This window comes from Oncorhynchus keta, chromosome 36 (assembly GCF_023373465.1).
Source record: "Oncorhynchus keta strain PuntledgeMale-10-30-2019 chromosome 36, Oket_V2, whole genome shotgun sequence".
NCBI lineage: Eukaryota > Metazoa > Chordata > Actinopteri > Salmoniformes > Salmonidae > Oncorhynchus > Oncorhynchus keta.
In genome coordinates, this window is record NC_068456.1 from 5,678,701 (window position 1) to 5,822,879 (window position 144,179).

At 41.6% G+C, this 144,179-nt stretch overlaps 6 protein-coding genes and 1 long non-coding RNA gene across 9 annotated transcripts in view; 3 read left to right on the forward strand and 4 right to left on the reverse strand.

Annotated features, from left to right (window-relative positions):
* Positions 1–16,190: 16,190 nt before the first annotated feature.
* LOC118369520 (thioredoxin-dependent peroxide reductase, mitochondrial-like) lies at positions 16,191–23,862 on the forward strand. The gene is made up of 7 exons (XM_035753956.2): positions 16,191–16,335; positions 19,731–19,842; positions 19,971–20,112; positions 20,321–20,456; positions 21,560–21,663; positions 23,310–23,475; positions 23,598–23,862. Exons 1-7 carry the CDS (start codon positions 16,300–16,302, stop codon positions 23,649–23,651), a joined length of 750 nt encoding a protein of 249 aa, XP_035609849.1. The 5' UTR covers positions 16,191–16,299; the 3' UTR covers positions 23,652–23,862.
* Positions 23,863–23,986: 124 nt separating this feature from the next.
* LOC118369519 (transmembrane 9 superfamily member 3) lies at positions 23,987–38,661 on the reverse strand. Its single transcript, XM_035753955.2, has 15 exons — positions 38,290–38,661; positions 36,932–37,127; positions 36,598–36,720; positions 31,405–31,565; positions 31,067–31,144; positions 30,734–30,865; positions 30,391–30,557; positions 30,124–30,218; positions 29,676–29,806; positions 29,319–29,458; positions 29,074–29,142; positions 27,424–27,570; positions 27,074–27,157; positions 25,986–26,062; positions 23,987–25,805 (listed from the first exon to the last, which is right to left on the reverse strand). Exons 1-15 carry the CDS (start codon positions 38,380–38,382, stop codon positions 25,738–25,740), a joined length of 1,761 nt encoding a protein of 586 aa, XP_035609848.1. The 5' UTR covers positions 38,383–38,661; the 3' UTR covers positions 23,987–25,737.
* On the reverse strand, positions 31,883–36,591 carry LOC127916493 (uncharacterized). Its single transcript, XR_008095028.1, has 2 exons — positions 35,559–36,591; positions 31,883–35,461 (listed from the first exon to the last, which is right to left on the reverse strand). It is a non-coding gene; the product is annotated as an uncharacterized LOC127916493 (long non-coding RNA).
* Positions 38,662–46,005: 7,344 nt separating the features above from the next.
* LOC118369521 (lysophosphatidylserine lipase ABHD12-like) lies at positions 46,006–60,636 on the reverse strand. Its single transcript, XM_035753957.1, has 13 exons — positions 60,365–60,636; positions 54,886–55,013; positions 54,685–54,790; positions 54,370–54,489; positions 54,263–54,293; positions 54,123–54,168; positions 53,620–53,749; positions 49,557–49,594; positions 49,348–49,427; positions 49,144–49,226; positions 46,944–47,022; positions 46,629–46,753; positions 46,006–46,508 (listed from the first exon to the last, which is right to left on the reverse strand). Exons 1-13 carry the CDS (start codon positions 60,448–60,450, stop codon positions 46,481–46,483), a joined length of 1,080 nt encoding a protein of 359 aa, XP_035609850.1. The 5' UTR covers positions 60,451–60,636; the 3' UTR covers positions 46,006–46,480.
* Positions 60,637–74,529: 13,893 nt separating this feature from the next.
* Positions 74,530–82,774, reverse strand: LOC118369522 (molybdenum cofactor sulfurase-like). 2 transcript variants are annotated; one of them, XM_035753958.2, is made up of 15 exons: positions 82,358–82,774; positions 82,010–82,099; positions 79,391–79,457; positions 78,614–79,258; positions 78,385–78,461; positions 77,917–78,116; positions 77,592–77,708; positions 77,082–77,477; positions 76,669–76,831; positions 76,460–76,547; positions 76,048–76,172; positions 75,755–75,851; positions 75,412–75,550; positions 75,209–75,313; positions 74,530–74,850 (listed from the first exon to the last, which is right to left on the reverse strand). In XM_035753958.2, exons 1-15 carry the CDS (start codon positions 82,500–82,502, stop codon positions 74,755–74,757), a joined length of 2,550 nt encoding a protein of 849 aa, XP_035609851.1. In that variant the 5' UTR covers positions 82,503–82,774; the 3' UTR covers positions 74,530–74,754. The 2 variants fall into 2 exon arrangements, with proteins under 2 accessions (XP_035609851.1, XP_052354334.1); XM_052498374.1 differs by lacking the exons at positions 82,010–82,099; positions 82,358–82,774 and adding an exon at positions 81,515–81,656.
* A 5,583-nt stretch (positions 82,775–88,357) lies between these two features.
* On the forward strand, positions 88,358–89,386 carry LOC118369893 (anaphase-promoting complex subunit CDC26-like). The gene has a single exon (XM_035754666.2). The coding sequence runs from the start codon at positions 88,766–88,768 to the stop codon at positions 89,045–89,047; it is 282 nt and encodes a 93-aa protein (XP_035610559.1). The 5' UTR covers positions 88,358–88,765; the 3' UTR covers positions 89,048–89,386.
* A 47,305-nt stretch (positions 89,387–136,691) lies between these two features.
* Positions 136,692–144,179, forward strand: part of LOC118369894 (poly(rC)-binding protein 3-like) — an 11,084-nt gene continuing 3,596 nt past the window's right edge. The window contains exons 1-10 of one of the 2 annotated variants that reach the window (XM_035754667.2): positions 136,692–137,224; positions 138,479–138,521; positions 139,764–139,886; positions 140,018–140,074; positions 140,232–140,348; positions 140,576–140,707; positions 141,351–141,479; positions 141,716–141,817; positions 142,967–143,008; positions 143,479–143,554. In XM_035754667.2, the coding sequence (XP_035610560.1) occupies positions 139,809–139,886; positions 140,018–140,074; positions 140,232–140,348; positions 140,576–140,707; positions 141,351–141,479; positions 141,716–141,817; positions 142,967–143,008; positions 143,479–143,554 (733 nt within the window). In that variant the 5' untranslated portion in view covers positions 136,692–137,224; positions 138,479–138,521; positions 139,764–139,808. The remainder of the gene's footprint in view (positions 137,225–138,478; positions 138,522–139,763; positions 139,887–140,017; positions 140,075–140,231; positions 140,349–140,575; positions 140,708–141,350; positions 141,480–141,715; positions 141,818–142,966; positions 143,009–143,478; positions 143,555–144,179) is intronic. The other variant, XM_035754668.2, reaches the window with a different exon arrangement.

Genomic DNA, 144,179 nt, shown 5'->3' on the forward strand with positions numbered 1-144,179 from the left:
GCGGATAGTTTCAGAAATAGAGGGTCCAGATTGTCAAGCCCAGCTGATTTATACGGGTCCAGGTTTTGCAGCTCTTTCAGAACATCTGCTATCTGGATTTGGGTAAAGGAGAACCTGGAGAGGCTTGGGCGAGGAGCTGCGGGGGGGGGCGGAGCTGTTGGCCGAGGTAGGAGTAGCCAGGCGGAAGGCATGGCCAGCCGTTGAGAAATGCTTGTTGAAGTTTTCGATAATCATGGATTTATCGGTGGTGACCGTGTTCCCTAGCCTCAGTGCAGTGGGCAGCTGGGAGGAGGTGCTCTTGTTCTCCATGGACTTCACAGTGTCCCAGAACTTTTTGGAGTTGGAGCTACAGGATGCAAACGTCTGCCTGAAGAAGCTGGCCTTAGCTTTCCTGACTGACTGCGTGTATTGGTTCCTGACTTCCCTGAACAGTTGCATATCGCGGGGACTGTTCGAAGCTATTGCAGTCTGCCACAGGATGTTTTTGTGCTGGTCGAGGGCAGTCAAGTCTGGACTGAACCAAGGGCTGTATCTGTTCTTAGTTCTGCATTTTTTAACGGAGCATGCTTATCTAAAATCGTGAGGAAGTTACTCTTAAAGAATGACCAGGAATCCTCAACTGACTGGATGAGGTCAATGTCCTTCCAAGATACCCGGGCCAGGTCGATTAGAAGAGCCTGCTCACAGAAGTGTTTTAGGGAGCATTTGACAGTGATGAGGGGTGGTCGTTTGACTGCGGCACCGTAGCGGATACAGGCAATGAGGCAGTGATCGCTGAGATCCTGATTGAAGACAGCGGAGGTGTATTTGGAGGGCCAGTTGGTCAGGATGACGTCTATGAGGGTGCCCTTGCTTACAGAGTTAGGGTTGTACCTGGTGGGTTCCTTGATGATTTGTGTGAGATTGAGGGCATCGAGCTTCGATTGTTGGACTGCCGGGGTGTTAAGCATATCCCAGTTTAGGTCACCTAACAGAACAAACTCTGAAGCTAGATGGGGGGCAATCAATTCACAAATGGTGTCCAGGGCACAGCTGGGAGCTGAGGGGGGTCGGTAGCAGGCGGCAACAGTGAGACACTTATTTCTGGAGAGAGTAATTTTCAGAATTAGTAGTTCGAACTGTTTGGGTATGGACCTGGAAAGTATGACATTACTTTGCAGTCTATCTCTGCAGTAGACTCCAACTCCTCCCCCTTTGGCAGTTCTATCTTGACAAAAGATGTTATAGTTGGGTATGGAAATCTCTGAATTTTTGGTGGCCTTCCTGAGCCAGGATTCAGACACGGCAAGGACATCAGGGTTAGCAGAGTGTGCTAAAGCAGTGAGTAAAACAAAATTAGGGAGGAGGCTTCTGATGTTGACATGCATGAAACCAAGGCTTTTTCGATCACAGAAGTCAACAAATGAGATTGCCTGGGGACATGCAGGGCCTGGGTTTACCTCCACATCACCCGCGGAACAGAGAAGGAGTAGTATGAGGGTGCGGCTAAAGGCCAAAACTGGTCGCCTAGAGCGTTGGGGACAGAAAATAAGAGGAGCAGGTTTCTGGGCAAGGTAGAATATATTCAGGGCATAATGCGCAGACAGGGGTATGGTGGGGTGCGGGTACGGCGGAGGTAAGCCCAGGCACTGGGTGATGATGAGAGAGGTTGTATCTCTGGACATGCTGGTTGTAATAGGTGAGGTCACCGCATATGTGGGAGGTGGGACAAAGGAGGTATCAGGGGTATGAGGAGTGGGACTAGGGGCTCCATTGTGAACTAAAACAATGATAACTAACCTGAGCAACAGTATACAAGGCATCTTGACATTTGAGAGAGACATACAGCGAGGCATACAGTAATCACAGGTGTTGAATTGGGAAAGCTAGCTTAAACAGTGGGTGAGACTACAGCTAATCAGCTAGCACAACAACAGCAGGTAAAATGGCGTTGACTAGGCAACGGGGCCGACAGATAAAACAAACAAGCAGAATGGAGTACCGTGATTAATGGACAGTCCAGTGTGCATCAGCTATGTAGCCAAGTGATCAGTGTCCAGGGGGCAGCGGTGGATGGGGCAGGGGAGCTGGACTGGCGAGTGTTATCCAGGTTAAAAAACTAACAATGACTAAATAGCTTGTAGCTAGTTAGCTGGTTAGCTTCTGGAGGTTCTTGAGTGTGTTCTAAAAATTAAAAATAATAGCGATTCCGTATCACATTGGGTGAGGCAGGTTTCCGGAAGGTATAAACATTTTTTTTTTTTAATCGGGAAGAGATAGAAAGTACATATGGGCCACTGAGTGTTTGGGACGCGGCGATGCAGACGGTTAGCAGGCCTGTGCTAACAAGCTAACAGATTAGCAGGCCGGGGTAAACAAGGTAGTAGTTAGCGGACCTGGGCTAAACAAGCTAGCAGTTAGCAGGCCGAATTAACAAGCAAGGAGATAGCGAAAGGGCTAGAGAGTTAGCCTTTGGGGGACGTCGCGATGGGGTGAGTCTGTTTATTCCTCTTCATGCGGTGACATCGATAGACCGGTCGTGGGTCCGGGTATTGTAGCCCAGGAGTATGCTACGGTGGCAGCACAGGGGATCTGGCCGGGCTAGCTTCAAGCTACGTGGGTAGAAACGCTAGCCAGGAGTAATCAACCAGGGTTGCGGTTTAGCTCGATAGCTAGTTGTGAAGATCCAGCTGAAAAATGTTCCGTTTGCGGTGAGAATCCGGGGATAAAAAAAATAATGAATACATACCTCTTTAATGAAGATGAAGAAACCCTAAACAAACTTACAAAACATAAACCGAACGTGACGCTATGTAATATACAGTGGGATAACAAGTATTTGAAACACTGCTGATTTTTCAGGTTTTCCTACTTCCAAAGCATGTAGAGGTCTGTAATTTTTATCAAATGTACACTTCAACTGTGAGAGATGGAATCTAAAACAAAATCCAAAAATATCACATTGTATGATTTTTAAGTAATTAATTTGCATTTTATTGCATGACATACGTATTTGATACATCAGAAAAGCAGAACTTAATATTTTCAGAAACCTTTGTTTTCAATTACAGAGGTCATACGTTTCCTGTAGTTCTTGACCAGGTTTTCACACACTGCATCAGGGATTTTGGCCCACTCCTCCATACAGACCTTCTCCATATCCTTCAGGTTTCGGGGTTGTCGCTGGGCAATACGGACTTTCAGCTCCCTCCAAAGATTTTCTATTGGGTTCAATTCTAGAGACTGGCTAGGCCACTCCAGGACCTTGAGATGCTTCTTACGGAGCCACTCCTTAGTTGCCCTGGCTGTGTGTTTCGGGTCGATTTCATGCTGGAAGACCCAGCCATGACCCATCTTCAATGCTCTTACTGAGGGAAGGAGGTTGTTGGCCAAGATCTCGCGATACATGGCCTCATCCATCCTCCCCTCAATATGGTGCAGTCGTCCTGTCCCCTTTGCAGAAAAGCATCCCCAAAGAATGATGTTTCCACCTCCATGATTCACGTTGGGATGGTGTTCTTGGGGTTGTACTCATCCTTCTTCTTCCTCCAAACATGGCGAGTGGAGTTTAGACCAAAAAGCTCTATTTTTGTCTCATCAGACCACATGACCTTCTCCCATTCCTCCTCTGGATCATCCAGATGGTCATTGGCAAACTTCAGACGGGCCTGGACATGCGCTGGCTTGAGCAGGGGGACCTTGTGTGTGCTGCAGGATTTTAATCCATGACGGTGTAGTGTGTTACTAATGGTTTTCTTTGAGACTGTCGTCCCAGCTCTCTTCAGGTCATTGACCAGGTCCTGCCGTGTAGTTCTGGGCTGATCCCTCACCTTCCTCATCATCATTGATGCCCCACGAGGTGAGATATTGCATGGAGCCCCAGACCGAGGGTGATTGACCATCATCTTGAACTTCTTCCATTTTCTAATAATTGCGCCAACAGTTGTTGCCTTCTCACCAAGCTGCTTGCCTATTGTCCTGTAGCCCATCCCAGCCTTGTGCAGGTCTACAATTTTATCCCTGATGTCCTTACACAGCTCTCTTGTCTTGGCCATTGTGGAGAGGTTGGAGTCTGTTTGATTGAGTGTGTGGACAGGTGTCTTTTATACAGGTAACGAGTTCAAAAAGGTGCAGTTAATACAGGTAATGAGTGGAGAACAGGAGGGCTTCTTAAAGAAAAACTAACAGGTTTGTGAGAGACGGAATTCTTACTGGTTGGTAGGTGATCAAATACTTATGTCATGCAATAAAATGCAAATGAATTACTTAAATGGAAATGGAATGTGATTTTCTGGATTTTTGTTTTAGATTCCGTCTCTCACAGTTTAAGTGTACCTATGATAAAAATGACAGACCTCTACATGCTTTGTAAGTAGGAAAATCAGCAGTGTATCAAATACTTGTTTTCCCCACTAAGTGCAGACACAAGCAACTAATACATAGACAGGAACAAAAACACATACATCACCCATGTCACACCCTGACCTAACCAAAATAATAAAGAAAACAAAGAATACTAAGGTCAGGGCGTGACAGAGAGAGTCGAAAACAGCAGGTCCGGGATAAGGTAGCACGTCCGGTGAACAGGTCAGTGTTCCATAGCCGCAGGCAGAACAGTTGAAACTGGAGCAGCAGCATGACCAGGTAGACTGGGGACAGCAAGGAGTCATCAGGCCAGGTAGTCCTGAGGCATGGTCCTAGGGCTGATAGAGAGAGAGAGAGACCCCCGAAACAAACTATAGCAGCATAAATACTGGCGGCTGAGACAGGAGGGGTCGGGAGACACTGTGGTCCCGTCTGACGATACCCCCGGACAGGGCCCAACCAGGCAGGATATAACCCCACCCACTTTGCCAAAGCACAGCCCCCACGCCACTAGAGCGATATCTTCAAACCACCAATTTACTACCCTGAGACAAGGCTGAGAATAGCCCACGAAGATCTCCCCCACGGCACGAACCCGAGTGGGGCGCCAACCCGGACAGGAAGATCACGTCAGTGACTCAACCCACTCAAGTAACACACCCCTTCTAGGGACGGCATAGAAGAGCACCAGTAAGCCAGTGACTCAGCCCCCGTAATAGGGTTAGAGGCAGAGAATCCCAGTGGAGCGAGGGGAACCGGCCAGGCAGAGACAGCAAGGGCGGTTCGTTGCTCCAGTGCCTTTCCGTTCACCTTCACACCCCTGGGCCAGACTACACTCAATCATAGGACCTACTGAAGAGATGAGTCTTCAATAAAGAAATAATATCCTACCCCATTCCTCTACCAACAACTGAGGAACTTGTGCAATCACAAGTGAGAAGAGGCGTAGGGAAGTAAAAAACTGAAGGCAGGAATATCAGGTAGAATTGCATCAGACCTCAGAGTGAGTTACAACAAAGCCTGTAGGAGATGATACCTATGCAGTCAATGAATAGTTGTCTTTTTATAATTTCACGGTATAGGTATAATAAACCTCCACATTCCTCATTTTTTCCCTCCCCCCTAGAGTTGGGTTTCCCTCCCCCCTAGGGGGGCTTCTAGGCAGAGTTGCAAAGAAAAAGCCATATCTCAGACTGGCCAATAAAAATAAAATATTAAGATGTGCAAAAGGACACAGACAATGGACAGAGGAACTCCAGGAGTCGCCTCCGCACTGTTTACGTTGAGACTGATGTTTTGCAGGTACTATTTAATGAAGTTGCCAGATGAGGACTTGTGAGGTGTCTGTTTCTCAAACTAGACACTCTAATGTACTTGTCCTCTTGCTCAGTTGTGCACCGGGGCCTCACACTCCTCTTTCTATTCTTGTTAGAGCCAGTTTCCATGGTTCTGTGAAGGGAGTAGTACACAGCATTGTATGAGATCTTCAGTTTCTTGGCAATTTCTCACATGGAATATCCTTAATTTCTCAGAACAAGAATAGACTGACGAGTTTCAGAAGAAAGGTCTTTGTTTCTGGCCATTTTGAGCCTATAATCGAACCAACAAATGCTGATGCTTCAGATACTCAACTAGTCTAGTTTTATTGCTTCTTTAATCAGAACAACCGTTTTCAGCTGTGCTAACATAATTGGAAAAGGGTTTTCTAATGATCAATTAGCCTTCTAAAATGATAAACTTGGATTAGCTAACACAACCTGCCATTGGAACACAGGAGTGATGGTTGCTGATAATGGGCCTCTGTATGCCTATGTATATATTCCATAAAAAAATCTGCCGTTTCCAGCTACAATACTATTTACAACATTAACAATGTCTACACTGTATTTCTGATCAATTTTATTTTATTTTAATGGAATAAAAAAATGTAATTTTCTTTCAAAAACAAGGACATTTCTGAGTGACCCCAAACTTTTGAACGGTAGTGTACTTACAAACCCTTTTACACCAAGTACATTACAATGAATGTAAGAATTTGAATGAAAATCATTTTAAAAGAAGCGGTTTCATTTAGTTTTTGCACTACAGAATTCATTGCCCCTCATTGTAACAATTATATTTCTTCTGACTTATCTGTTGGAATACATCTCTAGATTAACAGTAAAGGCCCTGATGGACCAAGACCCCTGCTGATGGACCTCTCTAAAGACCTCTCTGAAGCCTCCACTATCAAGCCACTAGGGCAGGGTGTCAAAGTCAAATGGACGGAGGGCCAAATAAAAAATTTAGCTACAAGCCGAGGGCCGGACTGTTCGAATGTTCATTGAAAAATTTTTAAATGACGCATATAGTCTAGTGAACCTAATTGAACCTACTGAAAACCTAACAAATATATTCCAATATGATCAGATAAATAAAGCAATATTTTCTTATGGCTCTGTCAGTAATCTTTAATTTTCAACAGACACAAAAGACAAATTTCCTTTATATAAAAATCCCCATAACATGAACATTAAATGAAAGAAACCGGTATTCAAGGCACCATCAGTAGCCTATATTTTCTATTTTAGCAAAAGTGGGCTAAATTTACTTCAAAGAAAAAAACAATAATAGCAATTTTCTATCATCCACTCAACTGAAATATTTTTAAAATATAATTGGATTGAAATACAATAAAATAAAGTGCAAAAATCTATTAATCAAAAACAACACTTTGTTTAAGGAGAAGTAACATGCAGTGAAAACAAATATTAAACTTTAACTTTTAAACTTGAACTGAGTAAAAACTCATTGCACAGTAATGATTGCACAGTAATGTTCACTTGTTTGAGGTTGAGGGTGATACTTGGTGGTGTCCCATCTTTTCCACAAGTTCATCAATGTTCGGGGTAAGGCTCTGAGCTGAGGAAATCCTCAGAATTGAGTGGAGGTGTTCAGCAGTAAGTCGACTTCTGTGTGATGTTTTGTTCAAGTTCATCAAAGAAAACAGTTGTTCACACAGGTATGTGCTGCCAAACATAGACAACGTTTGAGCAGCCTGGATGCGCAGCTGGGGCATTGTGTCGGGAGGAAACGGGCGAACTCCGCAGCACCCACTGCCGCATATTTTGCCCTCAGTGCATCATTGCATTGGAGGTCAATCAACTCCATTTGGAGGTTTGGTGGTGAGCTTTCCACGTCAACAGCAAATGGGTTACCGAGCAGTTCCAACCTGCTTTTTTGTGCTTCAAAGTCAGCAAATCGGCGTCGAAAGTCAGCGGCAAGCATACCTATTTTATCAGCCAACTGTGCGCTCGGGAACGCACTGGTAGAGAGCTTCTCTTTCATGGTCTGGCAGCTGGGAAAGTGGCTCAAATTTTCTTTCCGCATCTGCGTCTCCCACAGAGTCAGTTTGGTTTTAAATGCCTTCACTGTACTGTACATATCAGAGATGACACGATCCCGACCCTGCAGCTGCAAGTTCATTGCATTCAGATGACTCGTAATGTCACACAGAAAAGCCATTTCACACAGAAACATTTCGTCTCGGAGTTGTGTTGTGTCTTTCCCTTTGCTGTCCAAGAACAGACAAATCTCCTCACGAAGCTCGAAACATCTTTGAAGCACCTTTCCCTGGCTTAGCCATCGCACCTCTGTGTGATAAGGCAAATCACCATGCTCCGTTTCTAACTCCGTCAGAAATGCCTTGAACTGGCGGTGATTCAAACCTTTGGCTCTGATAAAGTTAACTGTGCGCGTGATGATGCTCATTACATGCTCCATTTTCAAGGCTTTACCGCACAACGCTTCCTGGTGTATGATACAATGATAAGCTGTCAGCTCACCTGTCGCGTTTTCCTCTTGCATCTTTTCCCGTATCTTCGCCACCAGTCCGCTCCTGTGTCCACACATCGCAGGTGCTCCGTCGGTTGTCAAACCCACGAGTTTTTCCCAAGGCAGCTCCATCTCATTTACACATCTTGACACCTCAATCATGCCCCGTAGTTGTGCCATGCATAGGACGTAAAGCCAAAAACTCCTCTGTCACGCTTAGGCTGGAGTCCACTCCGCGGATGAAAATTGACAACTGGGCAATGTCAGAAATGTCGGTGCTCTCATCCACAGCCAAGGAATATGCAATGAAATCTTTTCCCTTTTTCACAAGCTGCTCTTTTAGATTGATGGACAACTGGTCTACTCTCTCGGCAATGGTGTTTCTGCTCAGACTCACATTTAAAAAGAGTTGCCTTTTTTCTGGGCAAACTTCGTCACAAACTTTAATCATGCAGTTTTTGATGAAATCCCCTCCGTAAATGGCCGGGCTGATTTAGCGATCTCTTCTGCCAAAATAAAACTGGCCTTGACAGCAGCCTGGCCTTGTGATTTGGCTTTTTGAACAGAGCCTGTCGAGATTTGAGGCCTCGTTTTAATTCCTCTTTCTTTTGTAGCCTTTGTTCCATGTCCATATTCTTGTTTTTGTCCGCGTGTTTCGTTTCATAATGTCGTCTCAGATTATACTCTTTCAGTACCGCCACACTTTCTCCACACAGAAGACACACAGGTTTTCCAGCTACCTCCGTGAACAAATACTCCGACTCCCACCTTGTTTGAAACCCCGGTTCTCAGTGTCCACCTTCCGTTTTGCCATTTTTGATGGGTATCTGAAAGTTAATTTTACTGTGATGCTGACAACTGCTGTGCCAATAAATATTGAAATGAAGCAGCCTACTGCTCGGTGCGTCACCGTTGCATTGTGGGAAATGTAGTATTGGTGCGTGTAAAAGATCTGCGGGCTGCCGGCTTGCTGCGGTCTGCGGGCCGGTTCTAATAATAAATCAAGATCATCCCAGGGGCCGTAAAAACCTTCTCGCGGGCCGGATGTGGCCCGCGGGCCTTGACTCTGACATATGTGCACTAGGGGAGACCTCCCTGCCTGCCTCACAGTCCCAACCCAAAAACTGATGCAGCACTTTCTCCACGTACCAGACCACACACACACACACACACACACACAATCTGATGACAGGAACATACACATGGACAGCTTAAGCTCTATGGCTGGCTGGCATAGGGAAGGAATTAGATGACATTAGCATTAATATAATGCTGTATAGAGGTCCTACAGTGCCAGACAATTTTCATAGGTTTACTTTACTCTGTAAACATGGCCTTACTTTGGAGAGTACATTACCTCCTTAAAGGCCCGCCGTCATCACATGATCACCCCATTCAAGTTGCCAAGCAGCTCCTCCAGAAGGCTCTTCGCAAAAAGTGACATCACAACTTGCAAACGAATCAGTTAATTCAGATTAAATCTATAGTGGTCTTTACACAGCTAGATCCATTGAGCCACCTATGCTGCTACATCTTACCCGGACCACCTGTCAACCGTAGCTCTATTAAAATATATTGTTGGCCTCTTTACGCTCCTCTAGCCTTCCCATCCCTGTGTTCATGGGGCTCTACCTGCCTCTAGGGGTGTGTATTATGTCTGGGCTGACACAAACACATCTTTTATTTCTTGTTAGGTGACAAGTGACACAAGATTCTGGATCAAAGGTGTTTTTGATCTGGTTATATTCTGAGTTTCTGTTTTTGGTTATATTCTGAGTTTCTGTTTTAGCCATTTATCTGTTGACCATTGTTCTTGGTAGCATCTTAACTCCTTAAAGCTGGAATTAGTGAGTCGCTAGGAAGCACCTCTTTTGATATTTCATTTGTAACGAAACCCCACACTGACCTCTTTTTCTCACTTCTCATTTCGGGTTGAGTTAATCCAGATCCAATACTAATGATGATGACGCTTGTTCAGTAGAACATTTCTTAAAAACGTTGTCCCTGCTACCAGACCTGTTTATCTACAACTAGCTAGCAGCTGACTACCCTGCTGTTTACATTCTACAGTAGCTCCCTCATGCCCAAGCGCTCTCTCACGCATATTTGCGCTCTCCCACTCTCTCACAACCATACATAGTGTATATATAAACAACACAAGAAGCGGGGTGAGCCTGGGATCATGGACGACTCACTGATGTGTCTTATTTCACCGGACATCCCATGTCTCCTTGAAAACCAAGGCTTGGAGTAAGTTCTCAATTACCTACATAGACCTGGCACAAGAGTCATTGGTGTCAACTGTTGTTTAGAAGGTGACATTTCACCCGTAGAATTATGTCAATGGTAATCAATTTTCAATATAGACAAACATTTTCTAAAATGTGTAGAATTGGGACTTTGAAACTGTATATCCAGAAGAAAAAAACAATATGCAAACGAACTAATGTAAAACTATTATTTATTCAAGCACTCTTTCTGATGTATAAATAAAATCAGACATTTTTCCCATTTCAACTTTGTTGTGCCGGGAGAAAGTGCAGTTATTACACTTTTGGGTGAGAAATAAACTAACAACCTTTAAAATCTTTGATATGACATGGTGTGCCCAGAAAGAAGGTCGGTGATGTCCTGAAGATGCACCTGGCAGGTGTTTGTGTGTGGAGAATGCAAACTGAGGGAGAGGTTGTGTTCTGTTCACAGCAATTGGCATGATGCCATACTAATGTCATGCCAATAAGTATCTGGCAACAGACTAGTATGTCATCATGCCAAATGTGCCCAGGGTGGAACCAAGTGTACTGTGAATGGGGATCAGGGAAAGTGTCCCTGATTCTCCAAACACAGCAACTGGGGATGACAACTCAATTTCCTGCACTAAGGGCATCATGCTGCCACATCACAAACTGTGTGTAGTCAGCATGCTGGTATTCCCGGGCATCATCTCCAGGCTCTGCTGCATTAGCCACTGCCAGCACTCAACCCTATACTGTCTGTGCAAACGTAAATAGCCGTTGTCTAGGCAGTAATTGGCGAAATGTGGCAGCTGGCTTACACAGACGTTTGGTTTGACCGCAACACTTCCTCTCTCTGTCAATTTATTTATTTTTATTTTACCTTTCTTTAATTAACTAGGCAAGTCAGTTAATAAGAACAAATTTGTCTATAGGCATCTCCCCGCAGTTGCCACAGGTGCACCTGGTACATGTGCAGGTGGTGGCTCACCATTCATCCGCCGGTAAATCTCTAGGACATAAAAACCAACCTTGGCTCTCGCTGAAACATCAGCCTCTCCACCTCCCTGTTGTCTGCATCATTCATCTCCCTGATGACTGAACAGATGCACACATAGCCTATTATCATTAAGGCAGAATGTGATATTTCTCTCCACACCCAACTAAAGGTATTTTTCATGCGTATGGGCAAGGTCTACGATTCATTCAAGGCCAATTCAAACACTACTTTGATTAAATTAGATCAGGTTTCTACTGAAAGTAATATGTGTGGAGAAATACCAAAAACCAAAATGTATTCAGCCACCAATTATTCTGTTCATACATTGACTATTCAACTCTTCAAGAAAAAAGACTTTATTTTTGTTAAATATATAGGCATTTTCAACATAATTACAATCCTGTGAAGCAGCTGTTCCATCACGCCAGAGAACAAAAAGCCATGCGAAGGGGAAGTGACTCTGGGCTTGTTGAGAAAGGTGGTGGGGGTAGGAAAAGGGGGAGAGTCTTTTGAAAATAGCCTAACTGTTGTTGTAATATGGGAAAAATAGGTATTTCTCCTTTAAATGTTTAGCAAGTAAATAATGGAGCGCAATATGAAAACATGCAAACCAAATCACATGTGAAATGCTGTATGAGGAAGGACATTGTTTGTTATACACATTCTCATGGTTACAATCAAAAAACACACAAATAAAACTAAATTGCACAAATCCTATATCACACAAATACACAAACAGAATAACACACGTATAAAGAAGAGAACCTGATTATTACACTATTGCACTTCGAACAAGAAACATACAAACTAAATTGCACAACTGCCATCTAAACCCTGACCTTTCTTGCCTTCCTTGATGCAAAGTCATCAATTACATCATCATAAGAAATCTGTCCAGCAATTGCATGGTTAATACTGATGACAGCAAGGCCACTAAGGCGTTCCTGTGACATGGTGGACCTCAGGTAGGATTTGACGAGCTTCAGCTTCGAATAGCTCCTCTCTGCTTCAGCTACGGTCACTGGAAGAGTAAGACAAATTCTGAGAGCAGTCCACAAATTTGGAAACATCTCTGAGAGCTCCCTTTCATGTATAAATATCAGCAGCTCAAGCAGGGTCATGGTCTTTGATGGCAAGTCAGGCAAGTTCTTCAGTTCCTGTGCAAGCTCTCTGCCATCCAAGTCTGAGTGTACTTTATAGTGCAGTGTCATACTAAAGGCCTCACATTGTTCTGGCAGCTCCTCATTTGAGAGACTTTGGAAGGTTGACAGCACTTCAAACTTCTCTCCCACATTTTCCAATGGGGAAAATCTTTCCTGACAGGCTGAGGTTGTAGCATCAACAACGACATTGAACAATGTCACCTCCAGCTTCTTCAGGGCATCACTCAAAGGCTCATCAAATGATTTGTATGAAAAGTGTCCGCTTTGTGGAACTCAGCCTTTTTTGCTGTAGAACGACCGCTACATTCATACCCTCGCAAATATCCTTGGCTGACGTTTGTGCAGCCATAAAGCCTGGTGCCCTGTAGTTGCTGAGACCGCTCTCTGTCTTTTGGAGAAGACTGACTGCAACATCCACATGCATACTGGGAGACTGTATCAGCTTGCTCACATGTTGGATCTGGCTCAAGATGTCATACCACACCACTGTACAGATGCTGAAGCGGTACCTCCTCTGACAAGGACTGGGCCTCAATCTTTATCACAGGGTCTTTGGTTTGATCCCTCACCTCAATCAGTGCCTCTCTCACCGCTGCTGTCTGATAACTCAGTGGCTCGACACTCTTAACTTTACTCTCCCAACTTGTATCGTTCCACATCTTCAAAGTGATGTCCACATGTTTTTTCAGGATGACCCATTGCTGTGTGGAGGCTGAGAACAAGATGTACAGTTTGTGTAAGATGCCAAAGTAACCTGTTGCATTGACAGAACTTTTAGAATCATCAGCCACAACCAGGTTCAATGTGGCACAAATGGATTCATTTGGATTCATTTACAGGAGTCTGGCTTGGACACATTTGTTTTTGCCTCTCATGTTGGCCCCAATATCACAAGACTGTCCGCTGCAGTCCTCAAAATGAATGTTTAGCTCCTCTAATCTTTTGAGAATCAGGGATGTCAAATGTTGGCCCGTGGACTCCTCTGACTCCAAAACCCAATAAAATGTTCCTTTGTGTGGGGTTCCTCCTTCAGTGACACAATTCTGACATCTAATTGTTTGTGTTTCTGCTGGTCAGAGGGAGCAGGTGCTCCGCGTTAAACGAATGACGCATCGACAACAAACCTTTGGGCATCACTGGGGCCAAGCTTCCTGCCATCCAGGACCTCTATATCAGGCGGTGTCAGAGGAAGGCCCTAAAAATGATCAAAGACTCCAGCCACCCTAGTCATAGACTGTTCTCTCTGCTACCTCACGGCAAGCGGTACCGGAGGTCCAAAAGGCTCCTTAACAGCTTCTACCCCCAAGCCATAAGACTCCTGAACAGCTAATCAAAGGGCTACCCAGATCCCTCTTTTACACTGCTGCTACTCTTTATTTATAATCTATAGTCACATTAACATAGTCACATTAACTCTACCTGCATGTACATAATAACTCAGCTACCTCTACTAACCGGTGCCCCCGCACATTGACTCTGTACCGGTACCCTCTGTATATAGCCTCACTGTTATTTTACTGCTGCTGTTGAATTATTTGTTACTTTTCTATTTTCTATTTTTTATTTAACACTTATTTATTTATTTTTCTTAACGTCTTAAAGCATTGTTGGTTAAGGTCTTGTAAGTAAGCATTTCACTGTTCACCTGTTGTATTCGGCGCATGTGACAAATAACATTTGATTTGAAGATATGTGAATTGTTTTGGTTGCCATTGAAAGGTTGCCATTGAAAGGAGTGATTACTGGGGTAGCGGTAAATGTGAAAGTTGACTGAAGGGGAAGATTCCCGGTGTTTGTGATTCTCATCGTTTGGTGCGATGCAGACATGGTGGTGTGAGTGGTGAAACAGAATAGTCTTTGCCTGTTCTTTTGAGTTTTGATGTTGAGTCTTTGCCCGACAAAGTGATGTTAGGATATATAAGTTACACATTGTTTTTACAGGTGTCAAGCTTATGGGCATGTGGTAGAGTAACAGTATAGTTTCCGACCCTCTCCTCACCCCTACCTGGGCTCTGCACACAGACAACAGTCACCCTCGAAGCATCGTTATCCATCAAGCCACAAAAGCCAGAGCAAGGGGAACAACTACTTCAAGGCCTCAGAGCGAGTGACGTCACCGATTGAAACGCTATTAGCGCGCACCACCGCTAACTAGCTAGCCATTTCACATCAGTTACACTCACCCCCCTTTTGACCCCCTCTTTTTCCGCTGCAACCAGTGATCCTGGTCAACAGCATCAATGTAACAGTATAGCTTCCGCCCCTCTCCTCACCCCTACCTGGGCTCGGACCAGGGACTCTCTACACACAGACAACAGTCACCCACGAAGCATTGTTACCCATCGCGCCACAAAAGTCACAGCCCTTGCAGAGCAAAGGGAACAACTACTTCAAGGCCTCAGAGTGAGTGACGTCACCAATTGAAACGCTATTAGCGCGCACCACCGCTATCTAGCTAGCCATTTCACATCGGTTAACAGCAGCAGTGTGGTTCCTAGGTGTGAGAATTGTGCAGAAGGGCACGAGACAAAGGAATGTGTCGAATTTTGGAAAGTAGTGGTATGTGTTAATTGTAGTGGTGCCCATGGGGTTGGGGATCAGAAATGTCCAGTGCGAGAGAGGCAGGTTGAGGTTTCCATGGTTAGAGTAGCGCAGAAACTTGTCAAATGCTGTGGCAGTGAAGAAAGTGGAGGAAGATGGGTCAAGGGATCCCAATGGGAGTGGTGTGAGTAATAGATCTGTACCAGTACAGAGGGAAAGGGGGATACCTAGTCAGTTGTACAACTGAATGGCTTCAACTGAAATGTGTCTTCAACATTTAACCCAACCCCTTTGAATCAGAGTGGTGCGGGGGGCTACCTTAATCAACATCCACATCTTCAGCACCCAGGGAACAATGGGTTAACTGCCTTGCTCATGGCCAGAACAACATATTTTTTACCTTGTAGCTCAGGGATTCGATCCAGCAACATTTAAGTTACTAGGCCCAACGCTCTAACCACTACGCTATAGGCCAACAGGTGCTATATGCTTCACTAAGATTGTATTGTTTGCATTTTATAGCAATGATTATCAACTGTACTGCATGGATAGAATGTAAGTTGCAGAACATTTTGGTTGTGGTGGCAGCTGCAGAGGTATTTGGGTGTAATAAACTTGACAGTCATAAGAGTTACACGGTGTGTTGAATGGTGATGTCCCATCCTTTCAGGCTGTTGGCCTGAAATATGACTAAATAGATATAAATAGTGGAGTAGAGTGGTGGGTTTTTAGTGAGTGAAGGGTTAGATGGTAGTGTATTTGTTGATTTATGTTTTTTGTAATGATTTTTTAAAAAGCCAAATATAAGGGAATTATATTCCAGTCTAGTAGGTGGCCGTAATGCAACATTTATGGAATGCCAACCACCGTTAAACCCAATAAAAGAAGAAGAAGAAGAAGAAGCTCACATGGCAGAGGTGTGTTTGCCATGTTCACGAGAGCCTGCGAGCTGAGCGCTGCGCAGATTGCCAAGCGTGATCAAGAAAATCAAGACATTTGCAGAAACTGGCAAACAAACCACAGCATACAAATAGTGTGCTGTGGTTTGATCTGCAATATGTTTATTTATATATTTATATTCAAAAAGCCAATTTTACAAGGGATTGCAAATGTGTTTTACCTAGCTACATAAATTAAGTGCCATTACGCAGCCTACCTGCGCAAAACATTTGTATGACACCCTAAAACAACGTCATTATACAAGATGGCAGCCACCGTTGGGAGACTACTAAAGACCTCTGTGAGTTAATTTAGGAATATATGTTTATGTTACCAGTAGTAGTAGTGTGCTGCATTGAAATGCAAACTGTATAATGGCAATTTATCATTTCCTTGTGGCTATATAAATTGGCAATGCCAATTGTAAGAGGAGTTGCAATGAGTCTCATCTTAGATAGTGACGGCTACGTCACTGTAACTGCGTGACCGTCTTCAGAACAAATCCCTCTGCTCAAAGGCTTAGCAGCTAATGCCAAATTAAGTAAAAAATCTAAATATACAAGAATTTGTTATACGTGTCTAACGCCAATAACAGTTGTCACGATGTGCAATGTGTCTCTCTTGCCCTCTAACGTCAGTGTTCATTTTGGCACTCTTTTAAAACAAATGATATTTAGTCTAGTCTTAGTCGATTTGACCAATGTATCATTAAGTCTTAGGGCCATTTTTGTCATTTGAATAATGATTTTAGTCTAGGTATTTTCAAAATCACAAACAGTGGGTCATTTTAGTCATCTGAATGCCCTTTAATATTTGTCACATTTTCACATCACATTCGTATTGCCTCATTAACCTATAGTAAACATACAGTGCCTTCAGAAAGTATTCACACCCCTTCACTTTATCCACATTTTGTTGTGTTACAGCCTGAATTTAAAATGGATTAAATTCAGTTTGTTTTGTCACTGGCCTTCACACAATACGCCATAATGTCAATGTGGAATTAGGTTTATTAAATTTGTACAAATGAATAAAAATGAATCTGAAATGTCTTAAGTCAATAAGTATTCAACCACTTTGTTATGGCAAGACTTAATAAGTTCAGGAGTAAACATTTGCTTAACAAGTCACATCATAATTTGCATGGACTCACTCTGTGTGCAATAATAGTGTTTAACATGATGTGTAAATGACTGCCTAATCTCTGTACCCCACACATACAATTATCTGTAAGGTCCCTCAGCCGAGCAGTGAATTTTAAACACATATTCAACCACAAAGACAAGGGAGGGTTTCCAATGCCTCTCAAGGAAGGGCACCTATTGGTAGATGGGTAAACATTTAAAAGCAGGCATCCTATATCCCTTTGAGCATGGTGAAGTTATATTGAACAAAAATATAAAATGCGACAATTTCAAAGATTTTACTGAGAAATCAGTCAATTGAAATAAATTCATTAGGCCCTAATCTATGTATTTCACATGACTGAGAATACAGATATGCATGCATCTTTAAAAAAAAAGTTTTTTAAAGTATGGGTGTGGCTCAGAAAAGCAGTCCGTATCTGGTTTGTCCACCATTTGCCTCATGCAAAGCGACTTATTCCTTGCATAGCATTATTCAGGCAGTTGATTGTGGAATGTTATCCACTCGTCCACACGATGCCATACACGTGGTCTGCGTGTCCGAAAACAATGTTGAAGGCGGCTTATGTTAGAGAAATTAACATGACATTTTCTGGCAACAGCTCTGGTGGACATTTCTACAGTCCGCATTCCATTGCATGCTCCCTCAACTTGAAACATCTGTGGCATTGTGTTGTGTGACAAAACTGCACATTTTAGAGTGGCCCTTTATTGTCCCCAGCACAAGGTGCACCTGTGTAATGATCATGCCGTTTAATCAGCTTCTTGATATGCCAAACCTGTCAGGTGGATGGATTATCTTGGCAAAGGAGAAATGCTCACTAACAGGGATGTAAATGAATTTGTTCCCAATTTGAGAGAAATAAGCTTTTTGTGTGTATGGAAAATGAATGGGATCTTTTATTTCAGCTCATGAAACATGGGACCAACACTTTACATGTTGCGTTAATATTTTAAGTGTAATTAAACTTTGGATGGTGTATCAATACACCCAGTCACTACAAAGACTTCTTTCCTAAATCAGTTGCCAGAGAGGAAGGAAACTACTCAGGGATTTCACCATGAGGCCAATGGTAACTTTAAAACAGTTAAGAGTTTAATGGCTGTGATAGGAGAAAACTGAGTATTGATCAACAACATTTTAGTTACTCCACAATTACTAACCTAATTGACAGAGTGTCCTGCTTGCAACAAGGCACTAAAGCTATACTGCAGAAAATAAATTGGCAAAGCAATTCACTTTTTGTCTTGTATAAAATGGTTATGTTTGGGGCAAATCCAATACAACACAGTACTGAGTACAACTCTCCATATTTTCTCCATACTTAAATCTACTTGAAAATCTATTGCAAGACCTAAAAATGGTTGTCTAGCAAAGATCAACAACCAATTTGACAGAACTTGAAGAATTTTGAAGTAAAAATGGGCAAATGTTGCACAATCCAGGTGTGGAAAGTTCTTAGAAATGTACCCAGTTTACAGCTGTATTCACTTCCAAAGGTGTTTGTAATATGTATCGACTCGGGGGTTGAATACTTATGTAATAAAGATATATTAGTGTTTTACTTTTCATTCATGTTTTACAAATGTTCACATTTTTCTGCCACTGACATTACAGTATTTTGTGTAAATTGTAAAAAATAAATTTTAATGCCACTTTGTAACACAACAAAAGGTGGAAAAAAGGGGTGTGAACTTTCTGAAGGCACTGTAATCACTGGCTTCCATGTGCACAAACATACATCGCCTTGTCCTACCAACATATTTTTCTGCATAACATCCCATTCTCTTCCCAACAGCAGACATATGAAAATCATAAACAGTATAGCAATTATCTGGCCGTGTAAATTCCTAATTCAGCCCACATAGATATTACATACAAAACAAACAGACGTGTAGCACAAAAAAAAACAGATCCGTCACTCGGTCGCTTTGCCGTTGTTATCAACGGTCGACAGACACAGCAGCCACGTTGATGTCCAAAAGTAGAACGGGAGCTAATGACTGTTCGCTTAGTGATGCAGTCAATTCACTAAATTTTGAGTCAAGAGTACCAATGGCTGAAGTCCGAGTAACAGGGCTCGAGTCCTGGTCCAAGTGCCCAAGTCTGTGGACTGTATGTCACCGAGTCCACATTAACTCGAAATAAAGTTATTTACCCAGTCAGATGTAGCGCACTGGCAATAATAATTTAGTCAAATTGTTTGCTATCCCTTTTCCTTTCTTTATGTGCCACCAAGTATTTGCATATAGGCTACTGGTAATGTTACCAGGGCCATGCTCCGTTGCAAAACGTTCTCGAACGTTGCAGATAGAAATTCCATGAATAGAGCAGACGTTATTCATTTTTCAACATGTCAGAGAGGCATGTTTGTTCTACGTAGAATTTTTTTCAATCTGAACGTTCCAAAACGTTGCGTCCTTCTGAACGCACCCCCAGATTTGTTTCTGGGTTTATTTAGTCGGTCTCATCAATTGCCACATAAAAATACATGTTTGACGGATAAGTTAATCAATTTTTGTTGATGAAATGAACACTGCTCACATCAAGGTAATAGTTGCATCCGGAGGACTGAAAGCAGCTTTGCCACATGGAACTTCAGTGAGCAAGGCCTCAAGAATTCTCACCCATCCTGCACTGCAGAAAGCCTGTTTATCCACCAGTAGGTATTGACTGTAGACCTTCGGGACAGGGAATGAAGTTGATCAAAGTGAGAGATAGATGCACTTCTTGTCATTGTGATGTAAATATAGAATCAACGTTATTCATTTAATATCTTTCTCCCAATAGGTACTGCCAAGTGGGCTCCAGCTGTCACTCAACATGCACCACATTTTAAAGCTACAGCTGTCCACAATGGCGAGTTTAAGGAGATGGGCCTAGATGACTTTAAGGGCAAATACCTGGTTCTTTTCTTCTACCCACTCGATTTGTGAGTACCTCTATTCCTCTGGAAAGACACGAATGGATTGCTTTGATTAGCTGCATGGTGGTGTACACAATCTGTGACTTTATTCATCTTCACAATTTAAGGAATGATTTAGCCGCCTATTCCCTTTGCACTACAGATACCTAAGCAAGAGATTGTGGATGTGACATTCTATATATGTTTTTTTAAACATTTCTTTGTCTCCTTACAGCACATTTGTTTGCCCGACAGAGATCATCTCGTTCAGTGACAAGGCCAGCGAGTTCCATGACATCAACTGTGAAGTGGTGGGCGTGTCAGTGGACTCTCACTTCGCCCACCTGGCATGGATAAACACCCCACGCAAGGTACAGTGGGTGTACATAGACTTACCATTATTCTATATACATTTAGCCGCTAGTGAACGTCAACACACCCCTTGCACAGTCTTCACATTTTTGCTTTGCTGCCTTAAAATTCGATCTGAAAAGGAATACGTTTGCACAACACTTAGGGCAACATTTATCCATTGTTTTTGTCAAATTTGCACAAGTTCTGTAAATTTGATTGGGAATCATTAATGCACAGCAATATTCAAACCTTGTCTCTGATTTTCAAGCAAATTGAAGTCAAATCGGAGACTGGACAACTCAGGAACACTTCGACACCTCTTGTAAAGCCATTCTGGTGTGTCTTCGAACTTAAAGGTCCAATGCAACTATTTCAATCTCAATATCAAGTCATTTTTTTGTTAACAATTAAGTACTGTGATTGTTTTCAATTAAAATGATCAAAAATAAATCAAAAGAGCTTCTTAGCAAAGAGCAATTTCTCAAGCAAGAATTTTGCTAGGACTGAGTGGGAGGGGAGGGGACACTGAAAAATAGCTGTTGTTGGCAGAGAGGTTTGGAAATCTCTCGTCTATTAACAAATTTACTGCCGGAGGCAGGCCAAAACTCCATCCCACCAAAATAGGCTGAAATTGTACTATTAGACAGGCACTGTACCAATAGATCCTACTGCTCACCTACAAGGCCCTCCATAACTTTCTGACCTCTACACGCACACTCCCTCCCACTGTCTCTGCTCCTCTGACTCTGGACTACATACCATCCCAAAGACAAGACCATGGGGGACTGGGCATTCAGCTCCACTGCCCTCAAACTCTGCCATCTGCAACTCTGACTCCATCACCACTTTCAAAACCAGCTTCAGAACCCACCTGTTCCGTCTGGCTTTCCCCTCAACTTAGCTTGCCCCCTTACTCAGCCCTAGCTTAAGCTAAGTAGCTTTTAATTCAATTTGAGTTGTTTTATCCCTGTTTTTAGTTATTTTTTTACTCTTTGCTCTACAGTGTCCTTGTTTTTTTTTTTTTAGGTGCTTTAAATCCCATATAGTATTATGTTCCATAGACACAAACAGCAGTTGTGTGGCTACATGCTAATCATTTGTCATGGCGTCTTATTCTCAGGCTGGAGGTTTGGGTGAAATCCACATCCCCCTGCTGGCAGACCTCAACAAACAGGTGTCCAGAGACTATGGTGTACTTCTGGAGGGCCCTGGCATTGCACTGAGGTACAGTAACTATGGGTGCATCCCAAACGGCACCCTGTTCCCAATATACAGTGCATTCGGAAAGTATTCTGACCCTGTCAATTTTTCCACATCTTGTTACGTTACACAGCCTTAATCTAAAATGGATTAAATTGCTTTTTTCCCCCTCATCGATCTACGACACAATACCCGATAATGACAAAGCAAAGAAAGTTTTTTAAAAATTTGAGCAACTTTATTACAACAAAAGTATTCAGACCCCTAAGTATTCAGACCCTTTACTCAGTACTTAGTTGAAGCACCTTTGACAGCGATTACAGACGCTATTCTTCTTGGGTATGACGCTACAAGCGTTGCACACGTGTATTTGGGGATTTTCTCCCATTCTCTGCAGATCCTCTCAAGCTCTGTCAGGTTGGATGGGGAGCGTCGCTGCACAGCTATTTTCAGGTTTTCCAGAGGTGTTCCATCGGGTTCAAGTCCGGGCTACTCAAGGACATTCAGAGACTTGTCCCGAAGCCACTCCTGCTTTGCCTTGGCTGTGTGCTTAGGGTCGTTGTCATGTTGGAAGGTGAACCTTCGCCCCAGTCTGATGTCCTAAGTGCTCTGGAGCTTGTTTAAATTAAGGATTTCTCTTTACTTTGCTCCATTCATCTTTCCCTCGATCCTGACTAGTCTTGCAGTCCCTGCTGCTGAAAAACATCCCCACAGCATAATGCACCACCACGCTTCACCGTAGGGATGGTGCCAGGTTTCCTCCAGATGTGACACTTGGCATTCAGGCCAAATAATTCCATTTTGGTTTCATCAGACCAGAGAATCTTGTTACTCATGGTCTGAGTCCTTTTAGGTGCCTTTTTGTCAAATGGGTTGTCATGTGCCTTTTACTGAGGAGTGGTTTCCATCTGGCCAATCTACCATATAGGCCTGATTGGTGGAGTGCTGCAGAGATGGTTCTCCTTCTGGAAGGTTCTCCCATCGTCAGAGTGACCATTGGGTTCTCGGTCACCTCCCTGACCAAGGCCCTTCTCCCCCGATTGCTCTAGGAATAGTCTTGGTGGTTCTAAACTTATTCCATTTAAGAATGGAGGCCACTGTGTTCTTGGACCATATATAGACAGGTGTGCCTTTTCAAAATCATGTCCCATTAATTGAATTTACAACAGGTGGACTCCAATCAAGTTGTAGAAACATCTCAAGGATGCTCAATGGAAGGAAACAGGATGCACCTGAGCTCAATTTTGAAGTCTCATAGCAAAGGGTCTGAATACTTCTGTAAATTAGGTATTTATGCTCTGTATAATTTCCTGGAATTTTCCAAGCTGTTTAAAGGCAGTCAACTTAGTGTATGTAAACTTCTGGCCCACTGGAATTGTGCTAGATTATTTCACTTATAATTCACTGTCTAAACAATTGTTGGAAAAATTACTTGTCATGCACAAAGTAGATGTCCTAACCAATTTGCCAAAACTATAGTTTAACGAGAAATTTGTGGAGTGATTGAAAAATGAGTTTTAATAACTCCAACCTAAGTGTATGTAAATTTCCGACTTCAACTGTAAATACATATTCAGACAAACTGCCTCGAGTAAATAAACATTGAATTTTAGACACTGTATATCATGGATTTCTACCCTGACATTAAGTAGTTGTCCATTGTTCATTAGGGGACTGTTTATCATTGATCCAAATGGGGTGGTGAAGCACATGAGCGTCAACGACCTGCCAGTGGGCCGCTGTGTGGACGAGACCCTGCGTCTGGTGAGGGCCTTCCAGTTTGTGGAGACTCACGGTGAAGTGTGCCCTGCTAGCTGGACCCCTGACTCTCCTACGGTGAGGCCACTCCACTTCACACCCCCTTTCACTACCCCACCAGGCCCTCAGACATCTGAAATAAATACAAGCACCAAAAAATGTGTAGCAAAGTCTTGGTCTCATCAGTTCTTCTTTTTCAGATCAAGCCAACTCCCGATGGTTCAAAGGAGTACTTTGAGAAGGTCAACGACTAGAGGACTTGCACTTCACAGCTTAATATTCAATAAATTATCCACAACTGAAAAGAAAACACTGAATAGCTATACCAAATATTTTCCATTAGGTTTAGATTAAAAAAAGGTAAATTTGTGTTCAAAGCAATCAGAAGACTTGTCAGAGTTGAAATATTTCATCCTGTTAGCTAGCGTCATGAACTTAATGTAATAAAGTTTCCCTTTCATCACATTGCTTGTATTGAGCCTACGTGTTTGCATTATTTTAATGGTTCTAAAATTGAAACGAGCATGTCCATGAATATATTGTAAAGAGAATGAGGTCTGACAGTGTCAAAATAAGGAAAGGGAAAAGCTGCCATCACACCAGTTTTATTCTACCGATTTAAAAAGTGTGATCATACACAGATTGTATTTTCCCAAAACAGTGCCCAAAGAATATTGCTTCTGGTCTTGGATAGTTGAAAAAAGAAAGGAATCAGTTATGAAATGTATAAACCAGACAATGTAACCTTTTACAAACCATGCCTGTATAACCCCTGTACATAAAGATGTTTATTTTGTTCATTTTTTTACAGCAAGTTAATATGCAGGTTTAAAATGTCTTTAGACATATAGTACACAATATGAGGTGCCAAATCAACTTCAGTATTGGAAATGAGAAAGGTATTGCCACTTCTCATACATTTTAAGGTACATACTGTATTTTACAGCAACAACAAAAAGGTTTTAAAACACTGCAGCACTGTATGTAGCTATGAATACATCTAGTTAAGTGTACATAAATGTCACTTCTGTGGAAACTAGCACAATTGCCTCATTTCATCTGACATTCACAATGTTTCAGGTTATGAAAACCAAAGATAACGTGAGGGACATGGCTGACCAAAGAATGGAGAGCCGTTTAAAGCATACATCAAACCAAATAAACAGTCAGTTTTCTGTCATCTCACTCTTTGGCAAGCAGCCAGCACACACTTTGAATTTGAGACTGCTACATGAGATGTCCACAACCAGGGAAAGTGAAGGAAATGTAGATAACGAATGGCCAAACAAAATGGAATTTGATAAGCATGTTTTCGATGGAAACGTCATGCAATTTCAGGCAAGATAACAGCGCCACCCCATCCCAAGCACCAAAACAGCAAAAAAACGAAATACTAAATTTTTGTTTATAACCGAATGATTTAAAAAAAGCCCCCAAAAAAACCCTGTAGTAATAAATCTGTACAACCAAAATACATTTGAGATCTACATCTAAAGTTACATTATTAAGGTTATATACACTTTTCCCCCTATCCATATATTATCTTTACAAGTAGACTTCATTCAAACCCAAACATTAAGAAAACATAAGCGGGAAATTGAATCACATCAAACATCCATTTAAAACAGTCATTTATACTGTACTTCAAAACCAACTGTTGAGCACTCGTTCCTTTCGCAAAAAAAAAAAAAAATTGTTTTCCCCCCCCCATCTGTACAGCAAACTTCAGCAGATCTAAAATATTTATCTTGGTTGGTTGATTTTAAACTACTGTATTTGGAAATTAGAACCATTCCCATATTTTGACTAACTCTGATAAGTTAGTATAACATCCAGTATATGTTAAGTGTCTAGTGTAGCTAGTAAAAATGAATGTGGAAGTCAGAATATAATAATATAATGGAATTCTGAGTGACAATAATACAAAATAGAATCAAGTCAGAGCATGGACGCAAACCCAACTCTCCAATATTCTAATACAATAGAACAAAGGCTTTCAATATGGCCTCTTCACTGAAGAGAGCTAGACTATTCCATAATAAAGATCTTTATGTTCTCTGGTGGTGGGCGGGACTGGATTGGAAAGGGGGAAGCCATGTTACGTTTTGAACAGCATCTGCTTCAGAACGTTGGTTGAATGCAATTGATAAAAACAGAACCGGTTAGAATTTTCTTTTTCCGCAGTTTTGCTCTTGTACAATCTTTGTTTTGCAACATTCAAATTCATTCAGAAAAAGGAGAACTACATTTGTACAAAGTGAGATACCGTGAAAAAAAAATGAAAAAAAGTATGTTGGGGAAAGCGTCAGCTTATCTGTGGATCCCTTGCTTGCATCTGTCCTAGTCGATTTTCACATTTGTGTAGATCTTCCTCACGAAGGCACTTGTTCCCACATACCCAACAGCTCCTACAAAAAGATATTGTTGTAATGTGTCATTGCATCAATAACCATGTATGTTTGCCACCGTCTGAGCTACATTTAAAAGATTGTGTTTACGGAATAACCTCCAAAGCCTAAACTGTAATATCATACGAATTCCAATACTCGGATCAAATCAGATGCTGTGAAAAGTGAAGTGGAACTCACCACACATAATTCCCAGAGAAGAACTAAACACTGCCATGTAGCCAAAGTAAAAGGACGTCTGGAACAGACCATACATCCTGAAACAGATGGGACAAAACAATTGTCAGCGGAGGTAATACACAGGAAGACACTGCTGAAACATCTTTCATACACATACAGTACTGTATGTAGGGATGGGCATTTGGGGGGGAAAAAAATGTCTATGTTGAGGCACTTTCATGAAAATATTGTAGTACTCGCACGTCAGCGTGAAATGAGGCTGAGAGCAAAAAGTTTGCTGCATACTATCCAATTACACATAACGAACTGAAAACAAAACTTCAAATAGGGTCCAAATGCAGCCGTTTTGAGCTCAATATCAAATCATTTCAGGGTAACAAGTATCTTATTGTAATTGTTTTCAATAAAAAGGAAACAAAAGATTCTTAGCAAAGAGTAATTTCTCAAGCAAAAATGTTGATAGGTACCATTCCCAGACAAATTTTCACAATTTCACAGTATTATTCCAACCTCAGATGGGTTAGCTGACAAAGTCACAAAAACTATTCACACGTTTCAATGGGGCAGTGAAGTCTGTGAGAAGTTGTGATTCTGGATGGCCAGATAACTACCAACAATGACAAGAAACTGCCATGTGAGAAATCGTAAGTGACTTGTTTTTAGCTAGTTTCATCTAGTTTTTGATACCATGTCTTGTTTGTAGGTGTTTTGACTGATTCCATGTCAATGCTAATATGGCTAAAATTAGCTAGCTCGCTAGCTAGCTAGCTAGCCAAACAACTAACGATGTATTTGAAAGACAAAAAGTGCTCATTGTGCAAATATACTTATGATTTCAATACAAATGTTCACTGCACCTGAAATAGTCCAAACAAACACATCTTATGAGTGAAATTCTGTCAGTGATTATACATTTCACCTGTTCAACGGTTTCATTTGTACATTGAGTATTTGAATTGAGTACTAGCGCCCATCCCTAATCTGACAGAATGCTTTAGGGCAACACAGTCTTGTTTTCTACAGTCAACAGATGATTTCAGTTGTGTACAATATGCATTTTATATAATAAAAATAATATTGGAACTCACTTTGTTTTGAAGAAATAGTAGTAAAAGGAGTACATGTAAACATAAACGGCAGTGGACGCAGCGGAGAGAAAGCTTGTCCATTGCCTGAGAGGAGAAAAAAAAACATGAAGAACGTAAATTAAAAATCACAAATACCATAGCCAGCCTGAGGATAGTGTGTTTCAGGATTTTCCTGAACACAAAATATACTGTATTCAGCTGTATTACGCCTAATCACACCAAGTGGTGTATAAGGCCCACACACACAAGGTCCCTCCATTTAATTAATGGAATTAATCCATTTCATTCATTAATGATTCATGTAATCGTAGAGACAAGTACATACATTGCTGGCTCTGTCTTTAACTCACCATCTGTAGTCCTCAGCATTGAGGAGGAAGTAAGTGCAGACAATTGTGACACACACTGTGACAATGCAGAGGATAACCAGGACCAGCATCATGAACCCATATACGTAGTAGATCTTATAGGCCCAAAATGAAGTGAAGATAAAGTACCTGGAAAATAAGAAGCAAACAATGCATTTCCACTTCCAGCCATGCACAGGTTTTATATGGTGAATTAACGATTTGCCAAAACAAAGGAAACACCACCATAAAGTGTCTAAATAGGGATGTCGGGCCACCAAAACAGCTTCAACGTGCCTAAGCATAGACTCTACAAGTGTCTGGAACTCTATTGGAGGGATGTGCCACGATTCTTATACAAAAAAAATTAGATCAAATTTGGTGTTTTGTTAATTGTGGTGGAAAATTCATAGTCAGACGCTGCTCCAGAATCTCCCATAAGTGTTCAATTGGGTTGAGATCTGGTGACCGAGACAGCCATGGCAGGGATCACCAACTGGCGTCCGCGGGCAATTTGATTTGGCTCCCCGAAGTTCTTTGCAAAAATATTGTTGGACATAAAAGACTGAAAAAATTAAATCAATCAGCTCCAGGTGATTTTAATTTAGGAAATCTGTTCCAAAATATTCCCACGCATAATACAGATATATATGTAACCGTCTACAGAACGTAAGCAAGGTGTGAAATGATTATGTTTTAGTCAAATATTATATCCGTTTGGGCTGCTTGCGGTCAATTTACAGTCTACAAATGATTTGTAATTATGTTCCGGGCCCCTGACCATCCGCTCAATACAAAAATTGTCCCGCAGCTGAATCTAGTTGATCCCTAGCATATGGTTTACATCACATGTCAAACTCATTCCATGGATGGGTGAGAGAGTGCAGGTTTTTGTTTTACTTGATTGGTTGATGATTAGTTAGGAACTCCCCTCTTCTGGTTGTCTAGGGCTTAATTGAAAGGAAAAAACAAAAACCAGCAGAATCTAGGCCCTCCGTGTAATGAGTTTGAAACCCCTGATTTACATTGTTTTCAGGCGCATCAAATTATTCAGTGGCTACTCGTGCCCTGTGGATGGGGGCATTGTCATCCTGGAAAGAGATCACTTCCATCATAACATAAATGCTTCACCATAGGTTGAATTTGATCACTCAGAATGGCTGTGTATTTATTGGCATTTACCTTGCCCTCTAAGGCAGGGTTTCCTAACACTCTCCTCGTGCCCACCCCAGATGTTTCATATTTTTGTTTTATCCCTAAACTGGCACACCTGATTCAATTAGCCACCTAATCATCAAGCATTTGACTATTTGAATCAGGTGTGCTAGTTTAGGGTTAAAACAAAGGTGTGAAATGTCTGGGGGAGGGGGGCTATGAAAGGGTTGGGAAATGCACCCCACAACATAAGAGCTGCCAGAACCCTAATTTACTCAAGTATTTCCTTTATTTAGGTAGTTACCTGTTGTCTAGTTTATAGTATAGTGAGGTTAAATTGATTCTAGAGAGTTTTTCCTAGCCACCGTGCTTCTACACCTGCATTGCTTGCTGTTTGGGGTTTTAGGCTGGGTTTCTGTACAGCACTTTGAGATATCAGCTGATGTACGAAGGGCTATATAAATAAATTTGATTTGATTAAAGTGAGGCGGGACTTACATTTCAATGAAAATGGAACCAAATGGAAGGATTCCTCCCAGACAGACAATGACAGCTGGCTCCATGAACCTGTAAAATGTGATCAGTCTACAATCAGAGACATACAAGGAGCAAACACAGTCCATATCAGCACTTGGGCCCAAATAAACAAACACTTGGGCCTCCAATAAAATCAAAACAAATGTCACACATACATGGCTATTATTTAGTAATGCTGTACAAAAAAAGATCAGAGTCGTAGATACCATTTCTTCTCAGGGATTGGCCGTGGCACTGCATTGACTCGACAAGGAAAGTTGGGCTGGCCAGAGAGGTTTCTTCCCAGAATGGTTCCCACAAGGTTGAGTGGCAGGATAACAAACAAACAAATACAGCAAACAGCCACCTGAAAGCAAAATGCAATAGTAGAATCCATGAGAAAGGTTTCATAGTGAGAGCAAACAATATTTCCAAAAAGAAACCTTTTGGTTAATTTGATTTTACACACCAATAGGAAAACTGAAACAAATCGGCATGCCAATTTCTATGAGAGAAAAATGTGCTCGTTGTTTAGGCAGGTGTTGGCTAAGCGGAGGGAGTGGGCGTCGACACTCTAAACTCACCATGGTGCCAAAGGGGATGGCTCGGGAGGCATGGTAGTACATGGCGATGAAGTTGATGAAGAAGGCTGTCCCACACACCATGGCAGGGATCAGGAAGGCCCCGATGAACATCTGTTTAATCCACCGTCTGCCTATAGGATCAAATATCATCAGTTATCATAAAGGTGCACATTATGGGTGAAGTGCAATAATCCACCATGTGTTATTTACACAATCACACTAACAATGTAGCCTAATTTGTCAATACCCATGTCAATAGGTTTCAAACAGTATTCTACACCAGGTATCACAAACAATGGTTTGACAACCCAAGCTCCATGTTCAGGTTAAGAAAATGTCATAGGTGACAATGTTCTGCTCGGCAAAACTACCCTTGCAGAGTGCAGTAATAATGGAATTGTGCTGTGTAGGAACTGACTTTCTATTTTTAAGAAAACCCCTTACATACCTCCTTGTTTTGCATACAAACTTCCGCCAAAATAGCCATTGACGGGAGAGGTGGCAGCATATACAAAGATGGCTGTGCTCAGCATAGATCCTCTCCTGTAGAAACAAATGCGAAGCCGCAACACACACACACACACACACACACACACACACACACACACACACACACACACACACACACACACACACACACACACACACACACGTTAGACAGCAGTGAAGAAACACACTATTAGGTTTCTATCTGCAGGTGGCGCCCATCACTTACTCTGTGTACAGATCCTCAATCATGGCCACGATGATGACGATGAAAGAGACCGAGAAGATCTGGCATCCAGAGCCAATAAGGGAGGAGAAGATCATGGGGTGGCTTGACGGCCGGAACACGTCTCCATGGACCTGCTTCCATCCATACTCATCCCCCAGGTCCCTGTCCTGCAGCAGGGAGAAGCGGGAAAGGGCCAGGGGTACATTAAAGACAAAAAGGACATGCAGCTAGCCAAAATTAGACGAAGCACTGGAGCCTAAACTATCACAGCAAAAAAAATGTAAGTGCACGCTGTTCAATGTAAGATTCTGTCATTAATGCTACCGAGGCCATGAAATGTTACCATGTCATCCATTTCCTCCTCTTTGCTGTATCTAGCATAGTCTTTTCTTAGCGTTCTCATCAGGATCATGGACACCAGGCCAACCAAGAAGATAACCATCATGAAGGAGTTGAAGATGGAAAACCAGTGAATCTAAAGAGGGGAAAATAGATGTTTAATTACCACACCACGGGGAATATCTAAAATACACACACAGAACCCATCCCTAGATTCTTCCACTTGATTATAGAACAATGGCATCCTTGAGAATTGGTCAAACAGGCTGGCCACTTGTCCTGTATTGTGCAGTTCAGTGCAAAATTGCATTCTTTTTTCAGAGAAGAAGAAACTTACTCTATGTTGGAAAAAAGATGGATCAAGATACTTGTCAAATCTGTCTTCAAACTTCACATCTGACTTCTTCCACTTTACCTGTGACAAAAAAGAAAGAAAGTTTTACTCAATTGTTCCTTTGGCAAACGAGCCACGTATGGATGACGACGACGTGGGTGACCTTACTTTATGTAAAACAATATAAAGCTCTGTGTGGGAAATTACATTTACATTTACATTTAAGTCATTTAGCAGACCATGAAAAATCTCATCACACTTCAAATACGTATTCAACCCTGTGCATAATAGAAAAATCCAGTCCCATTTCCCATCTCTGACAAGAAAACGCAAATACTTACAGAGTACGACATTGCAATTCTTGTGTTGGGCACAAGCTTGACTTTGCCTTCACTTGTCAGGTTGACATCGACAATACGGTTACCATTGAAGCCGATCTCCAATTTCTTGTAAGTCCACAGATAATGATCCTCTCCATTTTCATCGGCCTCACCGACAATTCCTAGAAAATAGAGAGAGGTGTGGGATGAGTGCACTACTACCAGAAATGTATTGGCAACTTGGCAAGTCTGGTGTGGAACGCAGTAAGCAGATCCAGGGCTTAAAGTCTATATTTATTCATACTCAGAATAGTATTCCGTATGGGTATGAAAACTTGGGCCATCTGCCCCACCTCCTGTGCATACATATATTTGTACATACATACAGTGCTTTGCAAAAGTATTCAGACCCCTTGGGTTTGTTCAACATTTATTGCCTTACAAAGTGGGATTAAAATGGATTTCATTGTCATTTGTATCACCAATCGACACAAAACGGTCAAAGTAGAAGACATTTTATTTTTAAAGTATATAAGTAAAATAGTTGTTGCATAAGTAGTGAGCCCATTTGTTTAAGCAAGCCTAAATTCAAGAGTCAAATTTGGCTTTACAAATCATATTTTATAGTTACATGGACTCACTGTGAAATAATAGGGGTTGACATGATTTTTGAATGACCCTTCCTCGGTCCCCCTAACAAATCAAATTTTATTGGTCACATACACATGGTTAGCAGTGTAGCGAAATGCTTATGCGTCTAGATCCGACAGTGCAGCAGTATCTAACAGGTAATATCTAACAGATTCCACAACAAAACCTAATACACACAATCTAGTAAAGGAATTTGATAATATATACAGTAAGTATAAAATATATTGATGAGCAGTGACAGAGCGGCTAAGATGCAATAGATAGTGAATGATACAGTATATACATGAGATGAGTAATGCGAGATATGTAAACATTCTTAAAGTGGCATTATTAAAGTGACTAGTGTTCCATTTATTAAATTGGACAATGATATCAAGTCTGCAGGTAGGCAGCCGCCTCTCTGTGCTAATGATGGCTGTTTAACAATCTGATGGCCTTGAGATAGAAGCTGATTTTCAATCTCTGTCCCAGCTTGGATGCACCTGTACGGACCTCGCCTTCTGGATGGAAGCGGGGTGAACAGGTAGTGGGCCCAGGTGGTTAGTGTCCTTGATGACATTTAACATTTGTAAAGATCCCTCAGTCAAGTACTGGATTTCAAATCAACTACAAAGACAAGGGAGCTCTTCGAATGCCTCAAAAGGGCAGTGATTGGTACATGGGTAACAATAAAATCAGATAGAATATTTCTTTAAGCATGGTCAGTTAATAATTATGCTGTGGATTATGTATGAAACCACCCAGACATGAAAGATAGTCATCATTCTGAACAGAGCAGCAGGACAGGAATGAAACTGCTCAGTGATGTTTAAAATCACCAATGTCCTCATAACAACTACAGAGTTAAATGGCTGTGACGGGAGAGAGCCGAGGATGGATCAACAACATTGTAGTGACTCCACAATAATGAACTAAATGAGAGTGAAAATAAATATACAAAATAAAAAAATAATATTCCAAAACATACATCTTGTATGCAACAAGGCACTAAAGTAATACTGCAAAAAGGAATACACCTTTTGGCCTAAATGCAGTCTTATGTTTGGGGAAAATCCAACACATCACTGTAACTCCCACCTTATTTTCAAGCATAGTGGTGGCTGCATCATGGTATGGGTATGAAGAAGGCATGACAATGCCTCTTGGGAGGTGGAAAAGCTTTAGCATGGGCCCTCAGATCCTCAAAATGTTATACAGCTGCACCATTGAGAGCATCTTGCCTGGCTGCATCACAACTTGGTATGGCAACCGCTTGACATCCAACCCCAAGGCGCTAGAGGGTACAGTAAGCCTGGTGAGTATGCAGGCCATGAAAGAACTGGGACATTTTCAGCTTCCAGGAATTGTGCAGATCCTTGTGACATGGGGCTGTGCATTATCATACCGAAACATGAGGTGATGGTGGCGGATGAATGGCATGACAATGGGACTCAGGATCTCGTCATGGTATCTCTGTGCATTCAAATTGCCATCGATAAAATGCAATCTTGTTCATTGTCTGTAGCTTATGCCTGCCCATACCATAATCGTCGCCACAATGGGGCACTGTTCACAACGTTGACATCAGCCAACTGCCTGCCCACACAACACCATACATGTGGTTTGCGATTGTGAGGCCGGTTGGATGTACTGTCAAATTCTCTAAAACGACATTGGAGGTGGCTTATGGTAGAGAAATTAACATTTAATTCTCTGGCAACAGCTCTGGTGGACATTCCTGCAGTCAGCATATCAATTGCACACTCCCTCAACACTTGAAGACATCTGTGACAAAACTGCACATTTTAGAGTGGCCTTCTGTCCCCAGCACAAGGTACACCTGTGTAATAATCAGCTTCTTAATATGCCACACCTGTCAGGTGAATGGATTATCTTGGCAAACGCTCACTAACAGGGTTGTAAACATTTGTGCACAAAATTTGAGAGAAATAAGCTGTGTGTGCATTTGGAATATTTCTGGGATCTCTTATTTCAGCTCATGAAACATGGGGCTAACACTTTACATGCTGCGTTTATATTTTTGTTCAGTGTATCACAGAAGCTGTTGCTACTGTTTATGATCTGTCACTTTATTCCTAGTTATATGCACATATCTACCTCAATTACCTTGTACCCCTGCACATCGACTCGGTACTGGTGCCCTGTGTCTATAGTCAAGACTCATTGTGTATTTATTATTGGGTGTTTAACTTTTCTGTTATTTCTCACTGCATTGCTGGGAAGGGCCCGTAAGAAAGCATTTCACTGTTAGTCTACACTGGTTGTTTTTAAGTAGCATGTAACAAATATAATTTAATTTGGATGCCTGACATTGGCAAATACTGGGGAGTTTCAGAATAAAAAGTAAATGGGATGAAGCTAAGCACAGGCTAAATCCTTGATGAAGACCTGCTTTACACCAGGGACTGGGTGAAGATTTCATCTTTCAGCAGGACAATAACCTACAACACAAGGCCAAATCTACACCGGCTCTGCTTATAAAGAAGACGGTGAATGTTCCTGAGTGGCCATGTTAGCGTTTTGACTTAAATCTGCTTAACAATCTATGGCAAGACTTACTGCCATCTAGCCATGATCCCCAACATCTTGACAGAGCTTGAAGAATTTTGAAAAGAAAAATAACATTCCGGAGTGTTGTGTGTAGATGAAAATTGTTTAAAATAAAAGACAAATCATTCTCATTTTGTAACACAAAATGAAGAAATCCAAGGAGTCTGAATACTTTTGCAAGGCACGGCATATAATGGCAGCTGTTTAACCAATGTATACTACAGGACCAAAAGTATGTGGACACCTGCTCGTTGAACAGCTCATTCCAAAATCATGGGTGTTAATATAGAGTTGGTACTGCCTTTGCTACTATAACAGCCTCCACTCTTCTGGAAAGGCTTTCAACTAGATGTTGGAACATCGCTGCAGGGACTTGCTTCCATTCAGCCACAAGAACATTAGTGAGGTCGGGCACTGATGTTGGGCGATTAGGCCTGGCTCACAATTGGCATTTCAATTCCTCCCAAAGGTGTCCGATAGGGTTGAGGTCAGGGCTCTGTGCAGGCCAGTCAAGTTCTTCCACACTGGGGCCTCCTGAGTGGCGTAGTGGTCTAAGGCACTACATCGCAGATCTGAGGCACCACTACAGCCTCAGGTTCAATCCCAGGCTGTGTCATAGCCGGCTGTGACCCCCCAAGAGGTGGCTAACAATTGGCCCAACGTCGTCTGGTTTAGGGGAGGGTTTGGCAGGGGGGATTCCTTGGCTTATCGTGCTCCAGCAACTCCATGTGACGGGCCGGGCGCCTGCAAGCTAATCCACTTTGGATGTTGTTTCCTCCGACACATTGGTACAGCTGGCTTCCGGGTTAAGTGAGCAGTGTTAAGAAGCAGCGCGGCTTGGCAGGTCAAGGACTCTCGACCTTTGCCTCTCCCGGGTCTGTTGGAGAGTTGCAGCGAAGAAACAAGACCATAAGTACCAATTGGAGATCACAAAATTGGGGAGAAAAGGGTGTAAAAAATGTATAAATAAAAACCTCAAACCCAGAGTCGTCCGTCGGATTGGCATATGGTGAAGCGTGATTCATCACTCCAGAGAACGCGTCCAATGACAGCAAGCTTTTACACCAATCCAGGTGACGCTTGGCATTGCGCATCGTGATCTTATGCTTGTGTGCCGCTGCTCAGCCATGGAAACCCATTTCTTGAAGCTCCCAACGAACAATTATTGCACTGATGTTACTTCTAGAGGCAGTTTAGTAGTGAGTGTTGCAAATGAGAACAGACAAAAACTATTTTTGGGCCTACCACTTTGCGGCTGAGACGTTTCTACTTCACAATAATAGCACTTACAGTTGACCAGGGTAGCTCTAGCAGGGCAGACATTTGACCAATTTACTTTTTTGAAAGGTGGCATCCTATAACGGTGCCATGTTGAATGTCACGGAGCTCTTCAGTAAGGCCATTCTACTGCCAATGTCTGTCTGTGGAGTTTGCATGGCTGTGTACTGAATTTTATACACCCGTCAGCAACGGGCGAGGCTGAAATAGCTGAATCCACCAATTTGAAGGGGTGTCCACATACACTATATATACAAAAGTATCTATTTATGATTGTTTCCCTTTAAAAACAGGTCATTGACCATGATTGATGTCTTGGTTACCTGTACCAAGTTGAAAACATAATAAATCTGTAGTAAGGCTAGGCTGATTCACATTACAACTATAGGCCCAATGAAAAGATCTGCTGTGAACCCAAATACAATGAAGTTCAGGAAAATGTGGTTTGTAGGCACCATTCAATGTAAAAGACCACTATGTTTAAGACCTTCCTCATTACAGGACTGGGCCCATCTCAGCCATGGTGAACTAGGCTTTTCCATACATAACCTTTGTAATGGTCAAACTACTTTCTATAACAACCAGTGTGAGAGGCAACAGATAAGCTCAGAAAAGTAGAATGTTCAGAATGAACTTTGGATGCTTTCTTTTCAACTGCGTCTGGAGCATGACTTTGAATCCTCGTAACTAAATTACAGGACAAGTCACAACAGGCTGTGTAGCAAGATCACTCACCCCAGATGGGTAAGTCATCAATGTACATTTGGTACCAATAGTGATTCTTAATGGCATATACAAAGGCATCCCGTTTGGCTTTGTCCAGCTCGATTTCACAGTACGTTGTTTGCATGACTTCATCTGTGAGAACAAAACAACATAAAGTGTTGGTATTAGTATGGCATAACACACTACAAGAAGAAATTCAAGTGTAGGCTGCTTTTGGATCTAACCTCATGCTAGGAAAGATTATATTGACTACTCCAAATCAAACAATGCTGATCAAATAGTGACTAATAATATAACTCTTTATTAAAGGCACAGCTGCCTGTGGGTGTAGCTTTTTGGATACCTTTGAACTTGATGTCTAGGCCACTGAACTCCAGCTCGACTCCCTGCAGAGCCTCTCCTAGCGTTTCATGGTAGTGGCTAATGGTCTTTTTGGTGCCCACACAGAAGGGCAGGGAGAAGTATTTGTATGTTTCTTGTCTGTTGTGGTAAGGCCCCACCGTATTCATCCATAACACCACCTCTTCTTTATCTGTGTACTACAAAGGGGAAGAAAGACATTACACATTTCAAACATGCTATACTTGTTTTGCTTGTCGTCAGATGGCACCAGTCGGCATTCTATTCAGCCAACATGGTAGTCTATTCCAAGCAGATTCCAGCCGTAAAGATAATCAGATATCAGCTGTTTGTGACAAAAAATACATAGAGTTAATATTTAAAATGACCCATGTCAAAAACCAATGAACACGCGACATACAAGCATGAGTCAACAGCAACGAAATGCATACAGGTCTTTTCAACCTGAGTGACAGCTATCAAGTTCAAGCTCTGTCATTAGTCGTTTTCATCTTGACAGTTATGGGCAGAACACAATGCCGATACAACAACGTGCTTTATCAATGCAAAAACTCTCCTGATCACATTTACACGGACAACATGGCATTGGTAACTAAGGATGTCTGCATGCAGCTAGCTGGTTGGTTGTGTAGTTAGTTAACGTTACCTAGCCAGATTTTCCTTCAGCACGAAGTGCGGATGCAAACGTAATAGCTGGCTACGGTACTACAGGTTGAAGCATGATCAAACCACACATCAAGACGTGCAAAATAATGTTATTCCCAATTGTACCAGAAAACACGGAAAGCGATTGGAGTTTGTCTTGACCATTGGATGTCCTACATAGAATGACAGGCCTGAATAACCGGATATGCAGTCTTCGCACTGACACACTAGCTAGTTGGCTAGGGCATATTCCTAGCAGATATTTTGGAATATTTAGCTAACTAGCAAGTCAAGCAACTAAATAACCAAATCCTATGGATGACTGGTTAAGCAAATGATTGCCCCCAATCAGATGTAGCTAGGCCTACTACTATGCACGGATGTCACTGGCTGGCTAACTACTGCTTGCTAGCTTTTTACTTGCTAGCTTCTTTGATAGTTAGCTTCTTTGCTAGCAAACGTTAGCTAGCTAATGCTATGTGGTCCCCTACGTTAACTTGTTCGCGAACGTTAGTTCTTGTATTAATTATTCATCAACCTTTAAAAGTGTTTAACCTAACATATTAACTACATACATTATTCCTCTTATCGCACATATAAGCTAATCGGTTAATATCGCTAACGAGCCAGAATGTGCATTATTTTCACCACCACACACAAGGCTTTCCATTTTCAATCGGCCTCAAATGATCTTACCGTGTGTTCGTGTTCATCTGCCTCGATCGGCATTAATAACTCGGCAAATGAAAAAAAGGCCACAACTGCAATCTTCCACCTGGAAGACCCCATCCTTTTCTGGGGGAAAGTTTACAGATTTGGGATGTTAGCTTTCTTAGGGCTATCCCACCTTCTTCCTGGTTGTATGACAGTGGCAGTTTTGTAGGATGCTCTTCAGACGCATTTGGCGTAAATTGCCTCACGAGCTCACATCGTATTCGCATGTGATTGACGCGTACATGTCACATGGCTTGTACTCGCCAATCAATGTCGAAGACGATGAAGAAACGTTGAATAATGTAACTCCGGCTGTTGGCTTACACATTCCGCCACTTTCAGCCACGTCATCCGACTGCGAGAACCAGAATTGCCTCACCTTTGTGTGCATATAACCTGAAACCTGACCCACTCAAGTGTGCAACTGCAGACCATTATTCGGGGCGTTCCTGCATGTGACCATCCCTGAATCTGCAGGAACGCCCCCCTCCCCCTTCATGAACCCCCCAAGCAGAAACCCCCTTATGCATGTGGGTCAAAAGGGAAATAAAAGCATTATCTGAGTTTTTTCACTCCCGCCTGGCAGGTCAGTTGCGAGAGAACAGTGCCCGACAGGTGGGGCAAAGGACTGTATACCGGTCGCCCCCTGCCTCCGGCTAGTACATCAGGTGGGAGGCTGGAGCGACACAGTGTGCTAACTAGCTATAGTTATACACATTTTTGCTACTGGTGTGTAATAGCTATTGGTAGCTACTGTTGTCGCCTCGCCTCTTCTTCTGTGAGGTTAATCGGCAGTTGGCATCCAATGTTATGGTGCATTACCGCCATCTGCTGTACTGGAGCCCCCCTGCCTCCCGCCTATGTACTGGAGTCATAGCTTAAAAATGGACCAATAGAAGTATAAAGAGAGGTTCATGCAGATGCAGGAATGCCCACATGCAGGAACTCCCCAAATTGCGGGCTGCAGTTGCACCCTTCTTGGCCCACTTCTCATGTATGATTATTGCAGCGTTGGAACTAGAAAACTCAGCAATTTTCGACAGAGTTTCCTAGTTCCGACTAGTACTTGAACGCGGCATACACTGGTGATATCTAACTAATTTAACAGATTTGTCATCATTATCATATCTGCTTGGAATACTAGGTACATCTCATTACATCATGTGACATAAAATATGTATAACTGTATCATGTTCCACTGTAGTGATGTGTCTCTTTTAGTCTTTATCTCAGACTTAGCCAGCCATGTAAAACATCCAACAAGGACGTTTTAATTTATTTGATTGAACCCTTATTTAACCATGCAAGTAAATTAAGAACAAATTCTTATTTACAATGCCGACCCAGCAAGAGGCAAAAGGATAATAACATGGCAGCAGCACATTGTTAGGCACAGACAGCATCACAAAGAAAAAAATGGTAGAGACAAACACACATCAAGCGAAGCTGACACCTATTACAGTAAGAGTGTCCATGATTAAGTCTTTGAATGTAGAGGTGAAGATAAAAGTGTTGAGTTTGTGTTTTTTTTCCAGCTTGTTCCAGTCACTAGCTGCAGCGAACTGAAAAGAGGTGCAACCCAGGGATGTGTATGTGGTTTGGTGACTTTTAACAGAATATGACTGGCAGAACAGGTATAGTATGTTTGTTTTGTCATTTAGCAGACAGTCTTATCCAGAGAAATTTACAGAAGCAATTAGGGTTAAGTGCCTTGCTCAAGGGCACATCGACAGATTCTTCACCAAGTCGGCTGAGGGATTCAAACAAGCGACCTTTCGGTTACTGGCCCAACGCTCTTAACCGCTAGCCTACCTGCTGCCTATGTGGATGATGAGGGTTGTCGTAGGTATCTCAGATAGGGGTGGACTGTTCGCTGCTCTGGCCCCCCAATGGTGGAACAAACTCCCTCACGACGCCAGGACAGCGGAGTCAATCACCACCTTCCGGAGACACCTGAAACCCCACCTCTTTAAGGAATACCTAGGATAGGATAAGTAATCCTTCTCACCCCCCTTTTAAGATTTAGATGCACTATTGTAAAGTGACTGTTCCACTGGATGTCATAAGGTGAATGCACCAATTTGTAAGTCGCTCTGGATAAGAGCGTCTGCTAAATGACTTAAATGTAATGTAAATGTAAATGGGTGGGGGATTGAGGACTAAGGGGATTTTATAAATAAGCATCAACCAATTGTCTTGTGCCAGGTATGCAGAGATGGCCAGTTTATAGAGGAGTACAGGGTGCAGTGATGTGTCTTATAAGGAGCATTGGTGACAAATCTGATGGCCGGATCTAGTTGCTCGAGAGCGCCCTTACTTGCCAATCTACAAATTACGTCTCCGTAATCTGAAATCCAAAATATAATACCATTTTATTTGTATTTTTTTTTACATTTATTTAACCTTTATTTAACTAGACTGTTTGTCACATGCTTTGTAAACAACAGGTCTAGAGTAACAGTGAAATGCTTACTTACAAGTCCTTTTCCAACAATGCAGAGTTAAAGATAAATATACAAAATATAGTGAAATAGTGACATGAGGAATAAATACACAGTGAATAACGAACAACAATAACGAGTTAAAAATACCGTGGCTATATACAGGGAATATTAGTACCAAGTCAATGTACAGGGGTATGAGGTAATTGAGGAAACTATATAGGTAGGGGTAAAATGACTAGGCAACAGGATAGATAATAGACTGACCTGTAGCAGCAGTGTGTGTTGAGTGTGAAAGTGTGAGTATTTGTGTGTGTGTGTGGCTTCAGTATGCATGTGTGTGCATTGTATGTGTGTGGGGGGTTGTCAGTGTATATATGTGTGAATAGTGTCCAGTGTGTGTGCATAGAGTCAGTGCAAGATAGTCAATGCAGGTAGTCTGTGTTGCCATTTAATTAGCTATTTAGCAGCCTTGTTGAGCAGTCTTATGGCTTGGGGGTAGAAGCTGTTCAGGGTCTTGTTGGTTCCAGACTTGGTGCACTGATACCACTTGCAGTGCTGAAGCAGAGAGAACAGTCTATGGCTTTGGTGGCTGGCGTCTTTGACCATTTTTTGGGCCTTCCTCTGACACTGCCTGGTATAGAGGTCCTGGATGGCAGGAAGCTCGGCCTCAATGATGTACTGGGCCATGCTCACCACCCTCTGTAGCGCCTCGGAGTCGGGTGCCTTGCAGTTGCCATACTAAGCGGTGATACAGCCAGTCAAGATGCTCTCAACACTGCAACTTTTTGACGATCTGAGGGAATGTGCCCTCTTCACAACTGTGTGGGTGTGTGTGGACATTGTTAATTCCTTAGTGATGGACACTGAGAAACTTGAAGCTCTCGACCCGCTCCAATACGACGTTGATGAGGGTGTGTTTGCCCCTCCGTTTTCTGTAGTCCACGATCAGCTCTATTGTCTTGCTGACGTTGAGGGAGAGGTTTTGTCCTGGCACCACACTGCCAGGTCTCTGAACTCATCCCTATAGGCTGCCTCATCATCATCGGTGATCAGTCCTATCACTGTCGTGTTGTCAGCAAACTTGATGGTAGTGTTGAAGTCGTGCGCGGCAATGCAGTCGTGGGTGAACAGGGTGTACAGGAGGGGACTAAGCACACACTCCTGAGGGACCCCCGTTTTGATGGTCAGCACGGCAGATCTGCAGTTGCCTACCCTTACCGTCTGAGGACAGCCCATCAGGATGTCCAGGATTCTGTTGCAGAGGGAGTTGTTCAGTCCCAGGGTCCTGAGCTTGGTGATGAGCTTGGCGGGGACTATGGTGTTGAATGCTGAGCTGTAGTCAATTAATAGGATTCTTACATAGGTATTCCTTTTGTCCAAATCGGTGAGGACAGTGTGTAGTGTAATAGAGATTGCATCATCTGTGGATCTATTGGGGAGGTAATCAAATTGGAGTGGGTCCAGTGTGTCTGGGATGATGGTGTTGATGTGAGCCATGACCAGCCTTTCAAAGCATTTCATGGCTGTAGATGTGTGCTACGGGGCGATAGTCATTAAGGCAGGTTATCTTGGCATTCTTTGGCACAGAGACTATGTTGGTCTGCTTGAAAGAAGTTGGTATTACAGACCAGGTCAGGGATAGGTTGAAAATGTCTGTGAAGACACTTGCCAGCTGGTTAGCGTATGCTCTGAGTACGTGTCCTGGTATTCCGTCTGGCCCCGCGACCTTGCGAATGTTAACCTGTGTAGCCCTTTCCTGCAGTCAAATGACCTAGTGGCCTCTTAGGTGGAATGTTATTGATATTTTTCATAATTCCATAATTAATTAATTTTACGCTGACAATCCAGTGTTTCTATGTCAAACTGTTTTGTTATATTTCAGTCTTCGGTGATGTATATAACGTGTAATATAGGGATGCAAAATCAAAATTGAATACATTTCAACTCTATATCTGAAATGGTACAGGTATATTAAAAAAATTAAGCTCATATCCATGTGTGAGGTGTATATTTTTTCATCAAAGTAGTTTTGTTTAACTCTTGGAACTACCCATCCCGGATCCGGGAGAATTGTCATCAACTACACCAATTAGCATAGCGCAACGGTCAAAAAATATTACTAGAAAATATTCATATTCATGAAATCACAAGTGAAATATAGTGAAACACAGCTTAGCCTTTTGTTAATCACCCTGTCATCTCATATTTTGAAATTATGCTTTACAGCCAAAGCAAGACAAGCGTTTGTGTAAATGTATCGATAGCCTAGCATAACATTATGTCCAGCTAGCAGCATGAAGCTTGGTCACGAAAATCAGAAAAGCAATCAAATGAACCGGTTACGTTTGATGAGTTTTGGATGTTTTCACTCACGAGACTCCCAGTTAGACAGTAAATGTTCCTTTTGTTCCATAAAGATTATTTTTATACCCAAAATACCTCCGTTTGTTGGTCACGTTATGTTGAGAAATCCACCGGAAATAGTGGTCACGACAATGCCGAACAAAATTCAAAATTATATCCATAATATCGACAGAAACATGGCAAACATTTTTTATAATCAATCCTCAAGGTGTTTTTCAAATATCTATTCGATAATATATCAACCGGAACAATTGGCTTTTCAGTAGGAGCGAGAGGAAAAATGACTACCTCTGTCTTTTACGCAAGAATCACTCTGAGAGCCCTCAGTTGGCCACTTAACGCAATGTAGTCGTTTACGCTCATTCTTCAACATAAAGGCGTGAAACTACGTCAAAATGCTGTAGACACCCGAGGGAATACGTAGAAAAAGGAATCTGGTTGATATCCCTTTCAATAGCCAGTAGGGATGCATAGGAATACAACGGTTTCAAACCATGAGTCACTTCCTGATTGGATATTTTTTAGGCTTTCGCCTGCAATATCAGTTCTGTTATACTCACATACAATATTTTGACAGTCTTGGTAACTTTAGAGTGTTTTCTATCCTAAGCTGTCAATTATATGCATATTCTAGCATCTGGTCCTGAGAAATAGGCGGTTTACTTTGGGAACATTATTTTTCAAAAAATAAAAATAGTGCGCCCTAGTTTCAAGAGGTTAAGACCACAAAGAAACACTCTGTGTGACCCTGATTTAGCCCACTGCAGTAAGAAGTCTTACTCACATTTAAAGGGCTTACTCACATCGGCTACAGAGAGTGAGATCACACAGTCATCCGGTAGAGCTGGGGCTCTCATGCATGGTTCAGTGTTGCCTTGGAGTGAGCATAGAAGACATTTAACTTGTCTGGTAGGCTCGCGTCACTGGGCAGCTCTCGGCTGGGTTTCCCTTTGTAATCCGTGATAGTTTGCAAGCCCTGCCACATCCGTCGAGCATCAGAACTGGCGTAGTAGGATTCGATCTTAGTCCTGTATGGATGCTTTGCCTGTTTGATGGCTTGCTGGACGTCGTAGCAGGATTTCCTTTAGGCGACCGGATTAGTGTCCCACTACTTGAAAGTGGCAGCTCTAGCCTTTAGCTCAGTGAGGATGATGCCTGTAATCCATGGGTTCTGGTTGTGGTATGTACGTACGGTGACAGTGGGGATGACGTCATCGATGCACTTATTAATGAAGCCGGTGACTGATGAGGTAAACTCCTCAATGTTGTCGGATGAATCGCGGAACATATTCAAATCTGTGCTAGCGAAACAGTCCTGTAGCTGACACACTCCATATTCAGTGGTACTTCCGATTTGAGTCTTTGCTCGTGAGCAGAAAGCAGGAGGATAGAGTTATGGTCTGATTTTCCAAAGGTAGGGTGAGGGAGGGCCTTGTATGCGTTTCTGTGTGTGGAATAAAGGCAATCTAGATTTTTGTCACCTCTAGTTGCACGGGTGACACAGCAGATGTTCTGACCTTACACATTGCACTCTTTGAGAGAGGTAGTTAGCAAACTATTCCAAATGCCCTTCAGAGACACCAATACTTGTTATCCGACCCACAAGAATGTAATGGTCTACTGTATAGAAAACTTTGGAAAAGGCAGTAAAGTCAAGGGCAGTGGTGACATCATTTAGGGCCTTTAAGGTTGCAGTGAGACATCCTTAACTTCAGAATTGATGGGTCTCTTGCGGGACGGTTGAGACAGGTTAAAAAGGTGAGAGATATGCTCAGCGATAACAGCGGATGCAACCTTAAAGAAGAAAGGATTTAAACCATCTGACCTAGATGTTTTCTTAGGGTAAGGTTTAAGGAGCTCCTTTAGCACCTCAGACTCTGTGACCGCCTGCAGGGAGAAGCTTGGCATGGGAAAAAGAGGGAGGAGCATCAAGGCTAGTCACATTAGAAGGGCTGGGAGATGAGGAAGTGTTGGACCGGCAAGGAGGTGTGGATGAGTCAAATAGAAATACTGACTTAATGAAGTGATTAAATAGCTCAGCCATACGTTCCTTGTCAGTAACAACCACATTATCAACATTAAGGGACATTGGCAGCTGTGAAGAGGAGGGTTAATTATCCAGGTATCTCACCATTTTCCAGAACTTCTTGGGGTTAGATCCAGAGAGAACAGCTCCTTAAAGTAACTGACTTTGGCCTTCCATATAGCCTGAGTGGGTGCTTATCCACCCCCCCCAAAACACCATTCATTTTCCATTAGGCTTTGTCCAATGAACCATGGTGGAGTTACAGTGTCTACAAAAAGACAGCATTATTATTGCTCTCTATTGGGGCTATTAACAATAGATGGGCCAGGGTGTACATGCACATTTCCAGATATCATCAGCAGTAATACAATCAGGGCACAGCAGAAGACAGGGAGAGCTTTGCGGTGTAGATTTTTTATGACATTTGAATGTGCATCAGATGGCAACAAGATCATATTGTACAGCAGTTTTATCAGGTAATGAATACAAAGCCGCCGAGAGAAGGTTAGAATAAGATGGAAGGCCTTGTCTGTGTAACCAATAGAGTCAGAGTCGTGAGTGTGGAAACAAACATTCCCACTGGGCACAGGCGTCAGTTCAACATCTAGTATTGATTTGGTTGAGTTGTCAACTAACGTGAATTCAAATTGAAATCAACAAACTATTTCACCCCATCATTGGATTGAACATTTTTGCTAATTTAACCAGTTTTCCATGTTGATTCAACATCATCACATTGAATTATTTGGTTGAAATGACATGGAAACAACGTTGATTCAACCAGTTTTTGCCCAGTGGGTAGTCTTTCCCACGGTCGGGTAAACAAGCAAGTTCATAATCAACAAAGAAGCAGGAGTCATGGAGTGAGATTCATGAGCATCGATCAGGTTTTATTTGTACTTGTAAACATGATTTTGTAATCTGGGGATAATACTAGCCAAAAAGAAAAGTTTTCAGCAGTAACTTTTCTGTAATCAATACAAAAAAATGTGCCTAAGTTTGACACTTTAAACATTGATTAGTCATCATTCTTCACATTTGTCATTCATAAACCGACAGTCAACAAATTCATTGCTTCCATCTCAGAGATCTTGTCATTTGCACATAGGCTATGGCTAGATAATAATGCATTGGCTAAGTAACTGCTTAACTTTACTAACAATGTAACTTGTATCTGATATTAGGTCAATGATTGGACTATGTGATTGAAGGTCATCCTACTGATTTGCCATAAGGTAAAGAGACACATTTATGTGTAAACTGTGCATCTAGGATTTGCGGTCCTCTAGAGATGTTGAAACACTTGATGTCCAAAGGCTCTTCTGCATAGGTCACTGGATTAGGGGGCCAATGTATGTACAAATTCCCTGTAACAATATGGATGAAAACATTTTTACTTTTATTGTTAGAATGAAATGATTTAGAATCAGAATTGCAATTTTTGCCAAATAGAAACTGCAACTGAAGAGTTGCCAAGATTTTCTAACCGGATGATGTCTGGCAGGTGAGGGTCTTTGTATAATCCATTATGATGGTACCCAAGGGATTTGGAAAACGGTATCATCTTCACTTGATTTTCTGAGTTCTGGGCGCTCTGTGCTATTTCATACAGCTTGATAGGAACACAACAAAGGATTAGAAGTGGAAAAGTCCTTTATTGTAACTATCATGTTTCCAGGAACTCTTCTTGATATATATTCATTCAACCCATATAGATAACATCAGAAATGTTGCTTGGGATACTATGGACAGATGACAATAGAGGAATTATTGTCAGTTACAGTCCAAGTATCATGCCACACCTGCTGAGCCATGTGGATGGGCACTATGTGGTCATCCTCTGCATGAAGGATCAGAAGACGACTCCTCATCCTCTTCAAGCTGTGGAGAATTGATAAAGCATCACTTTTCATGAACAGTCAACCTTAATCTCTCAGAACGATTCTCAAACACATTTGGTTGCAGTGCATTCAGAAATATTCATACCCCTTGACTTATTCCACATTTTGTTGTGTTAAAAGCCTGAATGTGATCAAGACTAAGGAGATGATTGTGGACAACAGGAAAAGGAGGGCCATTCTCATTGACAGGGCTGTAGTGGAGCAGGTAGAGAGCTTCAGGTTCCTTGGTGTCCACATCACCAACAAACTAACATGGTCCAAGCACACCCAAGACAGTCGTGAAGAGGGCACGACAAAACCTATTCCCCTTCAAAAGACTGAAAAGATTTGGTATTGACTCTGTACCGGTACACCTTTTATATAGCCTCGCTATTGTTATTTTACTGCTGCTCTTAAATTATTTGTTACTTTTATTTCTTTAGGTATCTTTCTTAAAACTGCATTGTTGGTTAAGGGCTTGTAAGTAAGCATTTCACTGTAAGATCTACACCGGTTGTATTCGGCGCATGTGACAAATACAATTTGATTTTAATTCAACATTTATTTCACCCATAATGACCATCTACCCCATAATGACAATGTGAAAACATGTTTTTAGGAATTTTTAAAATTAAATACAGAATCTAATATCTAATTTACATTAAGTATTCAAAGCCCCGGAGTCGATACATGTTAGAATATATATATTTTTAAATCCCTATTCCTTGCCAATGATAAGCATACCCATAACATGATGCAGCCACCACCATGCTTGAAAATATGAAGAGTGGTACTTAGTGATGTGTTGGATCTGCCCCAAACATAACACTTTGTATTCTTTGCCACATTTTTGGCAGTTTTACTTTAGTGCTTCATTGCAAACATGGTGCACATTTTGGAATATTTTTTATTCTGTATAGGCTTCTTTCTTTTCACTATGTCATTTAGGTTAGTATTGTGGAGCAACTACAATGTTGTTGATTCATAGTCAGTGTTCTTCTATCATAGGCATTACACTCTGTAACTGTTTTAAAGTCACCATTGGCCTCATGGTGAAATCCCTGAGCAGTTTCCTTCCTTTCCGGAAACTAAGTTTGGAAGGAGTTTGGTAGTGACTGGGTGTATTGATACACCATCCAAAGTGTAATTAATAACTTCACTATGCTCAAAAGGATATTCAATGTCTGCTTTCTTTTACCAATCTACCAATGGGTGCCCTTCTTTGCGAGAAATTGAAAAATCTGTGTTTGCAATTCACAGAAATTAGGTAGTCATTCAAAAATCACATTAAACACTGTTATTGCAACTTATTATGTGACTTATTAAGCACATTCTTACTCCTGAACTTATTTAGGCTTGCCATAACAAAGGGGTGGAATACTTATTGACTCAAGACATTTTGTCACGTTCGTAGTATTGATGAGACCAAGGCACTATGAATACATTCTATTTTAATTAATGAACACACTAAACAACCACGACGCTATTAAACCGAGTGCTGACACAGGCAAGTATACATAGACAATAACCCACAAAACCAAAATGGAAAATGGCAACCTAAATAGGATCCCCAATCAGAGACAACGATAAACAGCTGTCTCTGATTGGGAACCAATTCAGGCCACCATAGACCTACATTTACCTAGACACACCAAAACCTCATAGAATACAAAAAACCCTAGACAAGGAAATAAAACACATACCACCCTCGTCACACCCTGACCTAACCAAAATAATAAAGAAAACAAAGATAACTAAGGTCAGGGTGTGACACATTTCAGCTTTTCATTTGAATTAATGTGTAATTTTTTTTGTAAAAACATTATTCCACTTTGACATTATGGGGTATTGTGTGTAAACCAGTGACATAAAATCTCAATTGAATCAATATTGAATTCAGGCTGTAACACAACAAATTGTGGAAAAAGTTAAGGTGTGAATACTTTCTGAAGGCACTCTAACAGTTAGTTATTTTGATTTGATTTCTTATCGCATTTCACAAACCTGTACTAATAATCTCAAAATAAAGGATGACAAGAACACTGAAAAGTTGCATAAACCAAAATAAATGTACAAGAAAATGTTTTGTATTCATTTGAATCTAAATCGAGAAAATACGTACTTTTCATCATTAGGGAAGATGACATTGTTTTCTGCTATTGTGTCCAGGAAAAAGTACTCAAAACCTGGAAACTTCCAATAAAACTGAGGACACAAGGAAAATTAAAGAGGAAAAGAAGTGCAGTTTAGTACATTAATACATTCTAAATCATGGCATTTTAAGATGCACTGTATCGCCATGGAGAGGAGGGTATGAGAGTCTTACCCAGCCAAACGGATGATGGGCACCCTCCTGTCGAATGTTGGTGTATGCTCCCTCAATGATCACACCATCAACAACAATCCCTGATCAAAGCAAAATAACTACATCAGGTCAACTTCCATGAACTGAGTCACACAAAAAAACATTCATGAAATGTGTACTGTACTGTAACTAGAGGGTATAAAACGTTTAATGGGTCCAGTAAAGCCTACCTTGTTCAATTAGTTTGACTGCAGTGTTAGTGGCCACTCTGTACAAACACGGGGGTAAAATGGTGTTTACTGATCATGTCTCGTACTTTGAGTCACTGTCAAAATGTTCTGTCATATTTCTAATTATTGATTGGATTATTTCAATCGTCACCGTTAGTGGTGGTAGATAAGTAGTAGTAGTGACAGATTCTCCAACTTAAACATCTCACAAATATATATATATATATATTGTTTATGAGGGGCGGAACAAGCAAAAAAGTCAACAAATAAGTGTTAATTAAAAAAAATATGTTTTCTCACACACACCTGATAGGTGCAGGGAAATGTGTTGTTTCTTACAGGGTCAGCCATAGAGAGCAAATTAGAGTTAAGTGCCTTGCTCAAGTGCACATCGACAGATTTCTCACCTTGTCGGCTTGGGTATTCGAACCAGCAACCGTTCGGTTATAGCTAGGCTAACTGCCGTTCAGTCTCTTGAATGGACAATGCTTCCTTTTCAAATCAAACAAACAGTTCAAATATGATATGATTTAAATCATGAAAAGCCTACCAGTGGAATGGAATACATATCTATTTGGAGTGTAAGGCAAAGGTAATAAAACATACAGGTCAAGCTAATCAAGGTAAATGTAAAAACATTAAAAAGTAATCATCGGTTATATTGTGTTTGCTTACTTTAGTAACAGACACAATATTACCTTTGATGACTATAATGTCATTTTAATGTTTGGGCTTTTATTATAACTCATTTCTGTGTTATATTCATGTGCTGTTCTATAAACCAATTTCTGTGTTCATGCAAGTGGCTGACTGTACAAATCCTCACTATCAGTAGCTGCAATTTGGCAGCACGCCCAGACCTTGTTTTGAGAACGAAAGATATCTCAATTCCAAGGTCTCAGATTAGAGAGGAGAAGCCTGGTCAGGTATTGGTCTGGTCTGTCACATGTTGTGAACCAGTATTGGTTTATCACATGGATGAAACAAAAAAAGGATAAGGATGAATTAATTATGCTAAATCATGCATATATAACGTGTCTGTGTATAGCTGTATATAAGACAACTGCTGGGTCTGCCCAGGTTGAGCTCTTGTTTGACATGTGTACTATGGTGCATTGAGTTGGTTGGAACCTATCCAGCGCGCTGACAATAAATAATCATTCATTTCAGATTGACTTTGAGTGTCCCTGTGTAAGAATTTCCGCGACATTACCTTTACAGATAAAGGATCGTCATTTGAGAAAGTTTGCGACAATAATCCTGCAGTAACAGGAAATGTGAATTATTATGTGGATTATAATTAATGGACATTTTCTAGCGGTTGATACAAAGTCCGGGCTCTGACTGGGCCACGCAAGGACATTCAAAGACTTGTCCCGAAGCCACTCCTGCGTTGTCTTGGTTGTGTGCTTAGGGTCGTGGTCCTGTTGGAAGGTGAATCTTCGTCCCAGTCTGAGGTACTGAGCGCTCTGGAGCATGTTTTGATCAAGGATCTCTGTACTTTACCTCGTTCATTTTTCCATCGATACTGGCTGGTCTCCTAGTCCCTGCTGCTGAAAAAAAATGCTCCCACCACCACGCTTCACCGTAGGAATGGTGGCAGGTTTCCTCCAGATGTGACGCTTGGTATTCAAGACAAAGAGTTCAATCTTGGTTTCATCAGACCAGAGAATCTTGTTTTCGGCGCCTTTTGGCAAACTCCAAGCAGGCTATCATGTAGCTTTTACTGAGGAGTGGCTTCCGCCTGGCCCCTCTACCATAAATGCCTGATTGGTGGAGTGCTGCAGAGATGGTGGTCCTTCTGGAAGTTTCTCCCATCTCCACAGAGGTACTCTGGAGCTCTGTCAGAGTGACCATCGGGTTCTTGGGCATCCTCCCTGACTAAGGCCCTTCTCCCCCGATTGATCAGTTGGGCTGGGCGGCCAGCTCTAGGAAGAGTCTTGGTGGTTCCAAACTTCTTATATTTAAGAATGATGGAGGCCACTATGTTCTTGGGGACCTTCAATGCTGCATACATTTTTTGGTACCCTTCCCCAGATCTGTGCCTCGACACAATCCTGTCTCGTAGCTCTACGGACAATTCCTTCGACCTTATGGCTTGGTTTTTGCTCTGACATGTCTGTCAACTGTGGGACCTTATATAGACAGGTGTGTGCCTTTTCAAATCATGTCCAATCAATTGAATTTACCACAGGTGGACTCTAATCAATTTGTAGAAACATCTCAAGGATGATCAATGGAAACAGGATGCACCTGAGCTCAATTTCGAGTCTCATAGCAAAGGGTCTGAATACTTATGTAAATAAGGTATTTCTGTTTTTATTTGTACATTTGTAAAAGTTTCTAAAAACCTGTTTTCGTGCAGTCACTATGGGGTATTCTGTGTAGATTGGTGAAGAAAATGTTTTATTTAATCTATTTTAGAATAAGGCTGTAACGTAACAAAATGTGGAAAAAGGGAAGGGATCTAAATACTTTCTGAATGCACTGTATAGTTTTAACTATGCTTTGTGGAAAGTAACTCGTTTTGGGGGGAATAAATAGTTACTTTGACTACAACTATTTTAATACAAATCACAAAAAATGACTACTTTTTAAAACTATTTGAATACAGATATGAGAAAGTACCTACTTTTTAAAAACTATTTGAATACATTTCTGAGAAAACACCTACATAAAAAAACATTTGAATACGGACCTCAGGGAGTGACTACTTTTCAGAAACTATTGGAATTGGCTGCCTTCAACTAATGGCACAGTTGTATGGAACTGCATATAGAAAGAGAATGAACAGAACACAATCTCCTATGCTATTCCAATCTGACAGTCATATTTGATCTACACAATACATTTATATCTGAACCTTCTGTAAATGTAAATTCTCCTGAATGTGTACATAATCAAGTCCATCCAATTAACCAATTATATTTAGTACATATGAATAAATAAGTTGTGAGTGACTCTTTCAACATGCCTCTGTAAAGGTCGAAAGCAGCAATTCATTTTATGATACCTGAAAATACTGAAGAGAAATTCAAAGGAATTTTGAACATTGCAAACAGCGAGTTGGATGCTTAGCAAAAACAACGTTGAACTTCTTTGTCCATCTGTTTTAATGGTTCTTATTTCCAACACACACCACACCATCTTTAAAGGGATAATTTACTCTGAATTTGACTCGAAATACAAACTAACATGTTTTTCCACCTACCTTGGCTGTAGTTAATTCAAGAAGGCCGTTTTGGGATATATTTTGTTATACTTAATAGAGCAACATTTTATTAGCATGTTGTTACATGATACTTTGGTAATTGAATTTTAATTACATAGCAAAGAGCTGAGCATTTTTGAAAGTACTGTACACAGAGAAAGTGACTGTTCCTTATTCCACTTATGTAATCACTCCATTGTTATTCAATTATAAAGCAATTTCCAAAGTTCTATGTAACAACTATGTTGCTAATGCAATAATCACAAAGGTACTAGCACTACACATGTATAAGAACTTGATGTTTAGTGTTACTGTATCACTTTGTCTCACTCACTATGAAAATGCATTTGTTAGTCATTTTGAATCTGCAAAAGTGGTCTGCTCAAATGTTGAGGTGATTGATTCCATGTCCCTCATGTATGTAATTCTAGGCTATAAATTATATTAAGATTCATATCAATATCGGATAGCCCTCCAAACCATGTGCTAATGATGACATATTTAGACTAATTCAACTAACTGTTCTTCATCATATACTTTGCAGCCATCAAATACATCATTTTTTTTCAAATATTATTTGGTTTTCTGAGGTATTCAAAACACTTTAAAATATGATGTTTTATTGAGACATGTATTTGAATATTAAAGAAAATAGTTGCCTTTTAGTTGAAACTCTATACAAACTATATTAGACTACCTTGAGTATTTGAAAAGTATTTTAAAAGAAACGTCCAAATACAACTATTGTTTGCCCAGGTCTGCTGCACATCGACATAAATAATCATTTCCACTCGCTTATCTCATCTCTACAAACTGAACTATCCATCTGAAGGCACACGTTTGGTCACTCACCCAGTGCCAAGAGAGTGTCCCCATAATACCACCAGACTGCTCCCACTGCGGGCTTTTACCCACTGGTACAAGTAGAGGGTGTCAGTGGTTAGACCAACTTCAGTGGGCTCTCCGGTGGAGTCCCCAAAACCTGTTAAGAGTTTCTTAAATCAATGGTTGTTCATTATGCAAACATAATAGACTATGTATAGGCCTATGATGTCATGTCTGTCTGCCTGAGGTAAACTTGATGCAGAGTTGTGCAATGATTCGTATCTGACCACAAGGGGGCAGTCACAGGCAACCCACACCAGAGGGTGAGCTCTAATGCAGTGTAAGGAATTGGGAGTTGGTTATCGGACTCTCCTTACAGCAAGCAAGGTAAAATAACACTGTCACAACACAAACTGTAGACTAACGCTAGGTTATCAAGGACGTGTGTAACAATTATTCAAATGTATTCAGACTAAATAAATAAAGCAAATATGTTTTAACAGTCTAGTCAAACTTTTTGTTTAACCAACCTCTGTAGTCCAAAGCCAAAACATGGTAACCTATTGCACTCAGCACCTGTGGACACAAAAGCCAATCACAAATTGATCAATCACCAATGTAATTTTCTGCCATGATGAAGTAACTTTTGATGTAGTCGACAGTCACTTACACGTACTAATCCCACACGGTTACTTGCTGCCCTGTATGAAAGAATGTGTACTTTTAGATTCAAAGTGAGAACAATATTATTGTATAGGTATCCATTGTTCTTGCTACCTTGTGCCTCCATTGCCATGGAGATAAATGATAATCGGAATTCCAGCTCCCAAAGAATCTTGGTACCATTCCAAGTCCTTTCCCTGTGCCTCCTTCCACTGACTTTCAGGGACTGTGTGCCTTGAAGATATTGTACAGTGATAACATTAGGAAGTGACAACACGTGGAAGGGACGATGTGTAGACTTTGATGTATAAAGTTCAATGCTGTCTTTATAAAAGCTATACTGTCCAGTGGCAGTGAGTGTACTTCTGAAGTAAGGTAGGTAGGCTACATTACCCTACTCACAAAGTAACCTGGAGAAAGCCTACTCACCAAACACCCAATGAGATCCCTTGCTCAGATTTAAGGTACATGTTCACAGTGTGGTTAAGATACAGGTCAGCTGGCTGGCCAAGGTTGATGAAGAATGGGACCTTGACTAAAAAGAAAGAGAAACAGACTATATGTTATATGATTTGTTATTCCTGATTTGTCCAGTATTTTGGATAATTATCATGAATAGCTTACACTCACCTCTGTGAGAATACACCAGGTGATTTATGATGTCAGGGAACAGTCGCATCATGAAAGGCACAGAAACATAAATGACACACACAACCAGGAGACCTCTTTTGACCCACCACAACAAACGGGAGCTAGGTCTGAGAGATAGAGAGAGAGAGAGACAAAAAGCGTCAACATTACAATGACAAAGGTCCATGCTGCGTCAGCAGACATTACTGGATATTGGCATTGAAGTGCATTTTAGGCCAATAATAGTTATGGAGTCTTTTTTGTAGGCGCTAATGGAGACTAACTCCGCGATGGCTCGTTGGCCAAAGCCTATGGAGAAATAAATGGGCTTTTGGATATACACAGAGAATAAGGTCTGTGGCAAACATACTGTAAGCTTAGAAGATCTTATACGTTTTCGTTCTATGAGATAATATTCAACAACTAACATCACTTTTTGAATTTTGAAGCGTATGTAATCAAAATAAGCACATAAAGGCTTCATAATTAATAAAGGTCATGTTAACTGGCTGATATTATCTGATCAAACAAAACGAATAAGACCTCTACGGAGCCGACGGAGTATCGCAGTGTCATTGTAAGTCACGAAATGGGCTGCTCCTTGTATGCACAAGTGCGCCCCAAGAAATTTGGAACGCAGCGTATAGCTCCTTGAGCAGACTTGAGGGGCAGTATTGAGGAAGTTTTGCAATGGAAGTGCTGTCCCTGTGTCTACATCACAACCCTTATGGTATTTATAAACACGGAATCAATGGAAATGCTCCTACTGTTACTCTACTTGCACGTTTGCTTTTATTTTCGACTGTCGTTACACTCAAAAGTCCTCAGACCCCTTGACCTTTTCCACATTTTGTTACGTTACAGCCCTCATTTCCAAATGTATTTAATTATGTTTGTTCCCCTCATCAATTTACACACAATACCCCACAATGACAAAGCAAAAACAGGTTTAGAAATGTTTGCTAATTAAAATAATAAATAACTGAAATACCTTAATTTACATAATTATTCAGACTCTTTACTATGAGACTCGAAATTGAGCTCAGGTGCATCCTGTTTCCATTGATCATCCTTGAGATGTTTCTACAACTTGGAATTCAATTGATTGGCCATGATTTGGAAAGGGATACACCTGTCTTTATAAGATCCCACAATAGACAGTGCATGTCAGAGCAAGAAATAAGCCATTAGGTCGAAGGAATTGTCCGTAGAGATCCGAGACAGGATTGTGTCGAGGCATAAATCTGGGGAAGGGTACTAAAACATGTCTGCAGCATTGAAAGTCCCCAAGAATACAGTGGCCTCCACCATTCTTAAATGGAAGAAGTTTGGAACCACCAAGACTCTTCCTAGAGCTGGCCGCCCGGCCAAACTGACCATTCGGGGTAGAAGGGCCTTGGTCAGGGAGGTGACCAAGAGTCCGATGGCCACTCTGACAGAGCTCCAGAGTTCCTCTGTAGAGATGGGAGAAACTTCCAGAAGGACAACCATCTCTGCAGCACTCCGCCAATCAGGCCTTTATGGTAGAGTGGCGAGACGGAAGCCACTCCTCAGTAAAATGCACATGACAGCCTGCTTGGAGTTTAAAAAAACCTCTAAGACCATGAGAAACAAGATTCTCTAGTCTGATGAAACCAAGATTGAACTCTTTGGCCTGAATGCCAAGTATCACGTCTGAAAACCTGGCACCATCCCTACGTTGAAGCATGTTGGTGGCGATGATGTGGGGATGTTTTTCAGTAGCTGGGACTGGGAGATTAGTCAGGGTTGAGGGAAAGATGAATGAAGCAAAGTACAGAGAGATCCTTGATGAAAACCTGCTCCAGAGCACTCAGGACCTCAGACGACCCTAAGAACACAGCCAAGACAACGCAGGAGTGGCTTCGGGACATGTCTCTGAATGTCCTTGAGTGGCCAAGCCAGAGCCAGGACTTGAACCCGATCGAACATCTCTGGAGAGACCTGAGAATAGCTGTGCAGCGATGCTCCCCATCCAACCTGACAGAGCTTGAGAGGATCTGCAGAGAATAATTTGAAACTCTCCAAATACAGATGTACCAAGCCTGTAGCGTCATATCTAAAAAGACTCGAGGCTGTAATCGCTGCCAAAGGTGCTTCAACAAAGTACTGAGTAAAGGGTCTGAATACTTATGTAAATGTATATTTGAAAAAATGTATACAAACCTGTTTTTGCTTTCTCATTTTGGGGTATTGTGTGTAGATTTGTGAGGATCTTTAAACAAATAATACTTTTAGAGTAAGGCTGTAACGTATCAAAATGTGGAAAAAGTCAAGAGATCTGAATACTTTCTGAATGCACTGTATGTCTGTATGGTGTTGTGGACAGCCAAGAGGCCGAGCAGAGGCCAAATGGCCCATCAACAGGTGGTTCATCATCTACCCGACCTGGCTCATCACTTCCCTGGCCCTTCTCACCAACACACCTTCCAGACGTGCCATCGCTCTCTGACCTCCGACCCATCTGCCCGACCCAGCTCCAGGGGCCGAAGAGGACGACAGATGAGAGTCCTTTGGAAGCTGAAATAATGCAACAGCGACAGAGTCCAGCAAGTGTCCTCTGACGCCATTGAACCCCGTCTTCCTCCTGACAACCGTATTGCATTTGTCCGGGACATGACATTGAACTTTTTCAGGATCATCTAACAGTACCTTGAGTCCGCTCCGTCCCGTTCCAAGTGCGACAGTCTACGTCTCAACCTAAAAACCACCCATGTCTCCCCAAAAACGGATGTTGGGTGCTCAAGACAGTTGTGTAGATGTTGGTGGTGAACACGTTTTTCTCTATTATATATATTTTTCTTATTCACAAGTTATGTTGGTGGGTAATTTACATGTTAAGGTGGTGGGTAATTTACTAGTTTGCCTTTGCACATTTCCCCCCTTGTGATATTTTGTTCATCTAAAGAAATACATTTCTAGCAAAAGATCAGCAAATCTCTTTATCTGGTTATTTATACATACGGCAGAAAATATTGCTGTATTCTGAAGCAGTCACTCAGTAAGCTTGTAGCGCTTTGTACATGGGCTATGCAGGGGTCTGTTCTTATTGTCTACAGTTGGACAGCCCTTCTCACAGATGTGCCATAGCAGGAAGATCCTCATTTAAACGGTTAAAAGGCCACTACGCCTAGGTGGCGACCCATCATTCACCTGTTTTGAGCTCCACATGTTTACCTGTTTTGCATGTAACTTTGGCATTAATACATGTCACATATTAGTTTGCAAACAATGTAAATAAAAAAGGATCATTGAGTTAATAAAGCTGCATAGAAACATGGTGTCTTTTTCTCTTTCTTGAGTAAGGCAGCTCCAAAATGCAGGTGTTTCAGCCTAGCTCAGTGCTTTCTGTGGTGGTGGGGAAGCCAGCGGAAAATACGGAGCATAGGGGTTGATAATGTTCTGTAGTCGTGCCGTGATTGGCTCAGTGTTCTGTCACTCATGGGGACACTACGTCACCGCAAAATCTATGGGGACAGCTCGAAAATTCAAACCCCTTGAGTGTTGCCATAGAGTTACATTAGAAGTGCCCATCCAAGTAGGCTCAAGGTCATTGGCCACAGATAAAATGACGTCAATTCACGTTACATCTACCGTAGCTTTGATTGGACCGACCATGTCAACATCATACTTCAAAATCTTAGATAGCAAGCTATAAGTCATCATCATGAATCAAGTTGACAATCTACTGACAAATCCTTTTCAATCCTTGTCATATGAAGAGAAGTTATGAAGAGAAATGATAGATAAAATGAATAGGTGCTCATCGGTCATTAAACAAACTTTACACAAGTAGGAAAATCGCAAATTCAACAATGAGTGGTTTGGAAGGAATCAGTGGCTAATTGCAAGCATTGCAAAGCAATCACTAGCCTACTATTCAGTGGAGTGGGTGTGTTGTCCAAGTCTGGGATTATTAAGGGTCTCTTTTCCAAGCTTAAAAAGGATAAACATTCAACATTGGCCATGCTGTCAATCCGGCATGACTTCTGCCGCGTTCAAAACTACTGGAAACTCGGAAATCTCAGACTTCAGTGAGTTCAAGACAACTGGGAACTCAGACAAAACGATCTCAGACTGTAAAAATAAGTTTTGAACGGTCATCCAACTCGGAATTCCAAGTCGGGAACTCTGGCCTCTTTCAAGATCTCCGACCTGAAGATCCCTGACGTCATGATTAGACCTTGTTTTATTCCGAGTTCCCAGTTGTCTTGAAAGCACCATAAATCCAGAGAATGCCAGACTTTGATGACAAAGTTTGATGACAAATTTCCCCACAAAGGACAGCCGTTCCACCTTCCTGTTCAAGTGAGCACAGCACAACAAGGTGAGTCCAAAAATATATTGTATGCTGCTGCATAAATTATGTAATATGCCAGGGAGATATGTATACCGTAGCTAAGAAAGTATTGCTGAGTGTATGTTTTTATTTATCCATTATTTAACTAGGCAAGTCAGTTAAGAACAAATGATTATTTACAATGAGAGCCTACTGGGGAACAGTGTGTTAACTGCCTTGTTTGGGGGCAGAACGACAGATGTTTACCTTGTCAGCTCTGGGATTTGATCCAGCAACTTTTGGTTACTGGCCTAATGCTCTAACCTCTAGGCTAACTGTTATATAGTAAGCTGTAAGTAACCCATGATCCTCACCCTAATAATTTAGTCCCTTTCCTCATCATAACTTAAGACTATTGTTCTGACTTGCTGGTGCACATGTAGCCTATAGCCTGTTTCAGAGAAATGTCATAATTGAATAGTGTAAGAGCTTTCATTGTCTGCTTATATGCTCCCTTTATTTATCCTACAGTTCTGACTTGGTGTACAGGGAGAATACTGTAAGATCGGCCCATGTTCTGAATTCTGTCGCTGTACATTTCAAAAGTGCTGAACAAATAGCTATTTTGACTGTCCATCCTAACTCGCTCATTAATGTCTTCATCGAAATTACGCATGTCGTCCCCTTATGCCATAGTTTATACATCTCAATTGTCAGTAGAAACAACATTTGTTTAAGCAAGTCAGTCATATCAGCAATGTTTTTTTAAGGCAGTAAGTGAGGCTGAATTAATTGTTTCGCTGCCAGTGTAGCAGTGTTTGGGCTGCTGTTGGGACAGCTTTATGTAGGCCCTAACAGTTTGAGGGCACCGTTTGTCACGGTTATAGTTCAATTAATGTATTGTTTAGTGTTGTGTTGTATAATGTAGTGGCTTTGCTGTCAGGCATCAACAAAACAATTGTGAGTTTGCTCCACCAAGAAGTACATTATAAAATCGCCACTGCTCAGACCTTATTTTCATTCGGACTATATTCAAAAACCTCATTAATTTCCCGAATAGGAATGGCTGAACGAACCCGAGGTGTAATTTCAGTTTTTTAGGACTACAAACGGGCGTGCTCCTAACAGGCGTATTTATTTACTATACTATAGTCTAGAGAGCATAATTTTACGCAATTTTACCTCGGTTGCGCACTCGATGACACACCAGCTTCATCTCCGGCAGTCTTCTGCTTCTTGGAGTCACGGTCACCAGTCCTCTTCCTCATTCTGAGACGTTTACTAATCTATTTACTATATGAGCCTCCAGTCCTCTGCATAATCAATGCAGCCTGTAAAACACTGTCGTTAAACTATATGGTCTGATCTAGATTGACATCTAGGCTTTGTGACTAACTACTGTACTTGGTCTTCGTCTACTGGACGTCTGTTTTTTTCTCTAATGCTGCGTTCGTAACCAAGTGGAAAGTTACCATTATAGAGTTAGATAGAGAACTCTAGATGATAAAACCTGCTTGTCATTGAGGGCTTCCACCATTTCCCACTAGCAATTTCCAGTTAGAGGGCCATAAAAATTGATTTTTAATAATAATGGGATTATTCCTTCAAATATAGGAAGTCCCACCCAGTTGACTACTTTACAATGATTTAAGCCCTCAATGGCAATGTCCATGTGAAACATGTTTAGTCTTTATAGTCTCCTCTATCTAACTCTAAGGTGGTACATTCTCACTTCCCAATTGGTTATGAATGCAGCATAACTCATAGGCTCTATAATATGTGGTCAAAGATTGCGGATAAAGTCAGTTCCTGTCTGCTTAAGGGGATGGCTCTCCCATAGGCACCAATGCAATAGCAGCTGGGTCTGGTCTACTTAGTTCATTGACCTCGTTTGTAAAAGAAAAATGAGGGAGTGGGATGTTTTGCTTCCTCTTCCGTCTCTGATGTGGGTGAAAGTACTACAGTAGTCCCACATTGTTGATAAAGAAATGAGGGAGGAGTAAAGGTTTAAGGTGACCCAGAGTAGCCTATGTACAGGCCGCGCAAGAACAACTCTGGTCTACCTTGTGAATTTATACATTAGAAATATGTATGGCAATCATTGAAAGTAAGGAACACAGTCTTTCACAGAACACAATCCCAAAGCACAAAGGCCTATTGCATACTTCAGTTTGTACACTAGATGGGGTTTTAAAATCATTTTGTTAAGAGGGATCTTTTCACATGGCACATATACAATTCAGTTGGCTACCTACAGTATAGGGCTATGATGTAGACCTACACTAGTACTATGTGCTGTTTAGTATGTGCTTATATAGAATAAAATAATAGAATCCACTAGAATATAATACTTTACCAATCTCTCGTGGATACACTACGAGCATCTGACCAAATGTCTCAATATTTGTTTTCAGGGATAAGCAAGATTAAAACTTGACTAATCTCTATTCTATGGTCAAAAACCTGATCCAGGAAATGTCAGAAAAAGACCACCATACAATTGCAGATATGTTAGAACTCCTACTGTAGCATGGTTAATGGTCATGGGGAAGTCAGAAAACTATTTCTTGACCATCATTTTTAGACACGGGCTCAAATCACACTATTTGTTTGAAAGCAATGCTTTAAACAATGCTACCTTATATAATGTTACTTACCCTACATTATTCATCTCATATGCATACGTATATACTGTACTCTATATCATCGACTGCATCCTCATGTAATACATGTATCACTAGCCACTTTAACTATGCCACTTTGTTTACATACTCATCTCATATGTATATACTGTACTCGATACCATCTACTGTATCTTGCCTATGCTGCTCTGTACCATCACTCATTCATATATCCTTATGTACATATTCTTTATCCCCTTACACTGTGTATAAGACAGTAGTTTTAGAATTGTTAGTTAGATTACTTGTTGGTTATTACTGCATTGTCGGAACTAGAAGCACAAGCATTTCGCTACCCTCGCATTAACATCTGCTAACCATGTGTATGTGACAAATACAATTAGATTTGATTTGATTTTCAGGTCTCTCCAGAGATGTTTGATTGGGTTCAAGTCCGGGCTCTGGCTGGGCCACTCAAGGACATTCAGAGACTTCCTCCGCCGTCTTGGCTGTGTTCTTAGGGTCGTTGTCCTGTTGGAAGGTGAACCGTCGCCCCAGTCTGAAGTCCAGAGCGCTCTGGAGCAGGTTTTCATCAAAGATTTCTCTGTATTTTGCTCCATTAATCTTTCCCTCGATCCTGACTAGTCTCCCATCACTGCCACTGAAAAACATACCCACAACATGATGCTGCTACCACCATGCTTCACCGTAGGGATGGTGCCAGGTTTCCTCCAGACGTGACACTTAGCATTCAGGCCAAAGAGTTCAATCTTGGTTTCATCAGAGCAGAGAATCTTGTTTCTCATGGTCTGAGAGCACTTTAGGTGCTTTTTTGGACAACTCCAAGTGGGCTGTCATGTGCATTTTACTGAGGAGTGGCTTCCGTCTTGCCACTCTACCATAAAGGCCTGATTGGTGGAGTGCTGCAGAGATGGTGGTCCTTCTGGTAGGTTCTCCCATCTCCACAGAGGAACTCTGGAGCTCTATCAGAGTGACCATCGGGTTCTTTGTGACCTCCCTGACCATTTTCTATATTGTAGAATAATAGTGAAGACATTAAAACTATTAAATAACACATATGGAATCATGTAGTAACCAAAAAAAAGTGTTAAACAAATCTAAATAAATCTATTTTTATATTCTTCAAAGTAGACAACTTTTGCCTTGACAGCTTTGCACACTATTGGCATTCTCTCAACCAGCTTTATGAGGTAGTCACCTGGAATGCATTTCAATTAACAGGGTGTGCCTTGTTAAAAGTTAATTTGTGGAATTTATTTCCTTCTTAATGCGTTTGAGCCAATCAGTTGTGAGGTAGGGATGGTATACAGAAGATAGCCCTATATGGTAAAAGACCAAGTCCATATTATAATAAGAACAGGTCAAATAAGCATAGAGAAATGACATTCCATCATTACTTTAAGACATAAAGGTCAGTCAATACAGAACATTTCAAGACCTTTGAAAGTTTCTTCAAGTGCAGTCGCAATAACCATTAAGCGCTATGATGAAACTGGCTCTCATGAGGACCGCCACAGGAAAGGAAGACCCAGAGTTACCTATGCTGCAGAGGATAAGTTCATTAGAGTTTCCAGCCTCAGAAATTGCAGCCCAAATAAATGCTTCACAGAGTTCAAGTAACATACACATCTCAACATCAACTGTTTAGAGGAGACTGTGTAAATCAGGCCTTCATGGTTGAATTTCTGCAAATAAACCACTACTAAAGGGCACCAATAATAAGAAGAGACTTGCTTGGGCCAAGAAACATGAACAATGGACATTAGACTGGTAGAAATTTGTTCTTTGGTCTGGAACCCAAATTGGAAATGTTTGGTTCCAACCGCCGTGTCTTTGTGAGACGCGGTGTGGGTGAAGGGATGATCTCTGCATGTGTATTTCCCACCGTAAAGCATGGAGGAGGTGGTGTTATGGTGTGGGGGTGCTTTGCTGGTGACACTGTCTGTGATTTATTTAGAATTCAAGGTACTCTTAACCAACATGGCTACCGCAGCATTCTGCAGTGATACGCCATCCCATCTGGTTTTGGCTTAGTGGTACTATCACTTAACTAGCATTCAAGATGGCGTAGCAGTATGACATGTGTTTGTCTTGTCACATGTAAATAGGTGGTTTCATCGTTTTTTTTCATATATTTTAATCCCACTTTCCACTTACGATCTAAATATATTTTCCTGCAACCTGCCTCACCCAATGTGGTACAGATCTGCTATTTTTATAAATATAACTGGAACCTTCATCAGAGGCTAGCCAACTAACTAGCTACTTGCTAGTAGTCACTGTTAGACATGGCTAGCGGTCTTCACCTTTAGCTCGGACACCAGCCCGCTTATAGCTCGGTCAATACCTGCCAGTCTGCATAGCGCGATATCAACCCAGAGCATATCGGACTGCTTTTCTCCACCACATCATCGGATACCTGCCGCAAGCTCTGGGCCATTACACCGGATCATCGCAGCTAGCTAGCTGCAACCGAATGGCTACCGCTGGCTAACGTCTCTGTCCCAAAGCAAGCACCAGTTAACCTTGAGCTAGCCTCGAGCTAGGCCCATCTCCCGGCTAGCCGAAGAGGTATACCTGCTAATTCGTGGGCTACAATAACACTTTTGCCAATTGGCCTAGGCCCTTTATTGCTGAGACGGAGCCCCATCGATCCATCATGACTGGTCTGCCGACGTAATCATCCGATGTGGTTTCAAAAGGCTTTTCAGTTGTGATGTCGTCGAAGACCCATCTGCTAGCCCCGGCCCGCTAGCTTTCTGAATGCCGTGCCTCCCGCTTGCCGAGCATAGTAGCGACTACTGAACGGCTCCCGGACTCACCTACTGCTGCTCATTGGACCCTATGATCCCTCGGCTACACGTACCTCTCTCTAATGTCAATATGCCCTGTCTTCTGCTGTTTCGGTTAATTATTGTTTTAGTTCACTGTAGAGCCCCTAGTCCAGCTCAATATGCCTTAGATAGCTCTTTTGTCACAGACCCCACACATATGAGATCTCACCTGGCTTAGCTGGTGTCTCCAGAGATGCAAGCTCTCTCATCGTCACTCAATGCCTAGGTTTACCCCCACTATATTCACATCCTACCATACCCTTGTCTGTACATTATGCCCTGAATCTATTCTACCACGCCCATAAATCTTCCCCTTTAATTCTCTGTTCCCAACACACTAGACAACCAGTTCTTACAGCCTTTAGCAGTACCCTTATCATACTCCTCCTCTCTTCCTCTGGTGATGTAGAGGTTAACTCAGGCCCTGTAGCCCCCAGCATCACACCTATTCCCCAGGCGCTCTCATTTGTTGACTTCTGTAACCGTAAAAGCCTTGGTTTCATGCATGTTAACATCAGAAGCCTCCTCCCTAAGTTTGCTTTATTCACTGCTTTTGCACACTCCACCAACCCTGATGTTCTAGCCGTGTCTGAATCCTGGCTCAGGAAATGCAGAAATTTCCATCCCAACTAGAACATTTTTCGTCAAGATAGAACTGCCAAAGGGTGCGGAGCTGCTATCATAATATTTAGGTCTGTGCCAAAACAGGTCAAGCTTCTACTTTTAAAAATCCACCAACCAACGAGAGTGTACAGGTCACAATGCTGGGTAGTGTATGGGGCTTTGGTGACAAAACGGATGGCACTGTGATAGACTGCATCCAGTTTGTTGAGTATAGTGTTAGAGGCAATTTTATAGATGACATCACCGAAGTCGAGGATCGGTAGGATGGTCAGTTTTACGAGGGTATGTTTGGCAGCATGAGTGAATGATACTTTGTTGTGATATAGGAAGCCAATTCTAGATGTAATTTTCGATTGGAGATGATTAATTTGAGTCTGGAAGGAGAGTTTACAGTTTAACCAGACACCTAGGTATTTGTAGTTGTCCACGTATTCTAAGTCAGAACTGTCCAGAGTAGTGATGATGGACGGGCGAGCAGGTGCGGGCAGTGATCGGTTGAATAGCATGCATTTAGTTTTAATTGCGTTTAAGAGCAGTTGGAGGCAAAGGAAGGAGAGTTGTATGGCATTGAATCTCGTCTGGAGGTTAGTTAACACAGTGTCCAAAAAGGGTCCAGAAGTATACAGAATGGTGTCGTCTGCGTAGAGGTGTATCAGAGAATCACCAGGAGCAAGAGCAACATCATTGATGTATACAGAGAAGAGAATCGGCCTGAGAATTGAACTCTGTGGCACACCCATAGAGACTGCCAGAGGTCCGTACAACAGGCCGTCCGATTTGACACACTGAACTCTATCTGAGAAGTAGTTGGTAAACCAGGCGAGGCAATCGTTTGAGAAACCAAGGCTGACGAGCCAATAAGAATTTGGTGATTGACAGAGTCGAAAGCCTTGGCCAGGTCGATGAATACGGCTGCACAGTAATGTCTCTTATCGATGGAGGTTATGTCATCGTTTAGGACCTTGAGCGTGTCTGAGGTGCACCTATGACCAGCTCTGAAACCAGATTGCATAGAGGAGAATGTACAGTGGGATTCAAAATGGTCGGTAATCTGTGAAATGGTCAGTAATCTGTTTGCTAACTTGGCTTTCGAAGACCTTAGAAAGACAGCGTAGGATAGATAGGTCTGTAGCAGTTTGGGTCTAGAGTATCACCCCTTTGAAGAGGGGGATGACCGCGGCAGCTTTCCAAACTTTGGGAATCTCAGACGATACGAAAGAGAGTTTGAACAGGCTAGTAATAGGGGTTGCAACAATTTCGGCAGATAATTTTAGAAAGAGAGGGTCCAGATTGTCTAGCCCGGCTGATTTGTCGGGGTCCACATTTTGCAGCTCTTTTAGAACATCGGCTATCTGGATTTGGGTAAAGGAGAAATGGTTAGGGGCGCCGGGCAGTTGACCGGGGTAGGGGTAGCCATGTGGAAAGCATGGCCAGCCGTAGAGAAATGCTTATTGAAATTCTCAATTATAGTGGATTTATCAGTGGTGACAGTGTTTCCTAGCCTCAGAGCAGTGGGCAGCTGGGAGGAGGTGCTCTTATTCTCCATGGACTTTACAGTGTCCCAGAACTTTTTAGAGTTTGTGCTACAGGATGCAAATTTCTGTTTAAAAAAGCTAGCCTTAGCTTTCCTAACTGCCTGTGTATATTCGTTTCCAACTTCCGTGAAAAGTTGCATATCACAAGGGCTGTTCGATGCTAATGCAGAATGCCACAGGATGTTTTTGTGCTGGTCAAGGGCAGACAGGTCTGGAGTGAACCAAGGACTATATCTATTCATAGTTCTACATTTTTTGAACGGGGCATGCTTATTTAAGATGGTGGGCTTCTAATGTTAACATGCATGAAACCAAGGCTTTTACGGTTACAGAAGTCAACAAATGAGAGCACCTGGGGAGTGGGATTGGAGCTAGGCACTGCAGGACCTGGATTAACCTCCACATCACCAGAGGAACAGAGGAGAAGTAGGATAAGGGTACGGCTAAATGCTATAAGAACTGTCCGTCTAGCATGTTCGGAACAGAGAGTAAAAGGAGCAGGTTTCTGGGATGATAGCATATATTCAAGGGCATAGTGTACAGACAAAGGTAAGGTAGGATGTGAGTACATTGGAGGTAAACCTAGGCATTGAGTAATGATGAGAGAGATCTAGTCTCTAGAGATGTTTAAACCAGGTGATGTCGTCACATATGTAGGAGGTGTGACAACATGGTTGGTTTAGGCATATTGAGCAGGGCTAGAGGCTCTACAGTGAAATTACAGTAATCACTAACCAGGACAGTAATGGACAAGGCATATTGATATTAGAGGCATGCGTAGCCAAATGAACATATGGGTCCAGTGAGTGGTTGGGCTGACTGGGGACATGGTGATTCAGACAGTTAGCAGGCAGATGCTAACACGCTAACAGTTAGTAGGCCGGCGCTAAACAAGCTAACGGTTAGCAGACCGGATTAGCAAGCAAGCAGTTAGCAGGGGCTAGCAGTTAGCAGACCGGGGCAGGCAAGCTAGCAGTTAGTAGACCGGGTTTAGCAAGTTAGCCTTTGGGGGATGTCGCGATGGGGGTATGTCTGTTTTTGCCTCTTCATGTGGTGACGTCGATAGACCAGTCGTGGAGTTAGTAGGGTTTCAAGTAGCTCTAGGTCGCTAGCAGGCCTAGCAGGTTAGCAGAATGGGCCGTCAGCGGGCGTCGCACCTGAGGGTCCTGTTGGAATCCTCATGCAGATTATGTAGGTATTCCAGTCGTAGAGGATTGGTGGGGTTCCGTGCCCCGTGCCGGCAGTAGAAGGATATTGTAGCCCAGGAGTGACCCGGGAGATGGGTCTGGCATGGGCTAGCCCCAGGTTAGTTGGTGCTAGCTCCGGGATGGAAATGTTAGCCAGGAGTAGTCAACCCGGGTTCCTGTTGGCTAGCTGTGAGGATCCAGATGAAAAGGTTCAGAGTTTGTTCGGGGAATTCGGGGATATGGAGAGAAAAATAGGTCCGGTATGCTCTGGTTTGAAACGCGTTGTACGAACTGGCGAGAGCTTTCCGAGCTAAAGGTTATCTGATGACCGCTAGCAGTGGTTAGCTTATTCAGTTGAGGTAATGCAGTTCGGAGGTAAATAGAAATAATTTAGGAAAAAAAAACAGATCCACACCACATTGGGTGAGGCGGGTTGCAGGAGAGTATTTTGAAGTTGAGGTTTAGGAAAAATATAAAAAAGACAGCAAAGAAAAATATATATTCACATGGGACGAGACAAGACAAAGACGTCTGACTGCTACGCCATCTTGGATACCAGTGGAAATCTGTCCTTTGGTATGATGAGTCCAAATTTGAGATTTTTGGTTCCTACCACCGTGTTTTTTAAATTTTTTTATTTTTTTTTATGCCATTTAGCAGACGCTTTTATCCAAAGCGACTTACAGTCATGTGTGCATACATTCTACGTATGGGTGGTCCCGGGAATCGAACCCACTACCCTGGCGTTACAAGCGCCATGCTCTACCAACTGTGCTACAGAAGGACCACGACCGTGTCTTTGTGAGATGCAGAGTAGGTGAACGGATTATCTCTGCATGCGTGGTACCCACCGTGAATTAGGAGGAGGATGTGATGGTGTGGAGGTGCTTTGCTGGTGACACTGTCTGTGATTTATTTAGAATTCAAGGCACACTTAACCAGGATGTCTACCACAGCATTCTGCAGCGATATGCCATCCCATCTGGTTTGCGCTTAGTGGGACTATCATTAGTTTTTCAACAGGACAATGACACACCTACAGGCTGTGTAAGGGCTGCATCAGATGACGAGGCCACCACAATCACCCGATATCAACCCAATTGAGATGGTTTGGTATGAGTTGGACCACAGAGTGAAGGAAAAGCAGCCAGCAAGTTCTCAGCATATGTGGGAACTCCTTCAAGACTGTTGGAAAAGCATTCCAGGTGAAGCTGGTTGAGAGAATGCCAAGAATGTGCAAAGCTGTCATCAAACACTTTTTTTGGTTACTATATGTTTCCATATGTGTTATTTCATAGTTTTGATGTCTTCACTATTATTCTACAATGTAGAAAATAGTAAAAATCCTTGATTGAGTAGGTGTCCAAACTTTATTTTTTTTTAAACTCTGTTCATTAAGTTTTACACACACACACACACACACACACACACACACACACACACACACACACACACACACACACACACACACACACACACACACACACACACACACACACACACACACACACACACACACACACACACACACACACACACACACACACAATATAAATAATATACTCAACTAGAAAAAAAGAAAAAAATAGCTTTAAAGATACCATACTTTAGACAAGTTAAACACACCAGGCAGAAGGCTACAGAGGTTAAAGGGCAATCTATAGTACAGGGACAGAGCAAACACCTCACCATTGTTCCTGTAAACAGTCAAGGGATAAGGGTGGAGAAATGCAACCACTCACAGAGAGTCATGGCCACAGACCGACCATCCACTGGACCAAAAATAAAGTTTACAATGCTTTAAAATAAATAAAAAAATAGAATGATTATTCATGTAGGCTTGAACAAAATGTAAAAATAACTGGGAAAAAACAGCTCACACTTCAGTCTCTGCCCGGGCAAGATGAACAAGGCATCCGCGGATCACAATCAATAAGCACATGGACCTTAATGCCCCCCCCAGCAAAAACATAGAGAGAAGCTCCTCCAACCCTTAAGTCACAGGGGGTCAAATACAGACCTATTTTAGTTTTAATTGGAATGAAATCAGAGGATGGACTGTTTAAAGTAAGACCGGAATGGAGCCCAAGCCTCATTAAACAGTTTGGGGTTCCCACGTGAATTGAATTGCATTTTTTCTAGTTTCAGAGAACACAACACATCTCTCACCCAATATTTATAAGATGGGGGAGCTGCCATCTTCCAGTTCTGTAGTATTAGCCGTCTAGCTAAAAGAGTTGCATAAGCAACAGTGTCCGACTGGATTCTTGATAGGGGGGTACCCATGAGCAGTACTCCAAAAAGGGCTGTAAGGGGAGACGGATCTATAACAGTGTCATATATATCAGAGAAACATTTAAATATTAATTCCCAGAAACCTGACAGTTTATGACAGCCCCAAAACATATGCAACAGTGTGGCTGTTGACACAGGTAGGATCAAAATCAGAGAATATTCTTCCAAGTTTGGCCCCCGACCAGTGGATACGGTGAACCACTTTGAATTCAATGAGGCTGTGTCTAGTGCTAAAAGAGGACGAGTGCACACTGTGCAGCACAGATTCCCAGGCGTCTTCCCCAAGTTCCTCCCCCAAATCCTTTTCCCATCGAGTCCTTAAAGGCACCAAAGAAGGGTTCTGTAAGTCATGAATGATTGCATATACATCTGAAATTGCGCCCCTAGGAAGCTTGTTCAACTCCAAGATGCTCTCTATAGCTGTATTCGCAGGCCTATTGGGAAATCCAGGTGTGTTCGCTCTGACAAAGTTTCTAGTCTGGAGATAGTGGAAAAAGTGGGATTGGGGGAGATTGAACTTTTCCTGCAGCTGAGAAAAAGAGGCAAATGTATCATCAAAGAATAATTGGGCTAGCGAGGAGAGGCCTAGTGAGTGCCAAATGCCAAAAGCCCCATCATTCAAAGATGGAGGAAATAAAATGTTCTGATTGATTGGGCCTGATAGAGAAAAGCCTCAGAGGCTAAAGGCTAAACGGAACTGATTCCAAATTTTAAGAGACTGCTTTACAATTGGGTTGACACACCTTTGCCTAGGGACACTGGGAGAGACGAGCACAACACAGAGGAAAGTGCTGCAGGTTTACACAATTCAGACTCCATCTGGACCCAGAGTGGTCTAGGGCCAGTAGGATCAATCTGCAGCCAGTACAGAAAGGCTCTGAAATTTGCAGCCCAGTAGTATGTCTGAAAATTTAGTAGAGCTAAACCCCCAATGACCTAGGCTTCTGTAAATGTTTTCTACCAATCTGTGGTACCTTGCCATCCCAAATCAAATGCATGAATGTTTGATCCAGTGAAATAAAAAAAGATTTTGGAATAAAAATGGGTAAACATTGAAATAAATATAAAAATTTGGGCAACACATTCATTTTAATGACATTAATCCTTCCGATAAGAGAAAGGGGTAGTGAATTCCAAAAAGTAAAAGATTGTTTCAAGCTGTCTGCTAGAGCAACAAAGTTTTCCTGAAACAAATTTGAATATTTCCTTGTCACTTTTACTCCCAAGTAGGTGAATTGATCCCGGACAATCCTAAACTGAGAACTTGTAAAAGAGCACTTTAAAGCAGCCTTGTTTATCAGAAAAAGCTCACTCTTGCCTAGATTCAGCTTGTACCCTGAGATTGATCCAAACTTTTTAAGAACAGATAGGGCACGTGGCAATGAGGTATCGGGGTTGGAGATAAACAAAAGGAGGTCGTCAGCATATAGCGAGACTTTCTGCTCCCAGCCCGCCCTGATTATGCCTTGAATGGCATCATTAGAGCGTAGTGCAATGGCGAGAGGCTCGATTGCCAAAGCAAACAACAAGGGGGAGAGTGGACAACCCTGTCTGGATCCGCGGTGCAAGGGAAAATAGTCAGAGGACAAGTTATTAGTCCGTACCGAAGCCATGGGGGAAAAATAAAGAATCTTTATCCACACAATGAATTTGGGGCCAAAGCCAAATCTATAAAGGGAAGCTGTTAGGTAGTCCCACTCAACGCGGTCAAACGCTTTTTCGGCATTAAGTGAGACCACCACCTCCGGGTCCTCTGACGCTGGGGAGTACAGTATATTCATAAGGCGCCTAATATTGAAAAATAAATGCCTATTTCTCACAAAGCCAGTCTGGTCACAGTGTATTACTTGGTGCAGCAAGCCTTCCATACGGATGGCTAGAAGCTTAGCTAGGATTTTGTAATCACAGTTTAAAAGCGAGATTGGGCGATAGGATCCACATTCCAGGGTGTCTTTGTTTTTCTTTAGTAGTAATGAAATTGAAGCCTGATAAAGACTAGGCGGTAGCTTTGAAGTATTAAGGCACTCTGCAAATAGTCGAGACAAGACTGGGCAAAGCAGACCAGAAAACGTCCTGTAAAATTCGGTTGGAATACCGTCCGGACCCGGTGATTTACCACTTTTCATTGCGGACAATGCTATTGCAATCTCAAGCGTAAATTCTTCTTCTAGACAGTCATGGGAGTCTGCATCAATTGAAGGCATATTCAAGCCATTAAAGGAGTCAATCAGCAAAGGGTCTTGAGGGGATTCAGAGGTGTATAGCGCAGAGTAAAATGGTTTAAATTGATCATTGATCTCTTTATGTATAACTGTGGTGGCACCAGACGGGGTCCTTATTTGTGGGATTAAGTGTGTTCAAACATTTGACTGTATGTAAATAACATATTTGTGTTTCTTATTTTTAAGATTTTTTTTTTTTAATAAAAACCTGCTTTCACTTTGTCATTAATGGGGTATTATGTGTAGATTGATGAAGAAAAACACTTATTTAATCAATTTTAGAATAAGGCTGTAATGTAACAAAAATGTGGAAAAAGGGGTCTGAATCCTTTCCGAATGCACTGTATATGTGTACAGATGTGTTAATGTAATGTAATGTATAATTTGTATTCTTTAACGTAATTTCCAATTAGGAAAATAATTGTACTTCAATTTCATGTCCTGTTTACAATGTGCCCTAAAGTTTGTCATGTGACATGTATATTGTCTATGTATTCTATTTCTTTATGTATGTATCCTTTTTAATAATAATAATAATATATGCCATTTAGCAGACGCTTTTATCCAAAGCGACTTACAGTCATGTGTGCATACATTCTACGTATGGGTGGTCCCGGGAATTGAACCCACTACCCTGGCGTTTTCTAAGACAGAAAGTAGGTGCCAAAGTAACCAAAAGCTCTGGAGAAAACAGGTTAGATATTAAGACAATAAATGCAAAGATGAATCATTAAAATACTTAATTAAAATGAATACATTCTCTCAAAGGTGTTGGTGCCTGACACCACTCTCTCCACATGGCAAATATGATAATTATTCAGATGTCAATGGCCTACAGGATGGAGATACATTTATATCAGAGCATACATTGTACTGTAAATATTTAGTTCATCGTATAGAGTCTAACGGTATTTACCATGTCCTCTGTCAGGTAAAATGTTCACATTTCCAAAGGAGGTTAACATTGATCATGTGAGGCTACTGACAAAAAGTGAGAACTATTCTTCTGTGACAATATGTCTAAGGTAATCGATGTGATATTCCATACATCCGTAAGTGGGGCGGCAGGGTAGCCTAGTGGTTAGAGCGTTGGACTAGTAACCGGAAGGTTGCAAGTTCAAATCCCCAAGCTGACAAGGTACAAATCTGTCGTTCTGCCCCTGAACTGTTTCTAGGCCGTCATTGAAAATAAGAATTTGTTCTTAACTGACTTACCTAGTAAAATAAATTTTAAAAAAGTGTTTTGTATCGCACATTAGAAAGCTTTGCAATGCATATTGGAAAATACCATGGTGTGAGCAGCAGTCAAAAACCATTTGCTTTATCGGTGGTAGTGCTTGGTAAATAATATGTGTATTTAGTCAATTTCAGCTGCATAATGTAATTCCAAGGCCTAGCTAATGTCTGTATTATGAACCTCTTAAAATGTATTTCACAGATGTCAAGAGGGTGTTCTCTCTTCTCCATGGCAACTCCAACAAGCACCAATGACTTTCTATTGTTCAAAGAGTCCAATGGTGCCATGCAGCTACCTGTCAGATATGTGGGAAGTGCATTCACAGGGCTGTCAGGCAAGCAGAACATGTGGATGTCTCCGTGTGGGAACTGGGACACTCCGCCACCGGACTCAGTCAGGTTTGGATCAATGGGAAGCCAAGTGCAAGGAAGCTGGGATACACTGCGGGGAGTGTGGTGAATGGAAAACCCATCATAATCCTAGGTCAGGAGCAGGATGCTTATGGTGGAACTTTCAAAAAAGGGAAGGCATTACTTTCCTAAAGTAATGTTCTCCAATGAATTTAATACAAATTATTTTAAGGCAAGTCCCCAGTCTTTCTAACTGGGTTCAGGAACAGGGATGATGCAACATGATTGAGAACGGTGTGATTGCTTTTTTAAGTTGGCACCCTGGTAAAGATAAAAAAAACATTCTTTGGGAGGGCAAACACACTCAATTTATACATTTTTTTTTTTTTTTTTAAAGAAGTCAACCAAATCTGTTATTCAAAGACAACAGAAACTGTATTTTTTTTGTTGTTAATTTACAAAACATTAAAATCATGTAAACTAAAAGGTACAGTAATTGATTTACACGTTGGTCTGTATGAGCTCTGTGATTACCTGGGTTGTCTTCCTACAATATGCAAACACTTAAGTTAAAATGGTAACCTAACCATGTTTGCTTAAAATAATTTCGAGTCCAGACATATAAAAACATCTGGAAAAGGTAACCTTATCCTGACCATTGAGACATTACAGGAGCGCCAACAGATAGGGTTGCATTGGAGCCATCCAGTGTTTGGTGGACAAGGTACACACCAAAGGTCACCTAAAAAACAAAATCACAACACATTTACAGCACACTCACTGAATGGCCAAAACGGTAGTGAGAACAACAAACAACAAGCCTAAAAATGTATCCAAAAGGGGGTCCTTCTGGGATAAGGGATACTGTATATTGAATAATCTGCTGTGTGTTTTCCTTGTCAGTTAATGCTCTTGTTTGTTTTATGTACTCTACCTACCTCTAGTCTAAGGTCAATGACATGGACCGTTGCAAATGCAGTCGACCCAGTAGTAAATCAGATAACGTGTCATAGGATAGGGACGATCTGAAAACTCAACACACCAACCATGGAACATATTGTCACACTTTGAAATTAAAACGCAACACCCCCCCCACTGACCTTCCCCTTGCGATAGGCAGAGAGAGACAGAAGAGGCTCTTTGGTCTTGGCTCCTGTGTTCTGATCAACCCCAATCATCTGGCATCTGCCACACCGACCTGCCACCTTCACGTCATATCACAAAGAGTTGATGCAGTTAAAGATTTTTGTTGCCATTTCAGTAATACGTGTCACCATATATGAAAACCAATCTGCATCCTCACCTGGAAATGGGTGTTTCCAATAATCAAGTGTGACCAATCATCTTCCTCAAATGGCTCCAATCCAGAGATGATTAAATTGGCACGAAACCGACTAACAAGCTCATGGATGTCAAGAGGCTGATGGTCAGAGGATTCCTGTCTGTCCCATAGTGGTTAGATAAACCACAAGGAACAAGAAAAAAGGCTGGCTCACATTAATCAATAACAAAAGGTTTACCTATGATGATCTTTGTACATGTAATTCACTAGGCCTACATACTGTATAATTTAGTATCACAAATTCCAAATGTGCTCCACCAGGAATGTGTGAGGCCCGTAGGCAATATAACATGTTATACTATACCTGCTGGTGATGCGTCTCTGAAGCAAATCAACACTGGCATGGTTGATCATTAAATACTGGGCTTCATTCACCAAGGAGAGGGCAGTGGACGAGACCCCTGGGGCAATGACAAAAAAGTCTAAATCATTATGAATTAAAGAGACCAAAGAAATCCCATTGGGGTAAAGCAAATTCCAACATTCATGCATACAAAAGAGATTTTTGCAGACAATAGGAATTACTGAAGAAACCATTATGATGGATACCCTAGTATGGTATCTGAACTGAGTTTACCAAGGACATCTCCCTTTCACCTTTTTCATGGCCCTTTTTCATGTTGCGAATTAAATCAGGACTTTGCCTTTTCAGACGACAAGGCTGTCCAAGGAACTCTGAGAGCCATGATGCAGCATCATCGCCACAATCTACTGTTTGCACCCTTGGGAAGGAGAGAATACAATAACAACCACTACAACATTTCTGAATCAAGGTGATGGTCAAATACAGTGCCTTGCAAAAGCATTCATCCCCCTAGGCGTTTTTCCTGAAGTCAAAGTGGCAGACTTCTGGTAGACTATGACTATGAAAAAAAATGGATCATAATAAATACTGTATGTCATTCCCGACACTGATCATACATGTCTTTCAAGCCTACTCTATAGATTTTTTACAAAGACATAGCTAGTGGTTTAATTATTATTATAATTAATATTTTTTTTAACTCACCTGTCACCACACAACTTGCTTTGACACACACCATGACTCTGGTGTGGCTCATTGTGGTTTTCCAAAGGGACAGAAATTGTGTCCATTCCTGAAAGATAAGAGAAACTCCTTTAGAAGAGTTTTTAATACATTTTTTTTATGTATGACTGAAATGTATGTGAGCGGTGCTGCTGAATAAAGAAAAAGACTATATATTTATAATGTCTGACCTGAGGCCTGCAGGAGCAGTGTGTTCGAGGGCAGGAAGATCTGCGGATGAATGAGGCATAAGCGTGGTTCTCTCTTTTGGTTCAGACACACTCCATTACCATTCACCACCATCCAGCCCCGGTCATGGAGCAGTCCCAGAGGGCACACTGGCCAGTCAGTCACCTGCATAACCACACATCACAATTAAAAACACAGAAGAAGTAAGAAGTCAATTTATACAGTATACTGATAGGCACACGCAATGCAATTGTTTTTAGTTGATGAAATAGTCATTCTCACCACAAATATCCAACAACAGGTAGATCTCTGTGACTTTTATCCAAACATAACATGCGTATTGGAGAACGATCATCATTTGCATTGTAGATTTAAATGAGAGCAAAACAATACTGAAATAGAAATGTGCACAAACCTCAAACGCTGCACAGGATTTGATTGGATATATGTAGATATTAGTCAAATACTGGGCCTTCCCTTGGCTCTTTGCTTCCTTGGTGATGGCCTTGCCTCCACATTCGTTCACAACTGGATCTGTAGAGGCATGCTCTCTATTGTCTATGTGTTTAGGTTCCCCATTGGTAAGCACAGTAAGCAGACACTGACTGGAACCTCGAGAAGAGGTGTTCGATTTCAGTCTTTCTAGTTTCACTTGGTCCACTTTGACTGGTTTCTCCACAAAGCAGTCCACGATGAAGTTCAAGAAGTTTTGGCAGTCCCGGAAGGTTGACATGTAGCCGAAGGATACGCGTACAGATCCTGTTGGACGACCATCAACCAGGTCTACATCGTCTCCACAGACATGACCCGCCTTGAAGAAAACAGGAGAGGACAACAGTATATTAGGATCAATAATTATCTTCATGGTCTTTTATCGTCTTTTGCACAAACACATGCACAATGCCACCTCAAATTCACTATGCACCTGTAGGTTGCTCTTCACGTCTTGATTGGTGGTGCCAAGGAAGAGCTGACAGGCACCGGTGTTGCAGAAGCAACCTGTCCGCACATGGATATTGAAAAGACTAGACAGCTTGTCCACCTGAGAAGAGGAAAAGGAAAATTGGTTAGAAATGTTTATCAATCAGCAGAAATTAGACTTCTTTTTTTACTGCATTCATAATACCCAGGCTATGTTCATTATGAATCGACGTGGTAAAGTCCTCTTTAACATATATTTGGATGTGCGAAAAATAGTAAATGCAAACACTGTAGGGTGCAGTGCAGCAAATAGGCTCATTTGAGTGAACCTGAGAGTATCCAACTATTTGTCCGTGACAGTCCGTCAAGTTGAAGTTGAGGATGGCTCCCTGCGTGCTCGGGTTCTCAAACTCGCTGTCGGAGTATATCTGAGCAACTGGTTGTCCGTTGCCATGGCAAAGGCTAGACAGCAACATGTAAGTATAGCGTGCTAAACCAAATGTATGCAGCTGGACCTTCTCCATGCCTCCTGAAGGCGAAAACAAGGAAACAAGGTTACAATACAATAGTTTAAAAAGGTTTTATTGACTCAATTCAATCTCTGTAGAATCCATTCCTTACTGATGTTCAAAAGATTGTCATGTTGATGTAATGAACAACCACTCGACCAATGGAATTATGTTTGAATGCATAGGTCTTACTTTGACACTTAGTGTAATGGCAGATGATACTGATGCATTATATGAGCAACTTCGCTTTGTTTCATCCGTGCCTTTAAATTATTCATATGTACATACCTGTGAGTTTGTGTAGAGTGTCAAAACTATGATTTAGAGCAATGACGTTCAGGAAAGAGATGGTGCCATCTTCAAACCTTAATTCAGACGACAAACAAGGGTTATCACCAAAAACAAAGTATCAAACAATACAATGTTATCCTCTCTAAGCCAGGCTCATTCAACTTCATAAAGAATGCGTGTGCATTCACATCCATAATATAATTTCAAGGCTCATGGAACAGTTTACCGGTTAGTCATATTTGGCGTTGGCACGTAATAGTTCTCCCCCGCTAGGTAGGCCGCTGCTGTACCTCCACCAAAGTATGCTTTTCTTAGGAGGGCAGCTGTGTCATTCCGGACCAGAAGAGCCCCTAAACCTGTGGGGAAGCCAAACATCTTATAGAAGGAGAAGGGAACAAAGTCCGCTGGGTGCTCCTGCAAATCCAGAGGAGAGCAGCTGGCAAAAGAGGCAGCATCCAGCAGGACAAACCACCGGCCCTGGCTGTCACACGCTGGGTAGAGCTTCCTCGCCTGGATGCCCCTCACGTAACCCAGGGAGTACTTTCTGCCAGAGAAATTGCTCTGTGCTGGATAACAGAAGAGGTGTGGTGTCTGGCAACTGCTGCATTCACTCTGGGCTACATCTCTGGCTCTGGCCTCTATCTCCTCGGGGGAGACAGGTAGAGAAACCACTCCCAGTGCTGAAGTAACTCCTCTGATGCCGACCACCGAGGTATGGTTATCAGTCAGATAGCAGAACTGACTGGCTGGCTCCGTAGCAGTGGGAGGCCTCCAGGGAAAGCTCTCAGCGACTAATTTGAGAGCTGCCGTACAGCCAGAGGTGAAAATCACAGAGTATTTGTCAGGAGTGGTGTTAAAATGCTGCAATATCCTGCAAGAAAATATATTTCTGTTCAGGACATATCCTCAATAGCAGGGCACAAATAAGGGTTCACACAGTCACATTAATTCAGGTGGAATAATGATGAGAACTTCTTTCTGCGAAATGAGAGGCTTTAGCTACCTGTATCTGACATGCTCTACTGTGTCATGCGTCAGTCTACTGCTGGGGTTATGGCTGTGAGGGTTGCCTAAAGACAAAAATATTAAAATAATATTAAAATCAGGATACAGGAGTATTCATATATACAGTTGAAGTCGGAAGTTTACATACACCTTAGCCAAAAACATTTAAACTCAGTTTTTCACAATTCCTGACATTTAATCCTAGTAAAAATCCCTGTCTTAGGTCAGTTAGGATCACCACTTTATTTTAAGAATGTGAAATCTCAGAATAATAGTAGAGAGAATGATTTATTTCAGCTTTTATTTCTTTCATCACATTCCCAGTGGGTCAGAAGTTTACATGCACTCAATTAGTATTTGGAAGCATTGCCTTTAAATTGTTTAACTTGGGTCAAATGTTTCGGATAGCCTTCCACAAGCTTCCCACAATAAGTTGGGTGAATTTTGGCCCATTCCTCCTGACAGAGCTGGTGTAACTGAGGCAGGTTTGTAGGCCTCCTTGCTCGCACAAGCTTTTTCAGTTCTGCCCAAAATTCTTCTATTGGATTGAGGTCAGGGCTTTGTGATGATCACTCCAATACCTTGACTTTGTTGTCCTTAAGCCATTTATCCACAACTTTGGATGTATCCTTGGGGTCATTGTCCATTTGGAAGACCCATTTGCGACCAAACTTTAACTTTCTGACTGATGTCTTGAGATGTTGCTTCAATATATCCACATAATTTTCCGTCCTCATGACGGCATCTATTTTGTGAAGTGCACCAGTCCCTACCGCAGCAAAGCACCCCAACAACATGATGCTGCCACAGCCGTGCTTCACGGTTGGGATAGTGTTCTTCGGCATGCTAACCTACCCCTTTATCCTCCTAACATAACGATGGTCAATGAATGACTAACCATCTGAATTCTTTAGCAATACAAGACCATCGTCTGACCATCGCTTAATGAGAGGTCTGGTTAGCAGATATCACTGAATTTGTTCAGGAAATGTGTCTTTCTAATGCAAATAGTTATATTTTTGTTTCATCAGACCATATGTGTCCCCATGTGCAGTTGCAAACCGTAGTCTGGCTTTTTTATGGCAGTTTTGGAGCAGTGGCTTCTTCCTTGCTGAGCGGCCTTTCAGCTTATGTCGAAATAGGACTCATTTTACTGTAGATATAGATACTTTTGTACCTGTTTCCTAAATCATCTTCACAAGGTCCTTTGCCGTTGTTCTGGGATTGATTTGCACTTTTCGCACCAAAGTATGTTCAACTCTAGGAGACAGAACGTGTCTCCTTCCTGAACGGTATGATGGCTGCGTGGTCCCATGGTGTTTATACTTGCATACTATTGTTTGTACAGATGAACGTGGTACCTTCAGGCGTTTGGAAATTGCTCCCAATGAAGAATCAAACTTCTGCAAAAACAATTGTTTTTCTGAGGTCTTGGCTGATTTCTTTTGATTTTCCCATGATGTCAAGCAAAGAGGCCCTGAGTTTGAAGGTAGGCCTTAAAAATACATCCACAGGTACACCTCCAATTGACTCAAATTATGTCAATTAGCCTCAGAAGCTTCTAAAGCAATGACATAATTTTCCGGAATTTTCCAAGCTGTTTAAAGGCTCAGTCAACTTAGTGTATGTAAACTTCTGACCCACTGGAATTGTGATACAGTGAATTATAAGTGAAGTAATCTGTCGGTAAACAATTGTTGGAAAAATTACTTGTGTCATGCGCAAAGTAGATGTCTGAACCGACTTGCCAAAACTATAGTTTGTTAACAATAAATTTGTGGAGTGGTTGAAGAACAAGTTTTAATGACTCCAACCTAAGTGTATGTAAACTTCCAACTTTAACAAACAAACAGAAAACACAAAGGCAAGTACGATGGAATACCAGCCTTTGAAAGGAGGTTAATAGAGGACCCGGCAGCCTATTTAATTGATGTGGCGCAACAACAGTCTCAGAGTAGGTTCAGGTGCAAAAATAGGAGGCATTTATTTACAGTGCAGGAAGTGTTGAAGAAGACTGGATACAAAGTTGAGTATTTAAAAAGTGTATTAGGAAAAATAGTTGACGAAAATACTTTTTTGAAAAAAAAAATGTAAACACAGGGCAAAACACCCATAAACTCACACATCTGAGTTTGGCAGAGGTAAAGAGCGTAGGACCAGTAATTGACAGGTCGCTGGTTTGAATATCTGAGATGGCGAGGTGAAGAATCTGTCGATGTGCCCTTGTGCAAGGCATGTAACCGTAATTTCTCCTGCAAGTTGCTATGGATAACAGCATCTGCTAAAATGACTCAAATGTCACCTCAACAAACAGCTCTCCATGAACAGGGATCCTAAAAGGACCTGCCTTAACCTGGCATACAACTTTAAACAGGTCAATTCTCAATAGACAGTGTTAAATAATATGCTTGAATGGTAATACAATTGACATGCAATGGCCAATACTTAACTCGTTAATGAAAACAAGGGCATCATTTACATAAACAGTCCAAAAATGTATGTAGCAATTCCAGATTGCCCCTTTAATAGAATGTCTTTTTTTTTTTTACACTTTTAACAACTCAGCACATTATATCAGTTGAACCTAATTATATTTGGTATGCGAGGAAAGACTCACCATATACATTCCTGGAGATATCCTGATAGAATTCTCTCACCAGTGACTCAGGGTATAGCGTTGTTCCAGCATGGTCCAGGTATGTAATGCCTGCCAAAAAAGTTGCTTTTAGAATTTGAGAAATCTTAGGAATTAGTTTCTTTGTGGCTAATCACGTATGTGCATCGAATAACACACACTTGCACCACTTAGTGGTAAGTAGACGTATTGCCATAAGCACACAACAAAAACAGTCGTCCTGTGTTACAATGTGTCGCACCGGTTTGCGTTGAATCAGCATAAATTGATTTACTAACTTTAAAAACAGGTTTGGCGCTGTGATTGAAGCCCCACGCAAAAGTACTATACCTTTAGTCCTTGAGAACTCCCGTTCTATTACGTCTTTGAAGTCACTTTTATAACCGTAATGACTCCAAACTTCCTCGAAGCTCTCAAACGTGCACAGTTGATTAAAATTCAACGACTCCTTCTCCGTGGCCTTTTGCAGTGGCATTTTCGCGTCTACCTACCTAAAATGTGACTTTGAAGTTCTGTCTACAACGTAACTTGCACATTACAGTAGTGGTAGCTAAGAGACAAACACTTACTCATTGACAAAAGTTCTAAGTCCACACTGCATCTCTGACAGACAGTAACAGTCATTTGTATCTTAACGATTTACCTCGCGTTCCTCAGTTCAACTGATCTCGATAAGGGGACTGAGATCTAGGTCTATGACAGAGATAACAGGAAATGGAATACAACTTCAACTACAGTACGTATGGAAGTGGACCGAGACTGTCAATAGGGGGCAATAAGTGAGCAAAACACAATAGCTAATGAAAATGAAATACTGTTGCTATTATCAATGATTTAGTGTGTTAACCAGAACAATTCAAATTCCTATTCAGTCAAGACCAATTATTTAAATGATTACTTCATTGGCAGTGTGCAAACTTAGGCAGGAAATGCCAACAACGAACAGTGAGCCATCATGCTCATGCATTCCAAAACAAATAATGAAAGAAAAGCATTGTACGTTTGAATTTGGTTAAGTTAGTGTGGGGAGAGGTGGGGAAATGATTGTTATCGATATCCTGGCATTGCCAACTTAGATGGAAACCTACTGAGGATAGTAGCTGACTCTAGACACTCCTATCTGTCATATCTTTAATCTGAGCCGAGAGGAAAGTGTTTGTCCTCAGGCATCAAATCAAATTGTATTCGTCACATCAGCCGAATACAACAAGTGTAGACCTTACAGTGAAATGCTTACTTACGAACCCCTAACCAACAAGTTGCAGTTTAAAAAAAATATGGATAAGAATAAGAGATAAAAGTAACAAATAATTAAAGAGCAGCAGTAAAATAACAATAGCGAGACTATATACTAGGTGCTTCTACACCTGCATTGCTTGCAGTTTGGGGTTTTAGGCTGGGTTTCTGTACAGCACTTTGAGATATTAGCTGATGTACGAACGGCTATATAAATACATTTGATTGGATTTGATATACAGAGGGGTACCGATACAGAGTCAATGTGCGGGGGCACCGGTTAGTTGAGGTAGTATGTGCAAATAGGTAGAGTTATTAAAGTGACTATGCATAGATTTGGCATAGAGGGAAGCCAAAGTCATTCCGCTACCCAATAATAGTGAAGCGGGCTTTACTGGTTCTAAAAGCTGACCTATCAGCGTGCTGCCAGCTCTTAGCAAACTGTTGGAAAATAAATGTGTTTGACCAAATACAATGCTATTTCTCTGTGAACAAATGAGCAACAGTTTCAGCATAATTATAGAGAAGGGCACTCAACATGTACTGCACTGACACACATGTCAGATGAGAAGATTGTGGGAGCTGTCCTGTTAGATTTCAGTGTAGCCTTTGATATTATTGACCATGTTTTTGAAAAAAAGTTATGTATTATGGCCTTTCAACCTCTGCCATGTCATGGATTCAGAGCTATCTTTCAAATACAACACAGAGTGTTTTCTTTAATGGAAGCTTCTCTGATGTTAAAACATGTGATTTATTTTGTATCACAGGACAGCTCTCTTGGCCCTCTACTCTTTTCTATTTTTTTTTTACCAATGACCTGCCACTGGCATTAAGCGAATCCTGTGTGTCCATGCCAATGATTCAACCCTATATGTGTCAGACACCACAGCTAGTGAAATCACTGCAACACTAAACAAAGAGTTGCAGTCAGTTTTAGAATGGGTGGCCGGTAATAAACTGGTCCTGGACATCTCTAAAACTAAGAGCATTATATTTTGTACAAATCATTCCCTAAGTTCCAGACCTCAGCTGAATCTGGTAGTGAATGGTCTGGCTGTTGAGCAAGTTGAGGAGACTAAATTACTTGGTGTTACCTTAAGTTGTAAACTGTCATGATTAAAACACCACACTCCACAAAGCAGATCCTGCAGGCTCTAGTTTTAGCTTATCTTGATTGTTGGCCAGTCATATGGTCAAGTGCTGCAAAGAAGGACCTTCTTAACAGAGCGGCACGTTTGAACAGAGCGGCACGTTTGGCTCTTTATTGTAATCACGGGGCTAATATCAACATGCCAGTCTCTCTTGGCTAAGATTTCAGGAAACACTGACTGCATTGCTTCTTGTTTCTATAAGAAACATTAATATTGTTTGTACAGTGAACTTAAACAAACACAAATACCCCACCAGGCATACCACCAGGGGTCTTTTCACAGTCCCCAGGTCCAGAACAAATTCAAGGAAACATACTGTATTATACAGAGCCATGATTGCATGGAACTCCCTTCCATCCCATATAGCGCAAGTGAACAGCAAACCTGATAAAATAAACAATTAATAAAGCAATACCTCACGGCACAACGCCTTTTCCCCATGTGACCTACTTTTTTGTGTTTATACTGACGTACACAAGGCTCTGATAGCGCTGAACAGACAGGAGACTCCGGTAGCCCTCTTCGCACTGCTCCAGCGAATCCCAGGCGGGCTCCTGCACTCTCTCTGGGTCGGCCGCCCACCTGTCTATTTCTTCCCACGTCGTATACTCCATACTTCTGCTGTCCATAACGTCCTCCTTTTTCTGCTCCTGCTGTCGCTGCCTGTTAACACGCTGCTTGGACCGAGTGTGGTGGGTGATTCTGTAACGGCGTTCTTCGTTTGTAGAAAGAGAGTCGGACCGAAATGCAGCGTAGTGGTTACTCATGTCTTTAATAAAGAGAAAACGTATACATATACAAAAACAACAAACAGAACGTGAAACCTATTACAGCCTATCTGGTGAAACTACACAGAGACAGGAACAAACACCCACGAAATACAAAGCGAAACCAGGCTACCTAAATACGGTTCCCAATCAGAGACAACGAGAATCACCTGACTCTGACTGAGAACCGCCTCAGGCAGCCAAGCCTATACAACACCCCTAATCAGCCGCGATCTCAAATACTACAAACCCCAATACGAAAATACAATAACATAAACCCATGTCACACCCTGGCCTGACCAAATATATAACGAAAACACAAAATACAATGACCAAGGCGTGACACCACCCTTTACCTCGATGACATCTTTGCACACTATTGGCATTCTTTCAACCAGTATTACCTGGAATGCTTTTCCAACAGTCTTGAAGGAGTTCCCACATATGCTGAGCACTTGTTTGCTGCTTTTCATTCACTCTGCGGTCAGACTCATCCCAAACCATCTAAATTTGGTTGAGGTCAGGAGATTGTGGAGGCCAGGTCATCTGATGCAGCACTCCATCACTCTCATTCTTGGTCAAATAGCCCTTGCACAGCCTAGATATGTGTTTGGTCATTATCCTGTTGAAAAATGAATGATAGTATCACTAAGCCCAAACCAGATGGGATGGCGTATCGCTGCAGAATGCTGTGGTAGTCATTTTGGTTAAGTGTGCCTTGAATCCTAAATAAATCACAGGCAGTGTCACCAGCAAAGCACCCCCACACCATAACACCTCCTCCTCCATGCTTTACATGCAGAGATCATCCCTTCACACACACCGCATCTTACAAAGACACGGCGGTTGGAACCAAAAATCTCACATTTGGACTCCAGACCAAAGGACCAATTTCCACCAGTTTAATATATAGCCTTTGTTTGTGTTTCTTGGCCAAAGCAAGTCTCTTATTATTGGTGTCCCTTAGTAGAGGTTTCTTTGCAGCAATTCGACCATGAAGGCCTGATTCACACAGTCTCCTCTGAACAGTTGATGTTGAGATGTGTATGTTACTTGAACTCTGAAGCATTTATTTGGGCTGCAATTTCTGAGGCTGGTAACTCTAATGAACGTATCCTCTGCAGCAGAGGTATCTCAGGGTCTTCCATTCCCGTGGCAGTCCGCATGAGAGCCAGTTTCATGATAGCGCTTGATGGTTTTTGCGACTTCACTTGAAGAAACTTTCAAAGTTCTTGAAATGTTCCGTATTGACTGACCTTTATGTCTTAAAGTAATGATGGACTGTCATTTCTCTTTGCTTATTTGAGCTGTTCTTGCCATAATATAGACTTGGTCATTTACCAAATAGGGCTATCTTTGATATACCATCCCTACCTTGTCACAACACAACTATTTGGCTCAAACGCATTAAGAAGGAAAGAAATTCCACAAATTAACAAGACACACCTGCTAATTGAAATGCATTCCAGGTGACTACCTCATGAAGCTGGTTGAGAGAATGCCATGAGTGTTCAAAGCTGTCATCAAGGCAAAGGGTGGCTATTGGAAGAATCTCAAATATAAAATATATTTAGATTTGTTTAACCCTGTTCTGGTTACTATATTATACCATATGTGCTATTTAATAGTTTTGATATCTTCACTATTATTCTACAATGTAAATTGTAAAAAATAAAGAAAAACTCTTGAATGAGTAGGTGTTATAAAACTGTTGACTTGGTAGTGTGTGTAACTGATAGATGCAAACACACACGTACACTACACGCAAATGTTTTTAAATGGATGTATATTGTCTTGTCTTTTGTAATGTCCTTTTTGTTATTTGTTATTTTATTAGGATCCCCATTAGCTGTTGCAAAAGCAGCAGCTACTCTTCCTAGAGTCCACACGAAACATGAAATATGACATAATACAGAACATCAATAGACAACAGCTCAAGAACAGAACTACATACAGTACATTTGATCCCAATAAGTCTGAGCCCAGTAAGACTAGCTGTTGCCATTGACGTCGGCTAATGGGGATCATAATAAAATACAAATACAAGGAGTGAATTTAAATGCAAGTCAAGAATGTGCATAAACATAATAGAAAATAGGCAATTTCCAATTATATTTCTTTAAAGCTCCATAAATAAAAAATGTTTGGCTATATTGAACAGTCAGTGGTCTTTCACTAGGCAATGCCATCAAAATAGGTCATAACCGGATAAACGTGAAGAAGCTTGGTGCTTATATCTGCAAGATTAAATCATTTTTTTGTTGGAAGGGTCAGGGTGAGGGTCTTGAAGATGCAGGCTTTATTCTGTTTTGTCATACATTCATAACATCACAACTATTTATGGGTCAATATGTCTTCACCATGCTGCCTCTGTAGCAGCTCCTTAGCACCTCCTTGCCTTCAGTTTCATTCACATATGATTAAAGAACTGACGCACGCACACGCACACACAAACACACACACACACACACACACGTTGTCATGTCTATACACAAAAATGCAATATTGTTAATTGTCACTCATGTTACTCATGCATGAAAGCAGTTTTTTTTAATCACTTGGGTGCAATTTTCACATTTTTACACTAAGCAAAACAATCTGTAACACTTTGCTATAGGTGTCCTTATGCATGCATTCATAAAGATTTTATAACAGCTATATAACACTTGTCATAAGCTATCATAAGCAGTTTTAAATAGTTGAGTCACTGGATATAATGGGTGTTAAAAATGACTCTTCATCCTGTTGTCATATGAACTAAAGCCAACTGTTAATAGCAACTGCTGTTATACAGTCTGCATGACAACAGATGTCATATGTTATTACATGCTACATAAGTCTACATAACAGATGTTATGTAATTTACCAACCTCTGTGTCACATTATTACATTGAATGGAATGATGGACATCATAACCATGTCATATGCTCTTATAGTGTGCACAGACACCTTAAGTAAAGTGACATACATTTGAGGTGTTATAAAACAGTTATGAATGTGCTTATACCACAGGATGAGTTGAGAGTATCACAACACTGTACAATTCAAAGGAACTCCAAGAATTATGGTCAAATTGGAACGCAGATGTACACAATGTTTTTTATTTAAAAAAGGACAAATAATATCGACAACTTGCCAAAAAGAACACAAAAATGTTGAAATGAAATGGAAGCAAATAGAATTGTACAAAAAAAAATCAATGTTGCTGGGGCACAACAGGATTTGTGACAGCTGTGAAAAAAGGTAAGATGTGCAGGCTACAATAACAATGACAGTTTATTAAAAAAAGGGTAGGTATAACAGACTAGATACGCCTGCTACGTTAGGTTACTGACTAGGTAACTAGGAACAGTGTCTGAGAGCCCTGCTCTACACAGTCCAAACAATGTTTGGTGTTTTGTTAGATAGTATTGCCACTAGCTAGCCATTCACACCCGTAGTGGCACGACATGAGCACGAGCTGCCCCACTGTGCTCCCAACTATGCATAGATAGGATGGCGGATTCTACAGAGCGTGGCTAGCTACTATCCAAAATAAAACAACAAAATGTAACGTTAGTGGTGGAAGATGCTGCGCAAGAATGCCCACCCGTCTGGAGCTGAAGTTGGATGACACAGAGGAGTTTGAGAGTGTCAAGAAAGAGCTTGAGAGTCGGAAGAAACAGCGAGATGAGGTGGATGTTGGCGTGGCGATGTCGAGTGACATGGTGGGAGCTGGTAGTGGAACAGGGGATGGGAAGACACGGGAACAGATGATCAATGAGAGAATAGGCTACAAGCCCCATCCTAAACCCAACACCTTGCCATCGCTCTTTGGAAACCTGCAATTTTGGGTTCCTAATGGACACATTACAGACAGCTAAAATGGTTGGCCCCTCCTGCACTGGTGTGTGGTTGGCACCGTGACTGTGCTCTTGACATGGTCAGGGGTATTTGTTTACCTGAGAAGTATATCTCTACAAAGAAATGTGTACTTTGAGGATCATATTGCATTCATAAGTCTAAAGTAATGTTGCTGCATTTACCTGAAAAGTTATGACTTGCGATGCAAAGGGTGGCCTTTTGTACAATGTAATGTTTGATGGCAGGGGTCATGTACAATGGTTTCCCTCCTTTATTACAAACATCCAGACTTGGTAGCATCTGTGGAAAGATGGATTAACTGAATGGACTTGAACTAAATCAGTCATTACTTACAATGGTATGATTGTACTTTTATTTGCCTTCAAGGCCACATTATGTCAAGGACAGGAGACTGCAACAGAATCAAACAAATACAGTTCTTGAATGATAAAAAACAATGCATAGCTAGCAAGCAAGAGATAGTGGTGCTAGCTAACTTAGCTAATTGTCGCCCAACTTCAGACACCTCCAAACTTCGGATGCCCTCTAGCGATTGGAGGGCTAAATCACCTCGAGCTCCAAATGTAATGTGTCTGGAAAATAACAATAATGTATATGTGCAGACTGTGGTTACTACCTGCCGCACCCACTAGATACCGCGCCCACAGCCATTGAGGCAGCTAGCGCTGTCTCTGGCCAACACTCCAGCACAGTAGGTGGCGGTAATGCACCAACGGTGGATGCCAACCGCTGAAAAACCCCACCACGAAGAAGGAGGCTGCTAGTTAGCTAGGGGACAAGGTACACAGTGTCCTTCGCCCTCACCGGAAAGTACCTGGCTGTGAATGATTACCACTGCTACACCTGGCTATCAGCAGAACCTTTTCTGGCAATGAAACAGTTAATTCAGCCTCATTTACTGCCTTTCAAAAAAACATATCTGATATGGCTGACTTGCTTAAACAAATTTGGTTTCTACTGACAATTGAGATGTACACACTATGGCATAAGGGGATGACGAGCGGATAAAAAGCCATCCTTAATTTCGATTAAGACATTAATGAGCGAACTAGGATGGATGTAGTCAATATAAGTATTTGTTCAGCACTTTTGAAATGTACAGCACCAGAATTCAGAACAAGGGCCGTTCTTACAGTATTCTCCCTGTACACCAAGTCAGAACTGCAGGATAAGGGGCATATGAGCAGCTCTTACAATATTTGATGATTACATTTCTTTAAAACAGGCTATTGGCTACATGTGCACCACCAAGTCAGAATAGTAGGCTAAGTTATCAGATGGAAAGGGGCCAAATTATTAGGGTGAGACACATTGGTTACTAACAGCTTACTAGACAACATACACTTGATATTTCTTTATTAGCTACAGTATACATATCACCATAGCATATTACATAATTTTTGCAGAAGCACACAAGATATTTTCGGACTCACCTTGTTGTGCTGTGCTCACTTGAACAGGAAGTTGGCGCGGCAGTCCTTGTCATCAAACTTTGTCATCAAAGTCTGCCATTCTTTGGATTTATGGTGCTTTCAAGACAACTGGGAACTCTCAGGTTGAATCATGACGCAAGTGATCTTATGGTCGGAGCTCTAGAAAGAGCCCCGAGTTCCCGACTTGGAATTCCGAGTTGGATGACTGTTCAAAAAGTATTTTCCCAGTCTGAGCTAGTTTTTTCCTGGGTGCCCAGTTGAACTCACTGATGTCTGAGATTTCCCAGTTCCAAGTTTCCAGTTGTTTTGAACGTGGCAGAAGTCATGCTGGTTTGACAGCATGGCCAATGTATTAAACCTTTTCTGGCCCATGTTGTTGAATGTTTATCATTTTAAGCATGGAAAAGAGACCCTTAAACCCAGACTTGGACCACATACCTACTCCACTGAATAGCAGGCTAGTGATTGCTTTGCAACGCTTGCAGTTAGCTACTGATTCATTCCAAACTACTCATTGTTGAATTTGCAATTTCCAACTTGTGTAATTTTTTTGTCCAATGGCCAATGAGCACTCGGTCTGGGGTGGCAGTAGCCTAGTGGTTAGAGCGTTGGACTAGTAACCGAAAGTTTGCAAGTTCAAATCCCCGAGCTGACAAGGTACAAATCCATCGTTCTGCCCCTGAACAAGGCCGTTAACCCACTGTTCCTAGGCCGTCATTGAAAATAAGAATTTGGTCTTAACTGACTTGCCTATTTAAATAAAAGTAAAATAAACTGGTTTAGAATCCAGAGTGTGTCACATCCAGCCGTGATTGGGAGTCCCATAGGGCGGCACACAATTGGCCCAGCATCATCTGGGTTTGGCCGGGGTAGGCCATCATTGTAAATGAGAATTTGTTCGTAACTGACTTGCCTAGTTAAATTAAACAAAAAATATGTAGCATGTAAGAAAACACTACATAAGTTGTCAAGCAGACTGTGTAATAGCAGTTATTAATAACAGTTGGCATTATAGCATATGGCAGAGTGTGGGGTGCATGGGGACAGTCAGATGGGCTGAAGCCATGAGCTGGAGGTGATCGATATCGCTTATTTGAGGGGGAGAGCTAGACTTATGCGGCGCCAGCCAGACATAAACAACAACACACACGCTGGAAATTAGTCCCACTGCGCCCACATCTGGTGGTAACACTAGAGACTGCTTGTTCCCTCGACTGCTGCTATTAGCCAATCGTCCAGATAGGTCAACACCCTAAGCCCCTGAGCCACCACCACCACCAAAAACTAGTGGGCTATCGCCTCGTAATGGACCTCAGAAACTTCCTGACTGAGGCACATGAAAGTACACATCCTTTAGTTCAATGGTGGTGAACCAATCGCCGGGATGCACGGACTGCAACTGCCGCTGGTTTGTGAGCATTTTGAACGGGCGAACTCTGAGATGCTTGCTGAAGACACAAGTCTAGAACGGGTGTAAAATTCCGACCCCTTTCCGGAAACAAGAAATACCATCTGTACCAGCCGCCTTGGATCCAACATAGAAACCACTCGGATTGCCCATGTCTAGAGATGGGAGGATATTCCTTCCCTCAGAATGGGCATGAGGCCTCGTGAACAGTCAATGTGATGATGCTGCAGGAGCGTGGGGGACACGCAACACATTTTAGCAAGTACCAGAGTAAGAGGCAAATCGAGACGGATAACTGGGCTCAAAATCTGTCTTCTCCAGCAGGTGGCGTTTTTAATAAAAAAATTCGCTCACCAAGCGAGGAGTTTTTGTTTGTAGATGAGTCGTGCTAAGAACAACCCTTAGCCGTCGTATATTGGCTATATTGCTTAATTTATTATTGCTTAATTCACCATTTTGTCAACTCACGAGGCTCATTTCTCATTGTTATTCTGGGTAAGCCAGTGTTGAATATAAAATGTGGTTCTACACTAAGTAATAGTTCTTGCAGTAATATTTCCTGAAGTTAAATTTGTTTATGACCCTTGACCTACCAAAATTGTGCCATGTAAGTCATTTAACATTTTTCTTCTTCTTACACACATATAAAACAAGATAGAAAAATACATTATAAACTTGTAACAATGGCTGCAAATACACATATTGTTTTCTCATAGGAAATCATTTGGGTATGGTCACACACCATCCATGGAGTAAATGCTAACAGGATCAGTTGTTCGACAGCATGGGGTCCTACAGAATAACGCTTGATTTGCACACTCAGAAAAAAAGAACAACACCAGGTCAAGAATAATGCTGTCAAAATGGCACAGATAAAAAAAAAAATCTCTGATAATAGCATAACAGTAACATAACTAAGGGATGGGATGCCATTCTATATTGGTTCTGATGTCTCTTCACTCACAACCAAGGAAACCATTTGTTTGCTACCATTCTATTTATCACCAGTACGATTATATGTCAAATATTCATATTCGCCGCTTCAAAGTCAATCCATTGTCTTATATAATAATGACTTCCGATAACAATGATAATAACACGTATCATATTAATGATTGAGAATCCATACGTATTCATCATTTATAATGGATTATAATCATATGCAATTGCACTGCAGAATAATTTCGCAAACATAGATACTGTAACTGAAAAGAAATGGCACGCATGAAGACAATCTGAGACACAGAAACTCTTCATACACCACCAGAGGCCATTCTGTTGCATAGTAAATAAAGAGGGGGATGTGGAGCAATCTTTGGTGCAGACCAGGAAGTACACAGGCTTTACAGTCAATCACTAGGTACCACAATGACATAAACCCTTCTCCTCCAATTAACACAGCACGTGTCGAGTCAGCAGTAAGACTCCAGACCCCTTTATAGGAAGTAAATCAGGAGGGCAGAAACAGACACGTCCTCATCTAATGGGATAGGTGGTAGAAGATACATCATAGAGGGATGTGGGATGTCTATGCCAATGACAACTCCTACATAAGGCAGTCCAAAATGACACTTCTAACACTACTAACTGTAAAGACGATGCATGTCAAGATGTCCTTGTGTGTAAAACCTAGAACTGGGTAGCATACTACTGGAAATAATAATTGGGGAACTCTGAGGCCATCCTCAACAGACAAAGACAAGAGTCTCAGGGGGTCACAGTGAAATACTATAAGGCCAATCATTTTCTCAGTTCAGATACGAACTGGACATGTTACAGCTCTCTTTTATCATATATTTGTCCCTTTAGGACAGGGTTACCCAACTGGCCCGCGGGCTGAATTTGGCCCACAGGGGATTTTAATTGGCCCCACAAGACTGTAAAAACAGGCAAATCAGCTCCAAGTGATTTTAATTTTGGACATCTCTTCCAAAGTATTACCACACAGAGTGATATTTGTGATCATATATAAATGTGAGCAAGGTTTGAAACTATTATGTTTTAGTCAAATATGATTTCTATTTGGGCTTCTTGCAGTACATTTGCAGTCTACAAATGATTTGTATTTATGTCCCAGCCCCTGACCATCCACTTAAAAATAAATGGCTGTCTAGTTGATGATCCCTGCTTTAGGACATAGTACCAAAGGGTCTAATGACCTAGACTCCGACACAATTGGTATTACTAATATATAACTGATATTTCTCTATGGAGCCACCAAAAAGTACCTACCTAGAGTCATACTTAAATGATGGTGGAAGGAGACCTACTGTGTCTGACTAGTGTAGCAACAAGGCTGAGGTGACTGACTCCGTCCAAGGTCAATGAGGGAGTGCTGAACTGTAACAAAAAATTGAATGGCTAATTTGCGCCATGTGGATTATTTGATCGATTAGAAGTTTGGTAATGATTATATTGTCACGAGTGAAATGATATAAGTATGATATAACCATTTCTCCAAGATGGTGTAGCAGTAAGACGTTTGCTTGTCCAGTGTAAATATTCAGATTTTTTGTATACATTTCAATATATTTCAATCTCTTTTTTTCCTTTTTCGAATTAAATATGCCTTCCTGCAACCCGCCTCACCCAAAGTGGTACGGATCTGCTATTTTTTTTAACCTTATAACTTGAACTTCCATCAGAAGCTAGCCATCAGCAGTTAGCCAGCTAATTAGCTACTAGCTATTTAGTCATTGTTAGTCACTACTAGCTGTCTTTACATTTTGGTCAGACACTAGCCGCTTTAGCCCGGATAATACCTGCCAGTCTGCACAGCACTATATCAGCCCTGAGCATATCGGACTGCTTTTTTCCCACTACATCACCAGATTCCTGCCGCAAGCCCCAGACCATTACACAGGATTCATCGCAGCAAGCTAGCTGCTACAGAGTGACTATTGCGGCTAACGCCTTGTCCAGAAGCAAGCACCAGTTAGCCCCGAGCTAGCCTCGAGCTAGGCCCATCTCCCGGCTAGCAAACGAAATACACCAACTACAATAACTCTCTTGCCAATTGGCCTGGACCCTTTGTGAACACGGAGCCCTGCCGATCCATCACAACTGGTCTACTGGTTTGCTGACGTAATTCGGCCGATGTGCTCTCAACCGGCCTCTGCGTTGTGGATGTCGGTGAAGACCCTTCTGCTAGCCCCGGCCCGCTAGCTTCCTGAACACCGTGTCTCCCACTCGCGTAGTAACGACGACCAAACTGCTCCCTGTTTCATCTATTACTGCTCATTGGACCCTATGATCACTCGGCTACACAGCTGATGCCTGCTGGAGTGTTCATTAACATGGTACTTAATTTTGTATATCTGTCGGCCCCAGCCCCGAACTCAGGCCCCGTGTGTAGCTAACTGACCCTCTCTGCCCATTCATCGCCATTTACCTGTTGTTGTTGTTTTAGCTGTTTACCGTTGTTGTCTTAGCTCTCCCAATCAACACCTGTGATTGCTTTATGCCTCTCTCTAATTTCAATATGCCTTGTATACTGTTGTTTAGGGTAGCTCTCATAGTTTTATTTTACCGCGGAGCCTCTAGTCCAGCTCAACATGCCTCAGATAGCTCCTTTGCACCACCCCCCACACATGCGGAGACCGCACCTAGCTTAACTGGCACCTCCAGAGATATAACCTCTCTCATCATCACTCAATGCCTAGGTTAACCTCCACAGTACTAATACCCTACCACACCCTTGTCTGTACCACCTACCACTCCCAGAAATCTGCTCCTTTTTTCTCTGTTCCCAACGCACTAGAAGACCAGTTCTTATAGCCTTTAGCCGTACCCTCATCCTACTCCTCTGTTCCTCTGGTGATGTAGAAGTTAACCCAGGCCATGTGTGTCCTCAGGCGCTCCCATTTGTTGACTTCTGTAACTGTAAAAGCCTTGGGTTCATGCGTGTTAACATCAGAACCCTCCTCCCTAAGTTTGCTGTATTCACAGCTTTAGCACACTGCCAACCCTGATGTCATTGTCGTGTCTGAATTCTGGCTTAGGAAGGACAGCAAAAATTCAGAAATTTCCACCCCCAATTCCAACATTTTCGTTATAAGATAGAACTGCTAAAGGGGGCGGAGTTGCAATCTACTGCAGAGAAAGCCTGCAGAGTTCTGTCATACTATCCAGGTCTATGCCCAAACAGTTCGAGCTTCTACTTTTAAAAATCCATCTCTCCAGAAATAAGTCCCTCACTGTTGCCGCTTGCTATAGACACCACTCAGCTCTCAGGCTTGCCCTGGACACTATATGTGAATTGATTGCCCCCATCTATCGTCAGAGTTTGTAATGTTAGGTGACCTAAACTGGAATATGCTTAACACCCCGGTTGTCCTACAATCTAAACTAGATGCACTCAATCTCACACAAATTACCAGCCCCCACCCAGCTTCTCCTTCACCCAAATCCAGACAGCTGATGTTCTGATAGAGCTGCAAAATCTGGATCCCTACAAATCAGCTGGACTAGACAATCTGGACCCTCTCTTCCATTGTTGCAATCCCTATCTCTGTTTCTTATCGTCTGAGATCCCTAAAGATTGGAAATCGGCCGTGGTCATCCCACTCTTCAAAGGGGGAGACACTCTAGACCCAAACTGTTACAGACCTATATCCTGCCCTGCCCTGCCCATCCTGCCCTGCCTTTCTAAAGTCTTCGAAAGCCAAGTGAACAAACAGATCACCCACCATATTGAATCCCACCATACCTTCTCCGCTATGCAATCCGGTTTCCGAGCTGGTCAAGTGTGTACCTTAGCCACGCTGCAGCCATCTTCATCGACCGGGCCAAGGCTTTCGACTCTGTCAATCACCGTATTCTTATCAGCAGACTCAACAGCCTTGGTTTCTCCAATGACTGCCTCGTCTGGTTCACTAACTACTTCTCAGATAGAGTTCAGTGTGTCAAATCGGAGGGCCTGTTGTCCGAACCTCTGGCAGTCTCTATGTGAACAACTACAAATACCTAGGTGTTTGGCTAGACTGCAAACTCTCCTTCCAGACTCACATCTTCAATCCAAAATTAAATCTAGAATTGGATTCCTATTTCTCAAAAAAAACTCCATCAATCCCGCTGCCAAACATACCCTTGTAAAACTGACTATCCTGCTGATCTTTGACTTTGGCGATGTAATTTATAAAATAGCCTCCAACACTATTTAGCAAATTGGATGCAGTCTATCACAGTGACATCCGTTTTGTCACCAAAGCCGCATATACTACCCACCACTGCGACCTGTATGCTCTCATTGGCTGGTCCTCACTACATATTCGTCGCCAAACCCACTGGTTACAGGTCTTCTATAAGTCTTTGCTAGGTAAAGTTCCGCCTTACCTCAGCTCACTGGTCACCTTAACAACACCCACCCTTGGCAATGCAGTTTGCACTGTGATGCAGTGTCTTAGACTGCTGCGCCACTCGGGAGGCCCCATCCATAGTTTTTAATGGTTATCAATTGCCTTGCACGAAGTATCAAAATAGTAAAATACTACTTAAACAGGACTCTTAAAGAATTTAATTGAAATGTATATGTTATTTTTTGACCACAAAAACAATGAGAAAATATGGAAAAATAAATAAATAATGAAATGTTAATTATTTAAAGCAGTCTGTGTATTCATATGCCAGAGAGTAGCCACAATCGTCCCGAGCCTCAAGTTATACATTTGGGCCAGATACCTCACACTGGAATTGTCCCGAGCTCAATCCCTGCATCCTAGCCATAAGTAATACTGCCGAAGGTGGCCCAGACTCAGACCACATAAAGTTGGCCGAATCTGACTCTCAGCAGAGTTCCCCGACTCTCAGATCCACTGTGCTAGCTGGGACTTTTCATGTGGGAGACGCAACCCTTTTGACACCCTTTTGACACCCGTGAACAATGTGGAACAATGTGGAACTTTGGGTTGACACAATTGTGTTTATTTGCCGAAGCCCGGTCCACTCTGTGTTCGATGGCTCCGGCAATCAGCGACGTACCTCGATTGGCAGTTCCCCTTGGGGGTACTTCTGTCACAACAGGGGGGGGGGGGTCCCCCTTGTGGACAGAGAGCAAATCGGCCAACTTATTACTCACCCTTGGGAGATGGCTTAGTTTGGAAAAGCTTCCAAACTAAGTTGTGCATCCGTGCGATGGTATAGCCTGGGTGAACCCCAGCCCCTCATGGACACAGCATCCCTTTTGGCCATAACCACTGATGTCCCAGTAATGTTTGTGGAGTGGCTCACCGGTCACTCGGCCCTCGCTCCAGGGGTTAACCGAGCCAAGTACCCGGAGGCTTCTTCCTTATTGGAGGTGCCCGCAAGCCCCACTTCCTCCACCTTCTGGAATTGGCAATAGGAATGTGGTTACTGTTATGGAGTCTAGTTGATAGGTATTCGACTAGCCGGACGGTTCCCCGGACTCCATGTGTAGGGATTTGTACAATGCATAAACAAGGCTATTGAACCTGACATTGGTGTCTGTCTTTATTCCTTTATCCAACATATCATACTGAAACATGGTATCAGAAGTGGCTCGGAAAACACACGTTTGTTATTTTTGTAGCTAAGTACAGTATAGGCGCAGTTACGTTCCATATGCGAACACACGCCGTTTCCTACTCACAACACTGATCACCTCGTTGTTAGCTGGCGAGCTAGCATCACTACCTACTTCGATGACTGAAGGCAAAGAAATCTCATATTCCATTGCTATGTCAGCGAACATTCCGCCACAAAATCCCATGGTTCTCACAAGGGACTGGAATACTAATTGGGACAACTTCAGGGATGAATTCGAGGACTATGCGCTGGCGATTGGTCTACATGATAAACCCAACGAGGTACAAGCTGCAACTCTGAAGAGTTTAATGGGCAGCGAATGCAGGCATATCTACCGGCACAATCTCCCCCTCACAGCACAACAACAGTGTGATGCAAAGGCTATATCGGATGCATTGGGAGAATTACTTCAAACCCACCAGAAACGTCATTTATGAGCAGTTCGTTTTCGGAAGCTGCAAACAGGAAGAGGGTGAGTCAGTACACAACTTTGTAACCCGTTTGAGAGAGAAATCCGCCACTTGTGAATACGGGAGATTGAAAGATGAATTGATTCGTGCCAGAATAGTACTGGGAATTGCAAATGAGGAACTACGCCGGCGTCTACTGAGAGAGAGAGAGGCTTAACATTAGTAACTGCCATCGAAATGTGCCGCACTGCTGAAGTCACTGACATGAGAATGAGAGCAATGGAAATCGAAACCCCACGCTCCGACGTTGATACTGTTCACGCTGTTGCTAGGCAGACATTCAGACTAAACCAATCGAGGCAGAGCAATTCACCACGAACGGTGAACACAGAGAGCCCCGTAACATGTAAATACACACACGTGACAAAGAGCACTGCCCTGCCTACGGAAAACCACGCAGAGCTTGTGGAACTAATAATCATTTTGCAAAAGTGCGTCTCAAAAGCAAAAGAAGGGTGAGTGAGGGCAAGATTCACTGTGTTGATGATGTCACTCAATGTTCAGAGCTGAACAGTGAAAGTGACATTTACATGCATGAATCCATTGGGGCTGTACACTCAAGAGGGAAGAAATGGTTTGTGACACTACGATTACACAACAAGCAACAACAATGTCAACTGGATTCCGGTGCTACATACAACGTAATGAGCTACAAAGACAAAATCAATCTGGCACCTGACACAAATCTATTGCCCAGCGATACTAGACTAAAGCTGTACTCAGGAGAGCTAATGAGCTCTATGGGCACCTTTGAGACCGAATGTGTTATTCGGGGACGCAAACACAAGCTGGAGTTTGAGATTGTAAAAACCAGTCAACATCCTCTCCTCTCAGGCTCTACATGCGAACGCCTGGGACTGATGCAGTTCACTGTACCAAATGACCTGCACATTGTGGATCATGTCCAGCATGGACCCCTGTCCAAAGAACAACTACTCAGCAGATATGACGATGTATTCAACATGCCCGTTGAATCTGTGGCTGGGGAGGTACACTTTGAAGTGATGAGAGCATCACTCCAGTCCAGTGTGCTCCTCGCAATGTGCCCATTGCAATGAAAGTGGCTGTGAAGGACCAGCTGGACAAGTATAAGGGCCGATGGCCACATGACATCTGTGACTGAACCAACTGACTGGATCAGCAATATGGTCATAGTGAAAAAAACAGAGAAGCTGAGGGTCTGCATCGACCCAAAGCATCTGAACCAAGCACTGAAACGATCCCACTACATCATGCCAACACTAGAGGATGTCCTCTATAAGCTTCCCAAGGCCAGGATTTTCACCTTGGTGGATGCCCGAGATGCATTCCTTCAATGCAAGCTGGAAGAAGAAAGCAGCTTCATGACTACCTTCTGGACCCCCTGGGGTCGGAAACGCTGGCTCAAGCTCCCGTTTGGTGTCTCAGTGGCACCTGGGATATACCAACGCAAGCAGCACGAGTTACTGGCTGGGCTCAAGGGCATTAAACCCATCGCCGATGATGTCCTGATCGTAGGCTGTGGTGACACAGACGAAGAAGCAGAACGCGACCACGATGTGAAGCTCCTGGCACTGATGGAGCCATGCCGATCAGTTAACCTTCGCCTTGGCCTGAAGAAGCTGCAGTTCAAGGTGAAAGACGTCCAGTTCCATGACCACATTCTCTCGGCAAAAGGCCTGAAGTCGGACCCAGACAAGGTCAGAGTGATCCTCGACATGCCAAACCCGTCTCATGCAAAAGGAGTACACCGTCTCATAGGCTTTGCAAACTATCTTGCAAAGTTCATGCCACACCTATCAGCAGTCTGTGAACCTCTGCGCCGGTTGCTGGACAATGACACACCATGGCACTGGCTACCCAAGCACAAGGCCGCAGTGCAGGATATGAAATCTCTGGCTTCATCCATGCCAGTGTTGCGCTACTACGACGTCATGAAGCCTGTCACAATCCAGAGCGACTCCAGCCAAAGGGGACTTGGATGCTGCCTTATGCAGGATGGCCAGCCCATTGCGTTTGCCTCGAGAGCGCTCACCCCCACCGAACAAAACTATGCACAAATTGAGAAAGAGTGCCTCAGCATCGTCTTCTCCTGACAGCGATTCCATCACTACTTATATGGGCGAGAGCTGGTCACCGCTGAAACTGACCACAAACCACTCATTGCCATATTCAGTAAATCTCTCCTCAACGTGCCCAAGAGGCTTCAAAGCATGCTCCTGACTCTGCAAAACTACCGCCTGAAGGTAGTTCAGGACCAGAGATGTACATCAGCGACACACTGAGCAGGGCAACAACACAATGTACAGGCAGAGGCACTGTCTATCAGCGGGAGGCCATCTATTCGCTACAGCAGGAACAACAAGATGTCCAACAGATCAATCAGGCAGACTACTTAAACGTCACAGATCACCGCCTAGCCCAGATAAGGCAACACACTGACAAGGACGAACACCTACAGTCACTGAAGTCCATGGCTCTCGCAGGTTGGCTATACCTGAAAGAGGAGACACCTTTCACAGTGAGGGAATACTGGACCTTTTGAGATGAGATCAGCATGCAAAATGGCGTCTTGTTCAGAGGTCAGAAGGTCATTATTCCCAAATCATTAAGTCCAGAGATGCTTACCTGCATACACTGCAGTCACGTTGGAGGTGACGCATGCTACCGCCAGGCTCGTGAAACATTATACTGGCCAAACATGCAAGCAGAAATTAAAGACTTTGTCAGCAACTGTACCACATGCAACGAGTACGCTCATGAGCAGCAAAAGGAAACCATGATGTCACACGAACTGCCCACAAGGGCCTGGCAAATTGTCAGCATGGACTTATTCAGCCACAGACAAAAGGACTATCTTCTCATTGTTGATCACTACTCTGACTTTTGGGAAATTGAACTGCTCCCTGACTTGTCTGCAGAGATGGTCATAAAGCGCTGCAAGGCGCAGTTTGCAAGGCAAGGTCAGCCTGACAAGGTAATCACGGACAATGGCCCACAAATCACTGCACAGTTCAAGCGTTTCGCCTCAGAATGGGAGTTTGACCACGTGACCTCCTCTCCAAGACACCCAAAAGCAAATGGCAAGGCAGAATCAGCTGTCAAGATTGCAAAAAACCTGTTAAGCAGGGCCTTGCGTGACAGCAACGACCCATGGAAAGCGATCTTACAGTGGAGGAACACACCCACCGAAAACATGGACACAGCCCAGCATAACGCCTTCTGTCCAGACGTCTGAAGACTACCATCCCTGTAGCTAACAAGCTACTTGAGCCCTGCGTCATGGTTGGCGTCACGGACAAACTGAGTCACAGAAACTCGGGAAGTGCTTCTATGACCGGACTGCTCGAGACCTACCAGAGCTGGAGGTGGGTGAAACAATAAGGATGAAACCGCTGCCGGGAGACCACACAGGACTTTAGAGGCTGGGCACAGGCCTGCAGAGAGTTGCACCACGTTCTTACCTGGTGGATGTTGGTGGCTCCCTCTATCGTCGCAATCGGGTGGATCTGTGCGTTGCAGAGCAGACAAACCAGAACACGTCATACACTCACCTAGATGAGCTGGATCACAATCCAGGCCTAAGGGGCGCAGAATTGAGACATGGGCCAACTGAAGTTGAAGCTTCTACCCCACCAAGCTCTCCAGCTCGTGCCCCTAATCCTACCCCTGTCAGAGCCAATACTTACTCACGGGTGGGTCGGCTGTGCAAGCCACGGGACAGGCTTACTCTGTAAGCAAGGGACTGTTAACTTGCCCTTGGTTAATTAAAATATATATATTTTCTTAAATAATTAAATTAAATTAAAAAAGGAAGATGACAACTGAAGTAAAAGGAAAATCTCATGCTTTTTCTATTGTTATGACCTGACTGTTAAGAACTTAATGTTATGCCTTTATGTTTGCACTTTCTATTGAAAAGGATGATGTTATGGAGTCTAGTTGTTAGGTATTCGACTAGCCGGACGGTTCCCCGGACTCCATGTGTAGGGATTTGTACAATGCATAAACAAGGCTATTGAACCTGACATTGGTGTCTGTCTTTATTCCTTTATCCAACATATCATACTGACACAGTTACCATAATGCCGGGGGGAAAGCTAGTAAGCTTCATTAGACGGAAATTATGCATGCTAGAATAACCAAGCGACTCAACACTAGCTAGCCATGTACAGTATACTAAACATAAGAGCTACCCAAGCAATTCCACCATTAGGATTCTGGAATAGCTAGCAGTAGCTAGCGTGCAGCGCTTTTTAGCTAGCCTGATCTCGAAAGTCCACGTAGGATCGGATCACCGAGGTGGGACTCGAACTCTTCTGGGAAGAGAGGAAATAGGTGCTTAACCAAGGCAGACACAGGCTGCGGGGAATACCCACAGCACCTGGTTCCCCTTTCTCTTTGAGTAATCTCCCGTAACCGGCGACAGAGCACACAGGACTCGGGAGACATTCGACCCAAACCAACGACCGAATCCAGCTCCGTGTCCTGCAACTCAGACCCAGCCGTGGTATGGGTGATTGATTCAGTGCAGTGAACAAGTGACTTTGTGAATTTGTTTGTTGTACTCCGTCAATTGAAAATGGAATTAGAGTTTTGAAACATTTGCCATTTTGATGATCTGTTTTGATTTTTGGGTACTGTAACACTTTACTGTAGGTGTCCTTATGCATGCATTTATAAAGCCTTTATAACAGCTACATAACACATAGCAAGTAGTTTTAAATAGTTATGACTCACATTCCTGCAGGATATGGCAATTCCTGTAGGACCAGTTTCAGGATGAATCGTCCAGGGTTTTGATATTCCTAGGGCCATATCAGATAGTGCTAGAGGAGATAAAGTGTGTGGGAGAGGGTGCACATTATTTTGTATATAGCTAACTAGTTTTTGATTCCAAAAAATATTTTAAACTCTTCTTCACAATTTACAACAAGAATACAAATGGTAATGTGACATCTTGGTCACCATAGCAACAGTTGACAGTTGAGGAAATGGCTGCCAGGCAGTTTAGCTAGCTAGATCAAGTACTGATCATATTACACTTTTTTTATACAGCTAAGAAGTCAGAAAAACATACATAAAATTACAACAAATGTTTATATGAACATGATATGGGGTAGCATAGTAATTTTTTTATGTGTTGTGTTTTCAGAATATTAGTTATGAGTAAGTTAGCTAGCATGTTCTCTACCACTGCACTGGCTGCTAGCTAACTAGCTTTGACAAAAACTTTTGCTTCCATGGAAGTGACAAATAAGGTTTAATATCCCTCTTGCTCTGTTTCTTTGGTACTGTTGTCACAAGTTAGGTTATACTTTTTAAGTTTTTTCAAACAGATGGTGATAGATTATATTTTTTGAATGACTAGGCTATTTTTTAAAATTATAATAAACAAAACATGGGTCATCACTACACATATTTTCTCTGAAGAAACATAAAATAACATTAGAGTGAAATAATAAAACCACTACACATGAATTGAGTTTCAAAAATTAGGTCAGGGGTTACAAATGTACAAACCTATGATAGAGTTCTAATAAGAGTTCTAAGAATGTTTTTTTGTTATTGATTCATTCTAGAGATTTGATAAATATTGGATTTCAAGTCAAATATATTGCATTTGGGGACAATTTCAAATATTTGTTTTTGTGTATAACATTTATCAGAGAGAATTAAGAAAGGAATGACTAATTCAGTAGTTTTGTTTTCATTTGAATAATAACATATTACACATTTCATTGTAAATACATGGGTCTTATTAATAAAATAGAAAATGTACATACTTAACTCGCTCCAAAATAATAAGTCACACACAAAAATATGTGTATCATAGTTTCCCCTTCTTTATCACAGAAAATCAATCAATCAAATGTATTCATAAAGCCCTTTTTACATCAGCCTATGTCACAAAGTGCTGTACAGAAACCCAGCCTAAAACCCCAAACAGCAAGCAATGCAGATGTAGAAGTACGGTGGCTAGGAAAAACTCCCTAGGAAGGCCGGAAGCTAGGAAGAAACCTACAGAGGAACCAGACTGTGAGGGGTGGCCAGTCCTCTTCTGGCTGTGCCGGATGGAGATTATAACAGAACATGGCCAAGATGTTCAAAAGTTCATAGATGACCAGCAGGATCAGATAATAACAATCACAGTGGTTGTAGAGGGTGCAACAGGTCAGCACTTCAGGAGTAAATGTCAGTTGCTTTTTCATAGCCGATCATTCCGAGTTAGAGACATTAGGTGCGGTAGAGAGAGAGTCCAAAACAGCAGGTCCAGGACAATGTCCTCTAAGTCCATAAATTTAGACAACAAGTTATTGCAAGGGTATATTTTGTGCAAGATTTAAAAGTGAATTTATTTTACTTTGTTTGACATACAAAATCTGTGAGGGAGCAACCACACTTTCTTCCATTCAATTTCAGTAATGTATGCATTCCAGCAGAATTTCCCTCTAGGAGAGATCTTGTTCTTGGAGTTTAAGAGTCATCTTAAGACTGTATTATTACATTTCTTATCCAGCAGGGGGAAACCTTCTAACATAAGTTGTGCATCTATATTGACATGTTTGCCAAAACACAAATGAGCTTTAATTAATTGAGTAATTCCTGAAGGTATTGCTTTGCATATAGAATGACATTCTTTATAATGTATTGGGAAGTTGTATGTTTGTAAGAACTTTCTATAAGAGAATATATTTCCTTCTTTATCAAATAAATCAAGCACAAATATCATATTTCGAATCAAACCACTTTGGGAAGAACAAAGACTTGTTTTAACAACAATATATGTGTGCCTTGTGGAGAGAAGTTGTGGACATAACATAGTTTCCAGGCTAAAAAGGCTTGTTCATGAAATTTGGACAGTTTGATGGGTAATTTTGCTGGAGAATAGTTGCACTTCCACAAAAATTGAAGATCACACAATGTCATAAAAATATGACAGGGAATTAAGTATCGTATAGATGCAGAGGTAGGCATACATGTTTTTTTATCCAGTTTACTTTAAAGGCATTGGTGATATCAATGAAATCTAGTACTTCAAGCTCACCATCAGCTCTTTGGTTTGATATTACAGACTTGTTAAGTTTGTGATGTTTATTTTTCCATATAAAGTAAAGGAAAGTTTTGTTCATATCCTTGCTAGTTTGATCAGCTACATATAGGGATAGAGCAGTGTAGACAAAATGTGACTTGTGCTTTGGACAATAAAACCCTTCCAATAATAGAGAGGTCACACTGGAGCCAGTTATTAAAGCTGGATTTTGTTTTCTTTCATCACTGAGAGAAATTGAGATGTTGACGGACAATATGTTTTTTTTTGCCATGTGCACCCCTAAATATTTCACATTATCTTTCACTGGAATATTCTCAACAGATTGGTAATTTGAGTTATATATGGACAATATTTAGCATTTATTTAAGTTAAGTTCCAGACCAGAAGCAGATGAGTGATTTGATCATATTAAGTGCAATAGCAACTTGATCGTGGTCTTTTAGAAACAGAGCTGTATCGTCTCATAATTTAGATCTTTTTTTTCTTCCAAATATTTAAATACCTTTTAATTCAAGGTTGTTTAAAATGCTAATCGATAGCAATTCTACAACTTAAAGGAAAAAGATAGCTGAAATAGGGCAACCCTGGCGTACACTACGGTGAATATGAAATATTTTAGATGTGTTACGATTAATCATAATAGAACTATTAATATCTTTATAAGACATATTGATAACAGAGACAAAGCTAGTCCCGAAAACAAAAGTGTACAACGAATGTATTAGGAATTTGTGTTTAATTGTATCAAATTCTTTATAAAAGTCGAGGACTAAAATAATAGCCTCTAAGTCAACTGAATCAGCGTAATCAATCAAGTCTAAAACTAACCTAATGTTACAGCTGATTTAGCAACCTTCCGTGAAACCAGTTTGGGTTTAATAATAAGGTGGGTTAGGCTATATAATCACACCGGTAATAGATCAATTGTTGTATTAGTTGTGAGGCACAGCTGAGTGGGCATACATTTAAATCATTTGTATTTGATTTCTGGGCTGATGGTGCCTGCATCTGATGGTCAGTCTCAGTGGAGGGAGAGAGCAGCAGACTGAGGGTTCGTCTCTCAACATCCCTCCGCTCTCCCTTTTCTCCACTGACACTGACCAAAAAGGGACTTCCAGCTGATGTCGAATCTCGTTACTCCTATGAACAGAGAAAGTGAAATTTTCCTTGATATTAAAAAAGACCCAAGCCGCTAATAATAACAACAACGCCTATAGATACACTTTCATTTCATTACTGCTGCACTTCTCAGTAGCACTGACTGAAAATAGGAAGAACGCGCATTTTATGGCTTATAAAAGTGTTGAATACAAACTGTTGACAGTGTTGAGAAAGAACTTAAACAGCAGCTCTTTGCTGTATTCGTTGAGTCTCTCTGTAGTCATGGTTTTGAAATCTCACAGTATCCATTTCTCTCGTAGCTTTCTTCTATGACTGCTACGTTGCTGCAGACTCGGTCATCTGAGCAATCTGATTGGCCAGCGGTAGCATAATGCACTTGATTTCCTCTCCAGGCCTGCCGGGAAGGCAGAGTTTGTACCTTCAGACACATGAAATGGCAACAGTTTGCCTACCCGGCGCGCAGGGCAGCTGAATTGGCTGCTTACTACCAACAACAGCCCGAGACTAATACAAAAATAGGAACACAAGGCTTTATCGTTGTTTTTTACATAAATGTTTGGCGATCGGCTAGAAATGCCTTGGAGATCGACAAGTCGATCGCGATCGAGCAGTTGGTGACCACTGTGCTAAAGTTATCAATGTATAATCTGTATTTAATAATGTAATAGGTTTCCAATTATCTAAAAAGGGGATCTTTATCAGGTTTTGGTATTAAGGAAATCACACCTTGTTTCATGGTAGTAAATCATCTCACCCTTAAATAGGCATTCTTGGAACATGATGAATACTGGTCCCTCTAAATGTTCCCAAAAGTGTAAATAAAATTCCACAGAAAGCCTATCTGTTCCAGGTGATTTGCCCTTCTTCATAGATTTAATCACATCTCCAATCTCTATGATAGAAAACTCACCTTCACATATCGACTTGAACTCATCATAAATAATTGTAACATGACCATGGACATGTTTCATAAATATTTCTACACATTTTCATAGAAAGAATACACAAAGCTAGAGATGATCTTAGGGTCTTTACACTGGATATTGTCATTATTTAAGGCAGAAAGAGATTTTCACTTATAGTTTCTTTTTTTTAAGAGCAAAAACAATTGCTTGTGTTTTTCTCACCCTCCTCAACCCATTTCGCTCTAGATCTAACAAGAAATAAAACATATTACGAACATAAAGTAGATGTCTCAAAAGAATAACATTTTTTAGTTCCAAAGTGAGGAACATCAAGGAGATTCACATTCAGTACACTTCACTCAACTCATTGTCGTCTAAATTGTAGACGATGAATATGGGGTTTGCTGGGCAGGAATAAAACTTGCACACAGTGCAGTACCCTGGAGCAGAAATCACCCACGTCTGTATTTTAGAATGAGTGTCATATGTTACAATGAGCTGACAATTCTGCATGATAGAGAATAACATGTGTGGATCTACTTCTAACATAGTGACGTTGCACACTGCTGAATAAACTCCATACTAAACTCCTGGTGGATGGGAGGTTTACATCTGTCTGGGTGATGGGGTGGATGTGCTTCAACCTGAGGTGAACAGAGCAGAAACATGAAGCCAAGGGAGGAGAAATTAACCTCACTGCTCAAATTTCAGTGCTGGTTCAAGTTGCTGAGACCCACAACTACCTTTGTTAATGTGCAATGGTTTTGTAAACAGTTTTTCATATTCATAGGCTTGATTAAGTTTATTTGATCATTTCATTATTTAAAGTATTTTCTTTGTATGCAATGGTGAAACACGACTGGAGGGTGTCACGTATACTCCCCCCTCTGGCCTCTAGGTCACTAGACTGCTGATTATTACGCACACCTGTCACCATCGTCACTCGCACCAGCGCTTATTGACACTCACCTGGATTCCATCACCTCCTTGATTGCCTGCTCTATTTATGTCACTCCCTTTGGTTCCTTCCCCAGGTGTTATTGTTTCATGTCGGTGTGCTGTTCATGTTTGTTTATTAAATGTATTCACTCCCTGAACTTGCTCAGCCTACATCGTTACAGAGGGGAAGTGACAAGAAGAAAGTTAGGTAAACAGACACTGCATGATTGTATTTACTAATCATGTAAAAATGCACAAATAACTTGGCATCCCTAAACAGCTGATAACCAGGATGAGATCGCCTGCTAGCTTGCCATTGTGTCCGAGCTAACGTAGCTTGGCACAACATTTACATTTCAAAATTCATATGAAAGTAATTTGTTGAACATTTTTAACATAATTTGCTAAATAAATAAACATATTTGCATTTTACAAAGTTATTCCTTATTCCACTGAAACATTTCCTCCAAAGCAGGGACTAGGGTTGCCAACTGTCCCGCATTAGCCGGGATGTCCATTAAATTGGGCTAAATTGGTTTGTCCCGTATATTCATCCAATCACAGTATAGCATAAACGTGCCAATTCCTGCAAAGTTATCTGTTAATGTTCGGTCGGTTTGGCATATCAAGGAAATATGGATAAACATGCAAAAAGACTGCAGCTACAACAAACAATGTGAAGCAAAAAGACGTGGGTTAAATAATGACAAAACAAAGGAAATAAAAGTCAGAACGTGACATGGCCAGCTCTTACATCATACTTCAGGTCCCTTGGGAGACCTGTCCTGTGGCACTGAAGAGTATTTTTGAGTATGAAGAAAAAAAACGGAAGCTGCTGAGATTTATCTGTGCTTTTCCCACAAAGTGGGTGTGTTTTTGACCAACTCGTAAAAAGCTGGAGGAAACAACGCTCTGCATCACAGATGTTTACGAGGAAGTCCAAAAGTTAAAAATTAAGATGCTTCAGCTGAAATAGGAAAAACAAATCTGATACCAGACCAAGCAGCTGATGGACAAACAATTGTCAGCAGAAAGCTCCAAGCAGCAACAGGACTTTGAAGTTATATGACACTGTCATTACATTCATTGACAAGTGGTTTGATTTGTCACCTCTATGAGGAGCTCTCCTTGCTCTCCTGGAGCAGGTGGTGGTTGCCCCCAAAATGACAGAGACTGTCAGTATGGACCAATCCTATGAAGAGTTTTGTGCTAGCCGGAGGAAATACAGAAAGTCAGACAGGATACCACAAAATCCACCAGTGAGAAGTGGATGGCAGTTTTCCAAAACCTAGGGAAAGCCAACTTGATAAACATGTTCAGGATTGTCTCATTTGTCCTCAGTGTGCCAGACTCAAATGCCTTTGTAGAGAGGATTTTCTGTCTGATGACCATTAACACCTCTCTAGGGTATGTTGGACGCTAGTGTCCCATCTGGCCAACATCCAGTGAGATTGCAGAGCGCCAAATTCAAATACAGAAATACTCATTATAAAAATTCAGAAAACAAAACTTATTTTACATAGGTTTAAAGATGAACTTCTTGTGAATCAAACCACGGTGTCAGATTTAAAAATGCTTTACGGCGAAAGCATACCTTACGATTATTTGAGAAAATAGCCCAGTTGACAAATTATTACAAACAGTAACCAGCCAAGCAGAAGCGTTACAAAACTCAGAAATAGAGATAAAACTATCCCTTACCTTTGATGATCTTTATATGGTTGCACTCAGAAGACATTAATTTCCTTAATAAAATGTTCCTTTTGTTCGATAAATTCTCTTTATATCCAAAACCTTGTGTGTTTTCTTCAGTAATCCACAAGCTCAAACGCAGTCAAAACAGGCAGACAAAAATCAATATTGTATCCGTAAAGTTCATAGAAACATGTCAAACGATGTTTATATTCAATCCTCAGGGTGTTTTTTGCCTAAATGTTCTATAATATTTCAACCGGACAATAACGTTGTCAGTATAAAAGGTCAACAAGAAATGCACTCTCTCGGGATTGCGCATGAAAAAACTCTGTGACACGTCAGGGTCCACTCATTCAGACTGGTCTTACTCCCTAATTTATGAGAATACAAGCCTGAAACAATTTCTAAAGACTGTTGACATCTAGTGGAAGGTATAGGAACTGCAAATTGAGTTCTAAGTCAATGGATACTGTAATGGCATTGAATAGAAAACTACAAAACTCCCCCAAAAAATACTTCCTGAATGGATTTGTCTCATGTATTCAACCTGCCAAATTAGTTCTGTTCTACTCACATACACTATTTTAACAGGTTTGGAAACGTTAGAGTGTTTTCTATCCAAATCTACCAGTTATATGCATATCATATCTTCTGGGCCCGAGTAGCAGGCGGTTTAATTTGGGCATGCTTTTCATCCAAAATTCCGAATGCTGCCCCCTACCCTAGAGAGGTATTAAATGGTCAGACTCAAGAAACAGATGAAGCACAAAGCTGATCAAAAAAGAACATCAAATATCTGTGAACTGTGACTTGTCATGTAATGACTTCTCCCTGGCTATGCAAGACGAGAAAGGACTGCTTGAATCAGTCAAGAGCAGCAAAAAATAAGTAGACTTGGTGAGTGACTCATGCCCCTCTTTTCCTCTTTTGCATTTGGAAAGTTTTTTTTGTTGCTATAAAGGTCCAAATTGTGATTTCTTTGATCATTTATTTAGAGGTTAATTCACATACGTTTACATAATGATACAGTTTTAGTAAAGCTATAAACTAAATGAAATATACAAATGTTTTGCCTTTCCAATTGAATAAGAATATGAATATAGACTGTATATTCATTAATTCACACAACACTATACACATACCGCCGTGGCACCGTGCACTGGCATATGACCTTTTGTCCCTTATTTGGTAGTGAGAAAATTGGCAACCCTACTTCAGTCTGCCATTAATTCAGCAGTTGGGGGAATATTCGTTGTGTTGCAAGGGGTTATGAGATAGCGTCCCTGGCGAAGAGAACGGAAATATATGGTCATATGCAGGCTTTATTTTCTAGATCTCCCAAGTATGCTTATAGAACTTCCGGCAAACCTTGTACATACTTGCCATTTCGCGTTCTTAGGTTTGCAATCGCAGTTAAAAAATTACAGTTGACTTTAGTACTAGCTGTACGCTCTATATAGAACAAGTATGCAATGTGGAACAGAGACAATGTTTATGAAGTATCACATTATTTTCAATGAAATATATTAAGTCAATTGAATATACAAATAGTTTGATTTAAATAGGAATGGATCATTTTAACATGACTTTCTCTTTCTTTCTGTTTGCTTGAACAGTTTCACCACCACCATGTGAGTTCTCTTCTTTTCGCTTACAACTTATAATACAGAGAGCACAGAAAACACACACACACACACACACACACACCTAGTATTTCACTGTAATTCTTTACCTTGTATTTCTAACAGTTTAGCAGAAGGCCGCCACAGAACATTAGAGTTGCTACGTGCACAACAAAATAGTACATTTACGAAGTCATCTGTTTCCGATTGTCTCATTTGGAGATAAATTAGTCCAGTAGTCTACTAGATAAAGGTGTGTAGGTTGTGTTTTACAATATATCATGTACACTATTTTGTTGCTGTTTTTAATGTAACATACAAGATGTTCTGCAGTAAGAGAATATATTTCCTTCTTTATCAAATAAGTCAAGCACAAATATCATATTTCTAATCAAACCACTTTGGGAAGAACAAAGACTTGTTTTTAACAACAATATGTGTGCCTTGTGGAGAGAAGTTGTGGACATAACATAGTTTCCAGGCTAAAAAGGCTTGTTCATGAAATTTGGACAGTTTGATGGGTAATTTTGCTGGAGAATAGTTGCACTTCCACAAAAATTGAAGATCACACAATGTCATAAAAATATGACAGGGAATTAAGTATCGTAGAGATGCAGAGGTAGGCATACATGTTTTTTTTTATCCAGTTTACTTTAAAGGCATTGGTGATATCAATGAAATCTAGTACTTCAAGCTCACCATCAGCTCTTTGGTTTGATATTACAGACTTGTTAAGTTTGTGATGTTTATTTTTCCATATAAAGTCAATGAAAGTTTTGTTCATATCCTTGCTGGTTTGATCAGCTACATATAGGGATAGAGCAGTGTAGACAAAATGTGACTTGTGCTTTGGACAATAAAACCCTTCCAATAATAGAGAGGTCACACTGGAGCCAGTTATTAAAGCTGGATTTTGTTTTCTTTCATCACTGAGAGAAATTGAGATGTTGACGGACAATATGTTTTTTTTTGCCATGTGCACCCCTAAATATTTCACATTATCTTTCACTGGAATATTCTCAACAGATTGGTAATTTGAGTTATATATGGACAATATTTAGCATTTATTTAAGTTAAGTTCCAGACCAGAAGCAGACGAGTGATTTGATCATATTAAGTGCAATAGCAACTTGATCGTGGTCTTTTAGAAACAGAGCTGTATCGTCTCATAATTTAGATCTTTTTTTTCTTCCAAATATTTAAATACCTTTTAATTCAAGGTTGTTTAAAATGCTAATCGATAGCAATTCTACAACTTAAAGGAAAAAGATAGCTGAAATAGGGCAACCCTGGCGTACACTACGGTGAATATGAAATATTTTAGATGTGTTACGATTAATCATAATAGAACTATTAATATCTTTATAAGACATATTGATAACAGAGACAAAGCTAGTCCCGAAAACAAAGGTGTACAACGAATGTATTAGGAATTTGTGTTTAATTGTATCAAATTCTTTACAAAAGTCGAGGACTAAAAGAATAGCCTCTAAGTCAACTGAATCAGCGTAATCAATCAAGTCTAAAACTAACCTGTTGTTACAGCTGATTTAGCAACCTTCCGTGAAACCAGTTTGGGTTTAATAATAAAGTGGGTTAGGCTATATAATCACACCGGTAATAGATCCATTGTTGTATTAGTTGTGAGGCACAGCTGAGTGGGCATACATTTAAATCATTTGTATTTGATTTCTGGGCTGATGGTGCCTGCATCTGATGGTCAGTCTCAGTGGAGGGAGAGAGCAGCAGACTGAGGGTTCGTCTCTCAACATCCCTCCGCTCTCCCTTTTCTCCACTGACACTGACCAAAAAGGGACTTCCAGCTGATGTCGAATCTCGTTACTCCTATGAACAGAGAAAGTGAAATTTTCCTTGATATTAAAAAAGACCCAAGCCGCTAATAATAACAACAACGCCTATAGATACACTTTCATTTCATTACTGCTGCACTTCTCAGTAGCACTGACTGAAAATAGGAAGAACGCGCATTTTATCAAATCAAATCAAATGTATTTATATAGCCCTTCGTACATCACCTGATATCTCAAAGTGCTGTACAGAAACCCAGCCTAAAACCCCAAACAGCAAACAATGCAGGTGTAAAAGCACGGTGGCTAGGAAAAACTCCCTAGAAAGGCCAAAACCTAGGAAGAAACCTAGAGAGGAACCGGGCTATGTGGGGTGGCCAGTCCTCTTCTGGCTGTGCCGGGTAGAGATTATAACAGAACATGACCAAGATGTTCAAATGTTCATAAATGACCAGCATGGTCGAATAATAATAAGGCAGAACAGTTGAAACTGGAGCAGCAGCACAGTCAGGTGGACTGGGGACAGCAAGGAGCCATCATGTCAGGTAGTCCTGGGGCACGGTCCTAGGGCTCAGGTCCTCCGAGAGAGAGAAAGAAAGAGAGAATTAGAGAGAGCATATGTGGGGTGGCCAGTCCTCTTCTGGCTGTGCCGGGTGGAGATTATAACAGAACGTGGCCAAGATGTTCAAATGTTCATAAATGACCAGCATGGTTGAATAATAGTAAAGCAGAACAGTTGAAACTGGAGCAGCAGCATGGCCAGGTGGACTGGGGACAGCAAGGAGTCATCATGTCAGGTAGTCCTGGGACATGGTCCTAGGGCCCAGGCCAGTTGAAACTGGAGCAGCAGCATGGCCAGGTGGACTGGGGACAGCAAGGAGTCATCATGTCAGGTAGTCCTGGGGCATGGTCCTAGGGCTCAGGTCCTCCGAGAGAGAGAAAGAAAGAGAGAAGGAGAGAATTAGAGAACGCACACTTAGATTCACACAGGACACCGAATAGGACAGGAGAAGTACTCCAGATATAACAAACTGACCCTAGCCCCCCGACACATAAACTACTGCAGCATAAATACTGGAGGCTGAGACAGGAGGGGTCACTTTTATGGCTTATAAAAGTGTTGAATACAAACTGTTGACAGTGTTGAGTAAGAACTTAAACAGCAGCTCTTTGCTGTATTCGTTGAGTCTCTCTGTAGTCATGGTTTTGAAATCTCACAGTATCAATTTCTCTCGTAGCTTTCTTCTATGACTGCTACGTTGCTGCAGACTCGGTCATCTGAGCAATCTGATTGGCCAGCGGTAGCATAATGCACTTGATTTCCTCTCCAGGCCTGCCGGGAAGGCAGAGTTTGTACCTTCAGACACATGAAATGGCAACAGTTTGCCTACCCGGCGTGCAGGGCAGCTGAATTGGCTGCTACTACCAACAACAGCCCGAGACTAATACAAAAAATAGGAACACAAGGCTTTATCGTTGTTTTTTTACATAAATGTTTGGCGATCGGCTAGAAATGCCTTGGAGATCGACAAGTCGATCGCGATCGAGCAGTTGGTGACCACTGTGCTAAAGTTATCAATGTATAATCTGTATTTAATAATGTAATAGGTTTCCAATTATCTATAAAAGGGGATCTTTATCAGGTTTTGGTATGAAGGAAATCACACCTTGTTTCATGGTAGTAAATCATCTCACCCTTAAATAGGCATTCTTGGAACATGATGAATACTGGTCCCTCTAAATGTTCCCAAAAGTGTAAATAAAATTCCACAGAAAGCCTATCTGTTCCAGGTGATTTGCCCTTCTTCATAGATTTAATCACATCTCTAATCTCTATGATAGAAAACTCACCTTCACATATCGACTTGAACTCATAAATAATTGTAACATGACCATGGACATGTTTCATAAATATTTCTACACATTTTCATAGAAAGAATACACAAAGCTAGAGATGATCTTAGGGTCTTTACACTGGATATTGTCATTATTTAAGGCAGAAAGAGATTTTCACTTATAGTTTCTTTTTTTTAAGAGCAAAAACAATTGCTTGTGTTTTTCTCACCCTCCTCAACCCATTTCGCTCTAGATCTAACAAGAAATAAAACATATTACGAACATAAAGTAGATGTCTCAAAAGAATAACATTTTTTAGTTCCAAAGTGAGGAACATCAAGGAGATTCACATTCAGTACACTTCACTCAACTCATTGTCGTCTAAATTGTAGACGATGAATATGGGGTTTGCTGGGCAGGAATAAAACTTGCACACAGTGCAGTACCCTGGAGCAGAAATCACCCACGTCTGTATTTTAGAATGAGTGTCATATGTTACAATGAGCTGACAATTCTGCATGATAGAGAATAACATGTGTGGATCTACTTCTAACATAGTGACGTTGCACACTGCTGAATAAACTCCATACTAAACTCCTGGTGGATGGGAGGTTTACATCTGTCTGGGTGATGGGGTGGGATGTGCTTCAACCTGAGGTGAACAGAGCAGAAACATGAAGCCAAGGGAGGAGAAATTAACCTCACTGCTCAAATTTCAGTGCTGGTTCAAGTTGCTGAGACCCACAACTACCTTTGTTAATGTGCAATGGTTTTGTAAACAGTTTTTCATATTCATAGGCTTGATTAAGTTTATTTGATCATTTCATTATTTAAAGTATTTTCTTTGTATGCAATGGTGAAACACGACTGGAGGGTGTCACGTATACTCCCCCCTCTGGCCTCTAGGTCACTAGACTGCTGATTATTACGCACACCTGTCACCATCGTCACTCGCACCAGCGCTTATTGACACTCACCTGGATTCCATCACCTCCTTGATTGCCTGCTCTATTTATGTCACTCCCTTTGGTTCCTTCCCCAGGTGTTATTGTTTCATGTCGGTGTGCTGTTCATGTTTGTTTATTAAATGTATTCACTCCCTGAACTTGCTCAGCCTACATTGTTACAGAGGGAAGTGACAAGAAGAAAGTTAGGTAAACAGACACTGCATGATCGTATTTACTAATCATGTAAAAATGCACAAATAACTTGGCATCCCTAAACAGCTGATAACCAGGATGAGATCGCCTGCTAGCTAGCCATTGTGTCCGAGCTAACGTAGCTTGGCACAACATTTACATTTCAAAATTCATATGAAAGTAATTTGTTGAACATTTTTAACATAATTTGCTAAATAAATAAACATATTTGCATTTTACAAAGTTATTCCTTATTCCACTGAAACATTTCCTCCAAAGCAGGGACTAGGGTTGCCAACTGTCCCGCATTAGCCGGGATGTCCATTAAATTGGGCTAAATTGGTTTGTCCCGTATATTCATCCAATCACAGTATAGCATAAACGTGCCAATTCCTGCAAAGTTATCTGTTAATGTTCGGTCGGTTTGGCATATCAAGGAAATATGGATAAACATGCAAAAAAGACTGCAGCTACAACAAACAATGTGAAGCAAAAAAGACGTGGGTTAAATAATGACAAAACAAAGGAAATAAAAGTCAGAACGTGACATGGCCAGCTCTTACATCATACTTCAGGTCCCTTGGGGAGACCTGTCCTGTGGCACTGAAGAGTATTTTTTGAGTATGAAGAAAAAACGGAAGCTGCTGAGATTTATCTGTGCTTTTCCCACAAAGTGGGTGTGTTTTTGACCAACTCGTAAAAAAGCTGGAGGAAACAACGCTCTGCATCACAGATGTTTACGAGGAAGTCCAAAAGTTAAAAATTAAGATGCTTCAGCTGAAATAGGAAAAACAAATCTGATACCAGACCAAGCAGCTGATGGACAAACAATTGTCAGCAGAAAGCTCCAAGCAGCAACAGGACTTTGAAGTTATATGACACTGTCATTACATTCATTGACAAGTGGTTTGATTTGTCACCTCTATGAGGAGCTCTCCTTGCTCTCCTGGAGCAGGTGGTGGTTGCCCCCAAAATGACAGAGACTGTCAGTATGGACCAATCCTATGAAGAGTTTTGTGCTAGCTGGGAGGAAATACAGAAAGTCAGACAGGATACCACAAAATCCACCAGTGAGAAGTGGATGGCAGTTTTCCAAAACCTAGGGAAAGCCAACTTGATAAACATGTTCAGGATTGTCTCATTTGTCCTCAGTGTGCCAGACTCAAATGCCTTTGTAGAGAGGATTTTCTGTCTGATGACCATTAACACCTCTCTAGGGTATGTTGGACGCTAGTGTCCCATCTGGCCAACATCCAGTGAGATTGCAGAGCGCCAAATTCAAATACAGAAATACTCATTATAAAAATTCAGAAAACAAAACTTATTTTACATAGGTTTAAAGATGAACTTCTTGTGAATCAAACCACGGTGTCAGATTTAAAAAATGCTTTACGGCGAAAGCATACCTTACGATTATTTGAGAAAATAGCCCAGTTGACAAATTATTACAAACAGTAACCAGCCAAGCAGAAGCGTTACAAAACTCAGAAATAGAGATAAAACTATCCCTTACCTTTGATGATCTTTATATGGTTGCACTCAGAAGACATTAATTTCCTTAATAAAATGTTCCTTTTGTTCGATAAATTCTCTTTATATCCAAAAACCTTGTGTGTTTTCTTCAGTAATCCACAAGCTCAAACGCAGTCAAAACAGGCAGACAAAAAATCAATATTGTATCCGTAAAGTTCATAGAAACATGTCAAACGATGTTTATATTCAATCCTCAGGGTGTTTTTTGCCTAAATGTTCTATAATATTTCAACCGGACAATAACGTTGTCAGTATAAAAGGTCAACAAGAAATGCACTCTCTCGGGATTGCGCATGAAAAAACTCTGTGACACGTCAGGGTCCACTCATTCAGACTGGTCTTACTCCCTAATTTATGAGAATACAAGCCTGAAACAATTTCTAAAGACTGTTGACATCTAGTGGAAGGTATAGGAACTGCAAATTGAGTTCTAAGTCAATGGATACTGTAATGGCATTGAATAGAAAACTACAAAACTCCCCCAAAAAATACTTCCTGAATGGATTTGTCTCATGTATTCAACCTGCCAAATTAGTTCTGTTCTACTCACATACACTATTTTAACAGGTTTGGAAACGTTAGAGTGTTTTCTATCCAAATCTACCAGTTATATGCATATCATATCTTCTGGGCCCGAGTAGCAGGCGGTTTAATTTGGGCATGCTTTTCATCCAAAATTCCGAATGCTGCCCCCTACCCTAGAGAGGTATTAAATGGTCAGACTCAAGAAACAGATGAAGCACAAAGCTGATCAAAAAAGAACATCAAATATCTGTGAACTGTGACTTGTCATGTAATGACTTCTCCTGGCTATGCAAGACGAGAAAGGACTGCTTGAATCAGTCAAGAGCAGCAAAAAATAAGTAGACTTGGTGAGTGACTCATGCCCCTCTTTTCCTCTTTTGCATTTGGAAAGTTTTTTGTTGCTATAAAGGTCCAAATTGTGATTTCTTTGATCATTTATTTAGAGGTTAATTCACATACGTTTACATAATGATACAGTTTTAGTAAAGCTATAAACTAAATCAAATATACAAATGTTTTGCCTTTCCAATTGAATAAGAATATGAATATAGACTGTATATTCATTAATTCACACAACACTATACACATACCGCCGTGGCACCGTGCACTGGCATATGACCTTTGTCCCTTATTTGGTAGTGAGAAAATTGGCAACCCTACTTCAGTCTGCCATTAATTCAGTAGTTGGGGGAATATTCGTTGTGTTGCAAGGGGTTATGAGATAGCGTCCCTGGCGAAGAGAACAGAAATATATGGTCATATGCAGGCTTTATTTTCTAGATCTCCCAAGTATGCTTATAGAACTTCCGGCAAACCTTGTACATACTTGCCATTTCGCGTTCTTAGGTTTGCAATCGCAGTTAAAAATTACAGTTGACTTTAGTACTAGCTGTACGCTCTATATAGAACAAGTATGCAATGTGGAACAGAGACAATGTTTATGAAGTATCACATTATTTTCAATGAAATATATTAAGTCAATTGAATATACAAATAGTTTGATTTAAATAGGAATGGATAATTTTAACATGACTTTCTCTTTCTTTCTGTTTGCTTGAACAGTTTCACCACCACCATGTGAGTTCTCTTCTTTTCGCTTACAACTTATAATACAGAGAGCACAGAAAACACACACACACACCTAGTATTTCACTGTAATTCTTTACCTTGTATTTCTAACAGTTTAGCAGAAGGCCGCCACAGAACATTAGAGTTGCTACGTGCACAACAAAATAGTACATTTACGAAGTCATCTGTTTCCGATTGTCTCATTTGGAGATAAATTAGTCCAGTAGTCTACTAGATAAAGGTGTGTAGGTTGTGTTTTACAATATATCATGTACACTATTTTGTTGCTGTTTTTAATGTAACATACAAGATGTTCTGCAGTTATATTCTGAACTCTGCCTCATCTCTCTCCTGTCCTTCCCAGTTAAGACAGAGCCGGTAAACAGTGAGACTGCAGGCAAAAGTAACACCACACACAGTTTAAGCCTCTCATTTCTCCCTTAAAAAACATAGCTAAACACACATGGATACTCACAGATGTTGTTGGTGTACCAGCCACATTAAAACTAACTACCACCAAGTTTACCATTGCAGTCATCTGTTTCTCTTCACACTAATACACATAAGCTGTTCATGTTATGTCACCATTACTCTCACTCTTGTTACAAAATATGCTTTTTATTCCAAATAATATTTTATGCAGTGCGGGTGAAATGGACAATCAAACACGTCAGCTGTTGGCTTCATTGGATAATATAATTGCCATGCAATCTTATCTTGTACAATCTGTCCATTCTGTTGAAAGAATGATTGTCCAACATGATATTCTCTGAAGGATGAGAAAGGAATCCAGCAGGTTTTCCGACAGGAAAATGACCCTGGAAATCTTGTGGAATTACCTGCAGGATTTTGGGTCCCTTTTGGTGTAGGACAATTCCTGCATGTCAGACAATCATTCTTCAGGAAACAAACCTGCAGGATTTAATTGAGAAATTTCAGCAGGAGTCCTGCAGGATTGTTTTCCTGAAAGACTACCTGCATGATTCTTACAGGATCCTAAAGGATTCTTGCATGAATTTTCCTATAGGAAAGTGGCCCTGAAAATCCTGTGGGATATCCTGCAGGACTTCCTATTCCTGCCGGATATATATTCTGGAGGATTCCTGCAGGATTGTTTTCCTGAAAGACTACCTGCATGATTCCTACAGGATCCTACAGGATTCTTGTAGGAATTGTCCTACAGGAAGTGGCCCTGAAAACAATTTGGGATATCCTGCAGGACTTCCTATTTTTGTGCAGGAATGCTGTGGTAAGGGATCGTGCATCCTGTGATTGGTCAGATGCTCCTAACTAGCCCATCGCTGGCCAATTCGGTCCATTGCATACTCTCTCAAGTGTATAAGTATTAGCCAGGCCTGAACTGTGTTTTTTTCCAGTGTCAGAGCGTGGATGGACATACAGTACATAAAGGAAAATATTCAGACCCTTTGACCTTTTCCACATTTTGTTTCGTTACAGCTTCATTCTAAAATTGATTAAATATTTTTTCCCCTCAATCTATACACAATACCCCATAATGACAAAGCAAAAACAGATTGCAAATACATTTTTAAAAAACAGATCACATTTACATAAGTATTTAGACCCTTTACTAAGTACTTTGTTGAAGCACCTTTGCAGCGATTACAGCCGCAAGTCTTCGTAGGTATGGCGCTACACATATCTGGGGAGTTTCTCCCATTCTTTTCTGCAGATCCTCAAGCTCTGTCAGGTTGGACGGGGAGTGTCTCTGCACACCTATTTCAGGTCTCTCCAGAGATGTTCGGTTGGATTCAAGTCCAAGCTCTGGCTGGGCCACTCGAGGACATTCAGAGACTTGTCCCGAAGACACTCTTGCATTGTTTTGGGGTCTTTGTCCTGTTGGAAGGTGAACCTTCGCACCAGTCTGAGGTCCTGAGCGGTCTGGAGCAGGTGTCCATCAAGGATCTCTCTGTACTTTGTTCTGTTCATCTTTGCCTCACAACTGACTTGTCTCCCTGTCCCTGCTACTGAAAACATCCCCACACCATGATGCTGCCACCACCATGCTTCACTGTAGGGATGGTGCCAGGTTTCGTCCAGATGTGACGCTTGGCATTCAGGCCAAAGAGTTCAATCTTGTTTTCATCAGACCAGTTTCTCATTTTACTGAGGAGTGGTTTCCGTCTGGCCAATACCATAAAGGCCTGATTCTTTGGGACCTTCTCTGCTGCAAAATTATTTTGGTACCCTTCCCCAGATCTGTGCCTCTATACAATCCCTTTGACCTCAGGGCTTGGTTTTTGCTCTGAAATGCACTGTCAATTGCTGTACCTTATATAGACAGGTGTGTGCCTTTCCAAATCATGTCCATTTCATTTTACCACAGGTGGACTCCAAGTTGTAGAAACATCTAAAGAATTATCAATGGAAACAGGATACACCGGAGCTCAATTTTGAGGTCATAGCAGTAAGTGGTGAAGAATCACCATCTACTGCTTTGCCCTCTTGCAGAAGATTTCTTTGTGCTGCAAGTCCCCTGGAAAGACATGAAGACTGATCATGAGGACGTGGCTAAACAAGAAGACTGATACTGAAGATGTGTAACCATGCAATAAACCATGTTCATCTGGGTACAGTAGACTGGTATGTGTTTTGTTACACTCAATCAATAGAGGCAACAACGCATCTTCAACCTCAGGAGGCTGAAAAAATGTGGCTTGTCACCAAAAACCCTCACTAACTTTTACAGGTGAACAATTGAGAGCGCCCTGTCGGGCTGTGTCACCACCTGGTACGGCAACTGCACCGCCCACAACCGCAGGGCTCTCCAGAGGGTGGTACGGTCTGCACAACGCATCAGAGGGAAAACTACCCGCCCTCCAGGACACCTACAGCACCTGACGTCACAGGAAGGCAAAAAACATCATCAAGGACATTAACCACCCGAGCCACTGCCTGTTCACCCCATTTCCAACCAGAAGGCGAGGTCAGTACAGGTGCATCAAAGCTGTAACAGAGATATTGAAAACAGCTTCTATCGCAAGGCCATCAGATTGTTAAACAGCTACCACTAGCACAGAGAGACGGCTGCCTACCTACAGACTTGATATCATTGGCCACTTTAATAAATGGAACACTAGTCACTTTAATAATGCCACTTTAAGAATGTTTACATATCTCGCATTACTCATCTCATGTATATACTGTATCATTCACTATTGCATCTTAGCCGCTCTATTACTGCTCATCAATATATTTTATACTTACTGTATATATTCTTATGCAATTCCTTTACTAGATTGTGTGTATTAGGTTTTGTTGTGGAATTTGTTAGATATCACCTGTTAGATACTGCTGCACTGTCGGATCTAGAAGCATAAGCATTTCGCTACACTGCTAGCCATGTGTATGTGACCAATAACATTTGATTTGATGAGGCACTGAGATGGCCTGTTGGCAAAGAAGTGAAACATTTGAGTGGGGCTCGACTTGTAGACAGTCTAGTTGTGTGTTGTTGTGTATGAGCACCTACAGCAGACAAGCACGGCCAACAATAGTGAGTAGGCTAGAATAATATACTACACTCTTTGAAAAAAAGTGCTATCGAGAACCTAAAATGGTTCTTCGACTCTCCCCATAGGAGAACCCTTTGAAGAACCCTTTTGGTTACCATGTAGGAACCTTTCCACAGAGGATTCTGAACCAAAAAGGGTTATTCTATGGAGACAGTCGAATAACCCTTTTGGTGCTCCATGCCAAAGAACTGACTGCAAGGGTGTGAAACACTTGAGGAGTACTTGTCTTGAAGACAGTTTAGTGTATTGGTGGTTTTGTATTCTCAAGAGCGTATTGTGCTTTTAGAAATACCTTTTGGCAGTCCTTGTTTCAAAGTCAGATGGTGTTGCGTTTGAGGTAATTCCAGGCTGAAAGCTTTTATCCAATGTGTCTACAGGCTCTGTACTACTGAAGCTGTTGTCCAGGTCATCGTCATTGTCAGTAGAGTCTGTAGGACACACGGTGGTCCGTGATTAACCAACATTTTACTGCTTAATCCCCATCAATACACACTCATCCAAAGTACTATATCCACCAACCTCCCTCATGTCAATAGATCATGCAAACTAACCTTCACACACACACTACCCACTCTCAAAAGACACCAGTCAGTCACCCACACCATCCCCTCTTTACTAATACCTACATTTCTTCGATTGGAACAATCTTCTAAGCCTCCATAATACAGAGAGGACTACAGTAGAAGTTACACACCAATAAGACACGGACCATGTTCAAATAAAATAAATTTTTATTGGTCGCATACACGTCTTCAGCAGATGTTATTGCGGGTCTAGCGAAATGCTTGCGTTTCTAGCTCCGACAGTGCAGTAATATCGAACAAGTAATATCTAACAATTTCACAACATATACCCACTACACACAAATCCAAGTAGAGGAATGGAATTAAGAATATATAAATATATGGATGAGCAATGTCAGAGCGGCATAGACTAAGATACAGTAGAATAGTATAGAATACAGTGTATACATATGAGATGAGTAATGCAAGATATGCAACCATTATTAAAGTGAATAGTGTTCCATTTATTAAAGTGGCCAGTGATTTCAAGTCTATGTATATAGCTAACAGCCTCTAATGTGTTAGTGATGGCTATTTAACAGTCTGATAGAAGCTGTTTTCCAGTCTCTCGGTCCCAGCTTTGATGCACCTATACTTACCTCGCCTTCTGGATAATAGCGGGGTGAACAGGTATTGGCTCGGGTGGTTGTTGTCCTTAATGATATTTTGGGCCTCCTGTGACATCGGGTGCTGTAGGTGTCCTGAAGGGCAGGTAGTTTGCCCCTGGTGATGCATTGGGCAGACCGCAACACCCTCTGGAGAGCCCTGCAGTTGCGGGTGGTGCAGTTACCATACTAGGCGGTGATACAGCCCGACAAGATGCTCTCAACTGTCAATTTTGTAAATGTTTGTGAGGGTTTTCGGTGCCAAGACACATTTCTTCAGCCTCCTGAGGTTGAAGAGGTGCTATTGCACCTTCTTCACCACACTGTCTGTGTGGGTGGACCATTTCAGTTTGTCAGTGATGTGTACGCCGAGGAACATGAAGCTTTCCCCCATCTCAACTGCGGTCCCGTTGATGTGCATAGAGGGTGCTCCCTCTGCTGTTTCCTGAAGTCCATGAAAGTATCCTTTGTTTTGTTGATTTTGAGTGAGAAGTTATTTTCCTGGCACCACACTCCCAGGGCCCTCTCCTCCTCCCTGTAGGCTGTCTCTGTCACACCCTGATCTGTTTGACCTGTCTTTGTGCTTGTCTCCACCCCCCTCCAGCTGTCACGCATCTTCCTCATTATCCACAGTGTATTTATACCTGTGTTCTCGGTTTGTCATTTGCCAGTTCGTCTTGTCTTTTCCGGTCTTACCAGCGTGTTTTCCCATCTCCCTGCTTTCTCAAGTTCTTTTTCCTAGTTTTCTCAGACCAGCTCCACAATGCTGTCTCCCTGCAAGGCGTCACCATTGGATGACACGAGGAGCTACTTCAATGTCTTATGGAGGGACTCCATACCCTGACAGAGCGCCAAGACCAGGCGTTCGATACCTTACTGGAGCAATTCCGCAGATTCCCCACTGGGCAGCGGGTCACACCTGTCATCTCCCAGCCTACCCCAGTGTCCCGAGAACCCCGCTTACCTCCTCCAGAGCGCAACACAGGAGATTGCGGAACCTGCCGGGTTTTAATCTCCCAGTGCTCCCTCATTTTCGAGCTGCAGCCTTCTTCGTTCCCCTCGGACCGCTTGAGGATAGCGTACATAATGAATCTGATGTCCAGGAGGGCACTTGCCTGGGCTACAGCGGTGTGGGAGCAACAGTCCGCCGTCTGCCTCAGTCTGGAGGAGTATGTGGTGGAATTTCGGAAGGTGTTTGATTCTCCGTTGTTTGCGAGAGGGGCTGCTCGTAAGCTGCTCCAGCTACATCAAGACTCCTGTAATGTGGCAGACTACGTGGTGGATTTTCGCACATTGGCAGCTGAGAGTGCCTGGATCCAGGAAGCATTGTTCGACATGTTCCTTCACAGATTATTGGAGGTGATCAAAGAGGAGCTCGCAGCCCGGGAGCTGTCCATGAACCTTGACTCCCTCATAGCCATGACCATCTGGATCGATGTGTGGCTTCGAGAATGTAGGAGGGATAATCTGTGCCCTGTTGCCCTCATTCGCCCTCGACTCCCGCCTTGCCTCCGAAGAATGCCAGAGAACCCGATGTCACCCAAGTTCTCTAGGGAATCACAGAGGGCTGCCGACTTGTCTCCTTCGGAGTCCATGCACCTGGGCGGGGCTAGATTGACTTTGGCTGAGCGCTTACGCCGACTCCACACAAAGAGCTATATACAGTTGAAGCCGGAAGTTTACATCAACTTAGGTTGGAGTCATTAAAACTATTTTTTCAACCACTCCACAAATTTCTTATTAACAAACAATAGCTTTGGCAAGGTTAGGACATCCACTTTGTGCATGATAAAAGTCATTTTTCCAACAATTGTTTGCAGACAGATAATTTCACTTATAATTCACTGTATCACAATTCCAGTGGGTCAGAAGTTTACCTACACTAAGTTGACTGTGCCTTTAAACAGCCTGGCAAATTCCAGAAAATTATGTCATGGCTTTAGAAGCTTCTGGTAGGGTAATTGACATTTGAGTCAATTGGAGGTGTACCTGTAGATGTATTTCAAGGCCTACCTTCAAACTCAGTGCCTCTTTGCTTGACATCATGGAAAAGCAAAAGAAATCAGCCAGGTTCTCTGAAAAAAATGGTAGACATCAACAAGTCTGGTTCATTCTTGGGAGCAATTTCCAAACGCCTGAAGTTACCATGTTCATCTGTACAAACAATAGTATGCGAGTATGAACACCATGGGACCACGCAGCCGTCATACCGCTCAGGAAGGAGACGCGTTCTCTCTCCTAGAGACGAACGTACTTTGGTGCGAAAAAGTGCAAATCAATCCCAGAACAACACCAAAGGACCATGTGAAGATGCTAGAGGAAACAGGTACAAAAGTATCTATATCCACAGTAAAACGAGTCCTATATCGACATAACCTGAAAGGCCGCTCAGCAAGGAAGATACCACTGCTCCAAAACCGCCATAAAAAAGCCAGACTACGGTTTGCAACTGCACATGGGGACAAAGATGGTACTTTTTGGAGAAATGTCTTCTGGTCTGATGAAACAACAATAGAACTGTTTAAACAATTTAAAGGCAATGCTTCCAAATACGAATTGAGTGCATGTAAACTTCTCACCCACTGAGAATGTGATGAAAGAAATAAAAGCTGAAATAAATCATTCTTTCTACTATTATTCTGAGATTTCACATTCTTAAAATAAAGTGGTGATCCTAACTGACCTAAGACAGGGAATGCTTATTAGGATTAAATGTCAGGTTCAGTGAAAAACTGAGTTTAAATGTATATGGCCAAGGTGTATGTAAACTTCCCACTTCAACTGTATATTGTGGAGCTACTGGACATTTCGTAGCTACATGCCCATTAACAACCCAGGCTCAACAAGAAGGTGCGAGTCCTCTGGTGGGCCATATGGATAACTTTTCCTACAACTACTGTTGTAGTTATTGTTACATATAGAGACAGATATGACACTATTGAGCAAAGACATGTATACATTAGACCACGAACAGAAAGTGGACAGGAAACCAAAGATTTAACAGACATAAGTGTAATGGCCGAAGCCATACGTGCCTTAAAGTCCATAAGGGCTTAGTGCAAAGAGGAGGTGACCCTTAAATACATGATCTATTATGGAAAGAGGTGGATACCATTATAAAGATTAGATAGAGAGGAACAAACATAAGTGCTTAGGGAAAAGAACATAAGTGCTTAGGTTAAAGGCCATAAGTGCTTAGGGTAAGATAGACATATATTAATTTTAGGACACGAGAGGGTCATGCCACCATTGTAATCTAATCAAGAGCGGATACAGGCTGGGGCCGATGAGAGTTTTTTTGGATGCTACCCTGGCGTCCAAGCTGGGCATCCCCACTCAGCCCCTCTCCATTCCCATGGACGTTAGAACGCTGGGCGGGTGCTCTATAGGCCGGGTCACTCACAATACCACTCCCATCAACCTACGAGTGTGAGGGAACCACAGTGAGGCAATCCAATTTATGCTGATTAAGTCTCCTCAGGTTCCCGTGGTATTGGGATTCTCTTGGCTCCAGAGACACAATCCCATCATAGACTAGACTGCTGATGTCATTATGGGCTGGAGCCCGTTCTGCCATGCCCATTGTCTGAAGTGAGTGCAACCTGCCCTGGGAAGTCTTCCTGTGGGCTCAGAAGTTGCCCCGGACCACTACTCCATTCCTGCAGAGTACCAGGACCTATAGAAGATTTTCAGCAAGGTGCAGGCCCCTTCACTTCCTCCGCACTGTACACTCTGTCGGGTCCGGAGTACAAGGCTATGGAGACTTACATTGAGGACTCCCTAGCTGTAGGGTGTATCCGTCCTTCTGCCTCCCCAGCCGGCGCAGGGAGTCTTCTTTGTGGAGAAGGACAAAACCCTACGCCCGTGCATTGACTACCGTAGCCATAATGACATCATAGTGAAGAACTTCTACCCGCTGCCACTGATAAGCTCGGCCTTCATGCCGCCCCGGGGGGCCACCGTTTTCTCCAAGTTGTACCTGCGGAACGCCTACCATCTGGTGCGGATACGGAAAGGGAACGAGTGGAAGACTGCCTTCAACACAGCCATCGGCCTCTACGAATACCTGGTCGTGCCATTTGGACATACCAACTCCTGCTGTGTTCCAGGCCGTGGTTAACTTCTTGCGGATCATTGGGATGCTACCATCTCACCTGGCCAACATCCGGTGAAATTGCAGAGTGTGAAATTCAAATTACAAAAATCGTAATATTAAACATTCATGAAAATACAAGTGTTATACATCAGTTAAAAGCTTAACTTCTTGTTATTCCAGACGCTTTGTCAGATTTCAAAAAGGCTTTACGGCAAAAGCACACCATGCGAGTATCTGAGGACAGCACCCCGCACACAAAAGCATTACATTTCCAACCAAGCAGAGGCATCATGAAAGTCAGAAATAGTGTTGAAATAAATCACTTACCTTTGAAGATCTTCATCTGATTGCAATCACAAGGGTCCCAGATACATAACAAATTGTCCTTTTGTTCGATAAAGTCCTTTTATATCCCAAAAAAGTCAGTTTCATTGGCGCACTTTACTCAGTAATCCACCGGTTTCCCTCTTTCAAAATGCATACAAATGAATCCCGTAAATTACCAATAAACTTCTTCCTAACATATCAAACACCATTACTAATCAATCCTCAGGTACCCTAATATGTAAATAAACGATAAGATTTAAGGCGGAGAATACCGGAGACCATTACCGGAGATAAATGACGAAGTGTACGCCCTCACCGGAACGTGCAACAAACACAAAATGGGAGCCACTTAGAAAAACTACAAATTCCAGCTAATTTTTAAAAAACAAGCCTGAAACTCTTTTTAAAGACTGTTGACATCTAGGAACTGCAATCTGGGAGGTATTCATTTTTTATTCCCATTCCCAGCCATTGTAATCAGTGATGAGCTTTAAAAAAAGTATTTCTGGATGGACTGTCCTCGGGTGTTTGCCTGCCATATCAGTTCTGTTATACTCACAGACATTATTTTAACAGTTTTGGAAGCTTTAGAGTTTTCTATTGTATGCATATCCTAGCTTCTGGTACCTGAGTAACAGGCAGTTGTCTTTGGGCACCTCATTCATCCAAACATCCCAATACTGCCCCCTAGCCCGAAGACGTTAATGAGGTTCTCCGCGACATGTTGAACCAGTTCGTTTTCTCCCACTCAGCCAAAGAACAAGAACTGTCAACTTGAAAATGCAATTGTTTGGTAATTGATTATGTTCACATAAAAACAATATTGCATACTTATTAATTAATCATTAGCATTATCCAATGTGATTTTTTTTTGGGCCGCTATATACAGTATATCCTGAAATTGCCCCTCTGCTATAATAATAATAAAATGTATCTCCTTTAATATGAGTCAAATTTGAACGGTTTGGGCAAGACGAGCAGGGGTCTCCAACCTTTTCTCTCATAAGAACATAGAACAGCACTGTCTGCATACATAATGGCATTGCGTTTTGGTTCTTAAAACTTCTTATGGCTAGGGGCAGTATTGAGTAGCTTGGATGAATAAGGTGCCCAGAGTAAACTGCCTGCTCCTCAGTGCCAGTTGCTAATATATGCATATTATTAGGATATTTGGATAGAAAACACTATGAAGTTTCTAAAACTGTTTGAATGATGTCTGTGAGTATAACAGAACTCAAATGGCAGGCAAAAACCTGAGAAAAAAATCCAACCAGGAAGTGGAAAATCTGAGGTTGGTCGATTTTCAACTCAACCCCTATTGAAGATACAGTGGGATATTGGTCATCTTGCACTTCCTAAGGCTTCCACTAGATGTCAACTGTCTTTAGAAACTTGTTTGAGGCTTCTACTGTGAAGGGGGGCTGAATGAGAGGGGAATGAGTCAGAGGTCTGCCAGCAGCCACGAGCTGGTCACGCACATTCACGAGAGGTAGCTCCCGTTACATTTGCTTTTATGAAGACAAAGGAATTCTCCGGTTGGAACATTATTTATGTTAAAAACATCCTAAAGATTGATCCTATACACCGTTTGACATGTTTCTACGGACTGTAACGGAACTTTTTGACATTTCGACTGCAACTAGTGAACGCTTCGTGAGTTTTGTTTACCAAATGCGCTAACAAAAGTAGCTATTTGGACATAAATGATGGACATTATCGAACAAATCAACCATTTATTGTGGAACTGGGATTCCTGGGAGTGCATTCTGATGAAGATCATCAAAGTTAAGTGAATATAATGTTATTTCTGACTTCTGTTGACTGCACAATATGGCGGATTTCTTTTTGGCTTGTTGGGTCTCTGAGCGCCGTACTCAGATTATTGCATGGTTTGCTTTTTCCTTAAAGCTTTTTTAAATTCTGACACAGCGGTTGCATTAAGGAGAAGATTATCTGTATTTCCATGTATAACACTTGTATTTTCATCAACATTTATAATGTGTATTTCTGTAAAATGATGTGGCTCTCTGCAAAAACACTGGATGTTTTTGGAACTACTGAACATAACGCGTCAATGTATCCTGAGATCTTTTTACATAAATAAGAATTTTATCAAACAAATCATACATGTATTGTGTAACATGAAGTCCTATGAGTGTCATCTGATGAAGATCATCAAAGGTTAGTGCTTAATTCTATCTCTATTTCTGATTTTTGTGATTTTACTCTTTGGCTGGAAAAATGACTGTGTTTTTCTGTGATATGGCTCTGACCTAACATAATTGTTTGTGGTACTTTCTCTGTAAAGCCTATTTTAAATTAGACACTGGTGGGATTAACAACAAGATTACCTTTAAAATGGTATAAGGTATTTGTATGTTTGAGGAATTTTAATTATGAGATTTCTGTTGTTTTGTATTTGGCGCCCTGCACTTTCACTGGCTGTTGTCATATCGATCCCGTTAACGGGATCTCAGCCCTAAGAAGTTTTTTAAAACCACACATTTTGAACAAAAATAATTTTCCCTTGAGATGATTTTACGTTTTATCAAATCTGTAGCTTTCAATTACTGGACTAAGCTACTATAAATGATTTTCCAGTTATTTTTTAAATTGTAATTCTGTTTAGTAGTGGCCTTTTAACCCGTGTTTGGGTTTGTGGGACCCATTTTCAATGTTTACTAAAATAAAAATGATACCTGAGACTCATTGGCCTTTGCTCATTCTCTGTTAAGAACATGTAAAATAACACATTTTCATTACATATGTGGTGTTCGGGTCCACTGGAAAAGTGTGTGTGTGTGTGTGTTTAGGTGAAAACAAGTACAAATTTGCAAAAAGGTTTTCTTTGTGCCTTCACTCTGTCTTCCTCTTCCCTTGGCGTGCTGTTTCAACATAGCACCAAGAACCTGTCTGTCTCCCACATTTCTATCACTCTTTGCCCTTTGTAGTATGTGAAACTACACAATGTCTTGCGGGAACTTGCACAATGTTATTACAATACGTTATTACGATACATTGTAAAAAATGCAGTATTTTCCCACACTACCACAGCCAGGTGCAAATTGTGGGAGGGGCACAACAAATAAATAGCTTTGCATGTGTGACTCCTTACCACAATCAATCATTATGGCAAAAAGAATGTCTGCTTAGAGGGCCTTACAAATTATGTATGCAGAGTGAGAAGCTAGTGTGGAAGGAGCCTTCCACTTTGGAAAATGAAGAATTTTCAGAATATGAGGATCTTGTCTCTGACAATTCTGAGTCTGACAGTGAGTTGGAAGAGATTGACCCTCAGCCAGCCCTAGGACCAGTCCGTCAGCAACCAGCCCCAGAATCATCCCTTCAGCAACCAGCTCATCAGCAGCCTGCGGGAGGTGAAATATGGATGTTAAAAAAATGGTGGAATTGAATGGTCTTCTTTCCCAAGGAATGAGCCACCCCGCATGGCTGCCTATGTGATAAGGATGCAACCAGGGCCGACTTGGATGGCAGTTACTCCTGTGCAGGACATACATTTTGAACTGTTCATCCCAGACACCATCCACAAAATCATCCTGGACTGCACTAATTTGGAGGGAAGGTATGTTTTTGGAGAGAGATAGAAGGAGATGGACTAAACTCATTTACATTCATACTTTGGGGTTCTTATCCTTGCTGGTGTTTTCAGATTTTCAGATGCAATGGGGAATCCACAGAATCCCTGTGGGATGCAGAAACAGGAATATAACTTTTCCTTGCAACAATATCTCTGGAAAACTTTCACATTATTTCCAGGATTATCCGCTTCGATAATCGAGACACCAGACCAGCTCAGCGGCAGAGGGACAAGCTACCTGCAATCAGGTCTGTGTGGGATAAGTGGGAGGACCGCCTTCCCCTGTTTTACAACCCTGGGCCCAACGTTACTGTTTATGAGCAGATTATGCCATCGTCTAAACCCGCAAAATCTGGAATCAAGATCTGGGCTGCCTGTGATGCTGCTGCTTCATATGTGGTGAACTTGCAAGTGTATACAGGGAAGCCAGATGGAGGAGCCCCTGAGAAGAACCAAGGGATGCAGGTTGTCCTGGACGTGACACAGGGACTCCGTGGCAACAACATCACGTGATAACTTATTTTACTTCGCACAAGCTGGGACAGGAGCTCCTCAAAAGGAAGCTGACGATGCCAGGAACAGTACAAAAAAACAAGCCAGAACTCCCACCTATTAATTCCTCTAAGTTTGTGTTCACGGCCAACTCGTCACTAGTGTCCTACGTGCCAAAGAAAGGCAAAAATGTGGTACTCATGAGTACGCTGCATAGGGATGAGAGCATCTGTGAACAGGAACATCAAAAACCAGAAATCATAATGAATTACAAAGCCACAACAGGAGGGGTGAACAATTTAGACTAGCTGGTGACTGGCTACAGCTGCAAAAGAAGAACCCTACGCTGATATTCTTCAACATCTTGGACATCTCAGTGTACAACGCGTTTGTTATCTGGATGGTGTTCAACCCAAACTGGAACAGAGGGAAGCTCCAGAGGAGGTGGCTCTTTCTTGAGGAGCTGGGCAAGGCATTGGTAAGACCTCAAATCCAGAGGCGGCAACATTTCCCAAGGACGTCAGCTTCTGAAGCTACCGTGAGGAGGATGTTGGTGCCCCATCCGCCTGACCCACATAACCAAGAACTTAGTGATGTTGCATGTGTGTGTGTTTGTCTGAATCTCCTACCTTGGCCTGCTGTAACTATATATGTGTGTGAGTGAGATGTTAGTAAAATTCCCGAACTAAGGATTTTCATCATTCTAGCCGGTAACGTAACGAAGAAGGGCTGCAATGTGTGTGGACCCAAGAAGGACAGGAAAACACTGTACACATGCATCAAGTGCAAGAAATACATTTGCAACACACACACACACACACACAGTAAAACTATGTCCCTCATGTGGTGTGTAGACTGGCCTTCTTTTGTATTCGGTGGGACTCATTTATCATTTCCATAAAATACTGTATCTAAAATTTGTCCTTCCAATTTGTTCAGTTCTAGATAAACATGATTTTCTTTCTACCCATGTCTTGATAATTGTGGTTTTATTGATTTAAATGTGATCTGGTACATGGCCAATATTAACCATGTATGCTGTCTATACCGCTTGTAATTGATTTAAGTCAACATCTAAGTATTTTTACGTAAATTGTTATGGCTGTATCATTTTAAAAACCCAATAATGTGGGTCCATCAGACCCGCAAACATTTGGTGAATAACCAAAACATGAACACCACACAAGGGTTAAACAACACACCACATTGAATAGGCAACATATCTTAGGCTACAGATGTATCTATTTGAATACAGACCTGCTCAAAACATTACTAATCATTGAAAATGACAAATTACCCAATGGATCATGAGTTTGCGCCGCTACTTTGAAAGTGGGGGTGCAGCTGCTCTGTTTGTTCCATTGCTCAGATGCCTATGAATAGAGGCGTTACGTTTCTGTAAGCTAAGCACTCGGACAGTAGGGCAAGTTCAAGTGCGTCGTACATGATCCCCATGTCCATAACTGTTTTGGTGACAGTCGTTTTAGCAACCACTCGCCGAGTTTTCTGTCTGTGGCTTGTTACGTCAGATTTGGCCCACTCCAAAGTAGGGCAGGCCAGCCCCCTACGACGATCCGCCCATAACGCCAGCTCTGTATTGTTGCATATTACATTCAAAGGCCAATTTTGAAACATGTACAGCATTGTTGCATTTTATTCTATTGAATTAACTGTCTGTTAAAATAACTAAATTGATGTTCATTATGTTGTGTTTTGGTGATTAAATCAATGTTCCCCCGGTATTTTGGATGATCAATGATGGTGAAAGATGTCTTCAAGTAAAACGAATGCACAATGAAACGTTGGGAATATGACACTTGCTGCGTTACATGTGTTTTGTACGAAGAGAATTGAACATTCCAGGTGATTAAGAAAACAACAACTGTAATGTGTATAGTTTAACTGCTGAACAATTTCTATATATTTAAATGTATCAATTTGACATCAATTTATGTTAGAAGGTAAAACCAAATCCTATAAGGATGTGAATGTAAATACTACATCACCATTCCCATCAGCCAGTGTGCTTTAAAAGGACAAAGTGTAGTCACTGTACAGTATGGGCTACCATTTGTAATTGTTGTGTAGTGTACAATGCACTCCTGAAGTACCTGGGTTGTGTATAACAATATTACATTTTTTACACTGTAAGCTGATGAATTTCAAGCAGAGATACAGGCGATACTGTATCGGTTGACAAGTTATGTAGAAAAGGTGATCTTGTACAATGGTGCATGTGGCAGAAATGACATACAACACCGTGCTATGTTTTTACAGCAGCCAACTGCTTTACAGTACCCCTATTTCTGATGATTTGCCCTACGTACAGTACCAGTCAAAAGTGTGGACACACCTACTCATTCCAGGATTTTTCTTTATTTTGACTATTTTCTACATTGTGGAATAATAGTGGAGACATCAAAACTATGAAATAACACATATGGAATGGAATGTAGTAACCAAAAAGGGTTAAACAAATCTTAATATACTTGAGAATCTTCGAAGTAGCCACCCGTTGCCTTGATGACAGCTTTGTACATGCTTGGCATTCTCTCAACCAGCTTCACCTGGAATGCTTTTGCAACACTCTTGAAGGAGTTCCCACATATGCTGAGCACTTGTTGGCTGCTTTTCATTCACTCTGTGGTCCAACTCATCCCAAACCATCTCAATTGGGTTGAGGTCAGGTGACTTTGGAGGTCAGGTCATCTGATGCAGCACTCCATGACTCTCCTTCTAGGTCAAATAGCCCTTACAAAGGCTGGAGGTGTGTTCTGGGTCATGGTCCTGCATGTACTGTATCAGTATAATGAAACTGTAAGACTGACATATTTCTTAACATGCGCACAACCTGTCATTGGATACAAATGATTTTTAAAATGGTACACGGTAAGTGTTATCAGTTTAAAGATTTGTACTTAGAGTTGTGAAAATATACCACTAACATTGAAAAAAACTGTAAACACACACACATTTACACCAACTCATGGGACATTGTTGGAGACAAATTGTGTTTTTTTTTTTTAAGTAGGGAGACCAAAGCACATGGTCTGGAAGCATGTGATGTGAGAAGTTCACAGAGGCCATTATTGTCTTCCAATCATGCAGCGATGCAGCAGTAATTAAATATGCCACTTATGCTTCACTGATTAATTTCCCTTCACAATTTGGTGGCTCAGCTGAATGCAGCTTTATGGGCAGAAGGGATATATTGTATCCACTATTGCCTCATTACTGGTTGTAAGGGCTTGGCGTGGGGGAGGGGCAGAGTGAGGGTAAAGCACCCCATGAAGACATTATGGTTGTCTCTCCAAACATAACTACACTCTCCATTGGCAGTTCTGTCTCCATTTTTCTGATGTGATGTGTTTAACTTTATTGAAGTAGGGAGCAGCTTGCTAATCTGTCAGAGAATCTAAACAACCAACAATTTAATGACGTAGTTTACAAAGAGTTTCTACGGGATTTTCTCGTTAATTCTTTTGTTGACCGTAAATTGTTCGACTTCTACAATGTCCTCCATGCAGTCAGTGTAATTATAGGTCTCTCAGGACAGTGTCCTGCAGAAGAGCCACTTTGCTCTGCCCTCACTCCACAGAGCGATGCCTCCCTTGTGTCACTGACATGGAGAGATGCAGGTTCACTTGCCCTGCGTAGGGGCTTATCTAGGGCTAAGCTAGGGGGACGGACAAATAGCAAAGCCAGCCTCAACCCAGCCAGCCGGGCTAAGGGCACAGAAAGCCATCTGTCCCTTCTCTGTGCAATAACTGACAACAAAGGGGGTCAAACATTTAACGAGGACTGTAAAACTAGGGGACTATTCATTCTGGAGTGACAAAGAAGAGAGGAAGAGGAACACATATTTATACTAAAACAGCAGGTTAGTGTTTTATACTAATAGTTATTTCTTTTTTTTACATTACAAGCTCCTCAACCAATGTAGCTAATAGAGGATTAGGCTTTGCAGCTATTCATGTTTCCCTTGGTAATAATATTGCAAATAAGAAAACTACAGAAGTCTTATTCAACCGTAGACCTTAATCCCCCGTTCTTTTAACAACTTACAAATAAATTGCCCAATAGCCGGTTGCCCTGAGTTGACACAGACTTAGATACATACCCATGTCATTTAATTTCTAAACCCTTATTGTTAGATGCAATGCAATTCCGTTGAATCTACAGTACTGGATTTAATTGATGAAACTCAAAAGCAAGGCTTTTGGTCAAATATTGTGGGTTTGAGTATACATATATTTGCCAATGTTCTATGCCCTTGTATACGAGTAGGAACTTTTATCCACACATTAAGATGGGCCTAATCTCATTTCATGACGTGAGAGGAAGGTTTTAAAATGCTCCGATTGGAATACAATGCTATGTAGGCCCTATCACACACAATTAAGGGGGGGAGAGTTTTAAAGCGCGCAACATAGCCTCGGAGCAAAGTCACTTGTCTCACGATAAGCTTTCAATTTCAATTTTAATGTCGTTCCATTTCTTCGACAAGATCAAATTCAAAATCCTCATATTGTCCCGAAAATCAGTTAGTCAAGAGTACACGTGTTCCCTGAAGTGTAATTCCAGTTTGGTTACAACGATTAGATTTTTATCAACACATTTTTGTCACTGTACTTGTTCAATTGTTAAATCATGCTCATGGCTGCTCCTGTGGAGCGTTTTGTTCTGTCGTCTTGAGTGGGTGCTGACATGCTAGAGGTGACTGAAATGGGTCAAAAGGGTCTTAAGCATTAACCAAACAAATCCGGGCCTATAGGATTAGGCTGGGATGTTGCTGTTTGTTGGATGCATTTAGTGTAATTATAATGACACAGAGAAGGGAATCACTCTTGTTAGGCTATATATATACCCTGCTGCTCAACAACTCTTTGAATTCCTAATATTATTGTCTGGAAGAAATATTATATTATTTTCTATATGGAGTGAAGATGTTTGCATTGCTTGCTGGGAATTGACCCAGGCTTGACTTAGCAATGAATTTTGAAGCAATTATAATGAAAGAATCATATACTGTTTGAATGTAAATGAATGTTTGAATGTAAAGGACATGTTATTGTCAAACATTATTTTACCCATCACCATTGTGTAATCCTTGTTGCTTCCATGTCTTTCTTAGGTGTGGCATGCCGGCAAAGCGTTGTATTCATCTATTGGTGTTGGTAAGTATCTTTGGGGCAAAGGATGGGGTGGAATTGGACCAGAAATCGGCCCTGGCATTTCTAACAAACCAGACCATTTATATTCCTCGAGACCCCACACCGGCCCATTTATTTTCTTGAGGCCCACATTATTAGCCAGATAATGATCATTTTGTGCGAAAAACCCAAGTTAGACAGGTCCACTGGGCTAAAAATTGACCAGCCCATCTGGCATTTGCCCTAAATGCCAGATGGCCAGTCCGCTCCTGGTGAAAGGTCATGCATGACACACTTGATAAGATACAAAAAAGACAAATACAGTTATGTTTAAAGCATTGGTGTTGTAATGGATTGTAATTAATGGGGGGGGTTGATACATTTTTCATTAGGGTAAATCAAATCTACCTTTTTAAACCTCAAGTACACTACAAGTTAAAATTCTCAGCAACAAAATAGTGATAATGATCCTACATCTGTAGATTAGGGCAAGTTTTGATATAATTTTGGATTGTGGAAAGAAGGATTCTGTCCCTTCACACTCACCGACAGAGTAAAGTAGTATGTTCATATTTGAGTGTCCCACTCCTGCCTGTCTTACATTCAGAGACATTCCTCTGTGGTTCTGGGTATAGGATGAAGGGTACATGGGAACAGTGGGACATTGTGTCCCCACAGTGTGATATTACTAGGGTATTATTAGAGACGGTCACACAGACCATCACTTGATCTCCAGCCCTGTAGGACACAAACGGCTCCTTTTGTATTTCTATCTAATCAAAGAACAGTCTCACAAGTTCTGTTTAGCTGGAACTAATGAGGGAGTCCAACGTGAGCATCACACCAGCGGCAAAGCAAATTTGACCCAGTCACAGATATCAACCACTAAAACAGGATCATAATGATAAGCATTGCATCATAGGGATAATGATAAAGAAATATGTAACTATGTATGCTTACCGGTACGTGGGCACAATTAACTCTGGAGGCTTGGATTTCACTTTTAAGTGATGTGGCAAAAACCTGAGGTCAAAATCAAAGACAATTGCATTCACTGTAGGGACAACTCTCTAATCGTAAAATGACAAATTCATTGTCTCATTCATTCTGGGAAAGCCTCCACATATAGTTGTATTGATTGCATGTTACACTGGATGCATTTCAAGGGTCGTGAAGGGCTTTCTAATATCATTTTATGGCTGACTGAACAAAAATCAATTGACCATGCCAGTTTCACGTGAATTGGGTCCCTCTTTATGTCTACAGAGTGTTGTATGAAGCTGAGCGTCTAGACCGTTGATAAGTGTGAATATGTCTGACAAGGAAGGTGGGGCCTCAGAGGGGGGGCTGAATGTTACCCTCACGTTACGGCTTCTGATGCATGGGAAGGTAAACACGTCGCATCATTGCAACATATCTCTATTCTTTTACATGATTCCGATCGTCGGATCGCGTTAAAAATGTTTGAATGTCATCATTCTATTGATTTATATATTTGTTTGGTGTCTCATTGTTAACAGGAAGTGGGCAGCATAATTGGAAAGAAAGGGGAAACCGTCAAAAAGATGAGAGAGGAGGTAAGTCGTGTCCTTACAACTGTATATAATAAAAAAAACATATATTTTCTGACAAAACAAATGCAATAAAATGCTAATTTCAATAGAATTGGAATATGCTTTCGGGAAAAAGGGTATTTTTTACATGACTCACCTAAAATGACAACTGTGTTTCTAGAGTGGCGCTCGCATCAACATTTCGGAGGGATCTTCTCCAGAGAGGATTGTTACCATCACAGGACCAACAGAGGGCATCTTCAAAGCTTTCTCTATGATCGCTGAGAAGTTTGAGGAGGTAACAAAAGACTCTGCTACCATGTAATCTGGTGTGTCCTTATGTTAATATCTTACAAGTAAAAATGTACTTCATTTCCTCACTTTGGGCCACATTTCACACAAAACTTCCTTTGACTTCAATGAATGATACAATTACAAAAGATTTTGTCAGGAACGTGTTAGAATTTCTGAGATTTCACCCCCTATATTTTGATAACCTGAAAACTGTCTTAACCTCTATTTCAGGACATTACAGCTGCAATGACAAACAGCACGGTAACAAGCCATCCTCCAGTGACACTCCGCCTTGTGTTCCCAGGGAGCCAGTGTGGCTCCTTGATAGGCAAAGGAGGCTCCAAGATCAAGGAGATCAGAGAGGTAGAAAAAGCTAGGCCCGAAGCATCTCTCAATTACTTTCTGTCTCTCTTGACAACAATTTTGTCCTAGCGGGAGCTCATTTGATTTAGCCTGGTCCCAGATCTGTTTGTGCTGCATAGCCCACTAATGACTGTAGGAGTTGTTTATACAGCATATATCTGGGATCAGGCTACATTTGACGATCCCATCCTAACCTTTCAATCACCCAATGAAACAGCCTCAAGTAAATGAATTACAATGAAGCACCAGCACCACGCGACACTATTCAGGGAGACTGATAACCCTGGAGTACCAAACAATGTGGTCACGCAAACATTCGTATTCATCCATGGAATTGGGTGCTAAATCCTCATAGTAAACATAGTACATTAACTATGAAGGAGGATTGCACTCTGCAAGTAATTGGGTGTCAAATATTTATGTTGACATAGTCTCGGGACACAGACACCAAATCTTGTGTGTGCGCTGGCTAGCAGTGTCACAAGAGACTAATTTGTACAACATATACATTGTGCATGTCAACAAAAATAAATACAAATTCAGACATTGTACAGTTATATATGAATAATACATGATCAATAGGAATCGTTTGACAAGTGATGGCCTCTCTTTGTAATATACTCCCATTGAATGTGATGTTCAGACCACAGGTGCTCAGGTGCAGGTTGCAGGGGACATGCTGCCAGAATCCACTGAGAGAGCTGTCACTATCTCAGGCACTCCTCAGGCCATCACACAGTGTGTCAGACACATCTGCTCTGTCATTCTGGAAGTAAGCAAGCCAATACAATTAACATACAGTATTATTGTAGCATCCAATTGTTCAAATGCATATCCAGACCTGAAACGACTCAAGGCAAACATGGTATGGTATCTAACTACACCATAATAATTGAGACTACAGCCATATCAGGGCCTAAGAAACAATGGGATCTAAACTAGTTGCAGTTGGTCGTGATGTGTTTGTCTGATCAGTCATTGCTGTTTGTTGGTTGGTTGTGTCTTCAGTCACCGCCCAAAGGAGCAACTATCCCATATCGCCCCAAGACCATGCCAGGAGCCGGCCACCCAGTATTTCAACAACAACATCAACAACAACATGCTTCACAAGTGAGTGTTTTGTTGTTGTTGTCTGTACAAAAGTTACACTTGAATACAATACAGTAGGATAAAAAAACATATATACACATCAGCCCCTTGGCGCTGATGATTGGCAAGTGATGGGAGGTGATCAAATAGCCTTCTAAGGCTGATGATGTTATGTTCAGGAAATGTACGATAACCTTGTTCTAAAAAACTTGCATGTCCATTAGAATTGTTTACGTGTCCGTGTATTCCAATTCATTCATTGAAAATGATTAGACAAGAACCTGTTACATGACGATGGAAGGCTGGAAGGACAGCTACTAGCCACATAATGTTGCTGTTGTATATTCATTACCATACCTGCTTGTAATTAAAGACGTAATTAAAATGAGCTCTGGGAAAAATGCAAACTAGGCACTCATTCCGCTCATTCTAGGAATTTCATGGAAATTAATTGCATTTCCTGTTATTCCAATTAAAAGGTCGATTCTGCATCTTCCTGGCCTTCTTTGATTCCGAGTAATCAAGTTAAGAAATGTAATTGGAGTTCAGGCTACAAAAACATTCGGATGTCACACAATGCTCATTTAGCCCCCAAAAAATACAGTGCATCTTTTCACCACTAGAGGGAAGCATCCGCATATATTGACGTCTCTCAGCTATTTGTAGTATGTGAGTGGCCAGATGAGAAATTGCTGCTACAGCCAGTTGACTTTAAACATCTATAGTCTCCGGTCAGAGCTGTCATATAATTACACAGCAGTTAGTAAGCACATCGCCACGTTACAAATGACGGCAGTGTACAGATGGGCATCAACGCTAGACAAAATACGGCACTTAAACCTCTCGCTTTTGCCATGTGGCATTATCCGTTATGGCTCCCATTTTACATACAGACACATCCATTATGACCTTTCACAAATGTGTGTATCCGATTGGACATCCTAGGCAAAGCGAAACCGAAAAAATGAAATGGATAACCTTTCGATTAAATTAGGTGGATCGAAACATAGACGTAGTAGTAGCTACAGATTGTGGGAATGTGACCAAAGCAGCATAGGATCTACATCAAATCCTCATGTGTTGCAACCATTTAGAAAATAATCATAAAGGGACAAGAGGAGAAATGGTCAAACAGTTATAATACCCCACTCCTGTATCCCATTTTTGCAGGCCTTCACACTTCAAGGACAGTATGCGTTTCCTAATCAAGATGTAAGTGCATTTGTCTGATCCAATAACACCCACCCCAATGACCCACTCCTGCCCACAACCACCACCAACTTCCAAGCCACCACTATGCCCTCAGTGCACTCATTAGCAAGGAGGAAACACTAACACTATCCTGTACTGTGGTGTTTATTAACACTAGCATAGCAGCTTGCTTTGTTTCAGAAGAGTGTGAGAAAAGAAAGGGATCATGACAATACAAAAAAGCTAACGGTAACTTGGCACCTCTTGCTCATAGAAATACCACATCTAATATTGAAGAATCGCATCACTTCCATGACAAGCCAGCATAATTCTGATTCTGATGTCAAACGTCGAATTCTTCACCAAACTATCACACATTCTGAACTCTGTGTTTGAATTTAAGATTGGCTCTGTATTGTAGCTATAGCTGTCAGCTCCGCTGAAATAATCCAGTTTGATTGGTTAGTTCTAACTTCCTTCCTACCCTGCAGTTGACCAAGCTTCACCAGTTGGCTATGCAGCATATCCCCCTCCCTTCCCTTGGGCAAAGCAACCCTACCTTCCCTGGTACGTACCCAAGGCTCCCTGGGAAAGTCCATCTTATCCCTCTCTCTCTCTCTCTCTCTCTCTCTCTCTCTCTCTCTCTCTCTCTCTCTCTCTCTCTCTCTCTGTGCTCCTCTTTCTTCTTCTGTGCTCATCACACCAATCAAAAACCCTCTTCTGCTTCTGGAAAGACCACGTCTTCTTTTACATGTTTAGGTTTTACTGTATGTCTGTAAAGATAGAGCAATTTTTACGAGGTGGTAGCCTACATCTTACAGAACCCTCATCTCACAGACCCCTCTCCTTAACCTTGGCAACGATTCTCCTCTGTCTCTAACGTCGTCCCTACCATCCCTGACCTATACCACCCCATGTATTCTATCCCACAACAAAGAAGCAGCCAACCGAACCCCCCCCCCCCACAATATTCAAACAGTGAGAATTATTGAATTATTCCAATTGTTTGATAAATTTAAAAAAAGACAGGGTATTGCTGAACATGTATGCATTCCAAAAGATACATTCACAGATTGAAATGCTAAGGTATATTATTAATCTATCATGATGTATAATTGCATGCATTTTATAATCACCGCTGTTAAGTCGCTTTGGGCTTTCATGTTAGATGTGCATGCAATGTGATTTGAAG

What these genes read in the sequence shown, in the direction of transcription:
- LOC118369893 (XM_035754666.2), top strand. Translation starts at nt 88,766, where the DNA reads ATGCCCACCCGTCTGGAGCTGAAGTTGGATGACACAGAGGAGTTTGAG.
- LOC118369522 (XM_035753958.2), bottom strand. Translation starts at nt 82,502, where the DNA reads ATGCCACTGCAAAAGGCCACGGAGAAGGAGTCGTTGAATTTTAATCAA. An exon ending in CACTCTACACAAACTCACAG is followed by an intron (nt 78,117 to 78,384) that starts GTATGTACATAT and finishes TTTCGCCTTCAG; the next exon opens with GAGGCATGGAGAAGGTCCAG. An exon ending in AGCAAGTTGTGTGGTGACAG is followed by an intron (nt 76,173 to 76,459) that starts GTGAGTTAAAAA and finishes CTCCTTCCCAAG; the next exon opens with GGTGCAAACAGTAGATTGTG.
- LOC118369519 (XM_035753955.2), bottom strand. Translation starts at nt 38,382, where the DNA reads ATGGGGTCTTCCAGGTGGAAGATTGCAGTTGTGGCCTTTTTTTCATTT. An exon ending in TGATGACTTACCCATCTGGG is followed by an intron (nt 31,566 to 36,597) that starts GTGAGTGATCTT and finishes TCTATTTTCTAG; the next exon opens with GAATTGTCGGTGAGGCCGAT. An exon ending in CATCTTTTTTCCAACATAGA is followed by an intron (nt 30,866 to 31,066) that starts GTAAGTTTCTTC and finishes TCCCCTCTTTAG; the next exon opens with ATTCACTGGTTTTCCATCTT.
- LOC118369520 (XM_035753956.2), top strand. Translation starts at nt 16,300, where the DNA reads ATGGCAGCCACCGTTGGGAGACTACTAAAGACCTCT. An exon ending in GAAAGCCTGTTTATCCACCA is followed by an intron (nt 19,843 to 19,970) that starts GTAGGTATTGAC and finishes TTCTCCCAATAG; the next exon opens with GTACTGCCAAGTGGGCTCCA. An exon ending in GGCCCTGGCATTGCACTGAG is followed by an intron (nt 21,664 to 23,309) that starts GTACAGTAACTA and finishes ATTGTTCATTAG; the next exon opens with GGGACTGTTTATCATTGATC.
- LOC118369521 (XM_035753957.1), bottom strand. Translation starts at nt 60,450, where the DNA reads ATGAGGAAGAGGACTGGTGACCGTGACTCCAAGAAGCAGAAGACTGCC. An exon ending in TCATCGAGTGCGCAACCGAG is followed by an intron (nt 55,014 to 60,364) that starts GTAAAATTGCGT and finishes TCTATCTCTCAG; the next exon opens with ACCTAGCTCCCGTTTGTTGT. An exon ending in ATCTTCCCTAATGATGAAAA is followed by an intron (nt 47,023 to 49,143) that starts GTACGTATTTTC and finishes AATTCTCCACAG; the next exon opens with CTTGAAGAGGATGAGGAGTC.